At 32.7% G+C, this 128,573-nt stretch overlaps 6 protein-coding genes and 2 long non-coding RNA genes across 9 annotated transcripts; 3 read left to right on the top strand and 5 right to left on the bottom strand.

Annotated features, from left to right (window-relative positions):
* Window positions 1-13,618: 13,618 nt before the first annotated feature.
* Window positions 13,619-17,790, bottom strand: ras (Inosine-5'-monophosphate dehydrogenase ras). The gene is made up of 3 exons (XM_070648529.1): window positions 17,433-17,790; window positions 17,123-17,273; window positions 13,619-15,627 (listed from the first exon to the last, which is right to left on the bottom strand). The coding sequence occupies exons 1-3, from the start codon at window positions 17,528-17,530 to the stop codon at window positions 14,323-14,325; spliced, it is 1,554 nt and encodes a 517-aa protein (XP_070504630.1). The 5' UTR covers window positions 17,531-17,790; the 3' UTR covers window positions 13,619-14,322.
* A 21,821-nt stretch (window positions 17,791-39,611) lies between these two features.
* On the bottom strand, window positions 39,612-40,403 carry LOC139096813 (odorant receptor 4-like). Its single transcript, XM_070648568.1, has 4 exons — window positions 40,179-40,403; window positions 40,022-40,122; window positions 39,727-39,886; window positions 39,612-39,665 (listed from the first exon to the last, which is right to left on the bottom strand). The coding sequence occupies exons 1-4, from the start codon at window positions 40,401-40,403 to the stop codon at window positions 39,612-39,614; spliced, it is 540 nt and encodes a 179-aa protein (XP_070504669.1).
* A 1,526-nt stretch (window positions 40,404-41,929) lies between these two features.
* Window positions 41,930-43,931, bottom strand: LOC139096794 (uncharacterized). 2 transcript variants are annotated; one of them, XM_070648546.1, is made up of 3 exons: window positions 43,674-43,931; window positions 43,373-43,532; window positions 41,930-42,972 (listed from the first exon to the last, which is right to left on the bottom strand). In XM_070648546.1, exons 1-3 carry the CDS (start codon window positions 43,839-43,841, stop codon window positions 42,005-42,007), a joined length of 1,296 nt encoding a protein of 431 aa, XP_070504647.1. In that variant the 5' UTR covers window positions 43,842-43,931; the 3' UTR covers window positions 41,930-42,004. The 2 variants fall into 2 exon arrangements, with proteins under 2 accessions (XP_070504647.1, XP_070504648.1); XM_070648547.1 differs by having other exon boundaries at window positions 43,709-43,844.
* A 3,225-nt stretch (window positions 43,932-47,156) lies between these two features.
* LOC139096792 (probable cytochrome P450 9f2) lies at window positions 47,157-50,470 on the top strand. The gene is made up of 2 exons (XM_070648544.1): window positions 47,157-47,419; window positions 49,002-50,470. Exons 1-2 carry the CDS (start codon window positions 47,211-47,213, stop codon window positions 50,344-50,346), a joined length of 1,554 nt encoding a protein of 517 aa, XP_070504645.1. The 5' UTR covers window positions 47,157-47,210; the 3' UTR covers window positions 50,347-50,470.
* Window positions 50,471-66,959: 16,489 nt separating this feature from the next.
* LOC139096793 (toll-like receptor 3) lies at window positions 66,960-69,619 on the top strand. Its single transcript, XM_070648545.1, has 2 exons — window positions 66,960-67,033; window positions 67,955-69,619. Exons 1-2 carry the CDS (start codon window positions 67,014-67,016, stop codon window positions 69,480-69,482), a joined length of 1,548 nt encoding a protein of 515 aa, XP_070504646.1. The 5' UTR covers window positions 66,960-67,013; the 3' UTR covers window positions 69,483-69,619.
* A 4,968-nt stretch (window positions 69,620-74,587) lies between these two features.
* Window positions 74,588-77,386, bottom strand: LOC139096796 (uncharacterized). Its single transcript, XR_011545001.1, has 3 exons — window positions 77,105-77,386; window positions 74,997-75,100; window positions 74,588-74,939 (listed from the first exon to the last, which is right to left on the bottom strand). It is a non-coding gene; the product is annotated as an uncharacterized lncRNA (long non-coding RNA).
* Window positions 77,387-92,269: 14,883 nt separating this feature from the next.
* On the bottom strand, window positions 92,270-95,817 carry LOC139096802 (uncharacterized). Its single transcript, XR_011545002.1, has 4 exons — window positions 95,673-95,817; window positions 94,536-94,660; window positions 94,375-94,478; window positions 92,270-93,184 (listed from the first exon to the last, which is right to left on the bottom strand). It is a non-coding gene; the product is annotated as an uncharacterized lncRNA (long non-coding RNA).
* Window positions 95,818-120,624: 24,807 nt separating this feature from the next.
* LOC139096788 (phospholipase A2 inhibitor-like) lies at window positions 120,625-123,186 on the top strand. The gene is made up of 2 exons (XM_070648536.1): window positions 120,625-120,759; window positions 121,905-123,186. The coding sequence occupies exons 1-2, from the start codon at window positions 120,698-120,700 to the stop codon at window positions 123,118-123,120; spliced, it is 1,278 nt and encodes a 425-aa protein (XP_070504637.1). The 5' UTR covers window positions 120,625-120,697; the 3' UTR covers window positions 123,121-123,186.
* Window positions 123,187-128,573: the final 5,387 nt, after the last annotated feature.

The raw sequence follows: 128,573 nt of genomic DNA, 5'->3' as shown, positions 1-128,573 counted from the left end.
TTTCAATCCCGGGATCCCGGACGTTTTTCCGGTCCCGCAATCGCGGGATCCCGGGATTACAGGATTGAGAATTCATTTGATGTTGATTCAAAAACTTCAAGTTTAAAGTCTAAAATTTTGAAAAATTTAAGAACCACACGTTTGAAAGTCATGTCTAATAATATAATATAGTAATTTCATCCACAATTTTAGAAGTTGAAGTTGAACATGAGGCTTTACAGTATCAAATAACAAAAAATGATTGAAACTTTTTTTAAAAAATCATATTAAATTTTTAATATTTTTTCATCATCCAATTGAGATTTTCAAATCCCGTAATCCCGGGATTGAGATTTTGTCCCGGGATTGAAACCCCTATTCAAAATATTGAAAATCTTACTTTAATGATGAAAAACAATAATTTATAGGTGGTGAATATCGATATACGGCATATAGGTTACCACAGCTTCCTTTCTGTTCATTTTGTTCACATGATGGCTACTTTTACAAACAGTTGGCTTTAGAATCTGATTTTCCAGAAGATATTGATAATAATTGTCCTTTACAACCGGTAAGAATCTTAATACTGCATACAAGATGTGATTTAATAAGGTTTATTTCTTAGGGAAACTACACATTTTATGGAGTAATTCTCAATGCAGACAAAGTCCCAAGAGGAGTACTACAATCTGGTGACTATGCATACGAATGGAAGTTCTACAGAAACAATAAAGTACTTAGTCATTATAGATTGTATGCATTTGTCAACAATATCTAAGCTTTAGAATCTTGTAAAATTTTAGACGTCGCTCGAAGTCGACACGAAGTTTATGTTGAGTCATACAAAGTCCAAGTCGACTTCGAGCTCTGTTGTTAATTCGATTACCAAATTTAGTAAAATTTTATAGATATTGGTTATTCATGCTTTATATTTTTGCAAATATTTGAATTGAAGTAATAAAGAGAAACAAAATTGTCAGTTAACAGGATTATGGCAAATTCCATGGATCAATGTGCATTAGGTGTCTCTATTTGATCGATATAATGTCATTAGTTGTTTTAATCTCAATACTCAATCTTCAATGATAAAGAATTTAAAATGCATGCATCTGCATCATAATGTTAGTAACAAACAACTAATTAATATGAAGCAATGGAAGTGATTTAAATCCAATTAGCTTTATGACACTGTTTACGTTGAAATGACGAGAGAAAAATTTATAAATTTAAAAATTTTAAGTATAAATTACAATTACTAGTCAACTTTTAAGCTAACAGATTGATATTTAAACAAAATGCAAATTTTCTCCATTTTATTTTTTATTGTGCTTAATGGACGAAAATTATATGCTTTAGGAGTGAGTATATTCCTGAATAGACAAGCAGCATGCTCACAACATTGAGTATCAATCACAATACAATTTTTACTCCTTCTCGTAAATTTATTTTAGGATTTTGGGTTAGATAACTATTTTGAGTTAATTCTTGACAGAATTGAAGTTGTGAAAGAAACTCCTGGATTTAGCGAATGGCATTTGAAAGTTCGAAAAGTGAATAAGACTCGGTTAATTTTTGGTTACATAACACTTCACATTGATTTTGGAAACAATTTGATGGTCGAGTATACATGCTTAAAGAAGCAAGGTGAGGATATCACGAATAAATAGTAATTTTCAAAAGTTCAAATGTTGATTTTTAGGTGGTGAATATCGATACCTTCCATATTCAGTGCCAAAACAGCCATTTTGTGACTACACAAAATCAGATAAATTCTTTTATCAAGACATGGCTAAAAACTCTGATTTTCCAGATCAATCTGAAATTGAGTGCCCAACAGGCGAAAAAAAGGTTAATTGCAAATTGTGATGCCATATCTTAATTTTATCCTTTAACTCTCTTTTAGGGTAACTATTCAGTTAATGGTGTTGCTTTAAATCTCGGTAAGATGCCGAAAGTTGGTCTACATTCTGGGGAATATGCCGTTGAAAAAATATTTTATTTTAATGACGAAATTGTATCGCATTACAAAATATATTCGTATATCAACAGTATGTGATGACACAAAATGTTGGCATTTTGATAATATTAGAAATTGCCAAAATTTGTTGCTAGCTAAATTTTAATATAATCAATAAAGTTCAAATTTAAAGTAGAAATTTAATTTTTCAAAGAAATGTAAAAGGTTCAATTTAGGCGATCCTTGGTACTAATGGATGAAACTTAAAAATTCACTCACATTCACCTGTTTTTATCCGAATTTACGTACACATTCGAACAAGTTCCATTCCCTTTCCTAGGTACACGAATAAATTTGTAATATTCTCAAATTCCAAAAAAATTTAAGATTGATTCTCATTTGTTTGTTAACTAATAACTGATCACTGGTTCAATAATGCACTGAAGTCGCTCGTTAAAGTTGAATGATTAATTTCCAATACAAAGTTTCTAATTCTTGTACTGATTATAGATAAAACCAATTAAAAAGCTTCATGCGTTTAGCAAAATCATTGTACAGAAAAACGAATAAAAACTGTTGAAAATTTTTACCAGCTCTCAATTAGTTCTTATCCATTGTTTCAATTGGTAAAAGTACCAGCCAAGTTAATTATGAACAATTTTCTATTTATTTTGAATGTTCTTGCATTTGTAAATGCTTTTGAATTAGAGGTATTATTTTAAAAAATCTCAATATCTAAAGTTAAGAATCAAAATACTTAAATAGGAAGCAGTAGATGATGGAAAATACTTTGAGGTAATAATTGATCGCTTTGAAGTTTTATCGGAAGATACTTCAATTGTTGAAGCTCAACTAAAAGTTCGAAAAGTAAGCAAATCTCGAAAATTAGTTGGAAATATTATCATTCATGAAGCTTTTGGAAATAATGTTAGTATGGCTGCAAAAACACTGAAAAAACAAGGTATGTGGAGTCTATTACAGGAGCTGAAATGTCACCAACGGCACAAAAGAAGAAACTTCCCAATGGAACTTTGAAGGTCCATTAAACCTCTTTTATCAACATCAAGTGGAACCGGCTTCATGGCTCTTACATTTAGCCTTCTTCATTTGTGTCGCTCGGGTGTGAAACAATCGATTTCAAACTGTCAATTCAATTTAATTTTAGGTGGAGAGTATCGTTATATGCCATATTCGGTATCTCCATACCCTTTGTGTTCCAGTGCTCAAAACGATGTTTATTGCTATCCGCAACTTTCAAAAGATTCTGACTTTCCAGCAGATATAAGGACCAACTGTCCACTAATACCTGTAAATTTATTTAAAACTGCAAATTTGAAAACATTTTAAATTTGAATATTTTGCAGAAAAATTATACTGTTAACGGTATTGCTTGTGATATGAAAAACGTCCCAAGAGTAATGTCATCTGGAGATTATGGAGTTGAAGTTATGTATTATAAAGAAGGCAATATATTTGCAAGTTATCGCATCTATGGATCAGTTAATTATGTTTGACACGTTTCAACAAAAGTGTAATTCGTAGAATGTATTTAGAAATGTATTTAGTAATTAAAAATAAACTTCCCGAAATAAACTTCACCGAAATGCACAAAACAATTCGATAATTTGATTGATGTGATTATGACTTGATACCAAATTTAGTGCAAATCCGTCACCATGCAATCGCGTTGGCTTGATTTTTGATCGATTAACTGACTTGTGCCATTCGAGTCTAACAAGATCATGGATATATTCACAAAATGAGTCAAAGGACCCTCTTAATGTTTAGGGGCCGTTCACTTATTACGTTACGAAAAAAAAAATTAATTCCTAGACCCCCCTCCCCCCCTTGTTACAAAATGTCCATTCAAAAAAAATTTTTTTTTACTTAATCTGTTACGAAATCCTAGATCACCCCCACTCCTCCCCCATTTTTGCGTTACGTAAAATCCGAGTGAACCCTTGAAAATACTATAAAGCACGCTCATTTTAGATAATCATGCTGATTGTCTATTAGAGGTAAACTCAATTATTAATTATGATTTATTGATAATGATTAACACATGCTTGTTATGGCGCGAAATACGATTATCCTTCATCAAAACAGCAAAACAATAAAAAATAATAATGAATATCGTCAACAAAAAGCCATGCAGCTTGCATTTTTTTCTCAGTAGCTTACAATTAACATTTGGCATAACAATTGTTAAAAAGCAATGAAAATATCAAAAATTTGTTTCACAATCTTCATTTCTCTCCTAACTGATATGATAGTTTTTGAACTTACGGTACACAAATTAATTTTAATTTTTAAATTTTTCGTCAAATTGTCGTCCAATTTTATTTTGTCAGGCAAAAGCTGAGGATAAATATTTTGAATTTATTCTCGATCGCATGGAAATTGTAGAAGAAGATAAAAGCATATCGGAATTCCATTTAAAAGTTAGAAGAGTCAATAAACAACGACTGTTTTATGGAGATATGATTATTCGTCAAGGTATTGGAAATAATATTACTATGGAAGTCAAAAGCTTAAAGAAACAAGGTACGATGTTAAATTTCTTCAAATTATTAATTCTGATAAATTCTTTTAAAATTACAGGCGGTGAATATCGTTACATGCCGTACACAATTAAACCAACACCATTTTGTGAACTCTTGATACACGAAGAATATTGTTATCAGGATATTGCTGAAAACTCTGATTTCCCCTCAGACATAAAAAATAATTGCCCTCTTGTTCCTGTAAATTTTATCAATTTTATTTCAATGATTAAATTTTAGTATTTTATTTTAACTTTTAACAGGGAAATTATTCAGCCAATGGAGTTACTTGCAGTATGAAAAATTTGCCAAAATTACTCTCATCAGGTGATTATGCTATTGAAATCATTTACAGTGTACGTAGAAAGGTTTTTGCAATTTACAAAGTTTATGGATCGATAAATTTTGTTTAAATATCAAGTGCTGTAACAATTGAACATTCGTAAATTTGAGGCAAATAAGTCAAAAATGTGAAAAAAATCTTACAAAAATTAGAATTTTTTAATATTAAAAATTAGGTTAAAATGTTTCATTCAACTGACAATTCTCGAATAGCCCAAATTTATTAATCCATCCAAAATATGACACCTTACCAGTTCGACTTTGTCATGGAACCAGATTTAAACCGAATTAAATACAAAATGTTTTAAATTTGAAAGAATTTGACGATTAATAACTAATGTCAAATATTTTAGAACATCACCGATTTATTGCTAAAATGATTATACCTACACAAAATCCATTAATAAATATTGTCAAAAATATTTAAAAAATGTACATGCAATAAAATGTGAAAATTTTCACAGGTCAACCAAAAAATTATAGTTTTTCACCTGCAAAACTTTTTTGTTTATTGCAAAACATTGCGAAACAAAGAAGAAAGAAAACTCTAAGGAAGCATTTCCGTTTTCTTAACATGCATATGTATGTATGTTATGTCTAGCAAAAGGAATCATTCGTTAATGATGTCTGTGAATAATAAGTAACGGAAAATTGACGGAAACTAACCTGATTGGCACATATTTTGGCAATGTGGCGAAATATGCTTGAAATTAAGGTTCGTCGAAAATTGCAAGACTGCTGACAAGTAACGCAGGACTGTAGCCATGGACGAACTATAAGTTACAGCCCACATCTGAAGATTTACGCATCTTAAATACAAGAAATGCAGGCCTGCGGTTCTTGGCCGAACCCTTATTAAAATCAAGACTTCTACTTGATTCTGCAGATATACTGACACCTTTTAGCCATGGTGGCAACCTTTAAACATGTGCCAATCGGATAAACCTGTACGTCATTATTGAATAAATCCAAAAAGAGAAATGCTGAATAATAAATAAGAAAACTGCACGAACAGAATTGCAAAAGTTTTTGGTAATAAAATAACTTTAAATTATACAACAAAGTGCATCCAAAGTGGCATCTAAAAGTTGCTGAAGGTGAACGAAACTTTATCCTGGTTTCCTATTTTTTTTCGGGAGAGAAATGAAAAAAGTTGAAGTTACGAATGATGTTTACGTTCACAAAGGAAAGGCTTGAAATCTTTTTCATTTAATTTTTTCTGAAACTTACTGTATACTGTTTTAAAATTTATAGTTCCAAAAAACTTTTCATTTTAAAAGAATCCTTAAATTTATTGTTTGAGTCTACTCGATTTTTCTTTTACACGAATTCGCATTTGAGGATTCATTAAGAAATAATTCTTATTTGCTTCAGGAGTGAAGGATGGATTTTAGGTAAATATAAAGAAGAAACTTTATCTTATTAAAAAATTGGCAAGCATGAAATTGGAGGAACCTTAGTATTTTCTTAATGTTTTAGGGATGTAATTGGAAGAGGTGGACACTTGAATATTCTTGATTTATTGCAAGATGCGGAGGTTAGACGAAGTGGCCGAGCATTTGGTTTAATACTTCGGTATCAAATTATTGCAATACCCGGCCCGGCGATCATTGGTTCAAGAATCGGAAGGAGTTCTTTTTCGAATCAAATGTAGTGCAAATGCGGCTCACAACCATCCTTTAAAGGCTACAATCAGAAATATCATCAAAGAAGTGTTTCGGATCCCACTTTCAATTGTAGTTCTAGGTTTGAGTGAGAGATCTCATGAATTCTCACTACAGACAGCTCCTTGATGTAACCGAATCACGTAACGTATTCGATAGAGAAACGCTACGCTGCCATGCATACGGGAAGACGGGAAGTTGGACTGGTGACATCGTGACTATTGATTTTGATTCATTTTCATGGCAATTGATATCATTCGTCGATTCCTGGCACAGAACAACTTCGCGTCTTACTGTTAATATATGTTGCAACTTGATGGTGACCTAGCGAACACGTGTATGCTGTTTGGGCAATGCTTTTCCTAAGTAATTCCAAGTAATTTCTTCAAGTTTCCAATCCTTCAATATATGCATCATTTAAAGTCAAGAAATAAAACTTTCTCCACAAAAAACTTCTCTAAAATAATGAAAGGCACTTCTTCGAAAATGCAAAATTTAGTGCTTTTAAATTACAGAGCACAAACAAGAATGGAAAGACTTATGCAAACATTTATTATCCAACTTGCAACATTTTAAGTAGACCGCTTACATCTGTATAATATATGCTCGGTGTCTAGCTGTGAAAATCACCATAAATGTTCTGTAAATATACTTTATGTGGCTTTAATATGTTTATTGTACAAGTAGAAAACTTTATAAAATGTAGAAAATTTCCGACATAAAGAAGAGATTTTTATGAGTTTAATTACGATAAATATTTCTTTTTTGGTTCTTTTGTTTATGTTGTGTGTTTTTGTGTGTTAATATTAAAAAATTAAGAAGCAATTATGTAGGTATTTTGTTAACCAGCTTGTGGATTAATATAGAAAATTTATATCTTCAAATCTTATTTAAATAAAAAACAAATGATCTTTAACATAAACAAAACTCTTGAAAAGTTATGTGCCTATTGTCTTTTTTGGGAACGATTGGAATATACGTAACATTCAAAGTATTTTCCCTAAAATAGACCCCCTCCCTCTCCCACTGTACACGAATATCAGACAAAAAACGCAGGTCTGGTGTCGTGGACGAACTATAATGTACAGTCTAAAACTTCTGTCCTGAGCATCTAAAATGAAGTAAATGTAGAACTGTTATTCTTGATCGAATCCTACAAAATCAAGTCCTTTCCCTCTCTCTCATTCTGTCTTAGCGTTACGTAATTTACGAATGTTACCATACTGAAGTAGTTCATCATCCCAACATCATTCATAAACGCCCTTTGAGTAGCCCTCTACACTCTGTAATTTATACTGTAAGGTCCTTCAGTTTTAGATTTTTTGGAACACATAGCCCCGGGGCTAGGAGGCCCCCTAGCCATCAATGAGTGTACTCTCAAGAGTAGAGCAACCTAAGAACTACGCTCACGAGCATGCACACAATTCGCATATTTAAGGTGAATAAGCTCTCGAGAGCTTTTTTGTTTGCAAGAGAAATTTTCAAAAAAAGAGCAATTTTTATCCATATGTAGAATCAAAATCGCACGATAATACAACATTTTGCAAATATAAACTACCTCAATCCTATCTACAAAATCAGCATTGATTTTTTCATATATCTTTTTATATGATTTAACCAATAAAAATCATTTTCATTTGTTTATTATGAAAATAAAAGAAAAATTTCATATTCATAAAACAAAATCGTGCATAAATCGAGCAGGAACATGAGAAAATGGAAAAAAAATATATGTATATAAATTTCTCAATAATAATAAAAATATGAGCATATGAGAATCGACTAGAAGAATAATAAGTTGAAGAAAAATAATTTTTAAGAAAAAAATATTTACTTGCATATATAAGATACGTGACATTTGATATTCGTTTCGCAGACAATATTCTTTTTTGCTGTCTTCGTTTTCTTGCAATTGCATTTTTTTAGCGTAAAAAACAGAATAAAATCTAGCTTCAATTTTCAATAAAATAAAATATTTCCAGAATAGAAAAACATTTTTTGAATAAAAAATGCAAGTAATTGGAATTCTTGTGAGCATTTATGCTACGAAATTTTGCCTTTTTCTTCTTGTTTAGGAAAAAATAAAATTCACATTCTCAAATTTCTTTAAATAAAGTTAGAGCGTAAATACCTTAATATCGTTCTATTAACAAACTAAGCATTGTCACTCAAGAAAGACATCTCTTAGACATAAGGGAATGTTCGGAAATTACGTAACGCTTAAGTTAGAGGCGAGAAGGAGGTTTATTTTAATTCTGGTTCATGATGTTGTTCCTAAGCGTTGTGGTGGGAGGGAGATAGGTGGTAGCCTTTTCCAATTAGCCTTTCACTTATTCCGTGATACGAAAAAATCGACCCCCTCCCCCTTTCTCTTTCCTATCGTAACAAAATCTCTATAGTTTTATTGTTTATGGCATCACAAAATCTCAACCTTGCCCCCTCTTCCATCACAAGGGCCTAAATATATAACAAGGTGACTTATTATATATTAATAATATTATTCTATATTCATCCTTAGGAAAATTTAAGGTGCACAGGCTTCTTTGGGCGGGATATGTTGCAACTAGGCTTGTAGAAGCAAAAAAGCCCAAGAACTCATGATGAGAAGTTGTAAATAATGATGGCATTGCATTTTGTATTGGTAATTGACGGAATTCAGCGATAGAGCCAGCTTTAGGAGACGTCACGAATCGCAATTAATCTGTACGACCAGCAAAGTAAGCAAGTTAATGACTTTATTCCTAGAAATTGCTCCTAGTTGCCAAAACGCACAAATCAGACACAAATAGAGCCATCGAACTAAAATGTGACCTTTCTTTTACTACTAATAAATATTTCATATATTTTCACCCACCAAGCAACGCATGAATTACGTTCAAATCGAAATAAAATCAATAAAACTGAAATTCCTAAAGGTCATATGAAATTGATGATAATGTCCACTTACATGCTTCTCGTTCGTTTCTATAATCAACTTATTTTTCAATTCATTAACTTATTTATCAAATGAATACACATTACGTCCTACAAGTGTGTCTTATCAATACCATCACTGTTTGTTTGTCAGCTCGGTAAATAGAACATTCAATCAAACACTTCCTTGAACACGAAAATAATCCTCGCATATGTGTCATCTTGAGCTCTGTGTGTATATATAAAGAGGTTTATAGTGCCAATTGGAAGTCTTAGAGAAAATTATTTATCGGAAAAAAGCTTTTCCTTCTGAATTGTTCATCATTAAATTTGATCCTATTAAAAGTTAATCAACCGTTTTAGCTTTTGCTATTTTTTTACTCGACCTTGCTTACGGCTATTGAGGATAAATTTTCTTTCTCTTCTATTTTCATCACTAAACGAAAAGGAGGCAGGGTAGAAAGTTACAAACAAGATCTCTTTTTTTTTTGTTCCATCGTTTGACATCAACAAAGGTAGCGAAGAGAAGAAAAGACGTAAAAAAAAGTAGAAATTTTTCTCGTCAATTTCCTGTCGACTTTAATTGAGCGAAAGAAAAGAGAAAGAAAAGTTAAGACATCAAGAGTCAATTGATGGGTGGGAGGGGATTGGAATGGAATGAAAGAAACGAGAATAAATAGTAAAATTTTCCTTTTTATTAATTATCATTTTTTTCATCGCATCATTTAGCTTAAAGGCCTAATAATGATGTGGCTAATAAAACATCCCCAAAATTGTGTGTGTACACAATCAAAAAAAAAATGAATGAATGGAAAAATAATAAGGAGAAGAAAAATCAATCAGCAAATTACGCCTTCGACTTTCTCTTCTCTTTATTACATTTATTGCTGTCAGCCATCGTAATCATGAGACGTGATAAGGAGAGGAAAATTCTTTATATCCACTACAACTTCAAATGACCCCAATTTTTCATGTTAATGGTTGGCATGATGTTCTTGTTTTTTGATTTCCTAACGATTTATTCGACTTATTCCCTTGGTCACTGTTCGTGGCTCATCATCAACTTTGTTTTTCTTTTCGTTTTGATTGAAAATCATCATCTACGCATTTTGACAGTAAACGTGATATCATATTATGGATTTATTGTAAAATACGAAGAGATTGATGTAAATATTTACCGTTGGATTTTCGGTACCTTGTACCATAGTAATTTACTGTCAAATGTCAAGAGAATATTGCTAGGAATTTTTAAATACTGGTCATTCATATTATGTCATGTACAAAATTCTTCATAATTTCACATTCTTCAACCTTAATTATTTAGTGTTCATATTTAAATAAAATTTGGCAACAATAAGGCTCCGTGCAAACTAAATTTGGCAGCCATTAGGTTCGGTGGAAGAGACGTCTTCATTTCAAATTAGGAAATGGGACAGTCACACTTAAAGTAAGCATGAAACAGACATTGCGAGAAAGGCATTGTTTTGGAAAATAAAAGGTCATCATCATCATTATCAATCAAATGGATTATGTATCATAGCCAGCATTGCAGCCAAGAGGCCTATGAAAACTTTTGAAGGCCTGACTACTTCCAAAAATTCCAAGGATCTAAAAATTTCAAAAATTAATCACTCGAGCCCTGCGAATTCAAACTTTCGGTTTATGTCCCTGATCATAATAAACAGGAACTGAAATATTAGTTGTCAAATAACATTAACTCACAATAGACATGATGAATTTATTATTCAATAACGAATTGTTACCAATATTTTCCACAACCACAAAGGCCTTCAATGGTAAAGAATCAAAATGAAAAATTTCTCATGTTCCAAACAATTTCTTCTTTTCATCCTCATTGCATACTGTATATTGCTGAAAATTATTCCATAAAGCATATACAAAAGAGAACATATTTTTTTGATATGAGTCTTATAAAAAAAATTTGAGACTTGTCATAGATTATTTTGAATGATGTTACAATGGCAACAAAATTTGATTGAAGGGAAAGAATAAGCAGAAAGTAACATCACAATTATTGAAATGTTTGCTTTAAAAAAAATAGCAAAAAAGCGAAAAAATAACATGAAATTCGAAATATGATAATAACAGAAAAGAAGCAGAACGAGGAAAACAACAGTTGGCGGCAGAAATTATTCTATTTTTTCTTCTATATTTCTCAATAACATGCACATGTGCTTCATCATTACTTTATCGAATATTTTCCCTCGACTGACTTCTTTTTATTCTTGATATGCTGTTTTTTCTTCTTTTTGTATTAGAAATTTTTAAGCATTGTTATGCTCTTTTCTGATGTATCTGGCATCGAAATGTCAATGCAAATACTTTCTTATTGTTGGAATATGTTTGATGAACATTAAGGTGGAGGTATTGATATTTAAATATGTATCTTGAAGCTGTTTATTTTAAGAAATATTGTTACTGCTGCTGGAATATCACAAGTCCGTTAATTGATCCGAAATTCGGCACCAGACTGACTTAACTCTAACTTGTTTCTAGAATCGGTATGAATTCAGCACCATACCAAATTTATGCAATTTCACATCGAATATTACAATAAAATTACCCAAATTGATTGGAACAAGCTGGGGTGTCTCTGGCATGGTAACGAAATTAAATCGATTCCAAATCCAGCAACAAAATCGAGTTACGCCGGCCACTGGCCAAAGTTTTGATCGATTACCCGATTCGTACCATTACGTCTTACTTCCTTGGCTGGGGCTCACAAGAACTTGCCGCGCTTAGGTAATGTCTAAAGACAGATCTATTCTTCGAAACCTTCTGCCAGTTCAGAATATTAAGATCATTCGTGTTAGTAATTTCAAAGTCCTTACTAACTTACTCCGTTGGTCGTAGAGATTAATCGTGACCCATGACATCCCATAGAAGTCTCCTAACTCTATCACTGGCTTCCGTCTACCAATTACTCATACCAAATTTCACGCCATCTCTTTCAATAGCTTCTCTCCATGAGAACCAATGTCCTTGAATCGTTCAAAATTCACATGAAATTTGGAATCAATATGGAATTTGAAGTTCAAATTCCATTTAGCTTCCTTTGTCTGCACAATTTAATGTTTAACATGAAACATATTTTACAAATGAATTTGATATTTCGAAAAATATAAAATCCATTTGACTATTAAATTTTAACCAAAAAAAACACAAGAAGATTTATTAACAATGAGCACAAAGTTATCTCTTTTCACATTTTAGTGAAATAAATCCTTTGATGCGAAATTTTTTGCGTATTTTAATACACTATAAATAATAATACCTTTGAGTTAAAAAATGCTTTGTATAATTTTTGCAAAACTTTTGAAATATTTGGTTGAAAATTTATATTTTGTAAAAAAAATGTTTATGGCTGAACAAATTAAATTGAAATTTATTTTTTATAATTTCAAATGAATTTCTTTGCGGGAAATTCGGAAATTTTGTAATAATAAAAAAATTAGAACCCCTCCTCTCCAAAACGCTTTGTAAGAAAATCAGGTACCCTCAAGAAGACCCCCCCCCCCCCCTCCTCCTTTTGAATCGTCACATAATTTCCTGATAAAAATTTAAAGATAAGATCTAGAAAATGCATGAAATGTTTACAAAGATTACATCCATTATTTGATCAAATATGATTGATAAGAGCAATAAAATGAATATAATCACTACAAAAATTTATGACTAAAATTACATATTTATTAAACTAAAAACGACCTCATTATTTAGTCTATTTTGCTTTAATATTTGAAACTTGAATGTTTATGAGAATTTGACACTTGAAGCCAGTTGTAGGATTTATAAATAACAGTGCAATGTTTACATGAAATCATATCAAGTTCATTGAACTGGCAAAAATGTGACGAATGTTGTGCAGGACTAATTTAATCTTGTAGTGCTATCATGATGCTAATTTGATTTACGTATGATGAGTAATTAATAGAATTGACTAAAATAATTTCATGATGCTGATTGCGAGGGGGTTTTTTGGTTGACTGGATATAAATTGAGTGACCTTTATTCGAAGAAGGAGTTGAATTAGGTTAGCAACTCATATAAACTGCAGGCCTGCAGTATTGGAAGGACTATAAGGTACAGCCAAAAGCTGCAATTCAAAGCATCTAAAATGCAGGTTCGTGGTTCATGACCAAACCCTGGAAACCAACCCTAATGCTGTAAATTTAAATAAATTCAAATAATCCATCAAATTTCAGTTAAATTCTTTTCTTTATTCTCCAATTTTATTCAGTTGTTACATGCTCGTATTATCATCTTCTTCCTACTCATGTCATACATACAAGTAAATTTTAGTGGAAACATCAATTGTGTAAATATTTAATTAATAATTTTAAAGAACACAAACAAAATTGTTATCGAATTAGGTAATAGATAATTAATAATTATTATTTTATGAACTAAAGGGATGTATAAGGTTCACGTTTCATTCTTTTCGTTTATGTCAGTGGTGGACAAGCTTTTATTTTTCGCGGCACACTTCGGTGGTAAGCCTTGACCGAAACCACATATGGCATTCGGTTCATGGCATTTTTAAAAAAATTTGGCGGTACACTAGTGTGCCGCGGCACACAGCATGCCCACCACTGACTTATGATTTATAAAAAAATATGCACAATCTAATTGCGCAAATAGTTAAGTTCTTAATGTCACAGAAATGTTAAGGAAGTTATACCATTCTTTTGGAGTAGTGCCTAGTGATGGGTCGGGTTTCTACTAATTTTAAGCATCTACCATTTTAATATTAAATTAATTTTAAATTTGAAATAATTTTGGAATTTTTTTTCATTAAAAATTTAAATTTATCGACTGTTTTTTGGAACGAAAATAAAATTTCTTTCTCCTTTAATTCCACTTACTCAAATCGTCCCTTCAATTTACTTTCATTTGTTGATTGTTAGAAAAGACGTTTTTCATAAGAGAATAAACTATGGACATTGCCTTCTGCTTGTGCTGAATGTGTTCTCTTCATGAATCTCAATTCACCAGCATATGTCATTTCATTAAGATGTGCCAATGAACGTGCACCAATATCTTGGCAACTGTGTTGAATTCCGCATTCGAGATATGGCAAGAAACGAAGAACTGATCCTTTATCGACAATATTACCCGATACACCTTGGGCAACACGCAATTTGTCAATTTCAGTATGATAATAACGTGACATAGCAGCACCTTTTGCATCTTTACGTTCCATAGCTTCCAGACTTCCCATTCCACGATATTTCTTCAAACGAACTCCATCCGAGAAGAAATAATCACCTGGTGCTTCACTTGTACCAGCGAGTAATGATCCCATCATTACAGCAGATGCTCCAAGACTTAAAGCTTTCATGATATGTCCAATGTTTTGAATACCACCATCGGCAATAACTGGAATACCAAATTTACGTGCATATGATGATACTTGATATACAGCTGTAGCCTGTGGACAGCCACATGCCATTACTTCTTGTGTTATACAAATAGATCCACTTCCCATACCAACTCTTAAACCATCGCAGCCGGCATCAATAAGATTTTTAGCTTGAGCACGTGTAACAACATTTCCGGCAATAACTTGAAGTTCTGGATAAGTAGACTTGATGAAACGAATCATTTGCATCTGAAAGCTTGAATTTCCTTGAGATGAGTCAAGAACAACAACATCAACACCAGCTTCGACAAGAAGCTTCAATCTGATTTTATCATCATCTCGTGTACCGATTGCAGCACCAACAAGAAGCTGCTTGTTGCTATCTTTTGAAGCATTTGGATAAATTCTTGCTTTTTTCAAGTCAGTACGTGCAATGAGAGCAACAAGTTCTCCATTCTGATTAATTATCGGCAATTTTCCCTTCTTACTCTTCTCAAGTATTTCATTAGCTTGCTGTAATTTAATGCCTTTTTGTGCCGTTACCATATCTTCAACTTTTGTCATCACTTCTGCGAGTTTCAATGATACATCTTTTTCACGAAAATCTATGTCTCTTGAAGTGACAATACCGACAAGTTTTCCACCCAATTTACCATTTTCTGTAATTGGATAGCCTGTAAATCCATTTTTACGTTTTGCCTCGAGCACATCAGCAACAGTCGCATTGGGTGACATTACCATCGGATCTCTAATAAATCCATGTTTATACTTCTTAACTTTCAATACTTCATTCGCTTGATAATCTGGTGTACAATTATGATGAATTATGCCAATACCTCCACAAAGCTGTTTTTTTTTTGTTCGCATAGAAAGAAAGAGAAATAAAAATAAAAATAATGAGTTTATGTATATTCATGACATTACATGATTTTACAATGATGTAGGATGTACATTTTATGTTTTTTTCTTGTGAATTAAGGAGTTAAATTTTGAATTTTTGATCAATTTTTATATGGAGAATATTAAAGTGAGTATTTTGGGATCAAACAAGATTGTATCCTGAATTGGAAGGAACAGGAAGGTTTGTTAAAACCTGGGGCTGGAGGCCTAAACCTCTCCCAGATATCCTACCGTACCTTATCCAGGATTTCCTGTCAAACCCTACCCTATTCGAGATGTCCATGATTCCTATCCTAATCTACTCTACTCTATACGGAATACTCTATCATACCCAACCCAGGACATTCTACTCTACTCAAGATATCCTACCATAACCTGCCCAGGATATCCTACCATACCCTTAATGGGATATCTTACCATACCCAGGATATCATACCATATCGAGAATATCCTACCATACTTAGAATATTCTGCATTGCCCCACCAGGGAAAGATGCCGGCTCTAGAGAATGTTCAACATGGAAAAGTCGACTTGACTCGAATCAACCCACCTCAACTCAATACAATTCAAATTGTATTCGAGCTCATATTAAAGCTGCATTCTTTAAAGCAAACAAAATGTTCAAAACCTAGTAAAATACTTTAACGTACATCAATTTCAGTAAAAACAATCTAGGTAGACACCCTAGGCTTGATGAAAATTTATTTTCAGTAAAAGAAGCTTTAAAAATTTTCTCTGTGAACATTTTCACGTAAAAGTAAATTTGATAGAAATACAAAGAATTTCATGATGATAAAAAGTTCTAAAAATGGCTAGGTATTATATGAAAATTGTGATATCCGAGACTTTTATGAAAATATTCAAAAACTTGAGAAATTTTTGAAAAAAGTGAAAGATTTACGATGAGTATGTAGTTCATGGTTGTCAGTTATGACAGCATGCTAAGGAAATGTTTTTCTGTTTCCGACCTATTTACTAGTTATTTTTAACAGATTTTGAAAAGAAGAATTTGGATAGGTTTTACAAATAAATGTCTAAAGAAGAAACTTGATGCTTAAAAAAGCTAAAGTATAGGTCAGTACTGTACAAACTTTTTTGTGTCATGACACACTTTAGTGATAAGCCACGACCAAACACAAACACGATCAAATGCAGACACTAATGTGCCGCGGCACACAGTTTGAACAACACTGGTGTATGCAGTGTCATTTAACATCTATGTATAAATATCCCAAAGCGTGCTTACAATTCACATAACGTAAACATTTACCGGCAATAATACTCAACTCCAATTTCATTGCTATACACTTTTTAAATTAAAAATGAAACCTTATTCTGCTGCAGAAGCATTTAAATATTTTTATAAAAAATTATTGCATTTTTTTATATAAATATTCACATGAGAACTTCCATACGATAACAAAAAAATAAGATACTTACTGCCATAGAAATAGCCATATCAGATTCTGTAACCGTATCCATAGGTGATGATATAAGGGGTGCATTCAATGTCAAATTTCTGGTCAATGGTGATTTAAGATTAACATCATCAGCAGTAAAATCAATGAAACCAGGCAATAATAGGAAGTCACTGTGACAAATGAGGAAATAAATAAAAAAATAAAAATTAGAATTTTTTTTAAAACAACGTGATTATGATGAGACACACAAATAGTTGGCGATAATTAACACATGTTTTTCTTATTATTACAATTTATTTTAGAAACTGTAATTTTATTTAATTACTTACTTGTAAGTCAGTCCGTCACCTTTTTCGAATAATTCATCCAGCGATAAACCATCTTTTAAGTTTTCATCAGAAACACCATTCATTTTTAGGTCATTCATGTTCACGTCACTAGCAAGACTTCTTGTAATTTAATTAAGAAATATTTGTATAGAGACCGGAATTTGAAATTATTTTTTATAAAATTTTCCTCAGTAAATAATTTTATTTTTGTATATAATTCTTAATATTGATTGTTTCTTGTCTCCCGAGTATATTTCATAAATTTTTGACACTATTGCACTATAATTTTAACAGTTTTTTAATAAAATGTGGATCAAAAAGTAAGATTTAGCGTGTTATATACAACTTCTTATTTTTCAAGTTCTCATCACTCAGTTATGTCAACTTTATATAATACGCATGCTAGACGAATGAAAATAAACTATACAAAATTATGTGACGTCACTTGCTTATTATTATAACACTCTGTAACTTGGCAATGTTCGGAAATGTTTCAATATTTTGTGATGATTGATTAGAATTTTTATGAATTTATACTTGTTGCTTGTTGCTTTAATAATGTTGTGGCATCAATTTTTATGCTACAAATTTATAATTTAATTTATTACCTAAAAATAAAGTTTTTAAAAATTTATTTTCTCACAAAACATGATTAAAGTTTCCGAAGTCTGACACTTTGTTTTTGTGTACAGACGTGAAGTTGGCTGCAAATTTCTGCAGCGGGAACATTTGAAAATTTATTTTTTTTTTCCACATTCTAGCTTGTTCAAGTTTCCTAAATAAGAGAAAATCAACTGTTACTGTTATTTTCTGCATTAGGTGAATCTGAAAAATCTTATTTGATGAGTTTTTAGAATAGTAGCAATTCCGGTTAGACAAAAATAGAATGCAACAAGACATGAAGAAATCAGCAGAAGACAATATTTGCTTAATAAATTTAGATTTAAAATGAAATGAATAAGAACATTTTTCTCTTGAAAAATTGTTCATAAAACTTTGGATAACTTCTTATGAGGCAATTTTTAAAGCAATCTATAAAATCATAAAAGATTCACAAAACTATAACAAGCTGAAATGTTGAAAAAGTTAAATAACTTTTAATTAAAATGTGTTTGCACCACAAATGTTTTTTTGTTAATTACCGCATTTCAAAATTAGAGATAACTAACAAAGAGATGTTAAGGTATTTATTAAAAGATAAACTAATGAATTTTTCATGTAAAATTCGATTTTCACTAAATTTTTGACTCTTAGTTCATAATTGAACCACCATTTCCACTGCTTTCATTGACGACAAACTGGAAATATTTACATTTTACATATAAAATTTATGAAATAGGATCAACCATATTACTTGCTTACTAACTTACACACTTCGCTAGCTGTATAGATAAAGTGCGACCCATGGGCTCCCTTAGATAACTCCTGAGACCAGCTCTATCGCTGGCTACCGTTTGCCAATTTCCAATTCCAAGTGTGACACTATCTCTATCGACAGCTTCTTTCCCTGTGTTTTTTGGCCTACCGCGCGATCTTTAACCATCTAAAAAGTTGGATTTTAATACCTTTAACAATAGATCAGCCATATAAAGCATAACTTCCAAATCTAGGTTTCCAACAAATTAGGACTCTTGTTTAGATATTTTGTGGACGTAACCCGACGTGATAATTTCAGTTTCGCTTTGACAATATTCCAATCTTACGGCAATCTATCGTCCCTATTTCTCCAACCACATTTCTAATTCTTCGCTCTTTTCTTGATTCAACGCTGCCCAGAAGCCTAATCATGGCTTGATCTCGTAAATTAAGCAGTCGAAGAATATGATCTTCGAACTATTTGCTTAAATGCTCAACTAATATTTGTAGATGAGGTCACTTGAGTACGTTGTGTAATCATCGTTTCTAGGATTAGAATTTGTCCCTAAAAACATTGCCACTCTAACTTAGAAATGGCCTAATTTTTTTCAAAAATATTCCGTTATTTTGTGAAAACTAGATAGCCACCCTACTAATAACTCAATTAAACTTTTAGATATTTACTATATTTTTTATCATTAAATTAAGTACAACTTTTTCTCTCTTAATATCAGATACCATGCACAACATAAGCTTATTACATTAAAGTGCTATTTCCATTTTTTCCATTTTTCAACCTGTTTTCCAGCAAAGTTCACCTTCCACCCATAATGCTTATTGCAGAGCTTAATAAAAAAAAAAAGCTGATAAAAAGCAATGCACTTAGCTATTTGCTCTTAACACCCTCATGTATGATATAAATATTCATCAACATCCATGTTCTCTACTTATTCATGATATTTTAAAAAATTGCTGGATTTTTTTTTTCGTAACCCTAAAAAAAGCCACAATAAAGAGCAAAAATCCTTTTATTTAAAAAAAAAAGTCAGCATGAATATAAAAATTAGCAAGTAGGTAGCAAAAAAAAAGAGTAGACGCTGTAGGAGACTCAATAAAAAATTATGAAGCTTGAGTGCTTTAACGAGTAAAAAAAAAGAGTACCTTCCAAAAATATGCGAGGGAACATGACTCATTTTAATGTGTGAAAGAAGAAGTGAGGGAAACAAAATTGTTGTTGGATGGAAAATTATATTTTCCACACATAATTTTTAAAGGTGTTTATGTATATTATGAGAGGCAGAAACGGAAGAAGAACATGAACAGCAAACAATATATACAGGTATGGAAATTATGGGGGATTGTGTGATGTTATAAACTTCCATGGAAGTTTATGATAGGTTTTGCAGCACGAGTTTCAGAAGCTTTTAAGTTTTTAAATAAATTTTTAAGATGATCTTTTAAATTTTTGAGGAATTTGGTTGGGAATTGAAAAATAAAATAAGACTGAGCACTTGACCGGAAATCTAGGACGCGTGGCTGGATTTTCACCCATTTGAGATGAATGATTGGGTGAACATAGCCTGCCACCAACCCTCCTTCTCGTGATGATGGACCGTTAATAATTGAAGCCACATAGTGGGACGGAACAAACGGAACACTGGTTTTATAAGCTGCGTCGGGTTAGCAAACCGCCAGCCTTATTCTCAAAGCAAAGGTCTCAAAAGAAATCGTACCGTACTGGATTTAACAAGGAAGACTCATATTATTTAACTTAAAGTTCAGTTTCGTTCATACTTACTTCTTACTGCCTTGGCTGGGCGCACGTTGCCCATTGCCGCGTTTAAAGAATGTCTGTAGACAGCTCTATCTTTCGATAACTTCTGCCAATCAGGGATATTGAGAACTCTAGCGTCCTTATCAACACAACCAATCCAGGACATTCTTGGTCTTCCTCTTGATATTTCGTTCATTAGCTTAAGTTTTAAAGTTACGTAGGGTTAGTCAAAAATGTAGGTATGGTCACTTATAAGATACATTCAAAAACAGCCTCTCTGCTTTTCTACATAAAACCAAGGAAATGCAGGCCTGCAGTTCTTTGCCCGAACCCTATTAAAAAGTAATATTAAAAGCATTAAATTTTAAAAATTGTATACATTATTGCCTTATTATTCTACTACACGGTAGTACACATATTTACTATAAAACTCTGTAAATCAAATCAACAGTATGGTATTATATTTCTACCTATACTCAGGAGTAGCACTAGAAGTACCTTTTTTTAAAGAGTTTTCAACAACTTTTCAACAAAAATTTTTCTAAAAAAAATTAGAACGGATGAATAACAAAACCTTTATAAAGATCGGATGCAATCTCTTTTTTAATTCCGTAGTTATATAAATTTACCTCCTCATCAACTTGTTCTCGATTTTTCCATCTCTTCTGCCCTATTTGAATAATGAATGAATATACGATAATATCTTTTTGTGTTAGGTATGCTGAGATTTTTTTCTTACCTTTATTATCATTACTTTAATTAGGAAAGTGTAAATGGAATGAAAGGATTTATTGGAAATTGAGATGGGATTATCTTGATGATTTTTTAGGGTATTCAGAAAGCGAAGACGATTCGAGGAATCCATTAAGTAGCTTTTTAGAACTAATTTTGATGAATTCGGAGTGTAACAAGTTATTAGTAGCGAACAGTCAAAGAACATTCTAATGGATATACTGATAAAACTGAGCATGCTGAATTATATTGATTGAGGATACTTCAAAGTATGCTCATTGTCTGTTAGGGAGTTTTGCTCATGTACTATGGATTCGGGTTTGAATTTCAAATCTTTGTATCATATACAGGAAGAGTTGGAAAATAATTAATTAAATACAACATTCATGGATAATTCTTCTAATCCTTTTGTAACTATTAATAGTTATTAGCCAGCGTTTAGTTGGTTACAGATGTCCTGATTGAACTGTGAGAGTCGTAGCTACTCGGTGATTTAATGCTTTAGTTCTTCGGTTTCCTATTATTTCGAGACAGACCATGCCATCATGGATTCAAGAATCCGCATGAAATATTGTAGCTTGTCAATTTTCGAATCATATGTACTGAATTCATAGCTTTCCTGTACAGAATGCATAGTTCTACAAAATACAGACTGCATGATGTCATCAAAAGAGTTATTCCAATCCCAATATTAACTGTAAGTCTACTGAGTGGTCTGATGCTGTTTCAATCGTTAAGCCTTTATTAGCCACAAAACACCCTAACCCAGCTATGAAAATCAATGTATTGAATAGCCGAAGGTTTTTTTCTGATTGAACTAAAAATCTTTGAATTCTTGATTAGAGACAACGATTGAAAAAATATTCTAAAAAATCCTTAATGCTGAAAAATTTCGAATTTGATGCTTCAATACTTTTTGTTTATTTTCTTAGTTTATGAAATTTAAATTTATTTTTCATTTATTTAATCCTTTAATCAAGACACACAAACCAACAAAATGAATTGTTTCGAAAATATAGTTCTAAAACAACAATCCTGTTCATTATTAGCTTTATTGGTTGTTTTATGATGCAGTTTCTCTAATCTTTTAAGTCCTTCTTTACTAAATTTAGAGTACTTTTACACACACTTTTATTTAGGAGTTCAACTAACCTAAAAAAGCAAGAGAGTGAGGAAGAGAGAGATACAGTTGAATAAATAAGATTCATGTGAAACCTACATGCAAATATCGTGTACATTTGCAAACATAAAAGCATGTACATAAAACGGCACAAAATTTTCACAAAAGATGTTTCTTGTTTAGTTGTTAATTTCATGCTTCGTTTATATTTCGAAAAGAAGGAAAAAAGTTGCTTATGCTTACTGTATTTAGTTGATGCTACAAATGTTACTGGAATAATAATAAAAAAAGAAAGATTCTTTTACTTTTCGAGCTGTAAATTTTAAGCACATAGAGGAGGGAAAAATTTTCTCTCATTTTCATTCGAGTTCTGCCTGCTTTTGCTTGCCACGCTATTGCATAATGCCAAGGCAAAATTCAAACAACAAAGATTTACTTTCGTGAATGCAGATGAGCACTAATGAAGATGTTTTCTCTCGCTCACTCTTGCAATGTGTGAAACTTTTTCACTGTAAATGCAGCAATTTATTTTATCTGCCTTTTTTCTGCTTCCTCATCCATATTCTCTTTACTATGTATATATCTTGTTCTGTGTATATTTTATATTATTTTTTTTATCTGATGAAAAATTGTGAAAATTAGATGAATATCGTATATCTGACATGTATTTTTTAACAAATTGCTATAAAGATAGTCGTGAGTTAAAAGGATTCGAGGAGGAACTTTAATAGTTGATGATGGAGTAAATTTAAACGAAATTTAATGGAGAAACTAGGATATTTTTGGTATAAATCAGTTTAGACATTTCCTGAATAGCACAAGTCGACTGATCCAAAATTTGGATTAAGGAAGGCGTATCTCTGGCGTGGTGATGGATTTATATTGAATCTGGCACCGAGAGGCCTGGGAACGTTTTTTTATCGATTTACCTATTTAAGCTTTTTTGGAGGGTTTCAAGCAACTGAAAAGTGTACTTAATAGAGGTTTAGGTTTTAAGCCACACTTAACTTGTCATGATCTAGCTTTTTGAACAAACAATTAAGGGATTCGTAACTTATGATGAAACCTCTCCCAAAAGTCGGCACTTTGGCTGACTTTGAGAATTAAGACTTTAGAAGTCCTAAAGGATGACTTAAAAAAGAAATTGCTTTAAAAAGGTAAAATCGCCTTCTATAGAATGCGGACAGCAGTTGAGGCTTCTCCATATTGGATTCCTGACAACCTATTCTCTCTATCCCTTAGCGTAACAAGATCTAACCCCTCTTCCTTAACATAATTAACTAATAAGTGAACGACTCCTAAAATAAATGAACATTTGAATTAATTTGAGTTAAATTTGAGCTTTTGAATTTTCATTAATATTTCTAATGAACTTGATTTTAAATTAAGCTTAAAGCTTCTTAGTCAACCCTGCTTTCGTTCAAAATTCATTTAAATGATCTCAAAAACTCAAAATTTATCTTTTATCCTTGAAATTTTGAAACCATGTATCACAGGTATGAAATATAGCTTCCTATCAATCATACATGATGTTATGCTTACACCATTCATTTCTAAGCTTACACAATTACTTTACTTAATTAATGGTTCATTAGAGATTATGATTAATAAGCAAAACATGTCGTCAATGAGTCTATTTTTGCTGTTTAAAATTTTCAGTGAAGGCTGCTAATATCATTTGTGGGCTGATTGAATGGAGCTTTCATTTTAAAATGTATTAAGAATTTATTAAGCAACAGAATTGAATTTTCATTCATTTAAAATCAAATTTATTTCTCATAAAAATTCATAATTTAAATTCTCGTCAAAAATGTGCATTCTGTTGTTAACTGAAAAATCCTTGAATAATCTAACTTAATTCAACATCATATACAGTTAGTTCTTCCAAAGAACATGCTGCAAAAAAAAGAATCTTTCATCATAATGTACAGCCATAGATCAAAGGAAAATAAATTCTTTTCAGCCATCTTTTTCATATAATCACTAATGGTTGATAATCAAGAGAGGTAATAAGAAGAACTTTCTCATCTCATAATTCATTCATAAAAACAATGTAAATCATAAGTGATCCCTGAGATGAATTTTGTGGAGAATTTAGACTAAAATGCTTTTCGAGATATTTAGAAATCGTTTAATGCTTGGACCTCCCATTTAAAGGACTAAGGGCTACCCACAAACTTTTTGTACCCACATGTGTCACAATTTAAACTTTAAAAGCTCATGTACCATCAAATGGAAGCTCCTTAAATGTGGCGTCTTTACGGCTGCATTTGTGTAGCTCGGGAAACTTAAATCAATAATTATAAAGCCTTATTAACTTATTTCCTTAAAGTTCCACTCTTTATAAATGTCAAACCCCTAAAAATTGTCAACATCTACGGCTTATAAGCCCTAATTTTTCAACTTACCCCAAAAAACCAAACCAAACCACATAAAAAAGCTCACTTATTTCTTTTAAAAACCTGACAAATTTTACCACAAAAAAACGCTGCAAAAAAAATTCTTATAAAGCAGCACCAGTAAAAAGGGGACGCTCTTAACTTTCGCATATGTGTATTCTTTCGCATATCTCATATATACACATCATTAACATGAGAAAGAAATTATATGCCGAAATCCCATTTATTTAATGCTTTTTATGCCATATGTACAAAAAAGAAGAATGAATAATGATGTGCGATTATTTAAATAGCTTCATGGCACATGAAAGTTACTTTAGTCGTCGTATGTATATGGATATGAAATATAGATTGAGAAGATACTGTCAGAGTCTATATTTATGATAATTCTAATTATTTAGAATAAACTTTTTTTTGTCGAATATTGAAGTGGGAAAAGATGTGAGATGAAGTATAAAGGAAATGGAGAAATTATTCATCAATCAAGATGCGTGGAACAATTATTTCGTGAATTAATTATATGAAGTTTAGTTGTATTAAGGAATATTCGGAAATTACGTAACGGCATGAAAAGCTTCTTTTGACCCATCATCTTGAACCAAAATTTGTTCTCTGTAACCAACAGTTTAAAGCATCTTCTTAAGTCAATGAGTCAGCCAAGAAGAGCCAAAATGATGTTGTTCAAGTCACTGATTTAAATAATTGCACTTTATGGCTCGGCAACTTGAAAATCAACACAAGCTAATGAAGAAGCCCGTGGTGTCTTTCAACAACGTATACTGTGAATGATTTTAGGGTCTAAAAGTAAGGAGAAGTGTATCGATCACGACATATTGACGAATTATATCTCGGACATGTATGTAGACGCTCACAGGATGCCCCAATATGTTTATAGGGTATCAAAAGGGACCTTGTGGATGGTAAGATATCTTTAGGAAATTCATGGATAAATGTGTAGAAAAGAACAGTTGAGTCCTTGAAATTCTGAACTGGTAGGGATTCTCGAAGGATAGAGTCAACTTTAGATGTTTTCTACACGTGACAATAAGCCCACTTGCTCCCTTGTCTAGGAAATAAAATTGTAAATTCCAATCGCCCTTCTCACAAATTTTCGAAAGTTCCGGACGTTCCCTAACCACACCTATAGAAATATCAGCTTTATCACAAATAACCAACCTAAATCTTCGTCCAAATCAACAAAATAATCTCATTTCTTAAGGACATGAAATCCATTAGACATATATTTTCTTTACAAACTAACAAGTCAAACAATACACGAACATTTTTAATGTTGAAATGAAATTTGTGTTTACAACATAATCTACTTGTAAGACTTGTACATAATATTATTTTCCATCCCTTATCATGTTCATTCTATATCCTTCAAGTGTTCTTCTTCGATTATATCATCCTCACCTTCTTTTTTTTCGTGTGTTTGTCTAAGCTATAATGTGCCTTTTCACAATAAATTTACTCTTCTTATACCATCCATTCATCCTTCTTGTTATCATGAGATCAGAAGTCAATATGATATACAAAAACTTCTTTTTTCTGCCTTCATACTATTCAATATTTTACTGACTACACGTTTTTGTAACAAATCATGCAATTGTGTGTTGAAGTAAAAGAGGAGAAAGTTTCGAGAGGCAAGCTCAAAAACAGCACAGAAAAAAGGAACTCACGCAATCAAAAACAATCGTAAAAGAGTGCTTTGATATGTACATAAGTGAGTGAACAAGTAAGTGAGCCGATATTATCAACAATATAAACAATACATAATCAAACATTCCGTAAGCGGAAAAGGCGTAAAGTATGCTACTTAATAAACACATCGAGTGATGAAATAATTGATGATCTCAATATAACGAGATAAATCTCTATAATATATGTATGCTACACATACACCATGTCGACGACAATGACTGAGACGTTACATTCGCTATATTTTTTATTCCCCTTTTTTTTGCCTCCATCATCTAGAATATTAGGATGTACGGCTATGTTACTTACTGCATATTTTTGTAAGTGATAACTAGATACATTTAGACTTGTGGCTGCATTTTGACCGGAAGAACCAGAGTTTGTTAAAAACTGCAGGATTGAAGACAAAACTGCAGCCTTGAATTATCTTGCCTAAAACTTCAGGATCCAAAACACAGTCTTATGACCGAACCCTGAAGATTCCAAATTTCTAGACTTACTCATGAAATTCTCCTCAAGAACATTAATGAAATGATATTCAGGTTTAATACATACCCTTAACTTGGTGTCGTGTCTTAACAAAGAGGAATCTTGGACTTACTTACTCACTTCGATGACCGTAAAGATCAACTGTGATCCATTGCCTTCCTCAGATGTTAAAGCTGGTTCTGTCGCCGGCTTCCGCCTGCCAATTGCCAGTAGAATAGGAATCTAGAACATCAAGCCATATATAGGCGAATTTGCCAGTGCGAGAGTAAGGCCTCTGTGGCCGCCTGATTAGACGGCATACCGGATACCTAAATCAATATTTTATGAGTACGTGGGTTCGATTCTCACCAAAGATATCTGATCTCTTTAATATATCATACACATTGCTGTCGATATAACAAGAATAAGGCACAATATTCATAACATTACACTTAATAAGTACAACACAAACACTGAGATAAATGCTTTACAACCCCCCATCACCTAGACATCCTTACTTCTATTCCATATACTTTCTCCTACATTCATGGTGATGATGAGTTCTGAAGATAAATTTCCTCTCCCTTTTTTTCTGCTGTTCTCTTTCCTTTTATGTCTTAAAACTCTTCTTCTTCTACTTCTTCTTAAAGGTGAGGGGTAAAATCCCCGAAAAATATTATTCCCACAGCCCAGCGGGATAAAAACAAAACCGCAAATTTTTATATGTTCCCTGCGGGATAATATTCCACTTAGAAATGTACGTGGGATTTTTATCCTGCCGGGAAAATATTAATCCCACATATATTTTCAAGTGGGATTTTTATCTTCCAGGAAGATAATATTTCCACTTACATTTCCAAGTGGGAATATTATCCTCGTGGACCACGATTAAAATCCTGGTTTAACTTAAATCCGGGAATTAAAAGAGTCCTTGTGGATAAAAATTCCACTTGTATTTTCAAGTCCTCAAAGATCATGAAGATAAAAATTTCGCTTTTAAATGTTCGCTTATTTTAGCGAATATTGTAGTATTGTAGAAGGTTTAATTCCAGATTTAGTTCATGGAAGTGACTTGGACTCAACTGGATCTTGTGTTTATGGTCGAGGAAGAGACTAAGACTCTACGCGGAAGAATTATGTCAACAATACTATTTGATGGATAGGTAAGATAAGAAAGAAGTCAGAAAGGATTGAGGGGAACACTTGGCTGGAAAAGCGCAAGCTTCTGATCTGTGGTAATATTAGCGGCCACTGTAATACTATTAAAGAGCTTGGAGACATTCAGTAAAAAAACAGGCGCCAATAAAATCAAAAGAGGGAAAAGTCTTGTTCACTTTTGATGAGGAGACTGCTAGGTGGAGAGACCACTTTGAGGAAGGAACAAAGAGATGGAACAGTTGTTGAAACAATCGACAGTCCCCAAGCTTTTCCAATTAAGACGAAATCAGCAAGCATGAAAGAAATAGTTGAGGCAGTCAAGAAACTGACAGATTGCGATGCTATTCCTTCTGAAATCACTTAAAGTGAATGCAAATGCCAAAAGATGCTCAAGCCATTTTTGATTAGATTTGGTCCCTAGAGTAGTGCATAGAGGATTGGAAAGAGGGTATCGTAAAGCTTTCTAAGACATCCCTTACTTCTTTCTTATCTTACCTATTCCATATACTTTCTCCTACATTCATTTAGCGAAATTTTTATCTTCATGTGAGGATAAAAACCCCACTTGATGTGGAATTTTTATCCACAAGGACTCTTTTAATTCCCGTTTAAGTTAAACCAGGATTTTAATCGTGGTCCAAGGATAATATTCCCACTTGGAAATGTAAGTGGAAATATTATCTTCCTGGAAATTTCCTTAATATTTTCCCGGCTGTTCTCATTTCCTTATTATCCCGCAGACATTAAAATTTGCGGTTTTCGGGGTTTTTATCCCGCTGAGCTGTGGGAATAATAATTTTCGGGGATTTTACCCCTCACCCTTCTTAAAGGGTGGCTGGAACTCACACGAAAAATATTTTTCAATCTCTTTTTTTTTACTTGCCGTGAATATGAAAAAGACGGAAGTGAGTCAAGGAAGTTATCAAAGTGTGAAAATATGTAAAAGGATTCATCACCTTCATCATCATCATCGCTCTCTTGCTCATATGTGTATGCAAACATTGTTGCCTATAAAAGGAATCAAATGGAATGTCAGGAAGGGAATTCTCGCGCCTTTTTATTGTTATTTTCCGCTTTTTTGCACTTTATTCTTCTTGCTTTTTACTTTTTTCATATGAAAGGTTTGGCAATAATGCAAATAAAATATTTGCGATAAGATGGAAAATTATGCCTTTCCCTACACATTGCATAAATTTTCCATACAAAAGGTGTAGATTTGAAGGGGAATTCAGAACAAGTTTGCGATCTATGCGATATCATAGATGATATATTTGGATATGGTAATTTTATGTTTGTTTGAACATAATTTTGTGGAAATTTAACAAATTATTTTACATATGTTTTGATGTTGTGACAAAGATTGTGGAAAGGAAATGTGTGAATGTGCTTTTTGGGGAATGGAATTATGCAAAAGTTATGATTTGAGGAGAATTTTGCGATAAATTTGATTTTGGTCATTGCTGGTGTATTGATAACATCGTTTTAGTTAACCAAGAATCAAATGCCAATTAGATACTTATACAAGTATACAAAATCAAGTACCCGAATGTCAGAGAAAATGTCAATGCCCTGGTCAATTGACTGAGAAAGAGACACAAGTTTGCTTCACCGCCCTTGAATGGAATTCACAAGGGGAACGGACAATAAGGGCTCCAAAAGCTACTTGACGAAGAACAGTGATGAAGACAGGTCAGCTCAATGTGCTAACAGATAATTTGTACAAAGTAGGTATCCGAGCCAGTAACAGATTCAGATGGAAAGCATTTTGTTGAAACTTAAGTTCCACATAGAGGCATGATTACATTAAGTACCCGAATAGCACAAATCAGTTAATTGATCAAGAATCCGACCCCAAAAAGTCGTGGCATACCTTTAGGTATTCTTTATATCTATTCCCAATCAGTCTTAACTTTCATTTTTAAAACATTATTTTATCTTCCTTATTTACATAAATAATTTACAAAATAAGGAAGTAACTTTCCAAAAAAGTTTATTTTTTATTTAAAATCTAGGTATTTAAATATTATTACTAAGTTCCTGAAAATTTTCCTCCCTAGAAGGATTTATATTCCATCCAATTAACACAACATCAAGCGTGAATAATTGAAATGGTAAATTTTTTTATCTTATTTATCTACAACTTTATAAATCAGCATTCAAAATCTCATAAAATCATTACGAAAGCTTTAAAAAAGATTTTTATAATCTACACGACCGGATATACTTCACTTAGTATATCCAAGTAAAAAATATTGAGGATAAAAATAAGCAAATTATCGCAAAAATTATCCCATATGTTGCTTTTGCCATGCCTATATTAAAAATTCATTCATGCTTTGGAAATAAAATATATAATTCATAAAATATGCTCGCATGAACAATAGAAAAATTTTCTACTGAGACATTTTTGCTTCCTCCTTAGTAACTGTTTTTTGTCTTCTTGCCCGAGTGATGCAAATGAAGAAGGCTCCGCCTAAGCGTCCATAATTACTTATTGTCTTACAGATCAATTGTTGATCTATGGCCTCTCTCAGATGATACCCGAAACTGGCCCCGCCGCTGGCTTCCGCTTGCCAATTTCAAATACCAAATGAAATACCTAAGCGTCCATATGGCTGCCAAATTTAGGCGGCTTCCATTTGGTATTAGTAAACCCTAACAGGCAAAGAGACCGCTTTTAGATACAATTGTGGTGTTTCTGCACCATGAAACCATGCTCTTTGCCAGCTATTGAAAACAAGTTAAGCGGATCCTTTAAAGCTTCATGGAAGAGCCTTCTTCATTTGCGTTACTCGGGTTATGCGCATTAAGGATGGTTTGCGTTCCAAAGATCTGTTTGTAATAAATATTTAACACTTATTCCTCTCTACTTTTTTGTTTATCGACATTATTCATTCTCAACAACTCCTAACAAAACCTTTTTTTCTCTTTCGATGATGGAAGTTTTTTGCTACTTTAAAATGTTTTTCTTTCACTTTCTAAGCCCGATCAGCACAAGGTCTATGTGTCAACAAGGTGACGACCACATATTATTCAAGAGACAATGTTTATGACAGTTAAGATTGGGGCACAGGAACAAGGATTTTCCTTTTGGACGCCATATGGTAGCCACTTCACTACCATAAATAATCTGTACAGATCGGGTAAGATTGTTTTATAGAGAATTTATAGGAGAAATAATTGATTTGTTAGTCTAGTAAATTTTTGTGATGAATTGAAGATGTTAAGTTTCTAGAGACAGCCACAAAACCCTTTAAAAATTCAATTTTGTTGTAAAAACAATCGAAAACTCAAAACACGAGTGGTGCCTGCACGAGTGTAAAAAATAGCATACATCAAAAGCATACGATAATTTACATTTAAATAATGTGGAAATTGGATAAATATGCTACTTTCATATCATCTTGAATACCAATATTTAACATCATTTTTTTATATCGGATCCATATCGATATTCATACAAAAAAGGCAAAAAGGTCAACAGACCCTAATTTTTTTCTCAACCCTATCATCGTGTTGTTTGTGTTGTACTCCTACATATTTTTTTGATCGTTCCGTGAATTGGAATAAAAAAATGTTTTTGTAAAATGAATACATAGATTACCGATTTAGATTCTTTTTTCTCTTTTGGTAAGAATGTTTCCATACAAATGTGGGAAAACAACAAATTTGAATTATTATGAAAACTGTATCTTATGTACAATTTTTGGATGAATTGCATTGAAGGCTTGAACTTAAAAGAGACAAGTTTCTAATAGGAATAGTAAATTCTAACAAAACTGTAGAACTTAGACCTGACTATCGCGGGCAACATGAATGAAGAAGACTACGTTACAGAGCTTTCAAAGGATCAATTTGGCATGCCGACTTCCATTTGAATGGAGGTGTCATACTGAGGCAGCGTATGACATTTTTACAGAAGCCAGTATGTCACAATGAGGTAAACTATGAGACGGTTTTCATCTGGTGTTTATAAAAGAACCTTGAAGTAGCCTGGTTCCTGTAATAGTACTCTCCCAATCAACACATATTGAACCAAGTGGCAGTTTTCATCAAGTCACTGTCGCTTGGTTCTAAGTATACTACAGCCTTGTCGCCATGATTCCGATTGGGTCTTCATTTGAATCCTTCGGGCTATGTTTAAGGTTTCAAAATTACATTCCAATTGGCATTAAAATCAACTCACTTGAGATTAATAACATCCTTAAAATCCAAAGATGCACGAAATTCAATTTTAATTTTAATAAAATTTTAAAATTGGAATTCCTTCAATTGATTATTGGCAGTCGTTTGAATTTTATTGAGTAAAATTAATTTCTCAAACAAATTGAAAACGAAGATTTTTAGTATTTTAATTCCATAAAGTTTAATTGTGCTTACCAAACTTTTATTTGATGCAATTCAAATCTTGATTGGATCACGCAAAAAGGAAAACTTTGCTTTATTGTGCAATAAACGGTGCTTGACATTTTATTGTTGCTCTGATTTTTCATCATTTTTTTATGAGGTAAAGATTCGTGTTACCTGGAAGGTACATGGATTAGGAATGACCGATAATCCAGGTAATTTCAGGTCAGATTTGATCTCAAATCAGAGTTAAGGTGACGTGGAGTCGGATTGGTATTTTTAAGATTTGCAGTACTTCAAAATTATTATATCGTATAGAAAAACATTCCTCGAGTAGCACATCAATTGCGATCCAAGACCTTTCTTAGATGTTTCTTAAAGCTGATTCTACTGCTGTCTTCTTTCTCCCAATTACCAATACCAAATACATCGATAGTTAACTCACAAATTGCTTCTTAGATCCCAAATCTGCACCAGATCAGTCTGACTCTAGCAAGATGCCGAATTTAAGCCAAATCCGGTACCAAATCAGAGTCACGCCAGTTAAGTGTCGGAATTTTTATCAATTACCCGATTTGACCAACCACACATTAAATGTGACTTTTACCAATCAAACATACAGTTCTGTTTATTGCATTACACAAGAACTTACAGTATATCAGAATTCCATCATGAATATTGAATCCATCAATCTGTGTGGATATCCAAATGTGAAATAAGATGTTCATAAGAACAAATGTACAAAAATCCATTTTCATTTTCGACTTAAAGCATTAAAACTTACTATTGCCGTGTCTGTTGTGTGATAAAAAATCTGAATTTAAAATTCCTTTTTACATCATTTTTATGCTCATTTTGATTGATAAATTAGAAAGTAGCGTAACGCAATAAAGTCTTATTTTAGAAGTGAATTTATGGACATTAAACATTGAGAATTATGAAAAATTACTCAAGCTTAAAATAAGTCCGTTCCACACCGGATGCGGTGGACAAACAAATGTGTCGTAAACCTGAAAGATTTATAAGTAAAATAAATTAAATGTCATAAATTTTTAGTACCCAAAACTTCCGCATAATCCCCAATTTCAGAGATTTGTAATTTTTTTTACATTCACATCTTTTATGTGCAGAGGGGCACCTTGCTTTCCTCGTCTCACTTCCATATGATGTTTCTTAAGCCAATCGACTTTATGTTAAGGAAAATAAATAAACATTGACTTCCGCACAGAAGCACAAAATGAACATTTTTTATACTGTTAACATTCTTTTTCAGTACTGTTGCTAAGAGCAGGCACAGATTCTTTTTTTGTTTCCTTTTTTTTATTTTCTGTTACATAAAAAATTTCATCAGCATTTTAATACGAAATGAAGGTAATTTTCATGTCCTTCTTATTACGCTTTTTTCTTTCCTTTCCTTTCGCCTTGTCATATCATGTTGCATATTATCATGAGATTATCAAATGAAAAGGAAATTCCATCACGAATTATTTTTTTGTTCGCAATGATTTTGATACACACGTTGAAGTATCGCTTGCGATTCAATATCGATTGTATTGATAATTTTCAATTATGGTGATACACTTTTCATTAATTCGTAAAGGTTTGATGATGACAGAGTCCAAACTGTGCACATTGCATGGCCCAAAGTATATCAATATAATGTAATTACCAACAATTTGTGTGTCGCAAATCACAAAGAACGAGTTGACGTGGCTAGACAATCGAAAAAGCATCTAAATTCAACTGGACCATCTCTGGACCCTATCAGGCAATGAGCATGATTTTAATGAACAGAAATATCGCTAAAATACCTAAAAGCAGTCTTCTTACTCGTTAGGAGATAACTAAAATATTTTAAGACACTTTTCACTTTGGCTATGGTAACTATTTCACAGAACACCTGTAAAGGAAATATGCTCAAAATTATAGTGAATTGAAGCAAAAACCTCAAACTATTCCAAGAAAATAACTAAACCAGGAAAGCGCACAGCGTAGATGTGACCGAAAATCCGTCCCAAGACGACTTGACTCTGACTTGAACTCGGTTTTCATTGAATCCTTAGTAAGTTCTGCAGTCGACTCAAATTTGATATAAAGTCGAGTCGACTTGAGTTGACTTGACAATACAAAATCCGTGGCAACTTTGAACTCTGATCGAATCTGACCTTGGTCAAAGTCTTGTTAACCTAGAATCGTAAAGTTGATACGCAGAGCTCGAAGTCGACAAAAGTTTTATTTGGAAAAGTCTACTTAAGTCGACTCGATTCTTTATAAAATTCAAGTCTACTTCTAACTTTGGTTCTACAGCAAACCAGTGTATCGTGGCAGACATTTAAGACCACTTCTCATCAAAACTCTCCTGATATGCCTAATAACAATCTAGAAGTACAGAATTTTAACGTTTTTATAGTCGAACATCAATTTCTAGTTACTATACATATTTATTCAGCAGTTGAAAAATCAGAGAAGATTGGAGCAACAAAATAGTATTAAACACGCTCAAGAATTCTTCTGAAAAAATCAAGAAAAAAGCAGAATAGTCATTGTAAAAATGAAAAGAGAAAAAAAGGCGAAGGAAGGAAGGAAGGTAGGTTAATTTCACGACAAACATCCTCTTCACTTGATTTTTTTTTCTTCTTTATTCTCTCTTAAATATTCTTTACATTATGTTGCGTGAAAGCATGTGACAAGTAGCAGAGTGAGAAGAAAAAAAAAAGATGCCAAAGAATCTTCTCTAGCTGAGATTTGCATATTTTTACAGAAAAGAGGCTTTGGAATGTTAATGAAAGTGCTTTCATTTGGGATGATGGTGTAAGAATGTTTTGAAAAAAAAAGCAGATGATGATGTTTTTTCTTCCTTACAAAAGACTCAGCACAGAATAAAAAAAAAGAAATTCTCATAAAGATGCGATTTTTTTTTTCGTTTCAGTGCCATATTTATGCTCTCGTTATGTAATAATTCTAAAGAATATTCAGAATGAAAAGAAAAAAAGAACTTTTAAATAACTATAGAATGGCGGAAAGCTCTCTATGTGAAAAAGGCAGAGGTCGAAGCCGACTTTTTTGGCTTAAACCATATCTTGGGCGAGATGAAACCATTTTATCACCGTGTCAGCTATTATAATTGATCTATTCATGGAATACTACGATTCTCAGTCATTTTTGCTAAGCTCATAGGTCTAATAAGCCCTAAATTCAGCTTTAACTGATTGTTTAGCCAATTTTCAGCCGATCAGCTAAGAAATCGACTAAAGTGCAATTCCGAGCTTGTTAAACCTAAAAACCAGCTTCGACCTCTGGAAAAAGGTATATTCTCAAATATTATGTTACTGCTGAAAACCAGCCAAATTCCTCTCATTATGTATGTTACCTTTTCATTCAAATTAGAAGCTTTATGAATAGCTTAAAGTTAAATTTTTATTTGAAGCATTTTAAATGTAATGCAAATTTTAAGGGGATTTAAATTGAAGATTGTAGAGGTTGTTATGTGATTAAGTAGTTTTAAATGGAAATTTTCAGCCACAAGGACTTGTTTCTGTATTATACTTTTAAAATATAGTATGAAAGCCGAGCGATACTATACAGCGAGCCGCGTTTTGTTGTAAAAATGGATCAAAATCAGCTGTCACGGGACCTTGAGCCTCAAGATAATTTTTTTCGGGAGGTATGATTAAAAAATTAGAACTGAAAGTAAGAATGCAAATGTTAATGCTGAAGCTAACGATGGATTATTTAACGAGCTCCATAAGAACTTCCACTCAAACCTAGACCTGCAGCATATAGTGGAATTCGTGCAAGTGATTCGTATATATACTTCGTTGACCTTACAGATTTTTGTGATACAAGAACTCCAAAGGATGACTCTGGTATGCAGAGTTGATATAATGCCTTTGACTTTGAAAAGGGCAAATCTGGCAAAGACAAGGTTTTTCAAAAATAAGTTTTTTGCAGGCAGTTTGAAGGCAGTCGCCATTTTTTCAGAATCAATTCAGAATCTTCGCCATCTTAATGAAAATGCCTTTGTTAAAGGCAATCCATATCAATACTGACTGGATGCCAATTTGCGTTTTCAAATGTAATACTGTCTCGATCGAGTTGAGCTGGAATACATGTCCAGCACATCAAAAACACTTAACTCGTTTTACAATATAAATAGGTCTCCTTCCTCTTTCCTTCCTCCTTCATTCAAATTGTTCTGACCTGTTTTTCAACATGTTAAAAATAACATTTTTGAAAAAGCCCTAAAAATCGCTATCAATTAAAAATCAGCTGAAAAACTTTCAAATTTCATTAAATTACATCGTTTTTTTAATTTTTAATTACTATTGAATTTTTCATTTAAAACGTCAGGTTGACTAGCCATCAGTAATCTCTGTAGTAAATGGCTCTTTATAAGCAAACATCAACATCATTAAATGGAGGCGATGAAAGTGTCATAATTTAAAATCCATAACATCGCTACAAGCATTTCACAGACATGATAGAGAGTGAGAACTAAATTGATTGACTGACTTGACTTTACTGTTTCTGCTAATTAATGAAATTCGAATGTATTTGCGTAATCCATTAAATGAAAATTTGATGATGATAATTTCAACATTGCCTCCCGTTTTTATAATTACTGCCGATGTTCCTCGCTTGAGATGAAAATTTTCCATCATCGTCTAAGCTTTCGCTCATGAAAACAGAAGGGAAAGAACACAAAAAAAATTTTTTTTTTCATCTGTCACTTAATTAATGCTCATTCATTTCAGACATTTTTCAACAAACACATTTTCATTCTGAAAAAAACATTTTTCTGTCTCACTCGTTCGTTTACTTGTGCTATGTATATATAAAGGCTCGAAATGTGTCAGTTTTGTTGGAAGGTGATTTTTCAAAAATGACGGTAACATGTTGTGCAAATTACACTTTTAACTTTGCTTCTACTGATTTTTCAAATAGAATTTTTTTTTTTTGAGTTTAAAATTAAATTTGTAGATTTTTGGGAATATTGTTGATTTATAAAATTTTGTTTTATTTATAAGCTTGGATTTAGCATCAGTGGCCTAAATAGTAGAGCGTTGTTTTTGCGTACTGAAGGTTCGGGATTCCATCCCATATAATGTCTAATTTTCGGAGCTCTTTTTCTGTTTCAACTTTTTAATTATGAAGCTCAGCTCGTGTTTGGAGTTTTGAGGTCTTTGATACATAATGTGATTCCAGTGTGACCAAGCGCAAGGATATATAAGGATATATAAGAATATTCTAATATGTGGATGATTTTGATAGCAAAATCTTTCAACCACGAATTGTAATTGGGTAAATTGCAGGGTACATCAGGTACGTACATCAGGACGTACTCATGTCTTTGCATTGTTTAGAGCTTGCAAGTGGCTTAGAGCCCACAGTAATCAATAGATGTAAAGGTGGTGGTACTATAAATTATCAATCAGAGTTCCCTCCATCCAGTAAATCTGGTCCCATCAAAAATTATTTATATAAATCTAAATTCTCCTTTTATCTCCTTCTAAGTCAGCACTTAGTACCAAAAACTTTTTACTTTCTAATGTTTACTAGTGTTAACCATACCTTTAATCTAAATTTACATCTCATGAAAATTAAGAAAACATCTCTAAAATATCACGCTCTGTGTTGTTTTACCTCCGAAAAAACTTTTTCTTGTTCATCTTTGTCATTAAAAGCTTTATCCCGAAAATGTATAGATTCTATAAAATTTTATGTACATACACTTCATGTACACAAAGTTCTTTATCTCCTCCTTCTCGCTCTTCATCATGCCATTTACAGTTGACATGATTCGCAAAAATCTTCATACACTAGCTAACTTGTTGCTGCTTATGTAATTCAATCATTGATCCATCCAAGCACTTTTTCAATGTGCCATTTGCAAAAAAAAAATAAATAAATGCTAAGCAGAAAGGGAACGAAAGAGAAATGTGGAAAAAGAAAAATATGCTAAGAGAGTGAAAATGTGTACGGTAAAAAAAGGAGAAGCAGCATGGATGGTATGAGGAACGTTCACTTGTGTTTCGCGATTCTGTCAGAGTGACAAGTGACAGGCACAGCTTTTTCATCTCATGAATTTTGGATGAATTTTTAAAAAGTGCTTCGCGTGCTTCACCATTAAAACTTGTTATGATGTCATGCCTGAAAACTCAATTTAATGTTGAGGCCTATTCACTCGCTTGTTGTTACTTTCGCGACTACTGAGTCACTTCTGTTTTATGAAAAATTTTTTTGTTTGGTTCTACATACTTTCTCAATAATTTAATTTGGAAGCTAAAAATAGAGTTCTTTTTTTATCATTTAGATATGCATTTATTCATGTGGATACATTGAATGTTGATAAGTTTCTGGCAGTGCAATAACATGTGTGTCAATAAAGAACATTAACCATTTTTATTATTTGATAGTCGGGTGATTATTTAACTTGTATTTATTTTAATTCTATATGCATGCATGTTCACTCAACAGGAAATTCAGCTTGCGAATCTTTGCGTAAGATATATTATTTGCATCTAATGTAAACCAGGGACGGTTCGTAAATTTTTTTACGTTTAAAAAAGCTTTTTTGAACTCCTCTATCTTCAACATAACGTTATGTAACTGAATCTTGAATCGAAAAGTTACAAAATTATATAATACAATATTAAACTACAGTTTTATCCAAATTGTTGCAATTACTTTAAATTTTCAATTATAACATTCTTGGAAATTTGTTCAATTGATTTTTCATATATTATTTACATTAAGGATCACATAAAACATTTATATGTATATGCCAATAAATTCATTCATACAAAATTTATTAGGTTCTAAAAATATGATGAAAACCAGTTTAAAACCTCCATCAATGATGATGGGAAAATATTAATTTAACGGTTAGTCTGGTTTCTATTCAAGTTAGATCAATTTCCTACTGGACAAAACTCCGAAGACAGAACATTAGTCTGCCATTGACAAGTTACTACTGGGTTATAACGTATTTTTGTCCACTCATGATTTAAATTATGACAATTAGATTAGCATTTTTATGACACAACTCTAAATTAATTTTATTTTTAACAAAAATTTATGTAAAGTCCTGATTGATAATATCTTTGAAAGAAAACATTATTTATTTATCCATACATTCCTTGAAGGATTGAAAAATAAGAATATGATGTCGAAATGATCTAGACAAAATTTACAGCATGTAAACATTACATTCATTTTATAAAAACATGAGAAAATTACCCATTGAAATGTTTCAATTGACACATCAAAAAACTTAAATGCTGTAACAGTTTGAGGCTTTTGAGCTCTGACCATGATCAAAAGAATAAGCCGTTGAGTCTTTACACTGCTTTCATACCAATCTGTTTTATATGCTGATGTTGCAATCATCGTAGATGAGCTTTTTATATTAAAATAGATGAAAATGTTGAATGTGTTAATATATTTTAAATAAACTTAAAAGTATAAACCAGAACTCGAAGTCCACACGGGCTTAGTATGGATTAGTAAACTTCGAATTCTGGAATAAACTTACTCAATCAATTTCTGTGCAAAATAGCACTGAAAGAATGCTTGTAAGGGTAAAACGATAGGAAACATGAAATATTTTGCAATAAAGTATCCACTGATTCCAGTCTGAAATTAAACTATAATCCAGTCAATTGTATAAAAAAAATTTAATAACCACTTACCACTGCCAAAAAGCATGCTGTACAAAGAGATGAAATTGATCCGAAAGCATTAATCAGCAAAATTGGTGAGAAAATTTCCTCCAAAATTTCAGAAATTTCAATCAATTCCTGATGAATTTTGACAAGCTTTTTGAGCACTTTAACTTCTTCTTCTTCCTCATTTTCAAACCTAATCTTACTTATGGTTTTCCCAAGAATGTCTAGTTCCATAATTAAAAGTTGCATTGTACTTGCGTACAGCAAATCAGAACAAATTACAAAGCAGACGCCAAACAACGCAATCCAAAGTTCAAAAATGAAAATCAACTCATAAACAACTGGCTGCTGTTGGTCAAAGCCTAAGTTTAACGCAAAAATTACTTCCCATTCTATGTCAATTTCCTTATAAGCTGCATAAATTTGATGCATAATTGGCATCAAGCAAAATTGAGCAACAATCATTTGATATGCTACGTTAAATATAATATTCAACTTATTAAGCTTTGCTAAGTACTTGCTAGCATTAAATATTAGCTAGTCGACACTCGAATGTGGAAAGTGCTTTTCAAGCTTTTCAATAACTTTAGAAATATTAGCCTTGTTCTTGTAAAACACTACAAAGAGTTTGGTGAGTGCAAAAAAGACAATTCCTGAAATTAAGACATTCTCAATCACTCCATAAAGCTTGCCTTCTTGTGCTGATAATTTAATTGAAATAAATAGTAAGAACATTAAAACTATCTCAGCCAGGTGATGAATAAAGCCATGAAATTTTGCAAGCTTATTAACTGCAATTCGAGAATTATCTAAAAATGTGTAGCCCAAAAATCTTGACAATCTCTCGTAGACGAAAAAGTCGTGAAATAAAATATTACTCGTAGCTGGTTCCTTCTTTTGCACTTTTAAGTTTGAGTTTTTGACAAACTTTCGGAATTTTTGGATATAATTTTCCATTTTTCCTGATTTACTTCCTTTCAGTTTCAACTCTAGCACTGTAATAAAATTGAAGGTACTAGTAACCTAGTACTTTAAGTGTCATTTTGTACACATATTTTAATATTATAATAATGTTATGCAAATTTATTAATTTTTTATTAAAACCTCAGTAAAAATTTTATTGATTTTACATGCGAAGTATCCCGAATAGCATAAGTCGGTTAATCGATGCGAAATTCAGCATCAGACCGGCTTGACTCTGGCATGGTTTCGGATATATGTCGAATCTAATCGAATTTATGTCGAATGAAGGATAGAACTGTCTTCAGACATTCCCTATGCGTTGCAATGGGCCTCCGTGCGCCCCAGTCAAGGAAGTAAGAAGTAATTATATGTCGAATCTAAAATCAAGTAATATGATTCTTATGATGATGTATGATGATTCGGTTTGGCATGGTCCAGGATTCAAATCAAATCCGGTACTAAGTAAGAGTCACGCCGTTATGGGCCGGATTTTTGATCGATTTTGAGCACGTCTAAAAATATATGGAGCTAAGGAAAGTAAAAATGATGATTTGCAAAATTTCGAACAATAATTGACAATACTAAAATATTCAGATTGCATCAAGTCCAAGTCAAGCCTGAAAAACAGCACTTGCATGCAATTTTTGTACAAAATTTCTTGCATTTTTATTAATATATATTTAATACGAAATCGTCAAGTTCATAGGTGGCCGTTCACTTATTAAATAACTCAAAAATTGACCTTTTTATCTCCCACACCCTAAAATCTGTACGTAATAATAAGTGAACGACCTCATAAACCATTGACACAGTTTAAATTGCTCAATAATAAAATTCTAACTTTATTGTGTTAATATTAGTCAGCAGCACCTAAATCACATTCCAAATCAATCGAATGTCCTCTTTGAATTTCCTATTTCATCAGCAAATAAATACTCAATCAATCTTTCAGTAGTTTTGACCATTGTGTTACGGTAATAATCATCCGTGTCCATAAATTCAAAAATCAGTGGGTCACGATCTTTATGACATAACATCACATATTTCTCTTCGTCAGTTTTTAGTAAATTTGGAATATATTCCACAGGCAAATTTGCCATACTACAAAACATTGGTTGCATTAGCAATGGCATCAATTTGAATTTTTCGCAAGCATTCTCCAAATCATCTAGTGACATTAGACTCTCAATATTCAAATTGTGTTGCATTAATTCACATGACAATTGATCATAATAAAATTTTATGCATTCGTCAATACTTTCGGATGTTATTTCAATTGATGGAAGCATAATACAAATTATTACGTCTAGAGCAAGTGGATAGTAACGAGCTATTTGAAAGTCAATCAAAATACAATCCAATGGCATATTAAAGTCATTGTTATCAAAACGATACATTAAATTATTGCGCCATAAGTCACGATGACAAAGAACGGACGGTATTTTTGGCATGGGACTATCGAGAATCTCAAATATTTTCTTTGCTCTTATCATAAATTCCATTTGAATCGCATCCTCGAAACTCGATCCGATGCCATATTTTGTATAGTGAAGAGCGACAGTTTTTACCGCCCTCATACTGGTCATGCACCATGGATTATCATCGCTATATGATGTTTCAAATAACATATTCTTATACGCATCCCCAATTGACATTTCACCGTTCGGTCGTAATTCAAGACGCTCGTAAATAATACTTGATGCTTGAAATAATGCCAAAGTACGTAAAGCCATTTTAATATGATTGATGCTTGGATCAATGTGTCGTGGCAATGTTCGGTAATCGTTGAGCTCAAGGTTTTCAAATACCATTATGTCATCACGTGCTAGATAACAATGTGGACTCCATTTTTTGGCTGTAAGAAATAGATTTTATGCTATTGAACTTTTTTGTTTTTTGAGGTATTCTTGATTTGGGTTTGAAATATTTTTTTGGAGTAAGGGTTCCTGATGTTGAGTAGTCTCGGTCTCGAGAATTTGTCAAGGATTTGTCGAGACCGAGACTTCGGGAAACCTTACTTTAGAGGACCGGAACCGGATTCTTCGTCGTAAAAATGGATCAAAATCCTACGTCACGGTACCGTCAGGGCCACTCCTCATCTTCTAATTAACATGAAGATGCAGCGATACCCTAACGAACTCGACGTGCTGTTCAAGTTGGAATCTACTAATCTCTCGAAAACTTATCAAATTAATACAATTAATTACTCTTAAAAACAACAACAACCCCAACATAAAAGACACTTTTCCACTTACATGAATACTTCACAAGTTTCGGGATTATATGCTCGAAAATCATCACCTCCTTTTTAAAGATTCCCCATTGAGTGAGAATTCGACGTTTCTCTTCATTATTCGTTGGCAATGACTTAATGAAAAAGCTTGCTTCCATCAGCTCATTATTCAATCCATTTCCCTGAAGAAAATGAAACAATTTCAGCATCTCTTTCCATTTACATTTATATGCTCATATAAATAAATTCATGAACATTAATTTCAATCAAGTGGAAAGAGTATATACATATTTAAGATGAGAAGATTATTGTTTTATGCTTACACAATGATACTTGATGAGTAGAATGTAATATTCACCTAAGAAGCCAGAAAAGCCATCACCAAATTGCGATATGTGAAAGCTAACGATTTTCACATCATCATCACTTTTAGTCGAAGCCCTTACAATTTTCTCACACTCATCAAGTGAGATAATATCATGATAATTCATTACTTTTTTTGGTTTAATCAATTATGTAGGAAGATGATGACTTGCTTTAGTCTCCTCTCATTAAATATCTGTGAGAAACTAAATGAATATTAAGATTTCGAAGTGAGAACTTCTCAACGGAATCGTTCGGTTATTGCGTAACATGAAATATCGACTTTTTGAAACCGTTCTTCCATCCGACTGACAGAAGTTATTTAAAGACAGATCCAGCTTTTGACGAATTTTGCATACAGAAATGGACCCTCATGCGTCTTCTACAATGATGTAAGTAAGTAAGTCTCCCATCCGTAACCAAATCTCCAAGGAACAAGATCTCAACTATTCACCTTCAACCCCCCTTAATCACGTCACAAAATAAGTGAACGACCCCATGACTATTTTGATGAAAATTATGAAATGTAAATGAGAGAATTGAGTGAGACTTTATAGGTATCAGAAGTCAAATATTAGAGTTCTCTTTTGGAAACGGTCAGGGATGGAGTAATTGTAGAAAGATAAGAGTTGAATAATTTAAATAATTCATTTTATAAGTACTTATGCGGCACTGGTTCTTGATAACACTAATTTGTTTAAATATTTTGATAACATTGTCAAATGTGTAGGTATTTAAATATTTTTACTTTGTTTTTCAATTCATATTGGATTCTCATTCTAGTTGGTGTATTTTCAAGAAGTCTAAGCTAAATTGTGCTCACCACAGTTCGCTAAGAACCTATTAAAATTCTGATGAAACAGAGATCGAGGCCGTTGATTTATTAGAAGAAGTGGAACTTGCAATTCGAAGTGAATTCGAGTCGAGTATTTTAAATAATTTACTAGAGTCAGACACTTCAGTCAGACACAAAGTCTAGTACTGTACTTACTTTACTTATTGAATTTACATGGAATTATAGCAAGTTCTCTACTGTACTTTGAAGTGTCTTGGAAGTGTCTAACTCTCGATAATTTATTAATTTTGCTGAAATTTGCAAAATTTTGAATTTAATGATTTGAGGATACGTTTTATGCAGGACATAACAATTTTTAAGTCGAAATCATCCATTATACTGGTGTATTGAACTTTATCATATACGACAGTGTTGTCCAAAGTTTTGTGCCACGGCACAACTTAGTGTTAAGCAACGACCAAACCGTAAACGGAATGCACAAATAGCAGATAAATTCGGTTGAACTCAATAGTGCCGTAGCTCAAAATTTGGACCACACTGATGTACGATTACATTCGCATGAAAACACAAAACAATGCAAAGCAAAAGTGTCATTTTGAACATTCCAAAGACCGCACAATTCTTATTATTCATCCTCATAACGAGGGCATTAAAAAAGAAAAATAATTAAATTTAAAAATGAAATGAAATTAAGGCATCACTTAACACACAAAGCGTGACATGAAATGAATAAAGACATTTTTCACACTGCCCGCATAAAGTATGTACTGGATGGTGCAAAAGAAGAGAAAAAATATAAAATGAGAGCATTTATCGCAACAAAAAAATGGAAACTTCTTAATTAATTTAATTTAAATGCAAACTGCATTTTTTCGTCCTCTTCTTGATCCAGTCAGCCAGCATAAAATAAAGAAAGAAACTTTTTTTTTGGTATTCTGAGCACTTCGAAAAAGGAATTAATCCCCCCGTGTCGTAATTATCTACAGTTTTTTTTCTTCTTTCTTCTACCATTCCCTTGACGTCTGCAATGTACCGACTGATAAGTTGTTGGATTCATTTGCATTCCAAAATGTTCCATTTTAGTTTATTTTTTCAATTCTTCTTCTTCATTTATTCTTCCTTTACAATCGATGCGTTCTGAATATTCAAATTATTTGAAATCGAATGTTAAGTGAGACAGAGAAAAAATTTAAGGTAGGGGTAATTTTGCATCTACTCAAGAAACTAAATTTGATTTATTTTTTCATGGTATTCATTTGTTACTTCATTTCTTCTTGATTATATCAATTTCTCTAATATTTTAAGGTAATTGAGATAAAAAATAATATTATTTTACAGGCATGATTCAAATATTTGGGAATATAATTTGAGAATGTAAACATGAAAAAAATTTAGTTTTTAAATTTTCGAAATTTACAAATCAATTAAATGTAAATATTCTAAAGGCATTGAACTAGAAGACTGAAAAAAACTATCAAATTCATACAGTTATCCAGCATAGTATGGACCACAGTTGACAGAACCCCAACAGTAGTCCAAACTTTAAGGATTCTAGTGCAGGCACCTTTATGCACTTTAAGAGTCAGGGCTCTTTTAGAGTCACAGAATGAGAACTCTTAAAGTTCTGTCAACTCTAGTTCAATCCATAATAAATATGGTTTTTACTTCACAAAAGTCTTGTCCACTGCAGATGTAAAATAGTTTTATTCTAGAATACATAGGAAACATTCCCGAGCAACATACATAAAGAAGACTCTTATATGTGTCTAACATCTGGTGTTAATAAAAGAGCTATTGCAGAGCTTTTGCCGAGCTTTCAAAGCTCCATCACTAAACTTTTTTATGCTAGCGTCGCTTGAGTTTCCTATATGTAACTCCGGAATTAATCCCTCAATTCAATATAGTTTAATATTTGACTAATATGTTACATTGATGTATCAAAGAAAATGAATGTCTCGTCTCAAAAAAAGATTTATAAATAATCTCAATTGATGTAAACAAGCTAAATTAGTTTATAATTCATTAAAAGTACAAATATGAACACACAAATATTATAAAATTAAATTTGAGTATCAGATTTAGCTTTTAAACCCCATTGCAGCTTGTAAAACAAACCCCTCAAACTAGATATTTGAGACTTTTAATAAATCTAATAATTAACCCTCATTCGAATTAAATACTTTTGAGAGGTAGTTAAAGGAAATTTGAAAAAGTAGTACAAGCATTCTTATCAACTATTCAAATTTTCACCGAGAAACTTTTAAATTTTCAGAATATCATGTTCAAAAAATGTTCAACTTCCTTCATAATACTCAATCTACCTTACAATTCATCTCTCATCTACTTTCGGCTCTTCAAACATTCAGTAATAATTTTTAAATTAATTGACCTACCTTAACAGAAAAGAGATTTTATTACAGGGAGAAAAATTCATTAATTTTATATGTAGATAAACTTGTGTTTTATTGCTAGCATATAAATGGATATATAGATTAGAACAAGCAATTTTTATTCAATTCTATTGCTCCATACACAGCCACATGTAGAGTATAACAATAGTAAGTGAAAAAAATACATAGTAAATTTTTATTATCTAGTCAATACAACAATGAATGAATAAAAAATTCATATTTTTTCGATAGCGCACACTTCATGCACAGTTTAGTGTGCTGTAGATTATTAAAAAGTATAGTCGTGGAAAATGAGTTCGCTTGTTGTGTTTGCAATTTTTTGTACCGTTTTATTTATTATTCATCGAAAATTACGAGAAAAAGTTACGTTTTTTAAACGTCGGAAAATTATCTATGATGAACCTGCTGTAATTTTTGGAAATGTTGGGAATGTCTTTTTTGGGAGGTGTTCATATGTGGATATTCTTATTGATGCTTATAAGAGGCATGCGAATGATAGGTATGGAATTTCGAGTGGATAACTTGACATGATTTTCAGTTAATAATTAGATCTATGGTCGAATAATGGCATTATGATAGTTAATAACTAGGCTTTATGTTAAATTATCCGATCGTGAATGTCACAAAATACTTTTGAAAAGGTCATTTTTGTAAAATTCTGTAGACTAGCTTCAAATACCTATATTAAATTGTTATTGTAACTGTAACTTAAACATCGTAAATAAATGACTCAGGAATTTGAATGAACACTCTATTAAACATATGGACTAGTTGATACATTCGCATATTTCGGTATCGCTAATTAGTCATTGACATTTTAATTACAAAAGTCATTTTAAGTAATTAAACAGCCATTATGATTTTATACGCGTGTGTTATCATAAAAAATTTGTTGAATGTTTTTAATCAAACATGAGTGAAATTCAAAGGCAAACTTATAGAGTTTTCTTCTTATAAACACAAACGGTTTGCTTCACTAAAGTTAATTGTTCTTGATTTTTGGATTTTTTCTTAAATTTTGTATGAATGTTTCAAAAGTTTTGGGACTTTTCAAAGCTTAATTTTTGTATTGATGATGGAATTATAGTGATACTTGCAGTTAATTTAATGGATTTAGCTGAATATTTGATCAATCGATTCTCACCAAACCGGCGTGACTCTGACATGGTGTTGAATTTAAATCGAATCCGTCAACAAATCAGAGTTACGTCTCCGTGGATCAGTTGTTTCACTAAAGTGGATTATCCTCGATTTCGGATTATCCACTTCAGTTTTTTTGTAATATCTCCAACATTTTAAAAGTTTTCAAAGATATACTATGTGATACTTGTAGAGCCTCCTGTATTTTCGTAACCGGAATTTGGAGCTCTCAATTTTTGACAAATTTATCAATGATTCCGATAAATCTACTAGATTTGACTGAAAAATTGAATAATTAATAAATGTTAAGGATCAACGAAATTCAAAATATGTACGAATTGTCACGTGGGTCACATTTTTATAAACTTGAACTCTTAATTGAGATTTTCAAAAAACTGAAGTTCCAAATCGAGGATAATCCACTTTAGTGAAATAAAAATTTTTATTGATTGATCGAATTGATTTGTTCCACTCGGGCTAAGTAGTGTAAATTTAATTAGATAATACAAAATGAGAATAATTCACTTTAGTGAAACAGGCATCAAGCTTTTTAAACCTTTTGTTAAACAAGCCTTCGAATTGTTCAAATTTACTAATTTTTAATTGCGTCTTTAACGACTTTCACGTCAATAACACATTTCACTCCAGATATGTAGTACAGTTTGTGTCAATATTTTCATACATGATTTCACCTTATACAAATTTTGTACTTCCAATTTGAATAAAGAAACCTTGAAATAAACTAAAAATGCAAGGTTGTGACAATGCCTGTCAGTATCTTTTCCAAAGAAAGAAATTCCTAAAGCAAAACATGATAATTATCAAGATAATGTCAAAAGCTAATTTTAAACCTACACAAGCAAAATCATTGATCATGTGTACATTACATTAGACATCATAAAATTCACATCGTAATTTTTTATATCTTTTCTCTTTTCAAGAATCGTCGGCTTTTTCAACTTCAATAGACCTCAGTTAATTATTTGCGATACAAAAATAGTCCGAAAAATTTTATTCGAAAATCTTGACCACTTTGTCAATCACGTGGATCAATTTTCTGCTCAATCATTGGGATCACTCAATTATCATCAATGGAATGAAATAAAAAATTCTTTGGATGTCATTTTTGATGACATAGGCATGAAACAGATGTTTGAGTTAATGCTGAAATCAACAGATGAAATGATTGAATATTTGAATTATAAAGATGGAATTGATGAAGAATTTATCATCGACATCAAAGATCTGTCCAAAAAGTTTTGTGTCAATTCATTAGCATCATGTCTTGGTATCCATAAAGTTAACTGCTTTAGAAATAAAAATGATAAAATCTTCAAAATAGCAGAAAAAATCTCAAAGAATTTCGGATTTATTGGACATTTGAAATCTCTAATTTCAAGTGTCTTTCCAAACTTTTACAAAGCTATGAACATCCAACTTGTTGACAGTCAAACGAAAGAATTTTTCAATCAAGCTGTTATAGAAGAAATGAAAGTACGTCAAGTGAAAAAGTTTACTCGACCAGACATGATTCAATTACTTCTCGAAGCTAAGAACGGTCAATTGCATCATTATAGAATGGATGTGTCGTCAAGTGATGGAAAATATTCAAAAAGTAATGAAAATTTGAGAAAATTAAAGCAAATTACATGGCCAGATGAATATTACATTGCAATTGGATATTCACTTTTTAGTGAAGGTTATAGACTGTCAGTTAATGTCCTCCAGATGCTGTGCTATGAACTAGCTAAAAACTATGACATCCAAATGGAATTAATTGATGAAATTGATGAAATTAATGAAAAAGAAGGAATCACTTATGAAAATCTTAATAATATGAAATTGCTCAATATGATTTTAGACGAGACACTTCGTCTGTGGCCAACGGAAACTACACAAAATCAATTATGCACAAAAGACTATTCACTCACCACAGACGATGGATTTAGATTTGAGTTTCAAAAAGGCGATGAACTCATCATTCCAGCAATTGCAATTCATCGTGATGCGAAACATTATGATAATCCACTTACATTTGAACCTCATCGGTTTGATATGAAACAAATTGAGGAAGCGGAGTACTTACCATTCAATAACGGACCACGTTCATTCATTTTGCGGAATTTTGCAATGCAACTAGTCAAAATTTTCATCTATCAACTTCTCACTCACTTCACATTAGAAATGTGCCATAAAACACCATCAACGATTCAATTGAAGCAGTCATTTGAGTTTGATGTGCGAGAAAAAATTTATATGCGTCTCAAGTCACGAATTAGAAATTGAATTTCAATTGCAATTTGTGGTGAATACGTGAGTACAGATTCCTTATCATAAAAAAGATGTGTGATACAATAAAGATTGTAAGATGAACAGAAATTAAATAAATAAAGGTAGACATAAATACATATTTATTGACTTACACCAAATGGTGTATTTATTCACACATTAAACGTTTCGAAGAATCGTAAAGAAGAAATAAAGCGATCGTAAATTGAAAACGGTTAGTCATTTATGACAAATGTACGAATAATTTGTGATCACTGATGTAATAAATGTTCAATTTTAAACATAAAAGGGATTGAGAAGCGTTTGACGTGTTCCTCTTTGAAATCTAGCCATGTGTAAGGGAGTGTTGACTGGCTTTTTTGAATGTAAAGTGCTTTAGCGCAATGTTCACTATTTCTGAAAATACAGATAAACTGAAGTTTTTCAAATTTGATAGCATATAGCATCAGGGTCGCATTTTGGCTCCCAAAATCTATCTAAACCCCTTCTTTTCCTCCTTATTTTTGCAAAAACAAATCAGCCCTCTCCCTTTTGTTCCAAAAATGTGCAACACCCCTGAATAGGGTGCTTATAAAAAATATATATAATCAGATTTGGAATGAAAAAGTCCATGGTCGTCTTCAATTTCTACAAAATATAGGTTCCAAGAGGCAGTTCACTTATGACGTAATGCAAAAAATCAACCCCTCCCTCCACCTACTCCCATCCAATGCTCAACATTCAATCTTTAGCACAGTATCAACGGCCCAAGTCCTAAGAGCGTTACATATTAACCCTAACAAGCAAACAGACCGCTATTAGGAACCCTAGTGGTCTTTCTGAACCATGAAAGCATGCTCTTTGCCTGTTAGGGCACGTTAACGGTCCCCGAACCTGCTCTGGATTGAAATCTAGGACTTTTTGAGCATTGGACTCTTAGAACAACTACGCAACCCCATCGAATGCCATTCGTTGATATATTATCCAATTTTGAGATAAAATGCGTCATTTACCTTAACAAACTCCCACTTCTTACTCCTTCATCTCGCTATTGTCTGTTACATATTACTAGACAAATAAATGTGAATATGATGTGACGTTGTATAAAAAAATACAACAATACTCAATGTCTTCATTTTTCAATTTTCAAGAGTGAGTACCATGTTTTATGTTGTTCTACACTTATTATTCATACATCATGAATCACCGACTTCATGTTGTGCTGCTTTCCTTTCTTTACTTTTTTTCATCGAGCAATGATGACAACAAGGAAAAAAAAGGGAAAAGAATCATTCATTCATAATTTTTTTTTCTTCTATCAATTCGCACAATTGAGCTGCTCGTTCAACTTTATGAGTGAATGAATCAACAGAAAGAAAATTGTAAGGGTACGAAAAAGAAAAAAAAGCCTTTTTTTCTGTCGTTTCGCTCCACTGACTTATTATGATGTCATGTGGAAAAAGAAAAACTTTTTTTATATACATCTCCTTTCTTCTGCTTGTGCCTTTTGTAATTATGAAACGGTAACAACAATAAAAATGAAAATATTCACACCGTTCCATAAAAAGTCTCGCGGGTAGGCCAAGCTTCGCTTGGCAAAGGTTTGAGGAATCAGGCTCCAGCGGTTAGGCCAAGCTGCGCTTGCCAAATGTTTGAGGGATCAAGCTCCAGCGGGTAGGCCAAGCTTCGCTTGGCGAATGTTTGAGGGATCAAGCTCCAGCGGGTAGGCCAAGCTTCGCTTGGCAAATGTTTGAGGGATCAAGCTCCAGCGGGTAGGCCAAGCTTCGCTTGGCGAATGTTTGAGGGATCAAGCTCCAGCGGGTAGGCTTTCGCTTGGCGAATGTTTGAGGGATCAAGCTCCAGCGGGTAGGCTTTCGCTTGGCAAATGTTTGAGGGATCAAGCTCCAGCGGGTAGGTTGCTTCGCTTGGCGAATGTTTGAGGGATCAGGCTCCAGCGGGTAGGCCAAGCTTCGCTTGGCAAATGTTTGAGGGACCAAGCTCCAGCGGGTAGGCCAAGCTTCGCTTGGCAAATGTTTGAGGGATCAGGCTCCAGCGGGTAGGCCAAGCTTCGCTTGGCGAATGTTTGAGGGATCAAGCTCCAGCGGGTAGGCCAAGCTTCGCTTGGCGAATGTTTGAGGGATCAAGCTCCAGGGGTAGGCCAAGCTTCGCTTGGCAAATGTTTGAGGGATCAGGCTCCAGCAGGTAGGCCAAGCTTCGCTTGGCAAATGTTTGAGGGATCAGGCTCCAGCGGGTAGGCCAAGCTTCGCTTGGCAAATGTTTGAGGGATCAAGCTCCAGCGGGTAGGCCAAGCTTCGCTTGGCAAATGTTTGAGGGATCAAGCTCCAGCGGGTAGGCCAAGCTTCGCTTGGCAAATGTTTGAGGGATCAAGCTCCAGCGGGTAGGCAGCTTCGCTTGGCGAATGTTTGAGGGATCAAGCTCCAGCGGGTAGGCCAAGCTTCGCTTGGCAAATGTTTGAGGGATCAAGCTCCAGCGGGTAGGCCAAGCTTCGCTTGGCGAATGTTTGAGGGATCAAGCTCCAGCGGGTAGGCCAAGCTTCGCTTGGCAAAAGTTTGAGGGACCAAGCTCCAGCGGGTAGGCCAAGCTTCGCTTGGCAAATGTTTGAGGGATCAGGCTCCAGCGGGTAGGCCAAGCTTCGCTTGGCAAATGTTTGAGGGATCAAGCTCCAGCGGGTAGGCCAAGCTTCGCTTGGCGAATGTTTGAGGGATCAAGCTCCAGCGGGTAGGCCAAGCTTCGCTTGGCAAATGTTTGAGGGATCAGGCTCCAGCGGGTAGGCCACTTCGCTTGGCAAATGTTTGGGGGATCAAGCTCCAGCGGGTAGGCCAAGCTTCGCTTGGCAAATGTTTGAGGGATCAAGCTCCAGCTGGTAGGCCAAGCTTCGCTTGGCAAATGTTTGAGAGATCAAGCTCGAGCGGGTAGGCCAAGCTTCGCTTGGCAAATGTTTGAGGGATCAGACTTCAGCGGGTAGGCCAAGCTTCGCTTGGCAAATGTTTGAGGGATCAAGCTCCAGCGGGTAGGCTTTAAATATTTTTCGTAGTTTTTATACAATGTTCAAAGTTTCAAAAAATCATAGAAAACATTGATTTTGAAATTTTGTATGAAAACGAATGTTTTTTGCTTTTTTAGAAGCAACGGCTGTTCCTGCCATGCCCAAAATCTAATCAGCTCTTCTATAGAACAGCACGGATCGATTGCAAAAAACTAGAAGTCTCTACGGTGTCTCGTTATTGAGATTTCTTGCTGATTAACTTGTTTGCTTGTTTGTTTGCTTGTTTGTTTGCTTGTTTGTTTGCTTGCTTACAGAAAGCGAATTTTTCGATTTTCTCAGCAATGCCTCAACCAATTTCAATTCTGTTTTTTGATTATGATGTAGAATTCCTGGCAAAAAACTTTTGCAATAGAACATAACTTGTCATTATGCTTAGTTTTGTTGCAAAATCCAAAAAACTGATTTTCCAATCTGAACAAACTCAATACATTCACAAGTAAAAACGGTGTGAATATAATAATTTTAGTCTCACCTTTCCATAATTGTAAGGAGCAAGTGGTGTAAAATTCGTGTTTTTTTGGTTACTTGATCATGTCTTAAAATGAAGGAATTAGGTTAGTTCAGAGAAATGGAAGCTGGTAACAATAATTATTGATATATTTGGACAAATATGACTTATTTCCTGACTTATCCTATTTCCAATGTTTAGTGCCAATTTTTCTATTTTGAAATATTTTAAGGGCCGTTCACTTATGAAGTAACTGAAAAAATCAAAATTCCTATAAAGGCTTAATTAATAAGGGAATAAAGGAATAAATAAACGACCCCTTATCGATATCTACTTACAATTAACTTCCTAAACTGAGGTGCATGGAGAGAATCTCTAAAGCAGGTTCAATTCTTTGAGAACTTCTTCCAGTTCAGAATGTTAAGGACATTATTGATATCTACACTTTTCTAATTATTAATATCAAAATTGTCAGTAGACGCAAGTCTAGTATGAATAAAGAATGGAATTTTTAAGAATAATGAAAGTTCCACTAGGTCTCCTAACAAAATTGCCTGCCCATAGAAATTTATTGGTTTTCAAACTTAGTAGAGTTTTAGTCTAGTTTAGCTTCTTTCCCGAGTGGAGAAAAATGCTCTAAAACTAGTTATCAACTGGACGTTAACTTGCCATCAACTAGTTATACTGTATTTTTGTCCTCTTGGGTTTGATCCACGTATGTTACGAAGTACTCAAATATGCCATTCATTTGAGGGATTCTTAAAGTCCTTATTTGTGATTTTGTAGACGACCGCATGATCTGTACGGTCAGATAAGTGAGTAAGTAAGCTCTCAAGAGCATCCTCTTTGTCTGATATGGAATAATTGACGATAAATATAAATTATGACTTTTTATACAGCCATTCTTCTCATAATTTCGTCACTTCCCCTCTCCAATCCTTAATGCTGGACATCATTAATAAATGATTCCACACCCGTGCTTTTTCTACCTTATGACTTCATTTTAATCAACAAAATGGATTTCTCCATTCAGGACTTTTTTATTCTTTATTTTCCAACACTCTTATTTTATTCCACTTCTTCCATTCGTTATGAAAAATAATGTCTAAATAGGGACCTGAGATTTATGCACATTGTGTTTTATGAGAAAATAATAGACTGAACTTTTCCCTGAGTTTCATATTACGTATATAGTGGTAGAAGCTGCTGCTGCTACCGTTCCTGCTTTTTTTGTTTGTTATTTTTTTCTCCTCTCTTTTTCCTCATCTAAAACAAGAAAGAAAATCACTTGGAAATCCCACTACGTTGTTTCATTTTTTTGATAATCTTAACTATTAAAATATCTGGTTACGTTGAGGGAGAAATAGATATAATAGAGAGTGGAAAGAAGTTAAAGAACATGTTGGCATAATGAAAAATGCTCTGCAGTGTAATTTGTAACAAGAAACCGCATTGGAAGTTGAACTGAGAGTTCAGCAACGTACATATACATAAATACACAGACGTGGCTTGAGTGGAAAAAGAAACACAAGAAATTAATAATGATCCAGCTGTAAAAAAAATAAAGTTTCAAGAGCCATGAGAACTGTTGCAGTGCTTAAAAAATCTTAAAATCATGAATTTTTTCCTTTTTTCCAAGAATGAAAACTTTTTCAATTTTATGATGTGAAAATTTTTGGATTGGAAGTTGTGAAAAAAAAACTTTTTCATTAGTCGATTTTTTTTTGAAAGTTTTCCTTTCGTCAGTTCAATTTGTTTATGCATACAAAACCTGAATGCAAGAACTCAATTATTCAATAAAGTAACTTAAAAATTTTGTTTTTCTTGCGGTTTTTTTCTTCTCGTCTCGTCTTATTTATAGGAAAAATTTTAATAATAAATAGTTCAAGTGGCATTCAAGGGGATCGTTATGATTTTTAATTAACAACATGGGAGTTTCATCTTGAAAATGAGTGTCGATTAGTTTAACTATCGATGATGGAAAATGTAATTAATAGTTAGTGGGGATTTATCAGGAAGTAAAATACTCTAGAGTAATATATTACATTTAATTCTGCAATGAAATACATTAAAAATAAGCTTTCTTGTTGATTTGCTGGCTGTACTGATCAATTGTCATTCATGGCCTCCCTCAGATGGTGCCTAAAGCTGGATCTATGACTGGCTCCCGGCAGGAAATTTCCAAAACTAAATACAACACTGTCTCTATCAACATCCTCCTTCCATATGTCTTTGGTTGTTCCTTGTTCTTTTTCAACAAACTCAGATTTTAAGACTTAATTTAATAAAGCTTATGCAGGTCTTCTAAAAACATGTCCAGCCCTTCAAAGGTAGGGTTTCTGACAGCGGTTAACCGTTAACAGCATAACAGCGGTTTTTTACCTTAAAATGCGGTTAACGCAAAACAGCGGTTTTTGAAAATTAACCGCTGTTAACAGCATTTTTATCTGTAAAGGCTTTAAATAAGAAAAATTTTAACAAAAATTTTGAATTTTAATAAAAAAAATCTCTGCTTTTTTGTAAGCAAATGTGAAAATTTTAGGCGAAAATCCCTTTGAAAAACTTGAAAGATTTCGGGACATTTTTTTTTTTCAAAATCTCGCCATTGTCGTGGAGTTAAGGGCAATTTCCGTCTTGCTTGCTTTTAAAAAATCAGGAAAATTTCGGTCCAAATTGCTGCGAAGAGAGTGTTCTTAACTTTTGCACTTGTGCTTTCAGATATATCATCAAACGCCTTAATGTTTAGAAATTTTCAATAGAAAAAATAATTTTGGAGTTTAATCATTAAATGTTTTTCTTTTTTTGTTTTAATTTTGATTAATTTCTTTACTTTTGTAGGTTTAAGTAAACTACTTCAACCATAAGAGGCAAATAAAAAGAAAATATATCAATAAAAAGCTCAGTAACATAGTAAATTAGTGGTATTATTAAAAATTATTAATAACCGCTGTTAACCGCGTTAACAGTTGTTTTGAGTTTTTTCATAACAGCATAACAGCGGTTATGAAAAAACGCGGTTAATCAGAAACCCTATTCAAAGGCTGTTCACTCGGAATCGATTTATGATATCAGCTCCTAAAAAAGCTTGAACAAGGAAATTTTATCAAAACTTTTAAATAGTTTTAGTACTTTCATAATTTGCTAGAACCAGCAGTCTGCCCGAATTTCGGTCGAATTTTCCATACAAAATCTGGGTTCAATTCTTCAATCTCTGAACTTTACTTGTTCTGAATTTCTTTGAATTATAACAGTTAATTCCTCTGAAAAACTTGCTTGAAAATAACTTTATGCATTTTAATTTTTTAAATAGGATGGCCATTTGCTGCATTTTTATTGAGACGCTTTTGAAGTTTTCTCCTTAACTGCAGTGTTTTTGAAAGAACTTGTTCATGTTTTCTCATAACTTAAGTACTCAAAAACAATTAATTTTCAAACAAAAAGTTCAACGAGCTCATTTTGCACTTGCGACTTTTTAGGTTTAAAAATTTTTTCCTTTGAAGGTCCAGATTTCAACCTAGAATTCAATTGTTATGACTTCCCATAGATGTCGCCTAAAGCTGGCTCTATTACTGATTTCCAGAACCAATTCCTAATACCTTGTGCAACACTTTAAATAGTCCGACGCTCAAACAAGTCAAAAGAATGTAGAAATCTTGAGAAGACAAAAAATACAAGATGATGGCAAATTAATGTCCAGTTGATGACAAATTATAGCTTTTCTTTCCACTGTCCCGCGAATTTTCCGTGAAAATCATCTGGTCATCCTATTTATAAAGCATATTTATAACACACATGAATTCGTGGAATTTATTTAAACATTTTTCCATTAAAAAACTCATTAATAAAATAAAATAACTTTAAATGAAGAATCCACTCCAGAATTATATTTTTTTCGTAAAATATTTCAATAAATTATTAGGTACCCAATCCATCCATTCCACTCAAAAACCAATGCATGTTTAATAAAACTTTTTCATTATTTTTTATTTTTTTATTTTCCATTAAAAGCTCATAACCAATAGATATTTTTAAATTTATTTTTTCCATCCTCGTCTACAACCACAACACACTATTTTAAATTATTATTTTTGATCCGCAAAAAAGTTGGCACTCGTGATATAAAAGTTTTCTGTTCCAAAATTTGTTATTTTTCCGCGTATTGTTGCGGTGGTTTTGTTTTAATTTGATTAAGCAACAAAGTTTTGTTTGTTTGTGCTTTTTGTTCCGCATTGTTGGCAGCATGTTTATCTCAGACTTTTCATTTTCGATATTAAAACGCTGAAAAATTATTATTAACAAAAAATCTCTGCTCGTTGCTTTTTTCAATCCACAGTTTAATTCGATAATGTTCAATGAATTAAGCACGTTATAGTGCCGGAGATGTTCCATATCCTCAACCATCATTATGATATAAAATATCTTTCAATTTTCTTTCACATCCGTAGAAGGAAAAAATTGACGACATTGTTGATGACGATGGCAAAGGACTAGCACATACACAGCACAAAAATATGAAGGAGATGTTCGGAACTTAAGTGACGCCTACTGATGTTTGAAAAATTTTCAAAGACACGAATCGACTCCTGAATATACAAGAATCAAGCAGAAATTGGATACTGATGAAAATTCGGGAATTTTCAGGTATTACAAAGAAATTTCATCTAAAGGATCGTTTAAGGAACAAATTCAAATAGCAATTAAACTTATCGATTTCTCCAGCTTTTAACTACTTATTCAGCTATCGATGGCTTCTTGCCCGAGCTCTGAATAATTGTCGGATTCGGTTTAAATTTGACATCATATCGGACTCACGATGGACTAGTGTCATATATTGGATCGATTTATTTACCTAGTGTTATTCTGGATCCTTACTTACGTACACAAAGTACATTCAGAAATCACATACCACTTAGGGTGGAGTGGAGTTTTCAGTCTTGACTTACTTAAGTACTTCGTTGGCCGTACAAATCATCTGTGATCCATTGAAAGCTATTTTATGATTATATAATTTCCGGACATACCCATATCAATTGTGATCCCTGACCTTCCTCAGATGGCACTTGGAGCTGGCTCTTTTGATTGGTTACTTCTTTCAATTCCCAATTCAAGTGCGATGTTTCCATCGACGATTTTGTTCAATTGTCATAATTATGTACACGTTACGTAACATAGCAACAAACCCTATGAGATATAATGCAGACGTTGCAACAATAAGGGAATAAAAAAGATTGCAATTTCCTCAATGTATCATCATCTCATATTTCTACACTTTCATTTTTCTTTATGCTCCTTCCTGCTTGTTGAAATTCCATTTTCAACAGGAACAAAAAAATATTCTTTTTTGCTTTGCTTTTCTTGTACAATAAATAATAAATCCACTTATCAGCAAACTTAACTTTTTAAGAAAAAAAAAATAAGAATGAGAAAAATTGCTTTTGCAAGTTCAGTTCACATGGGATGAATATGGTTCGAAGAAAATATGAAAAAAATTCACTCTTATGTTAGATGGAAAAAGTTTTGGTAACATTAAATTAAATATTCAGTCACTCAAGTGATTTTACTTACAGAAAGTCAATTCTTACATGCTTTATAGAGTTGTGTGAATATTTTAAAAAAAGAATTTCTTAAGAAAATTATTGTGATAGAATTTATTTAAATTGTGACAAATTTTTGAAGTTTGCATAGTTTTAAAGCCAATGGCAATCAAAGCTTTAGGGTAAAACTTAAAATTATGAATAATTAAGTTTGAAGACTTCCACGCAAAAACTTGTCAGGGTTTCAGTCAGAAACATACATATTCTTTGAAACTGCATAAAGCACAATTTTTAAAACTTCAAAAACTGGGGTAGTTTGTGTATAATTGTTTTAAATTCAATGGTTTCCCAAGGTCCTGGTTTCGACGATTTTCCGAAACAGAGAACGGAACCGAAACCATAACTGAGGCGGAAACCAGCATCGGGACAAGGGCCAAAACCGGAGATTTAGACTACAATAGAGTTCTTCGAGGTATTGGTTTCGGCAAATCTCGAGACCGAGGCTTAGAAGCAGAGAATAAAATGAATGAAAAAATCTTTGATGAAAAAAATCATTTTTTTCATGATGAAAAAATCATTTATTTTTTTCATAAAACGTACATTATTACGTAGAATTTCATCACGTAAGCTTCATAATTACGTAAAATTTCATCACGCAGGGCAAAAAACATTGTTTATAATTTTTCTCAAAAGTTTTGTGTCAATCATGATGAAAATTTTGAATTTTTTTAGCTCAAATATTGAATTAAACTAGAGTATTTTGAAACTTTACATGTTATTTAACTATATTTAATATATTAGTGTAGTTTTCTAGTGTTTAAACTAGTTAGATTCGTGAAAATGAACTACGAAGTTTGGTATTTTTTTCATGGAGAAACAATAATAAATCCATTGAAAAAGTACACAAATATGAAGTTAAAAATGATAAATTTGAGTACTTTAAACACCAGAAAACTACACTAATTTATTAAATATAGTTAAATAACATGTAAAGTTTCAAAATACTCTAGTTTAATTCAATATTTGAGCTAAAAAAATTTCAAAATTTTCATCATGATTGACACAGAACTTTTGAGAAAAATTTTAAACAATGTTTTTTGCCCTGCGTGATGAAATTCTACGTAATTATGAAGCTTACGTGATTAAATTCTACGTAATAATGTACGTTTTATGAAAAAAATAAATGATTTTTTTCATCATGAAAAAAAATGATTTTTTTCATCAAAGATTTTTTCATTCATTTTAGTCTCTGCTTAGAAGTCTTCTTGGTCTGGCTATCAAGAACCCCTATCAAAACCTAGATTTTTGTGGATATTAGAATTAAGCATTGTGGTTCAAAAGAGTGGTCATCAACTCAAAATATTTGATTTTTTAGGAAAATATTCATAACTTTATTGAATTTTGGACTGTTAGTGAAAGCTGAACGGTCTAGGAGAACGACCATTTGCTTCAAATCAAAGGACGAACCCAATTATTTCGACAAAAAAATGTTTTTGTATTTTGCAGCGGAATATTACCACTTTAAGACCCTTTCAGCAATGAGAACTGTTCTCTATAAGAAACAGAAGGATTTACAGTTATAGTTGCAAACTCTTTAGTCAATCGGCACTATTCAATGCTTAGCAAATATGAAACAGAATCCTAATAATTCAAAAAACGTTTTAATAACTGTAACTGCTTCTAAATGCCTTCAACTCACTATAAAATATTAATGCTTAATTTTAGCTGAAAACCCGTCTTCGCCCTCTGCATCAAATGCTTGTCGCCCAAACATTAGCTAATAAGGTATCAAAAAAATGTAATATGCACATCACAAATAAATCTCAAGATATATCAAATCATAGCTCATAATAAAAATTCTATGCACATACCAAAAACTCTATAATATCTTCTCTTTTTCTATATCTTAATCACTCACATAAAAAATTCAATTATCCATTATCTCTCTAAGGATTTCATCAATTATTTTTCATATTCTTGTATATTTTTTTCTCTTCATAAATTTAATATTTCATTCATGTTCAAGCTCAGGAGGGGATTAAAAGGAAATGATTTTCTTCCTATTTTCTACGTATCAATTAACTTTATCTTATCTGTATAATGTTTCTAGATTGGATTCTACCCTAGAAAAATATCAATTCATTCGTCATTGAATTTTAATTAAATTATGCTGAAGTGAGTTCAATTAGAATCAATCAGTTCTGAAAAATGCTGATTCAATCACAAAAACCCCTAACAAAAATAAAATAGTTGTAAGACTTCAAAAACACAAAATGTCCTAGCTTTTATTCCATTTAATGCCAATTGCATAAGCAAACAAATTTTTCCTCAAAAACCGCAATTAAAAATTCCTTCATTCTGACAATGAAAGTCAGTTTCAATTCGTGCCATTTTCACTCTATAAAATTGAACAAAAGACTAGCCACAATTTTCGTCTGTTAAGGAAAAAATTATAAAGATTGAAAAAGACATGCGGTTATTTAAATTGAATTGCAGTATAGAAAAGAAAAGTTGGAGAATATGGTTTTTCAGTTGACTTCATAAAAGACTAGACTTGATGGCAATAAAAAGTTCAAAAAATTTTAATTTTTCCTTTTTTGTTGTTGTACGAGATGGAATTCATTTTATGACCACATTAAGATTGCATTGTTGTATTTTGAGTTTATCAAAAATAGAGAGAGGAAATGACTTCATTTAAAATTTTTTTTTTGCATGATGGTTTTAAGGCTTTGTGGAATTACATAGTTTGACTTGACGAAATTGAGTTGAGTAATTTCTATTGTTATTTTACTTTTCTGTAAAATTGGGAATTGCAGGGTATTATTTATTGGAAGTGTTGAGGAATTTTGTGACAGAAAGGCATTTTGGGGAGTTAGGGAAGCTATCGATCTAGCTTGTTGATGGATCAAATGTCACAAATGTTTTTCTTCAAGTGGTAATCATTGTTATCTTTGAAAATACCGCTGGGAATCGAGTCATTTCGGGATATGTACTCTAATGAATAGATGGGTGCCAGCACCACAAACAGAATCGGAATTGTGGGTTTGCAATATACAATCTCTGAAAGTAATTGTACAAAGAAGTCTACAAGAAGATAAACAGAACTGGATTAACAAAGTCGATCTATTGCAAACGACAAAGGACACAACAGCAAGTGTCAATGCGGGGCAGGTACATAAATTTAATTTATCTTTCTAGGATGGAGTCTACAAGGCCAAAGACGCCCTGAAGCACCAAAAGCAAAACTGTAGACATGTGCATCTTTAACGCAGGAACATCAAGTCTGCTTTTCTCCAAGAATCTCTCTTATATAGAATCGTAACTCTGATTGATTTGTTCTAATGCCTCCATTATATCCCATACTGATTGCAGTAAAGGTTTTTAAGGTATTTGCTCGAATTTACTTCAATTCAGACTTCCTTTAACATTTTAAAAAATACCAAAAATAACTAAACATAATCAAGAATTAATCTAATTGAAAATGAAAAATGATAAGCAAAATGAAAAGGATGAAAAATTTGTTTTCCGGTAAAAAAATTTCATTCCATTTCGTTTACAGTTTCCCACCTGTCCTGAGGGTTTTCTTCATTTTGATTTCAACAAATGTGAAAAATAGCAAAAGTGCAAAGCCTTATCGACAAAAAAAAAAAAGAAAAATTAATTCAATCTCCTTCACTTTATATCCATTTTTCATCTGTCCATGTGTATCCATCAAAAGGTTTTTTCCATTCACACAAGGAAGCAATTCCAGATTGAAAATTCTTAGCTTTTTTCTAAAGAAAGTACAGCAAAAAGCATTCAATCAAAATCTAAAGTAAATTGATTTCAAATAATGACTTATAGGTGGAATGATGGTTTAATGTGAAGCATGAAAAGAGAAAGAATATGTCAATTTCAACACTAGTGGCGTAAAAATAATCAAACAAGAATGCTTTTTGATCCCGAAAATAAATAAATTGTCTTTTTATTTCGAGCCCGAATAGCACAAAATAAGAAAACGTTAAGATCGTCAATGTCAATGTGGTCCAAACTGTATGATGCAGTACACTGGTGTATCGTACAACTAGGACTGAAACTTCAGGATTTTAGATGTGCAGAATTGCAGTTTTCGGTTCTACTTTATAGTTAGTCCAAGACGTTTTCGTGTTCTGTCTGCAAGCCTGCAGTTTTTAAACGAATCTACATATTATGAACTAACGCAGGGTGCTCTCGGAAGCTTAATAAGCATGTTCGCAAGCGGTAATCTTACCTTATTCTACTCGTCAAAGCAGATCATGTCAATCATCTGTTAACAACCTCGAATTCACCGTAATGATGCAGCATCGACCATAGACAGCATTATCTAAGTGGCTCGAAATCCCTCAAATCATCCTTGTTGTGGCAGCACTAGAATGAGAATTAAAATAATGCGTTAAAACCAGGCAGATTGTTGCCTAATTGAGATTCGTTACTCATTTTCACAAAGACTTCTTAAGGCTCCCATAAAATGTATTTTTTGTACAACTCGGGTATGTTCACTCAAGTGAACGAGAGAATTGCAAAAGGTGATGAAAAATCTCATTCAATGATAGCATTATGTGTGATACGAACGATAATAAATGATTCAATATAAGTTTTTTTTGCTGTTAGTGCTTTTTAAGCTGTAATGTATTGAGGAAGTAATACAAAAGCTGTAAAGAGAATTTGTGTCTTGAAAGGAGGTAAATTGTTTGAATTGTATTGTTGCAGGTAATGGGAATCGATATATTTTAGATTATCTTGCATCTTCTGTGGTACTTTTGTTGTTTAATTACAAGATTAAATATTTCTTGGAAGATTTTGTATCAAATAGAATTTTGATCTTGTTTACTGTATATTTTGCTATTTGTTGCATGTCTGTTGGTATTATTGGAACATTGGGAAGGATTTTCTGAGGAAAATGATTTTGTTTTGTTGGAATTAAAAAATTAATTAAAAATTTGAATTAAATAAAAATTTATTTCCCGATTCTGTAGGTTTCTAGCATCTATTACAGTGGTGAGTAACCTTTGTGCCGAGGCACAGAAGATTGAAGTCTAAAATTTTGGAAATGCCATAATATCTAGTCGAAGCTTACCACAAAAGTATATCATCAAAATAATAGACTGTCCAATACTAGAATGACCAGAGTATTTTCGCAAAATATCGGACACCATTGGAATAAATCGGGACAATTCTAAGTTTGGACGCGGACCTTCAAAAAGAATTGTCAACATTTATTCAAAAATCCTAGACTTGCATGGGGCCGTTCACTTATTATGTTACGCAAAAAAATGAATTTCAAGACCCCCCTCCTTCCTCGTTAAAAAATTTCCATGCAAAAAAAAAATTTGTTGTTTAGGCTGTTACAAAATCTTAGACCCCTAAAAAACGAACGTAATAAGTGAACGACCCCTATTAAGTTTTCGACTTTTAGAAAAATTGGAACATTTTGAGGCTTTGTCGTTAGATAGCAGCAAGGTAGAAAAGTACAGTAGCGTCCCGGCAAAAATACAGCAGATGGCCACCCTACTATTAATCTACTGTGAATCGTAGAGCGTTAATAAAGCGGTTGAAAAGGTCATTTCTGTATATTTCTTGTATTGTTGCTCTGCCTCCTACTCTACGACTGACCTATTGATTAAACAAACTACCTGACCAAATCACGACAATCCACAACCCCAAACATTCTTTTCATAATGATAAATAATATATTCGATCCTTAATCGATGGGTATTTCATCAAATTTATTACCATCTGTTCAAGTCATTCTCCAAGCGTGAGAATAAAACAGAAGAAGCCAAAAAAAAGTAATCATAAAATGAATAAATGTCGAGTAATCAGAAAATAATTGAGAAATAATCTCCTTAATTTATTTCCATTCGGCCCTAACTTTTGTTCTTCCACGAAAAAAAAAAGAGAAAGAATTATTGTCCATCGATTGTGTTCTGAATGAAAAAAGAGATGATAATAATGATTATCATTAAACTTTCGGCCTGAAAGCCAAAACGAATAACGATTACGATAACAGATTAATCATTTTTCTCTGCATTCCTTCCTGAATTTTATATATTTATTTATATTTAGCACAATAAGCTGAATTTTTTTTTGTCGACTTGATGGAAATAATAAATTATTAATGAAAATTATTTTACTGCACGTGGCATAACAAAAATGACGACTTTTTCACACAAACGTGGAAATAAAAAGTTTTAATGAGAAATTTTTATTTTATCTTTGCAGCAGAGATGTATTCTGGGAATAGAAAATTTTATTGATTTTTTGAGACAAAAGTTGGATGATTTAGAAAATTTTCAAGCAGAATAAAATATGCAATCAATGCTATAATTTCTTAGGAAATTGTGTTTGTAAACACATGATATGCCTCTCGTGGAAGATGATGCTTACTGTATTGGATTGCAATAACCTTGCTTATCAAGTGATTCCTTTCAAATCGTATTGTGAGAGATAATTGCATCTATTGACGACATACTGTTCGAAATGATTCACATTTTACAGTTTAATACGTACTGGTGTTTACGTAGAATCAAGCATATTAAACATAACTTTTTGCTGGCAAGGAAATTGTCAAGTCCAGTTGATGTCTAGTTCTGACGTATATTTGTTTATTTGGGAACTAACCAAAGAACTGCCACCTTTTGTGGGTGATCCATTCTGACAATATTTCAATCTTAAGACAATCTTGTAGCTCTTGTTCCTATTTCTCCCGCAAACTTCTTATTCCTTACCTGTTCCTTAATACAATGTTGCTTAGAGGTTTAATCGGCCTGATCTCGTAGATTAACTTGTCAAAGTATTTAAACTTCTGAAAAAAGGACACATTAGGATATGGTTGGATCCAAGAAACTACGACTTTCGGGTTACCATTCCAAATTTGAGTCAAGCATCTTGCCCATTCGACTAACAAGTCATTTAACTGCTCTCGAACTTTCTCTTAAAAACTCTTAGCTAAAAAGCATTCAAATATTTTTATACAAATTACTAAACATTTACACAAATCAACTAGAATGTTCGATACTCTATTTGAAAACAAAATTTGTTACTTAAAGGATTTAAACTTCATAATCCCAGTCTCATCATGACATCATCAATCGCGGAAGTTCATGGATTGTAAAAAAACTTTCAATGCAATCATGTCAAGGTTAATAAAAGCACCACCGCATATGTACGATGATAATTCCTCCTTGATTAATGTCTATAGTAAATATTTTCACTTGATAGTGAAACACTGATCTGAATTTTCTTCAATGACAGACTTATGTCTTTATCAAATTTGTCCTACTTTTTGCGGGAGATGAAAACAGTAAATTGATGATTGGAGGGATTTTTTTTATAAATTGAGTTGCAATTTATGAGAGAACTTTTGAATTGAATTGATTAGTGGATTGTGAAAGTTCGAACAGTAAGGATCAATAAGGAAAAATAAATGGAAATAACTATAGAAAGAAAATATAAACTGAACTAAAAGTGAATCAAAATATTGTTAAATGTGAAAAATTCTAAATAAAAGGAAATAAATAAGGACAAAACTATAAGTGAAATAAGTGAAAATTACATGCAGTGCAGATAATCAAAACTAGCATTATTGCAAAAAAAAATAGTAAAATAACAAAGAAAAATGAGGCAAATGAGAATTGTGTAAGTTTTTCAAATTAATTCTCAAGTTCAATCACCCCAAGAGACACAAACAAAAGAGGCTCGGTCATTGAGCTTTTTGGGCTCAGAAAGGCTCTTTTAATAACACCAAATGTAAGCATCTATGCTCTGTTTACTTCCTTGGGCACATTTGCCTTTCTTGGAAGATGATGCACAAGGGACAATGCTGAGTTCGTCGAAAACTGGACTATCTGTAGATGATTTCTGACAGTTTCTAATTTCCAGCACTTTTACATCATGTGGCTGCTAAATTTAGAATTATTTCCATTTGGTGTTGCTAAAAGTACTTTAATATAGCCCTAAAATATCCGCTAAAAAAATATTTGTGCCGCTTTGGGTGATTTAAGTCGAAAATTCATATATTTAATTCATTGTTGTCTGAACTTTTTTGTTATCCCACGACCGGTGGGGGTAGGACTTGATCAAAATTTCACACGGCATGGGGTTTATGGTATTTTCAAAGAAATCTGACAGCACACTAGTTTGCCGCGGCACTCAATTTAGACAAAACTGATTAAACTTTGTTAAGATTCATTGATTTACCATTCCATACTCTCCTTACTTAAATTACTCTCCGAATTTTATATGAACTCACCTTGTAAGATCACTTTTATACCCAGTTCCTGACATTCACTACAATACTCAAAAAGAAATCTATTTTGATTGACATGTAAAGCTTAATAAAATTGATCCAAATTTAGAAAGCATTAAATCCTAAAATTCTCACCTGACTTACAATTCTATAAAAACCTTTTAATATTTTTAAAATTCGTCCAACGTCTGCCATTAAGGCAGAGAAAATAAATTCATTCAGACATCTTCATGAAGAACATCCCCATTGTATACATGAATTTTTTTATCCAATTTACTTACCTTTCTTTACCTTTCATTTCTCATCAATAGGACTTTACATCTTCTTCTGCTATGGTCATCAATGAACCTTTATACACTAGCATATCCATCGCACAACTATGAAATTCTAAAAGCTGAATGCATCGAACGTACCCAAAGGGATTTCAATAACAATATTGGAAAGCGAAAGGAAACGAAAATTATAGTAAATGGAAAGCAATTGGGATATTATGGATTTGAAAATTCAGCAAATGCTGTAATTCTCTTGGATGTTTCAAATACAAACGTGCAACTACCAAAAATGAACATAAGCTTCACAAATTTAATAATGCTGCATGCATCATACAATGGATTAGAGAAAATTGATGACATAGGAAATGAGACTTTTCCATCTTTAAAATTTCTCAATTTATCTCACAATGCAATTTCAAATATAAAGTCACATTTATTTAACCATCTCAGCGAAATTGAAATTCTCGATTTGAGTCACAATTGCTTTGTTCATTTTAATTACGATCACGTGTTTTTAAAACATGAGAATTTAAAGAAAATTTATCTTCATGATAATTTATTGCACAAGATTCATGGAACGACTGGATTAAATAATCACTTGATGCACTTGGAATTAATGGATTTATCAAGAAATTACATTGAGGATTTTAATGATTTAAATATAGAAATTAAAGAATTAAAACTGACAAATAATTCACTCAAGTCCTTAAATATTCATCATGCGGACGAAATGAAATTATATGCTAGACATAATCAAATTACGTCATTTAGTACAAATGGAAATTTTAAATTTTTAGACTTGTCGCATAATGAATTTAAATATTTATCTCAAATTGAAGTCACTGATGCAAAAGTTCTGCAATTATCGTACAATCAGATTGAAGGACTTGCAATGACTGAATCTAGCGAATATACAGAAAGTTCTGATGATGTGACGTCGTATGAGGAAGATGATGATGGACAGAAGTCAGATGAGGTTGGAATAAATGTTGAAATCCTTGATTTATCATACAATAAGCTTGAAAATATCAATAGCCTTAAATTCTTCCAAAAAGCAATCAAAATAAATCTTGAATCTAATAATTTCAAAAACATAGAACTTGAGAATATCCGTAAAAAATTCCAAAGACTCACTTACATAAGCTTCATTAATAATCCATTGACATCAGTCGACTTGGATGAAATGAGATTCCATAATGATACACGATTCCTCAACATGCAAATAGATTTCATAGCAACTACAACATCACCGTCAAGTACTTTCCTGCCGCTGCTAATACCAACTACTCAGACACCTACAACAGAGTCACAATTAAATACTACACAGTCAACCACAACCACTTCCACAGCATGTTCAGAACATAATAACATAATTATGTTGAAAGGTGAAAATACAGTGACTGCAAATAAAATTGAGTGGCACAATCGACAGGAATATTGGATATGGATTTTTGGAATTTTCGTAATTGCTGGTTTTATTGTGTCAATAATTTATAACAAGCAACAAAACAAAACTCAAATGCGATACATGAACCGTGAATTTAATGAGGCTGAAAATTTTTTCTAGATTAATATTGCCTTACCAAATTATTTATTGCTTTTAAGGGAAAATTTATTAATGGTGATATTAATGTAACTTTTATTTTCTTTTTTTGTTCATTATTTTATAAAATAAATTTATTGAATTGTTCTTTTGAAATATTATTTGCTGTGGTTTTTGTTCCTCTTTTTCTTCATATTACTTTGTATTTTTTATTTTTATGGGAGATTTTGAGTCAATGTAGGAGCGATGGAATGATTTGATTGAGATGAGGGAGCGAAAAGGAAAGCCATAGAGAATTATTAGACTTACTTACTTCCTTAGCTAGGGCGCACGAGGGAACATAACCGCGCGTAGGGAATCTCTTAAGACATCTCTTTAATTCGGAACTTTCTGCCAGTTCGGGATATTAAGGACAAAGTCGGTAGTTGCTACTTTAAGAACTTTGGCATCACTTTACCATTTGTATGCATGATCTGCTCAGAATTATTATGCAATATAATATATTCAGTAGACTTAGAAAGGGGTCGTTCACTTAGTATGGATTATTTTGAAACACACTACGGGTAGGGAGATGATGGATGAGATTTCGTTGCCCTTCAAATAATGGACAATTATTTTTCTTTGAAATTTTGTTACGGAAAGTTAAGGAAGGGTCAAAAAGTAGTTTATTAAGTTACGTAATGAGTAACCAGCCCCAAAACTTACTTTCAAAAATTACGAAACTTCTCTTTTTAATATTAAGTAATTTCAGAATAAACACCAATTTGAAGTTGATTTTGGAAAAACACAAAAATGTGACAAAAAGGATTCAGGCACCTGTTAACCCAGTATAAAAAGGATTCAGGCACCTGTTAACTCAGTTATAGACATATTTTATTTTCGTGATCTTGTCGGTGAGATACGACCAAAATCCTGCACTGAATACAATTCATGTGTACCACGGCATACAGGTTGACCACCACTGCTTCAACTTTTTCTTACATCAGCCTACACGCCTGTTTTGTAATTAAAATACTCCACGGTACTTCAAAAAATGGAAAAATATTTCATAACACAGTTGAAAAATTACATGTGAATTGATGAAACAAATCTTTCATGTTCAAACAAGTAACATATATATTAGTCATTTTATGTTGCATAACTTTCAGGCGATTGAATTTCTTTTCATATCAGTAAATGTTATAGTTTTTGTTTTTTGGAAGTTCTGATTTTTTTAAAAAGAAAACCTTAGGAAATCCCCAAAATTATAATTCACTTTATTTTGCTAATTATTTGGGTTTACCCCCAAACCAACCTAAACTAGCATAAATAACATTAATAACATTAAGTAATATATTAGGCTAGTAAAAACATACTTATGAATCACAGGTCATATGTCAAGTATAACAAAAATGCTCTATATATATTTTGGACAATAGCAATTTCAATTCATTTTAAAATCAAACTACAAAACGGCAAGATGCTAAAAAGAATTGCAAATTGTGACGAAATTATAATTATCAGGAATAAGATTCAAAAAGTCTGTGATGACAGTGAATTTGAAGTGAGTAAAAATATTAAAAATTATGTTTAATTGTTTGATCACACGTGCTTCACACCTGAGTGCATAAAATTATGTTAGAGCTAGTCATTTACTTAAATTTAATCAGTTCTAACCTATTTTGTCTACTCGGAAAATTTACGGATTAATTAAATTATTAATTCCTCTATCTCCCTACAGGCACCTTTACCGGTCAACGAACCATTTTCTCTAGACTGGAGATCAAACTTCTTCGAATCACTAGGATTATTAACCAGTAAAAGAACACAAATTCGAAGCATTGAAGCAGCTTTCCGTAAAGGAAGTCAAGAATATGTGAACCAAATATTCCTTCAATGTCCAAATTTAGAAGAATTTATCTACAAAAATTATGACGAAATTGATAATTTTGATCAGGAATCAAATCTTCAGCTGCAGCATTTGAAATCTCTGAAAATTGAGACTAACTGTAGTGAATTTTTAAAAAGTGTTAAATGTGCAAAGAATTTGGAGAAGTTATCATGCGTTTTGAACACTTTTGAAGATGAAAAAGCTTTTATTAAGTTCATGATTCAGCAAAGGAAGTTGAAAGACTTAGAAGTTCACACCAGTGAATTTCAGTTTCCATCTCAGGACTTAAGTAATAAACTAAAATTTAAACTTAAATCACTATCAATTAACATCCAACACAGCAACCAACAAAATTTGGTAAAGTTCCTTCAATCTCAGGCAGGAAGTTTAAAAGAATTAAATATAAAATATCCAGATGAAAAAACTTTAGACACAAATGTTAAATTGTGTAAAAAGTTGAAAAAATTGATTTTATTTAATTGTCATTCTCAAGATTATAAGAATTTGTTTCCTGATTGGAAGCTTGAATCCTTGAAATATTTAAAAGATTTTACATTTTCGGGTTCCGATTCGTATTTATTTTACAACAAATTTCCAAATCTTAAAACACTCAAATGCAGAAATTTAAATAATTTAAGACATTTACAACTTCCGAAATTAAAAATATTGAAAATAAGATGCACAGATAAGAACGAGGTTGACATGTTCCTTCAAAATATTCCCAAAATTTCACAAAGTTTGAAAAACTTTAAAAATCTTCAAACTTTAGAGGTTAAACATTCTAAGATAGAATTAGGAAGCAAAAGGACGATTTGTAAAATTTTGTTCATTTTTCCATCAAAAACTATGAAAATATTTGATCAGGAACAAAGAAATATTCAAATGTTACGAACGACTTTTAATGATTGGATCATCCAATTTGGATGATATTTAATGACAGACTGATTATTTCTTGAAGAAAAAATTAGAGCTCAACCCAAAGCCGAAGTCCTGCAATTCCTGTATTAAGATGTGGATGGTTGGAGTTTTAATCTGAATCTTAAAGTTCGTCCATGACTGGTGGTCCGCAACTTTAAACGAACCATAGAAAAAACTGAATTTAGTAGGATTCGTTCAAGATGAATGAACTCTTAATTACAGCCCAAAACTGCATGCCTGTGCATCTAAAATGTAGGAAATGGAGTCCTGTAGTTCTTGGCTAAACCCAAGAATTTTGAACAATTTGAATATTACTTAAAATACTCAATTATATGCAACAAATACTTATAGTTCTGAGCTTGAATTTGACTTGGATTTTGTATAGAAAAGTCAACTCGATTCGAACTTTAATCAGAGTTGGCAGGAATCCTGGAGTCAGACTCAAGGAGTTCGAAATCTACTCGAATTTTATATGGAGTCGTGTCAACTTGAGTCAATTTTTCCATACAAAAATCCGAATTGACGTCGAACAATGAACTTAAAAATAAAATAATTATTTATGATTGTAACAATAAAAATTGGGACATAATAAAAAAACATTCCAAAGAATATTTAAAATAAGCAAAACAAAATTTTTCATATTACTCATCAAAAATCATTCAGCCTCGATTATTCTGGATAGTGCTCAAAAAAATAAGAACTACCTCAATAATATTATTATAAAAAAAATTATGTGTAAAAAAATTGAGGGCGATCAAGTTCATTATCACCAGTCATGCTATTTACGTTTACTTAATTTAAACAAAATTATTCCTTTTGGTTCCATCGTTGTTGCAAAGAATTATCAATGAAATGTCATCATATCAGCAAAACAGACACAGAATAGAAGCAGAAACAAAAAAGATCGTAAATGAAATTCATGAATGAATTTAAATACACAATCGAATATTGCTGATTCTTGTAGAAAAATGTGGAATGTTGTATAAAGTAAAAATAGTAACAAGTCGTCACTATTTTGCTATTTAGTTCCTCTTTTTGTGAAGTTTGTTGACATATAGAACGTGTTAGTAAACAAGAGCAAAAAAAAAGTCTCAAAATCTTGGTGATGTAATATGTTTATTTGATAATAATTATTAGGAGCAGAGGGTAATTGTGAATTTTCTGTTGTTTATTGTAGATTTGATTTCATTGTGATGATTTATGTCACGTACAATGAATTTGCATCATTCAAACAAAAGTAAATTAATGACAATTACGCATATCTCAAATAAATTATAGACAATTGATGTTGATGATCATAAAATGCTATTTTTAGTACCTAAAAATATTTCAATTGTTAGCTTATTAAAGAAACTTAACTCAATGGCATAAGCAAAATAGAGGATAATTGGAACACAATGGAAATTTGGATCTCAGCTGTAGAATCTTTTGCGTATGATTTTTATTTATTACTCGAAGTTCTGCAAAAACTTGCTCCCTGAACGTAACCGGAAATTATTTGAGATGTGGGGGAGGGGGTGCAAATTTCTCAATTTGCACTTAAGGCAGGCGGAAGTCGACGAAAAACCAGCTTTACGTGTTATCTTAGGGAGACCATGGATCACAGTTAATCTGCACCATCATCAAAGTAAATAATAAAGTACCCTGTGTGGCAGGGGACCCTTAATATACCAACACCTATCTTGCTAATACCCGAATAGCACAAGTCGATTAATCGATCCAAAATTCGGCATTAGACTAGAGTGACTCTGGTAAACTTTCAGATATAAACCGAATCTGGCAACAAATCAGAGTTACTCCGACGTGAAGCTAGATTTTTGATCGAATAACCGATTTTTCCTATTCGGGATATAGTATCGACTGGATACAAGAAGAAAATTAAAAGCACGAAATTAATATTTAGGCTCCTACCCCTCTTACCAGCATTTTTTCATCCAACTCTGGATTATCTTGTGTCTGTATATATTCAAATGGTAGAGACACCTGGTCTCTCACATGATAACAGGATGTTCTTATTGAAATTCTTTAAATCAATAAAATTTTCATACAAATTAGTTTATAGTCGTTCGGACACAACGAAATTAATAATGAAGATATGTTAGCCTTCACTTTTGTGTCTTGTATTATAAGAGACCACTTCGGAGAAGGAATGGGATCATAAAGCCGTTTTTTGCGTTAAGTGAATAGAAGCCTAAGAGTTACTAGACCTATGGGACCGTTCATTTATCGTGCTACAGAACAACGTACCTTTTTTCAAAAATTAGCAATAGAATTCTCGGAATCTACAGATTCAACATCTCTCTCCCCCAATCCCTGACCGTAATAAGTAAATTAATCACAATTATATTTAATTAAGTTAACATTTTATTGAAATCAACTGTAAGTATTTTAATCTTCAAATAAAAGTTGTTTAGAAAAACATATGTTTTATGTTCTATATCTAATAAGTCTCTAGACATCACGACTGAACTTTCATTCAAATCGCAATGGTTTTGTTTTAAAAAATTCTAATACTAATATTTGGTCTTAAAAATTCCATAAAATATATTTCTTAAGTAGAGCTTTGATTCGATGGTTTATCTGTTGAATTTGGTGGTGTAAGGTTTGGATCTTCCCGGCATCGATAGACCATTAGATCTAGCGATATATTTTCCTCATCATAAACGCAAGATTGTGTGGGCAAGCATGTACATCTGTGAATCAACAAAATTAAGTATGGGAGTTGTAAATAGTCTCAAAAGTCAACTTACTTATTATTTACTATTATCTGCTTTGTGTACCGTTTTCCCAGCGTGTCTGTTCCGTAATAAAGCCATTTGCATGATGTTCTACTACCGCATATCGGAATGTTTGACTGTAAATAGAATAAAACGTAGAAAAAAATTAGTAAACAAGACACTCCTCCAGAATATTAAGTCCTTGTGCCAAAATCAAAATATTATTCAAGTTTCTCAAATAAACTCTCAATTTTTATCGAATTCACAAGGAATATGTCCAAACATTAGAAAACCTTTTCTCGGTCACATATCCAACAAAAAAAAAACATATTCTGTCCTTTTCTAATTCACGAATTCAAGTCATACATGTTGGCGCCAATTTATAAAAATTCATCTCACTTTAAATCTACGACGCACATGTCTATAATTTTCCGGTTCATTAAATTCATCAATTCTGTTTTATGTTTTTATAGTTTTGGCACAATTTTTTTTGATTCGCCTTGACTGTTCCTACACTTATGTTCTGTTTATCAATGTCTATATATTTTGTTATTTCGGATGAGGGCATTGTACGAAAAATAAACACATCTTAAACTTTTTCAGATGGAACTGACATTTAGCAGACATTGTTGATTAGGTAAAAATTTGTTTTTTTTCTCGGACCTTAATCGGATGTGAGTTTATCAGTGATTCAAGTAGATCACTGCAAATCATTTTTCCCGCCATAAAAAAAATATAAAAATTTTATTCATAAAAATCACGTTTACTAATTTAGCAGGTTTCAGCCGGTTTAAAAGTTCAACGGAAGCAAATCGTTTAATAGCCTTCAAGGCCGTACAAAAAATTTGATTTGTTGGGAAATATTTGTAATAAATTGTCTCAGTCTTTATGAAAATTGACATGATGTGACTTGAAATTGAAATAGTAAGGAAGCAATTTGGTTGATCTTGGTGGGCATTTAAATGATAATTTTCTAATTTATTAGGAGAAAATTGATGAAATTCAAGGATAAATTGTCGAATTTTCAAAATCATCTGACTTTTTTGTAAGATTGTAAGTAGCTAATAATAGGTTGAAATAGCTTAAAAGTGAAATTTTCCTGCAATATAGAGGATCGTAGTCCCAACATCATTATCTTGGATACAAAGTTGACAGGATTTTGGGAGTTCGGACTTCAAAAATCCAACTTAACTCTCAAAAAAATTTCCAAAAAAGTCCCTAAACATTGGAGTTTAGCTATTCTGTCTCTGGATGCTTCGCAGTTTCTCCCAAGACAAGTAATTCATGAACACTTCCTTTAGTTCATTTCACAGCTCTTTTTTCAACCAAATCAATCATATTTTTAAGATTAATTAAGCCGAGCAACATAAATGAAGAAGGATCCGCCACGGAACCTAAAATACTCTACCAAACCACTTATATTAACACCAAATGCATGCTGCCTATTTTAAGCATCCACGTGTATGCTCATATGGATTTCGGCGAACTCTAAATGCGGCTCTCGTGAGCCTTCGCCAAGGAAGCAAGTAAGTAAGTATATGGATGCCAAATTTAACCTTTAATGTTCCTGATGACAAAGCCTTCTTCATTTGAGTCACTCGGGTAAACCACTTTCCCATTCTACTTTTTAATAAACTTAACTAATAGGCCCAATAAATAATCACAGCCAACATAAATATAGTCAACATATTTCATTGACATCTTCATTGACTATAAGATCAACAAAAATTGATTAATTGATTACAAGAGTAAATAGATTAACGAGCTATCATATTTTATACAATCAACGTGTTTCCTGTAATAGCCAAATATTTTTTAATTTTTTTTACGCTTCATCAAACTATAGGAAATGTAGTGACATGTGTTGCTGATTCGACGTAATGTTTTTTCATTGTTTTTTCAGTACAACTTTGAATTAAAATTGTTTGGAAAATTTTGACGTGAAATGTTTTCAAATTTCTAGTGATTTAATTAAGCTTGTCATGGAAAATTGACTTTTTAGGTCAAATTTAAGTTGATTTTCAACAAATTTTAGATAAATTTGCAAAAATTCTTAACAAAAAAGTCAAATTTTGTACAATTTTAATTCTAAATTTTCCTGAAATTCTCTAAATTCTAAAAAAAATTAAATAAATTCTTACTTTATTTTGTGGTTTTGTGAAAGCACACGGTAGTAAAATGCAAATCACTAAAACTATTCCCACCACAACTGTCTTTTTATGATCCATTCAATATAAGTGCGAACTATATTTTTTTTATATATATTCACAAATCAATCGTCCTGCCCTTTTGAAATAAATTAAATATTTTTTATTGCAATTCTTTTGATAAAGCGCAATAAGACTCTTTATTTTATTCAAATATATAAAAAAAATTGAAGAGCTATTGAGTAGCACTTGTTGATTTATTCACGTTTCAAACTGAAATGAATTTCGAGAAATATAAAACTGAAATTCCAATTCATCTCACTGTCTCAATATAATAAAAAAAAATTTAAATAATGAATGAATGAACGAAATAAATGAATGAAAATAAGTGAATGAATAATCAATTCTCTCTCAAAAAGATTTTGAAGTCACAATTCGATTGTACGTTGATTGTACGAAAATGACGATGAAGAAGTCAAAGTCATGTGAGCATCTCAAGTGCAGGCTAGAATGTTGAAAAATTAATTGATAAAAGTTGTGAATGAATTTTTTTTTTTTTGTTTTTTAAATTTTTAAAATAGAAAATGAGATTATTTGAAGTTAAGATTAAGGTTCGGCCACGAGTCGCAAGTCTGCACTTCCTGCATTTCAAATGCGCAAGACTGCAGTTTTCAGCTGTACCTTATGTTTTTTCAGTTTTAGTCTTTTTTCACTTTTTTTTTTTTTGACCTGTCCATAAGTCCTACATTGTAAACTTCATGTCATATTACTAATCATTTCTCATTCTTACATTTAATTTGAAACCGATTAGGTTAACATTGAGACATCTCATTTTTGTTCCGCTTTATTTCATTCAATTAATAAAGGGTTCATATTATTATAAAAGTTTTTCAAGATTTCAGGCCTGCATTTGCCAGCGAAAAAGAAGCAATTACGCAGTGGTTAGAGTGTCAGATAACCTACCAACACAGGTTTAATCCCAAGGAAAACCTAGTCAAATTAGAGTACTTTTTTGCTGTTTCTAATCACTTTCAATTTGTGTATTCGCCACTAACAAATTATGGCTGGGTACATTAAATTGATATTAATAAATTAGGTCTGCATTTTTAAAATAGACCCCTAGTTTTAAGGATAGATACTTTAAGGAATTATGGAAAAATCATGAAAAAATGTTAAAAATTAGTCCTTATCTATGTTAACTCCGACGCAGCATTGACAGGTTGTCTTTTGGTTTTCAGAAATGCTTCCAAACCTCTAATAAGATTTGAATCTTATTTAGAGTAGTACATACAAAATTCGAGTTGCTCTCGAGCTTTAACTTCTATAAACTGTCAGAGTGAATATTAACAATTCAAATTATCCCCACGGGCTGCTGTAATTAACACCTAATTCTAAAAAGTTACCTAGAAATTGGCAAACCACAATCATCACTTACGAAGAAATACCAAATTTTTCCTAAACCTGCATCTCATTATAATCCTTTTGTAAGTTCAACAAAACCAGTTAGTTTAATTAAATCAAACTTTATCATCATTAGTGCCTCATTCTTACTAATTAGAAATGTAACAAATCTATACATCATTACAGTCTATTACAAAATATAGTTGTATTTATTTAAAATTTTAATGATTACTGAGAAGTGCTCTCGCACTCTCAAAAGCTTCGGAATTTATATTTAAAGCTAATATTTTGACAGTATATAAATAACGAATTATCACAATGATTTGACTTTTATTGACGTCAATAAAGATTAAATGTTGCAATGAATTATCTGAAGTTTATTTTATATTTGTTTACTATATAAACGTGCAAAAAGTTGTATTAATGAAAGAATGAGATCAGTGAAAGAGGCACGACTAAAAAAAATAAAAAGCAACGAAAATGTTTTTCATGCCTGCTTGTTTACAACATTGCGTATGATTTTTTTTTTTTCTTCTAGAAACTTATCATGATGCACATATGTTTTAAATGCAAATGATGGTGTTGTTTTATGACTGACAACACGTGATTGTACGAAAATCTGGTAAACATCCTCTTTGTAGATTACGTAAATAAAGAGATAATTATATCAACACATTAATGGAGTCAATGAATCTAACATGAATTGTCAATAAGACATCTGCTGTCTAATCATGAATTTTGGTAGATTATTTTTTGAAATGTATTATTTTTTACAAAAATGTCTACTGTTCATAATTTGATTAACCTTTTAGTTTTCAGTTCCTATCCCGAGCGATACGAATTTAAATGGATGTCCTATGACAAGCACATGACCAGCTTCCATTTGGTGTTATTAAAAAGAGTCTTTTGTCGTTTGGGCTGGATATTCGTTGTTAGTCGAGTCTTTTTCAACTTATTTTGTTAAAGTTGATTTTGGATATGGTTAGTTGTAAGCCTTAACATCCCTAGCCTAATTGCAGGGTTGCTATCGTTAAGATAAGGGGTTTTAGATAGGCATTTTCTCTATATTTTGACCTCCTTATCGGGACACATAGTTTATTCGACAGCGGTTTATTTAGCAATATCAGGGGATACCACGAGAAGGTATGTATACTTGGCATTTAGTCAGCTTTGAAGCCAGACTTTGGCTTATCCAAAACTCCTCATTTACTTTTACAAAACTCGGGAATTAAAATAATAAAAGTCATGTTCTAAAACATTTTCATCACATTCCTCGAATTATAATTACATGACATCATCATACTCATCCCATCTGACAGTCGTGTTTTCGACAACTGAAATTTATGTTTTGATTTTTCCCATCAAAAAAATGATTCTTATTATTTTTTTCACATTTAATGTGTCGAAAAATTACCTAAGTCAAAACAATCGAACGTGATAACCCGGAGTGTCATACAAAATGTTTAATGTTGAGTACGTTTAATGTACTCATAAAAAATAAATAAAATATATGAATGAAATCATGAGTACTATAGCCTGATGGATAAGATGATATTCTCTTCAGTGTAGATCATTTCAAATTTATGTCCACATTGTTGTGGTTAAGTGTTTACATTGTAATTGTGTGATCTTCAAAATTATATGTTATCAGATGCAGCATTATTTACATTGCTGTTAATTACATTTGTCGACTAAATCACAACTAAATCATTAGAAGTAATACGAGACTTAGATTTTTTTGTAAATATTCACTATCATTTGATTTAGGCGTCAACCAATTGACATGGCAGATTACGCTAGATTTTTCGTACTTGTTCAGGTTTTATCAAGCATGTGATTAGTCATGCAGTAGTCATTCATTAATTGGTGATTTTTACAAGCGGATTTTTTTTAGTTTTGTCGGTTAACATAAATTCGTGTAGATTGATGATTCTGTTGACTGAGGTGCGAGCCGGAAAAATTGGTCTCGGGTTGCTCTCGGGCTCAAATCCTAACATCTTGGGAGACATCGCTATGCTTTGTAACAAAATCTTGAACAAAAACATGTATTCCTTATCGAAATTATGACCTCTCTCCCCAATAACCACCTAAGCATTTCGTATCTTCCGAACCGCAGTTTAATGATTTTTCGGAAGTTTCCACACTTCGGGTTCTGAATTGTATCAGTTTGATGTCGTGAAGACAATGTGAAAAGATGATGTTTGAACAAGTCAAGACATGATAGAACAAGTTATTTAAAATGTAGTGACAATGAGAATAATCACTAGAGGTTTAAATTAATTATGGAAAATTTTTTAATAAATCGGACATGGATGTACTGCTGAGTTTAAATTGAAACTGAATAATTGATTTAAAAATTTTTTGTGTTTTAAAAGTTCAAGAAACGTTTCCGAATAGCACAAAACAGTTAATCAATTAACATAAGACCCCCGGTCGATGTGATTCTGACTTGTTACCCGTACTGAACCAACTTGGTATAGGATTTTGCATTGATTACTATTCCTGGTTATCATTCGATTTAATATAAAATATAGATATTCTGGAGTTACTTAAAAGTTTTTAAAGGGAATTTTGCGACAAAAAAAACAGGTGGAAGTGAAAATTATACATAGATAGCATAGATGATCTGCATAGAAAACCAACTTGAATTTCTATCATATTCACATTAGAGTATTTGAGCATCATTTACATGCTCATTTCTTATCAACTGCATTTCAATGGAAAAAAAATCATTTTTTATATTTTTCCATTCAAAATCAACATAAGGCGTTCAAATACATATGAAATGCGTCACTGATTTCAATTGCGTTTTAATTATTATTTATGACCTTTCTGGGAAGACTTGAATTTTGAGAATCAAATATTTTTTATGATAATAATCATTTCAATTCTTTTATTATGTTTTGTTTTTGTTTGATTTTAAAAATTTTCCATCAAAAAAAAGGCTCGAAAATCACGTAGGAGTTAGGAGTGTAGGGAAGGGGTTGGCAATTTTGTTAAATATAGGTTCATAATCTCGTTACCTAACGTTATGGTGAGGGATGGAACTATCATTAGACTTGTTATTTCATAATGTTATTGAATTGCAATTAGTGTCGACTCTATTAAAGCAGAATAAACAACCAATGATGTAGTTAGTCAATAATAAACATCACCTTTGCTCTCTTTCATATATCTTCATGAATTTTCAATAAATTGAATTGATTGACTTCAAAAATTTAAAATTTCAATTAATTTTAATCAGGAGGCAAATATAAATCTACATAATTTGCATGAAAATTCCCTCAAATTTGTTTATCACGTAAAAAAGAATTGTAAAAGTGACAAATAATTCAAATGAATTTTCTTCGTCGCATACCGTTAACCTCAACATGTTACATGAGCGCAATTTATGCTCATAAATCTTTTTTTTTTCTTCTCTGCTTATTTATGCACAAAAAATATGCGAATCAATTTAACTTGTTTACAACTTGATAACATTCCATTCCAATTAAAATATCAATATGAAAAATACCACACAGAATGTTATTTGTCATGAGGCTTATTAAATCAATTCCAATCAAAACAAATGAAGCAATCGATAAGGAATTTCATCAGTGTTGTTTGTTGGATATTCGTCTAGGTGCTATTTGGGTCCAGATATTCATATTATCCCTAATAGTCAAAGAGCATACTCATCTAAATAAGCGAGTTTATGGGGATATTTAATCAATATAATTAAGCATGCTCAATTTTGCGGACATACTTATAAGTATGTCTTGAACTTTGTGGACGCCGACTAGTTAAGCTCCTATCAGGTGCCAAATAACTATGCTCAAGCGGCACAATGCGATGAATTGTTTTTGTTGTAAAAAGGGTCAAAATCAGTCGTTACGGTGCCGACAGTCTAGTCTCAATATGCCGTAGATATCTCAACGCTATAGTTATCCTCGATCAGCACGAAGTAGATCAGAATTTCACTAACACTTGCATTACAGCAAAAATCAAGTAGAAAGCTTGTATTTATTGAGATCTACAGCCTATCCAACAGACCCAGATCTCCGGTCCCTACAAAAGGACAAAAGCTCCCTTCAACATTGCGGTTTGAATTTGATACGGTGACTAGTGGTGCCTTAGCTTATACATTGTACTGCTCGAGACTAATTTATAATTTTACAATTGCACCTTTACGTCATTATAACCTGACTGACGTAAAATTTCTGAAAATATCAATGATCAAACTAGAGCCAGATGTCTAGTCTCACAACACTGAATTTCATATTAAGTTTTATGCAGATTTGGCAGGAAAAAAGCGAGAAACTTCTACGCCAAAATAATTTTTTGAAATAGAATCACATGAGAGACACTGTCGTAGTCATTTCGAATTTGATGAATGGACAATCATCATACGTATTAAATTTGTCATAACAGTCACATGAATGTCTTCAATGAGCGAAGGCAGGAATATATATAAAAAAAGGCAAAGGAAAAACTTTTTTTTTGGCACGAGTTTGTGAAAGATTTTGTCTAGCGAAAAATTGAATGTGTTGCCCAATTAACGACTTAATTTTTCACATTTTCTCTGAGACAATTTTTTTTAAATAGCATAGCGAGTAACAAAAAACTGCAAAAAACCTGAAAATTTCCTTCCTTAAAAAATGCTGAACGAGCTAGAATGACGGTAACCTTTAAAAATGTTTCAATACGAAACGAATGAGAAGGAAAAAAAGTTATTTGCGGATTTCACTTAAAGTATTGTACTATATTCTTCTCTATAAGTCTTGTTAGCGTCTGCCAAAATGTCTGGTTGTGACTTTCACAATCTCAATTCTATTATGTGCATGTGAAATTAGTAGTGAGCGTATCTACAGACAAAAAACGATAGATTAAATGAGGCTAGCAGGTGCAGAAAAAAAATAAAATTCTTTTTTTTCTGTTTCTTATTTGATTGCAAATTTTTTATATATTTTAAATTTTTTTTTTCCGTTTCTTCTTGTTGCTTTCTTACTTCTCTTCATTTGCTTATGATATTATTCGAGAAAAGAATCAGGATTGCACTCTTGCTGATGAAATTTTAAATTTTTGAAAAACCTTCTTTAACAGACAATGAGCGTACTCACCTGAATGACTAAATGAGCGTGCTCTTGAGTATACTCAATAAGATAGATCAATAGAATTTAGTAATGTCAACTAAAATACGCTAAATCAGAGTCAAAATCAGAAAAACTTTGCTCCGCGATACACCATTTGGTCATGATGCAATTTTAAGTACTTATGTCGCTGTTCTTATAGACAAATTACGATATATGGCCTCCCTAAGGTGTCGCCTGACAAGTTGTTAAATTTTCGATAGTAAATGCCATATTGTCTCTGTCATCGGCTTCTTTCCATGAGTTTTTGCAATTTTAAATATCTTAAAAAAAACACAAGCATAATTTTGAACTTATTTTACAAAATTTAATCATTGATAAGAGAAGTTTATGAACGTTCAGAAACTAAGTAACGTAAAACAGTTCTTTAGACCCCTACCTCCCCACCGCATTTTATGAACGATGTGAATCGACTGTGAAAATTTCTGTTCTATATATTCCCGGAAAGCGCATGGTGTAAAAATGACCGAAAAATTTAACCCAAAATTTATTTGAATCTAGCATGAGGCCTATTTCATAGAATCCTGCCTGAGGCGAAAGTCATGCTAAGTAACAGTTGGATTTTCAACCTTGTCCATGTGACCATGTGAATTCCAATATTCAAGATTATGGAAAATTTTCTAATGATGGGACTTTGCCCCTAAATTGAATGACATCATATGAATAGAACTGTTTCAAGTTTGAATTATAATTAGTAACAGATTAATTAAAGACACGTTATGACTCACTAGCAAGCGTTAAGCAAAACTTCTAAATAGTTTAGTGCTGTTGCATTGAACCCTTATAAATAATAATGATTGAATATTATTTCATCATGCAACTTTTATGTCATATATTATCCGTAAATTGTTCATTCAATACATTTTAATGTATTACTTTACAATAATTACTTTGCAGTAATTAAATTTTTCTAATAAGTTTGCATTCATACTAATTGGAATAATTTTAGCGTTTATAGTCATAATTAGAAGTTTTTGGAATTAATGTAAATTAAATACATGATTTAGATCATTAATGAAATGAGCTTTGTATCAATCAGCAGGGGTGTAGATAGGAGAGAGGAAGCTTAAGGGGGCTCGAGACTCCCTGAAAATGTTGATGCTGACATAAAATATTCCGTCAAAATCGTTTACTTTCGTACTTACTGTGATCATGATCCTATGTAGTCCTTAAGCTACAATGAAATGCTTTCTATCTGTCTATATTGCGGGATCGGTCAACTAGCTTGTGTAGATACTCTGTCCGTACGTTTTAATATAATGCTTACATGCTCCAGCCTTATGATCTGGGGGTACTGCAATTTGGTCGCACATTAAGCTGGCATTCTTTCATCACTGTTCAGCGTTATGTACCTTTTGGAGCTCTAGGATGATTTTTCAACGTTTCCGTCGCAACATTGACATTTTCAAATAAATTAATTTTTTAAAATTCTAAGAATTAAGATACAATTTGCATATAAATATCTAAAACAAATGAAAGGCTGAATATTTCAGAAGAAAGAGTTCCACCTCAGTCTCTTTGATAAATTTAATCCTGACTTCGCCACTGGCATCAATAAAATTTCAATTAAACAGTAGCAATCAGTTCCAAAAATAACACACAATTCTGTTTTTGGTGCATTTTTATGACATGCATGAATCAATTATAAATTTGACTACAAGTCCCATCCTTAAAAAACTTCAATTTGCAATGAATTCATCCATCCCCGCATTTACATGCTGCAATGATTTTACATCAGCTGATTCTGACATATCACACTATGGTAATTTTTTTGTGCAGCATAACCAATCTGCAACTAAGTATTTCTTATAACATGTAATTTTCATTGCTGTACGCTTGTTAGTGAATGCTAATTATAATACATGCATAACATAAAATCATGATTTCATTTCTTATTTTCCAAGAAGACAAAAAACTTATTTTTTATAAGAAAAAAAAAAATAATCTTAATTTATTTCTATGAGACACTTCTGTCAGCTATGTAGTAAATAGACATGCCATTGTGTCTGTAAATTTTATTTTGATGCGCAGTTTTGAATGTCAAAAAAGACAACATGTCTCATTCGGACTATATTGAATGATATAATATGTATTCGTTGGCTACAATTTGTTTTGACGAAAAAAATCAACCAAAAACCCAAACAAACGTAAAATTTTAATCCTCACATTTTCTCATATACATTAAATATACAGTAAAACTAGTGTATCGGGTAGAAACCCAATGCGGATATATTCACACCGTCCATAAAAAGTCTTGCGGGTAGGCCAAGCTTCGCTTGGCAAATGTTTGAGGATCAGGCTCCAGCGGGTAGGCCAAGCTTCGCTTGGCAAATGTTTGAGGAATCAGGCTCCAGCGGGTAGGCCAAGCTTCGCTTGGCAAATGTTTGAGGAATCAGGCTCCAGCGGGTAGGCCAAGCTTCGCTTGGCAAATGTTTGAGGAATCAGGCTCCAGCGGGTAGGCCAAGCTTCGCTTGGCAAATGTTTGAGGGATTAGGCTCCAGCGGGTAGGCCAAGCTTCGCTTGGCAAATGTTTGAGGAATCAAGCTCCGGCGGGTAGGCCAAGCTTCGCTTGGCAAATGTTTGAGGGATTAGGCTCCAGCGGGTAGGCCAAGCTTCGCTTGGCAAATGTTTGAGGAATCAAGCTCCAGCGGGTAGGCCAAGCTTCGCTTGGCAAATATTTGAGGAATCAAGCTCCAGCGGGTAGGCCAAGCTTCGCTTGGCAAATGTTTGAGGAATCAAGCTCCAGCGGGTAGGCCAAGCTTCGCTTGGCAAATGTTTGAGGGATTAGGCTCCAGCAGGTAGGCCAAGCTTCGCTTGGCAAATGTTTGAGGGATCAGGCTCCAGCGGGTAGGCCAAGCTTCGCTTGGCAAATGTTTGAGGGATCAGGCTCCAGCGGGTAGGCCAAGCTTCGCTTGGCAAATGTTTGAGGAATCAGGCTCCAGCGGGTAGGCCAAGCTTCGCTTGGCAAATGTTTGAGGAATCAGGCTCCAGCGGGTAGGCCAAGCTTCGCTTGGCAAATATTTGAGGAATCAAGCTCCAGCGGGTAAGCCAAGCTTCGCTTGGCAAATATTTGAGGAATCAAGCTCCAGCGGGTAGGCCAAGCTTCGCTTGGCAAATGTTTGAGGAATCAGGCTCCAGCGGGTAGGCCAAGCTTCGCTTGGCAAATGTTTGAGGAATCAGGCTTCAGCGGGTAGGCCAAGCTTCGCTTGGCAAATGTTTGAGGGATTAGGCTCCAGCGGGTAGGCCAAGCTTCGCTTGGCAAATGTTTGAGGAATCAAGCTCCAGCGGGTAGGCCAAGCTTCGCTTGGCAAATGTTTGAGGGATTAGGCTCCAGCGGGTAGGCCAAGCTTCGCTTGGCAAATGTTTGAGGGATTAGGCTCCAGCGGGTAGGCCAAGCTTCGCTTGGCAAATGTTTGAGGAATCAAGCTCCAGCGGGTAGGCCAAGCTTCGCTTGGCAAATGTTTGAGGGATCAGGCTCCAGCGGGTAAGCCAAGCTTCGCTTGGCAAATGTTTGAGGAATCAGTCTCCAGCGGGTAGGCCAAGCTTCGCTTGGCAAATGTTTGAGGAATCAAGCTCCAGCGGGTAGGCCAAGCTTCGCTTGGCAAATGTTTGAGGGATTAGGCTCCAGCGGGTAGGCCAAGCTTCGCTTGGCAAATGTTTGAGGAATCAAGCTCCAGCGGGTAGGCCAAGCTTCGCTTGGCAAATATTTGAGGAATCAAGCTCCAGCGGGTAGGCCAAGCTTCGCTTGGCAAATGTTTGAGGGATCAGGCTCCAGCGGGTAGGCCAAGCTTCGCTTGGCAAATGTTTGAGGGATTAAGCTCCAGCGAGCAGGCTTTAAATATTTTTCGTAATTTTCATACAATGTTCAAAGTTTCAAAAAAATCATAGAAAACATTGATTTTGAAATTTTGTATGAAAACGAAAGTTTTTTGCTTTTTTAAAAGCAACGGCTGTTCCTGGCATGCCCAAAAACTAATCAGCTCTTCTATAGAGTAATACGGATCGATTGCAAAAAACTAGGAGTCTCTACGATGTCTCGTTATTGAGATTTCTTGCTGATTAACTTGTTTGTTTGTTTGCTTGTTTGTTTGTTTGCTTGTTTGTTTGTTTGCTTGCTTACAGAAAGCGAATTTTTTGATTTTCTCAGCAATGCCTCAACCAATTTCAAATCTGTTTTTTGATTATGGTGAGGAATTCCAGGCACAAACTTTTTGCGATAGAACAAAACTTGCCATTGTGCTTAGTTTTGCTGAAAAATCCAAAAAACAGATTTTTCAATCTGAACAAATTCAATACATTCACACGTGAAAACGGTGTGAATATAAAAAATTTAAATATACTCACAAAATGATTCATGAACGATAGGAATTAATAGAGCGCGCGAAAAGTAAATTAACAATTTTCGCTTCTTTCTTGGCGACGATTCAAAATGATTTTTTTGCTATGGATGTTGGGAATATGTTGACAATTTTACTGTCGTAATCTACAAATATACCAGACTTGTGTTGTAGATGATCAGGTGTATCAAATCAGTTAATAAAATATATTTTTTCTTTTGATGGGTTTCACGCTTAATTTGTGTTTTTTATACATGCCGCATAGATTATGCGTAGACATCCTCAAAATTAGTAAGACTTTCATTAGTAGACTACCTACTTATGTGATAATTTTCTATAGAAATGACATCATTATTCAAGTGATTTATTTTGGGAAAATTTCTTGTTTGAAAATGACGAGAAGAACTAATTTTTTTCATCAGAAATCACAGTTTATGCTTCATGGTTCTTGAAAATTTCTTTGAAAAGCATCTAATTGAAGTCTTTCTCTAATTTATTGTCGGAATGGTTTGAATAACGGAAAGATGCTGTTGATTGAAACAATGTTGCATTTTATATTAGTAATTGGCAGAAGACATGCAACGATTAATAGTTTTAATTAATTTAATAATTAGAGAAGCCGAAGACTGACTACAAAGCTGACCAGATGTCAAGTGTAAACTTTCTCGTGGTATTCCCTGATGTCGCTAATTACAACACAGGCGACCGAGCTATGAGCCGGGATAAGTACATTAAAGACTAGAGCAAAAAGCCTATTCAAAACACCTTATCTGAATGGTGACAGCCTCACAATCAGGCTAGGGATGGTAACACTTACAACTAACCATTTCCTAAATATGCATGCACAAAGAAGGGAACTTAAGATAAACGGCCATCAATAAAACAGCTTCAGACGCCAACTTCGAGATGACATGGAAAAATGAAATAGTTGATGTGTACGTATTACCAAGTAAATACTTCTGATTTGAATCAAATTGAGTTTTTTGAACCTTATAATTGGGTTGTTTGGAATAATGCAAGTCAATTGATCGATCCAAAATTCCCAGACTGAGGTGATTATAGCATGGTAATTAAAATGAAACTGAATCCGGAACCAAGTTAGTATCACGCGAGTCTGGGGCTGAATTGAGTTTCATATTTGGATATTTTACTCGATGCAAATATTTGAATATTTCTTGAAAAATTCATAATCATCCCTAGCAGCCAAAGAGCTTGTTCTCATGAGTAGAGTAGACTGTGAGTACATTCGCCCGCATGCTCATTTAGTATAGTTAATTAAATTAGCACGTCAACTTACATCCTTAAGTAAGTAAGTAAAAAAGTAAGTAAGTAATACAATTAGCACTTGAGAGCATGCATATTGCCTATTGGAGCATCACTAATTTTATCCAAAAAGAACTGCGCCTTAGCTCCAAATAATCAATAAATTCATAACCAAAGAACTGCTGTTAAAACTCCAATAAACAATTAAGCTAATTAGTGAAAATACAGATCGCTAAAAAGTACTTCCTCTTCTTAAGTGGCAAATTAAGATTCTCTAAGAAAAAAATCATGTTTGAAAACATTCAATTATCACTATAGAAGCGCGAAAATATTTTTTTCATGAAATGTAGTAAACAAGTAAATATTTTATGGAACTGAATTTGAGTTTTTCATGTGAAATTTAAATTTTTAGGCTTAAAAATAATTTTTTCGAAGAATTTTGCTGAAAAAAATCACCAAAACCCTCCCATAAAATTAATTAAAAAATATTCTCTGGCAATTACCGCTTTAAAAAACTCGCTCATATTGAGTCACAAATGAATTTTTCTCTAGAAGGCCTTCACTCTACTCCCAATATATTATTTAACGTCAACAATTTTTTTTTTTTGAGAACGCAAATAGATTTTTTTTTCTCTCACTACGCCATGTGACTTTTTTTTAATATATTTTATGGGTTTTTTGCACTTCTCATCAATGCTTTTGCATAAAAATAAAATAAATCAAAAGTTCATCTGAAACTAGTGTATCGGGTAGAAACCCAATGCGGATATATTCACACCGTCCATAAAAAGTCTCGCGGGTAGGCCAAGCTTCGCTTGGCAAATGTTTGAGGGATCAGGCTCCAGCGGGTAGGCCAAGCTTCGCTTGGCAAATGTTTGAGGAATCAGGCTCCAGCGGGTAGGCCAAGCTTCGCTTGGCAAATGTTTGAGGAATCAGGCTCCAGCGGGTAGGCCAAGCTTCGCTTGGCAAATGTTTGAGGAATCAGGCTCCAGCGGGTAGGCCAAGCTTCGCTTGGCAAATGTTTGAGGATTCAGGCTCCAGCGGGTAGGCCAAGCTTCGCTTGGCAAATGTTTGAGGAATCAAGCTCCAGCGGGTAGGCCAAGCTTCGCTTGGCAAATGTTTGAGGGATTAGGCTCCAGTAGGTAGGCCAAGCTTCGCTTGGCAAATGTTTGAGGAATCAAGCTCCAGCGGGTAGGCCAAGCTTCGCTTGGCAAATATTTGAGGAATCAAGCTCCAGCGGGTAGGCCAAGCTTCGCTTGGCAAATGTTTGAGGAATCAAGCTCCAGCGGGTAGGCCAAGCTTCGCTTGGCAAATGTTTGAGGGATTAGGCTCCAGCGGGTAGGCCAAGCTTCGCTTGGCAAATGTTTGAGGGATCAGGCTCCAGCGGGTAGGCCAAGCTTCGCTTGGCAAATGTTTGAGGGATCAGGCTCCAGCAGGTAGGCCAAGCTTCGCTTGGCAAATGTTTGAGGAATCAGGCTCCAGCGGGTAGGCCAAGCTTCGCTTGGCAAATGTTTGAGGAATCAGGCTCCAGCGGGTAGGCCAAGCTTCGCTTGGCAAATATTTGAGGAATCAAGCTCCAGTGGGTAGGCCAAGCTTCGCTTGGCGAATATTTTTGAGGAATCAAACTCCAGCGGGTAGGCAAGCTTCGCTTGGCAAATGTTTGAGGAATCAGGCTCCAGCGGGTAGGCCAAGCTTCGCTTGGCAAATGTTTGAGGAATCAGGCTTCAGCGGGTAGGCCAAGCTTCGCTTGGCAAATGTTTGAGGGATCAGGCTCCAGCGGGTAGGCCAAGCTTCGCTTGGCAAATGTTTGAGGAATCAGGCTCCAGCGGGTGGGCCAAGCTTCGCTTGGCAAATGTTTGAGGGATTAGGCTCCAGCGGGTAGGCCAAGCTTCGCTTGGCAAATGTTTGAGGGATTAGGCTCCAGCGGGTAGGCCAAGCTTCGCTTGGCAAATGTTTGAGGAATCAAGCTCCAGCGGGTAGGCCAAGCTTCGCTTGGCAAATGTTTGAGGGATCAGGCTCCAGCGGGTAAGCCAAGCTTCGCTTGGCAAATGTTTGAGGAATCAGTCTCCAGCGGGTAGGCCAAGCTTCGCTTGGCAAATGTTTGAGGAATCAAGCTCCAGCGGGTAGGCCAAGCTTCGCTTGGCAAATGTTTGAGGGATTAGGCTCCAGCGGGTAGGCCAAGCTTCGCTTGGCAAATGTTTGAGGAATCAAGCTCCAGCGGGTAGGCCAAGCTTCGCTTGGCAAATATTTGAGGAATCAAGCTCCAGCGGGTAGGCCAAGCTTCGCTTGGCAAATGTTTGAGGGATCAGGCTCCAGCGGGTAGGCCAAGCTTCGCTTGGCAAATATGTGAGGGTTTAAGCTCCAGCGAGCAGGCTTTAAATATTTTTTGTAATTTTCATACAATGTTCAAAGTTTCAAAAAAATCATAGAAAACATTGATTTTGAAATTTTGTATGAAAACGAACATTTTTTGCTTTTTTAGAAGCAACGGCTGCTCCTGGCATCCCCAAAATCTAATCAGCTCTTCTATAGAGTAATACGGATCGATTGCAAAAAACTAGAAGTCTCTACGATGTCTCGTTATTGAGATTTCTTGCTGATTAACTTGTTTGTTTGTTTGTTTGCTTGTTTGTTTGTTTGTTTGTTTGTTTGTTTGCTTGCTTACAGAAAGCGAATTTTTTGATTTTCTCAGCAATGCCTCAACCAATTTCAAATCTGTTTTTTGATTATGGTGAGGAATTCCAGGCACAAACTTTTTGCGATAGAACAAAACTTGCCATTGTGCTTAGTTTTGCTGAAAAATCCAAAAAACAGATTTTTCAATCTGAACAAATTCAATACATTCACACGTGAAAACGGTGTGAATATAAAAAATTTGTTTGAAGCGCAATGCGCATTAGATTATGAATAATGTCAATGAATGATGTGCTTTGTCCTTATCAGTTAGACTATATAATAAGTGTGATTAATAAAAATCTTAAATTTATTGCTGGAAACGAATCATAAAATTTCGGGTAGGCTGAAAAAAAAGTTAAACTTTATTTCAGAATTGAAAATTCAATTTTTGCAAGAGCAAGGCCTGCATTTCCTACGGATTACATAAATGTTCAAATTTACAACTGTCGGTTGTTCAATATAGTTCGTCCGCAAAGCAGACGATGCACAAATGAATGAAATTCTGGACCCAGGTTGACTTGAAATTAGAGCAGTGTCGTCCAAACTTTTTTGCGCCATGGTACACCTCAGTGGTCTTGACCGAAACCTCAAACGACATGCAGTTCATGGCATTTTCAAAATGTTTGCAGCACTAAGTTTGAACAACACTGAACAAGACTGATATCGAATTTCTACGAATCTAACCAAAAACCAGAGTCAAACTGGTCTTAGGCCGGATTTTCAGACATTTTTGTGCCATGTGCCATTCATTTCATCTAAAGCTACTGATCTGCAATTCAGAACGAACCCTAAACGTTTCCATATGAAAATGCGTCATCACATCTCACCTCAAAGTCACTATATTCTCACTTCATTGTAATTTTTTTTTAATTGAATCTTTACAGTATATGCAGTAACTAAATTTATGAAGTTATGCATCACGGGAGATTAAATGAAATGTAAAATAATCTGATGGACATTTTTTAACTCTATCTGACTACACACGCGATTCTGAATTTTTATTGATGCTAATTTAATTGATATGCGAGTAATATTATTTTATTTTATATTTTTTTAAATATTTTGATACTCAGTCACAAATCCGCATGTAATCTACAATCATCAATACCAATATTTTTTGGGGAGGACTATTTGTATGCTTAATTATAACATGAGTTATTGAAGATTATTGAAAACAAAGACCTCGTAATTTGCATCGAAATACAATTGTAAATTGATTGTAATTTATATCAGTTTGAGAACATTTATGGGATTTTGGACATCGACAGCTGTAAATGAAAGCGAATGAGATAGGGATGAGAAATTGAAATAATTTATTGATTTTAATTGAGAAACTTTAACGATAATTATAACTTGACAACTTCCTAAAATTCAGCCTAAAGGGGTCATTCATACTTGACGTTCAGGGGCCGGTTTCTTAAACGTAACGGAGTAAAGAATGGTATGAAATCCCAGGTAGGGTAGTATATCTCGAGTAGGGTAGGATATCTCGACTATAATAGGACTTCCCGCGCAGGGTAGAATATCCCAAGTAGGGTACGATATCCTGGGTAGGTTAGGATATCCCGAGTAGGGTAGGGTAGGGTAGAATATCCCAGGTACAGTAGCATAAGATATCCCGTGTCGAATAGGATAGAATTTGATAAGGTAAGATATTCCGCATAAGGTAGAGTAGAATATCAAGGTTAGGAATGGATAGGATGTCCCAAAAAGGCTAGGTTAGGTTATCCCTAATAAAGTATGTTAGGATATCCCAGGTAGAGTAGAATTGTACATTTCGGATTGGCTAGGATAGCATATCCCGAGTATGATAGGAGGGTACTATAACCCATGTAAGGGAAAAATCCAACCCCATCATCTTGATTTGAAACTGTCACTTGAATCTTTCCAATAAATGACTTATTTCTTAGTCATTTATGAGTGACCTCCAATGACAAAATAATTTTAATAGGAAAGAGAAACAATGTATCTAAACTGATAGCAGACAGAGAGTCTATAATTTATCGGACAATTAAAACATTTACAGTGCTCAATAATTACTTGACTTTATGCATCTGTGTATTATTGCTCCACTGAACAGGCAATATTATTAAAGTCAATAATTATGAGTTGGTATTTTTGCTATTCAGTTCACATTCAGAAATGTTTTGTGTGCCTGTAGAAAGAATTTTTTATATTTTCTTGTAATTATTTTAAATGAGTCATGTAAGAATTTTTTTTTGCATGCTTTATGTCTTTTTACTTTGCGTATCATTAAAGAGTAAATTGTGTCAATCGGACCAACTTCACACATTTGATGCAACAAAGTATGTAAGTCAGATTATATCTCACATTGCATACAATTAAACAAAATTAATGTTTTTTGATTCCTACGCCTCTCAAATATGAAATTATTCCCTTAAGCTGAATAATGTTTCAGCTGTTGCCAAGACTCAAGATCACATTGTCTTCATCTTACCTAGACAGTTGATATCTAATTATTTGATTGACGTTTCCATCTTCGTTAAAGTACCCAAGAGCACAGACCTCATCACTCATACAATATTGCAAAGTAGAATTTCTCTGTTTTTAAATAAGAAAATTAGCGTAGAATGATCATTACGAAAATTTGGTTCTTACCTTAATTGAGACACACTCAATCTTGCGTGTATTCAATAAATTTAAGATTGTTATAAACAAAATGAAACATTTTAATATAATAGCTGCTTTCATTTGCTTTACTTTGTATGATAAGTGGAATTAAACTGAAATAAAACAGAACATTATCATTATGATGAAATAAATGTTTGGCAAGTAGAATGGTCTTCTGAGTATTTAGTGTCTGTGGAGAATAAGAGGAATGTTTTCTGGGTACACTTGGCACTCATTTGAGCATATCGCTTTAATTTGAGTTTTTCCATGCAATATCCATTGATTAACCAGAAATACAAATTTGAATGCTTTAATTTATAACCAATATTCACTTCATATACCTATTCGTAGTGTCCGAGCAGGATGAAATCTTGGTTATCAAGCCATATTTAAGCAAATCTACCTGGGCAAGAGTAAGGCCTCTGTGCCCGAGTTGTAAGACAACGGACCTAATTTCTGCATCACTCTTACTTGAGTCCGTGGGTTCGATTCCCACCAGAGAATGACCTCTGAATAATTATCCCCAACATCATATCGCGAAGTTGACTTTATGGCACCGTTACGGCTAAAACTGTGGTTCACCGCATTGTCCTGCTCGGTTACAGAGTTTTGTGGATATTGCAAGGATTCGCTCAATGTTCACGACATTATAGTATATTGAGATTTTGAGTCATAATTGCTGATATCCAGGGACCCAGAAGAGGATTATGCTTTTTAAAGATGCATAGTAGTTCTGGCCAAACTTTCCATATGTTCGATGTACTTTACGCCCTTTGCTTTTCTTAATTGATAAAGATTTTTACTTAAAAACTAATTGGGGGGTTAAGAAGTTTAATTAGTCACAATAAACATCGTGATGCAGACTTAATCCCTTATTATTACCAAAACAAAAGTTCATGTTTAATTGCCCCAACACTTATATTTTTAAGAATACACTCGAAAAATTGGCTCAAGAACTAAGAAAATGAGAGAAATTAAGAAATAAAATCTTCATTAAAATGATAATTGATTTCTGAAAAAATAATGTGCATTGCAGATCTCTAATAGACAGACAGCAAAGTTAATTCAAAGAGACATCATGGAGACAATAAGATAGTTTTCGAACGTCATGCAACAGTAAAATACCCCATCGATTTGAGTAATTAATTGAGACCAATTAAAAGATTCCACTGTGTCTGACTTGATACTGAAATAAAAAAAATGCGCCGTTTCTCAAAATGCTCATGTGAAGTAATTTAATTCTACATAGCAGCTACTCATGCATGATGATAAAATTGGGAGTTGGTCGAGCCCTTAACCTTTTTTGATTTAATGAAAAGCAATAAATTCATTTTTTTAAAAAAAAAAAAAAAACATTCTCGTGATATACACTTGACGTCATTGCGTATCAAATGGGGGCAAATAGAATTTACGCAGTAGAAAAAAAACTTTACAAAATTTCATTGAAATCACTGCTCTGTGTAAGAAGTCACACCCACCATATTATGAATATACTTAAATGGAAATAAAATTATCGCTCGCACGAGTTGAAGATCAGACGATTGTGATGCAATACCGGGAGAGGAAAAAAAAATATTTATTACAGAGAGGTCTTAAAAATTACTCTTTTTGAATACAAGTGGAGGGAAATTAATGCAAGTGGAAAATTTTCGTCAATCTAGAGATTTTGATTGGGAATTCATATGATTTACTTCGTAGAAAAATTGTCAAAATTTATACGCATGATAAAATTGAATTTTTAAATATTTTTTAAGTAGTAAATAATTTAAGTTTTGAAATTTAAAAATTTATGTTATAAAATTTAAAAATTTAGAATTTAAATCTAAAAATTAAAAAATCAAATTAAAAATTTAAACACAAAAAATTCTTAGAAACTCAAAATTCATTTTCAATTTAAGAAATTTAAAATTCAAAGTTCTAAAAAATTTAAAAATCTTAAAAATTTTGAATTTTAAAAATTTTAAAATTCAGAACTTTAAAAATCGTCTTAAATTCAAAATTTCGAAAATTTGAAACTTAAAATTTTATGAACTTTAAATTAAAAATTTTAAATTTTTAAAAATAAATAAAATATTTAATTGAAAAAACTTAAAATTCAAAATTTTAAAAAACTTAGAATTCAAAATTTTGAAAACTTAAAATTTAAAATTCTTGAAAACTTAAAATTCAAAATTTGAATTATTGTCTTAATTTGAAATTTTTTAAAACAAATTTTTTTTTAAAAATTTGCTTTAAGCATCAAAATTAAAAGTGCTCAAATAAACAACTTTTTAAAAAATGTCTATGAACCAAACTCAAAATCGACTCAGATGCTATCAGTAAAATTCAACTCAAGTCAACTCGACTCGATAAAAAATGCAAATCTAACTTTGAGCTCTGCGATAAAAAATCAATAAATTTGATGCAAATTAAAAAGTTTATCACTTTGTTGATTCTCAATATTGAATCTTCTAAGTCACACTTAAAATTTGCATCGAAAAAAAAAATCACATCCTATTAAATTAAATTATTCAAAATTTTAATATCAACCAGACAACCGGAACAAATATGCTAAAAATTTCTGAAAAGAAGAATTTGAATAAATTTACACAAATTTTTTATTTTGGTGTTACGCAAATTTCATCAAAAAAAAATGTCATGATCTCAAGGACTTTTTATTTTCCACATTTTTCAATTTTTATCATCTTTTTTTTCATATAATTTTTCAATTCTAGTACACAATGCCTTAAATAATGCAAAAAAAAAAATATTTTTAAAGCTTTATTTCCATTGCTCCAACAAATCACGAGAGCGACTTCATTTTTTCATCAATTTAAAAGTCATACAGTCAAGTGACTCTGTACATTGAGTTAATAATATTGTAACTGACAATACATTGGGACATCTCTATGATTTTAAAATACTCCAAAGACTGACTGACTGTAGATGTAAGTTAAAATATTATTATGTCAATATGGTAATTTGTTTTATTTGAGAAAATTGATGCAACTAAATTTTTATTTCCTACTCAAAAATGATTTTTTTGAGATTTTTTTTTGTGTCTCGAGGAATTTCTCTTTATCTTTTAGACGTAGATTTTTTTTGTTGAGTCTAACCTTTGGACCTCTAGAATACGAAATATGGAAGTGAGAATTTGTCTATTAAAATAAATTTTGAGATGGATTTCGCATCCGGTTTTGGGGAAAAACTGCGTTGTAGATTTTAAAATCAAGGTTGGACATTTTCTTTGAGTTTTTTGGTATCTTGACCAATTTTCTATAGTATTTGTTGGAATTGAATTCCAATATTGGCCTTTTAATGGTTAATCATTGGGTATGCAGTAGTAAGAGGCAGAACTCGAAGTCTACTCGACTCAAATAGACTTTTCAATACAAAATTTGAGTAGACTTCAAGCTCTGATACGAGGGATACCAAAAATATATGATTTAAATAAAGGACTTTGATATATAGTCGGATAACTCCCAATAGTTCAGTGCTAAGGAAATTCGACTATAAATCGTACGTGAGTTCCACTGGGATTCGTCTAATATTTCTGTCAGATTAACAATATTGAAGTCTTCGGTAGTGCTGATTGTAATCTGAATACAGATCAATTAGAAAAATTTGTTGAGCAAATTACAGTATAAAGCTTTTCATATTCTATCCAAAAATAAGGCAATTTAAAATTTAGAGGATGCATATAAATCCTCAATAATTCGTAGATCCATTTTCAAAAATCATAATTATTTAAAAATGGAACCAATAAACCCCCAAAAAAAATCTTCAATAATTCTTATCAGTAAATAAGGGAATTCCTCAAGTCCACAATCATCAATAAATCCAAAAAAATCACATGAATTTGAAATGAAAAATTGGCTTGCATCAACGACCCCAAAATCATTAAATATTCTGTTATAATATTTAAAAAAAAAACTTTCAATCATTATTTAAATTTTCATCAAAAAAATTTTCATCCATCCTTAATTTAAAATGAGAAAAATTTCCCGTCCTGATTGAGTTGCACACTAAAGTCTAATAAGAGTAAACTAATAGAAATTAAAAATTGTACACACTAGTGTTCCTAATATTTATCATCAACTAAAAAAAAAAGGATTGGTTCCTTTTTTATGCCTTTTCATTATCTTCTTCACAAAATAAATTAAAAATTAAGTCTTAAGGTTCAATTTCCACACACAGATGTCAAAAGAAAACAAATACTAAATTCTAAAAGGTTGACTTAAACACTATTTTTTGATAATCGAAAACTATTGTGGAGTGTCAAGCAGTTGCTGTCCGCTCTTTACACCTATACACATATGCTCCAAGACTTAGGTCCTCACCGTCAAGCAGACATTTTTGTGATGATGCGCATTTGCATGTATTTTTAATGAAATAATCAATCTTTTTTCGATTTTTCGAAAAGACACCCCATCCACATGGCTGAGAATTAACTATGCATTTTGGTGCAACTGTTGTGCTTGCAAGTTTATCAATTATCGATGCTGTCGTTGTTTCTGTTGTCACTTCTGATGATTGCATCTATTTTATGATGAGAAAATATTTTTTTTTTGTTTAATTTCATAATTTTATGCAATTATTATTTTTTTTATTCACTCACATTCACTGGATTTGCTACAACTTGTGACATCAGTAATGACACAGCTATCGTCACAAATAATATTTCAAGGTATGATCGCCACATTATGTCTGTTTTATATTTTTTATTTTATGATTTAATTTATTTTTAATATTTTTTAAGCTTTATTTCCTGTGTCTATTTTTAATATATATTTTTTTCTTTATTTTTTTTTTTTTTTTTTTTTATTTTTTTCTTAATAGAAAAAAAAATCCCTGATATGAAATTTCGGTTATCACTTTACACGTTGAATTTTCTATAAGAACTGCGTACGCTTCGTCACTTCTCACTCACTTTATACACGCACTTCTTTTCATTTCTTTTAAAACATACAAGTCAGTATAAAAAAGAGTCAAACACACTACATGTATATACGAAACGATATGTATGAAAACCGTATATATGCGACAAACAAGAAAGGAGAAGAAAGAATATATTGTGTGTGATGTTTATGAATGAATTGAAAAAATTGAGCATCAAAGTAGAAATGCTCATTCAATTTATAGACGATCGAAGCAAAGGAAAAAAAAAATAGTAAAAAAAAAATATCATGCTTTAACGTACTTATGGGATATCTCTCTCGTACTCAATTTTTTTTTTGTTTAAGAGTAGAGTACCTTACATGTGTATGAAATAAATACAACAAAGATTCCCACAATGACAAAATAAAACATCAACACACCGGGCGTAAAGTAAGTAAAATAGATGAAGTATGTGGAAGTGAAATGGAGAATAAAGACGAGAAGATTTACGAATCGTATAAGAGAAGATCAAAGATAGATAATAAATGTAAATCTTCAAAAAACACGTGTGTCACATTCTTTCCATTCTAGACACTAACAATGCAATACCATATACATACATACATGTGAAATCATACATACATATATTGTGAGTCATCATTATGCAATATGTGGTCTCATACTTCTTCCGCTGTTACATTCAATGCTAATGCTACTTCTACTCGCTGTTATCAGTCTACAATGTAAATGCAGAACGTGTTGCATCGCGTGTAATGCCTTGTCTTCTCTTCAGCATTTTTCATAAAAGCGCGACATGACTTTAAGCATGTATTCATCATTTGTTAAGCACATTGCATCAATTTATATAGAATACACGTTACATCCCTCACGTTTTACTTTCTTTTTTTTATCTTCTATTTTTCTGCTTCTGAATTTTTATTTTTTACTTCTTGTACTTCTTCTTCCAAGTTTTTTTTTTTTTGATTCTGGGATGTTCTAGCTTACTCAATTCACATAAGCTTTGATTCATTTTTTTATCATTTTTTCCGCTTCCAATTTCTTTTTTGTGATAAAAACGATTTTCCTGGCGCTTATTTAGTCTAATCTATTGTAGTTTAATCTAGACATCGACTTATCGTGAGCTTTAACGATCACGGTCAACAAACGCAATCAGAAGGATTTTTTGTATTTTTCCGGGCGACAACAGACTTGATATGGCTGTCATTTGAGTAGTTGTAGGAATTTGTACTCGAGTGGAGTTTAGTCTAGTTAATAACTAGGCCTACGGTTGACTAATGACATTTTGTCTGGTACATTCCATTAAATATGTCATTTGTCGACCATATTTAGGTCAAGGTGTTAATTAGACATTATGTCAAGTTGTCCATTCGAGGCATTGTTGGATTCTGAAATAATCTAAGCCAGTAGTGGATCCTTTATATTTCGCGGAACACCTTGATGATTAGTATCGACCGGAACAGCATATTGGCATATCATGGCATTTCCAATCATATTTGGTCACTTATGTCACGACATATTGGTTTCCCAAAACTGATTAAAGCTAATTCAGTAAAATTGCTTCGATTCACATAAAGGAAAACTTAACTTCCTTCATAAAAATTTGCAGCCAATAATTCCCGACTCCTCAATTACATGCGTAATTAAATTATAAACGTGCACTCACCAACATCGCACTTTCAACCTTAAATCAGCTCTTGAAATACGAAACCTTGCGATAAAAAAACTTCAACTTTTTCTACTTACAAACTTCGTCTGACTTACAATGAATGTGATAGTTTATTTAAACTTGCACGTGCTACGGAATTTCCTACTCTAAAGTAAAGTGTATTAAATCATTTTGTAACAATCATGTCGGTGAGCTTTGCTTATCATCATTTTATTGCTGAAATATTTTATACTTTTCTAGGAAAAGAGAATAAGTGTGGTATCAAAGGGGATTTTTTTCCGGCTCATTGTTAAGTATTGGTGACCAAATTATTATGTTTATCAAAAATATCAAAAAGGCTGATTTTTTAATTAAATCATTTGTATTGATTTATTGATTTGAAGTGCCAAATTCAGTCATTGATTTTTTCAAATAAAATAAATAGGTCAGTTCAGTTAATTAAGTGTGTTGTAATGATGTGCTTACTGTAAATATTCATAGTCATAATTAAATGTCAAAGAATACCCTGTCTGTAATCATGCTCCTATGTGTAAAACAAAGTGCATTCCATCTGACTCTGCTGCTTGCTCTGTCACCTATTTCGGACAAGTTCTCTGTCGACATGTTAAGCTGACATCAAGCTGACATTCTTTCATCACTTTTTCGAACCAAGTAGCTTTTGGAGTTTCTGGTCATTATTTCGCTTCCGGATTGTAATCAAGGGTAGTGAGCAATTGTATACATCAGCAGTGACATTTTCTTTGGTAGCAAAGAAAATCTTGGAATGTTCCTTTTTTTTAAAAAAGTTTTTAGGGGCCATTTGATCGCTATTCTAAGTATTTTTCAATGCTTCTTCTCAATGTCTAGTGGAAAATACCTTAAAACTAGCCAATGGCAAGTTAATGTTCAGCTGATTTTTATGTTGGTCTAACGTATTTTTGTCCACTTAAGGACGATGGATTTAAAATTGAGAGATCAGTCACTAGCCTAAAAAATAGATATTTCTATTCTACTTCTGATCAATCGTTTAGTTCGGTGGTGGTCAATATGTGTGGCACAGCACATTAATCTACCTCCAAAAAATATTTAAAATGCCATGAATCGCATGTCATGTGGGGTGTAGGTCGAGGTTTACCACCAATGTGTGCCGTGAAAAATAAAAGGTTGTCCACCATTAAGTCTTAGTCTCTGGTCACAGTCATTTTAGTTAATTAGTGAATTTAAAAACTTTAAAATACAGTCAGAATACAGAATTTCCGAACACAAAAGTAGCCTGCTCATGAGAATCCTCACAAAAATGAGTATCCTCAATTAAATTGATTGATTATGCTTACATATTCATTTAGGTGAAAATGCTCATCATCAGTAAGGAAGTAACAAAAGAAAAGTCTGGAAAAATCTATGAAAATCGAAAAATTTCCACACATTATTTTCATCACACAACATCAAACTCAATTCATTTCAAAATTGCAATTTTTTTCTATCAATACGATGTAAAACTTTCCCAACAATTTCTCATGTGAGAGAGTCACACGATGCCGCACCATTATTTTAACGATACCAATCGTATCATTTAAGAACATCGTACGATTTTATTTTTTTTCAAAAAAAAATCGAGCATAATATCATTATGGGATTTTTATTTTGTATAAGTACGTTGTAATGCATTAATGTAACGTTTTCGGGCTGATTGCATGTGTTTGTGTCGAGCGGAGAAAAAAAAACTAGATAAATTTGTACATGTATATACATTAATGCCATCGTACATTACATCGTCTGATGTAACTTGCTGTATGATTGCACCAGTAGAAAAGCACGTGCAATGTCTATGAATTGCCGAAAAGTTCGTTGGAATTTTTATTATATTTTCTAGTTCAACGGAAATTAAGTTCCAGTGCAATGAGTCATTAAAATCATGAAATCCTGACATAATATTGCAAAAACTATAATTATAATAATTTAAGTCGCATTTATTAGTGTCTGAAGCTGTAATTAATGACTTATAAAGCGATACAATTTTGCCAATATAAAAAAATTTTTTTTACTCGACTCAGCAATGACTGAGGAATTAAATTAATCAACACCGAAGAAGATGAATGAAACGAAAAAAAAAAAATCTCGTCAAAACTGGAACATGAAATTGCGACTATAAAAAAATTACTTTTTATGACTCTTTTAAGAAGAAAATCAATAGCTTCAGTTAATTAAAAATGTCGTTCATGTTGATGGGAAATGAACGAAGCTAAAATTTATTGACTACTATATGCTTTCATATTGTCAATCATTAATCTTTGCTGGCGGGCACATTCACATAGAGGAAAATAATTAAAATAATTATGTTTATTTACGGGATTATTTATTACTTGTGTGAGTGATTCTTGATAGGAAGCTGTTGATAGAGACATTGTAGCACTTGGTATTGACAGTTGGCAAAGGGTAGCCAGTGATATATTCCATAGATCACAATTGATCTGTTCGACCAGCGAAGAAAATAAGAAAGTAAATGGTGCAAACGAGCATGCGGTTGGTGAGAATTGGGAGGAAGATTCTAGGAACCATATTTGGGGACAAGAAGGAAGGGGGCCTTAACAAATGAATGAGCAATGCAGACATCTATCATCTATACAGAGGGGCTGATATCAACTAAATTGAACATATTTCGATGAGCTGATGCTGAAAGAAAGCCTGTCGAAGCTCCTTTAATTAAGGTTTCCAAGTCTGACCTTTTAGATAGCAAAAGATCACAAGGAAGACTAAAGACTTCATGGAAAGTTAGCTGTTTCATGGAAGAACGGTAGCCAGCAATAGAGCGAGCTTCATGCGGAATCTGAGGAAGACCATGGATCAAAATTGATATGTACGACCAGCAAAGAAAGTAACTAAATGTAAATCATAACAAATTTTACGTCTGTGAAAGCAGTCATTGTAAAAAGAACTCGTCATTATAGTATTTATAGATGACCATGTGACATTTTTGGCGGTCGAATTTTTTTAAGTCTCGACGTGCATGAAAACCACGTGGGCTAAATTTCTATAGAAATGACTTTTTCACTCTCACACTTACCACGTGTATGTGCACATACGAACGTATTCCATCCATCCCCTCAATTTATCATTTCTTTTCTACCTGACAATCCGATATTTTCTCTCATTTTTATTTTACTTTATTTCATTATATTAAAAGCATTTTGCCGGTAAAATTCAACAGAAAAAAATATCATCAAAACTGACACACCCCCAGAGAAGAAGCCGAAATAAAAGAGAGAAAAAAAAAGAAAAGTAACTGTAAAGAAATCTCAAATACATCTAAAGAAATTCCATTCAACAACCATCATCATCTTAATCATGCTTTCTTAATGAAGCAATAATACAACCAGCAGAGGCAACACACAACTGAAAGAGAAAAAAATAAATAAAAATTGAGAGGGAAAATAAGAGTTAAATAGAAGTAAGATTGATGAAATTGCAAGTAGGACGATATGTTGTTCTGGTTATTGTTGCTGGATGCGCTTCTTTAGAAGTTACTTGATTATTAAATTTAAGGGTTGGAACAAGAACTGCAGGTCTGCAATTTTTGCATTTTACATGCACAAATCTGCATTTTTCGACTGTACATCATAGTTTGTCCAAGGCTGCAGGTCTGTACTTTTTGACAAACCCTATTAAATAAAGCCCAACTCTGGACATTCCTCTTTCTTCCCTAAGAAGTTCAAATTTTAATAAAAATCTAATAATTGTTTAATCACTAAAGGTGCGTGTCAGACCTCTGCACTCAGTAAGCCTACAGTTTAAAGTAGGGATCAGAACCACTCATTTGATGACATTTTGGCTTGTAGCCTTCAAATGAAGGCTGTGAACCACGAATCCATTTTAAATGATTCGAAAAAGGACAAATGAATGATCGCAGGATCAATATTGCAGTAATTAGGTACCGACGTACTAAGCCATTCCTACATCGAGCCGCTTCAAATCATCAACATACTCAACATACTTAACATACTCTCAGATAAAAATAAAGCAAATAAAATTCCTTACAAGAAATAAAAAAAACTTTTTAAAAACACGCTTTTAAAAAGACTAAAAAAATGTCCTAAAAAGTAGTAAATAAAAAAAAACGTTAAAAAAACTTTTTAAAAAACACGCTTTTAAAAAGACTAAAAAATGTCCTAAAAAGTAGTAAATAAAAAAAAACGTTAAAAAAACTTTTTAAAAAACACGCTTTTAACAAAGACTAAAAAATGTTCTAAAAAGTAGTAAATAAAAAAAACGTTAAAAAAACTTTAAAAAACACGCTTTTAACAAAGACTAAAAAAATGTTCTAAAAAGTAGTAAATAAAAAAAAATCACGCTTCTTAAATAAAACATAAAAAATATTGAAAAAAAATTGAAATTAAGAAAAGTAGCTAAAATATTTTTCCAAAATATCCTGTGTAGTACAAGAACACTATGACTTAAAAGCGTGGGGCGTTCGAGAGAAGAAGTTAGTTTTAAATGCATAGTAATTTCGCCCCACGCATTTAAGTCATAGTGTTCTTGTACTACACAGGATATTTTGGAAAAATATTTTAGCTACTTTTCTTAATTTCAATTTTTTTCAATATTTTTTATGTTTTATTTAAGAAGCGTGATTTTTTTTTATTTACTACTTTTTAGAACATTTTTTTAGTCTTTGTTAAAAGCGTGTTTTTTAAAAAGTTTTTTTAACGTTTTTTTATTTACTACTTTTTAGAACATTTTTTAGTCTTTGTTAAAAGCGTGTTTTTTAAAAAGTTTTTTTAACGTTTTTTTTTATTTACTACTTTTTAGGACATTTTTTAGTCTTTTTTAAAAGCGTGTTTTTTAAAAGTTTTTTTAATTTTTTTTTATTTACTACTTTTTAGAACATTTTTTTAGTCTTTGTTAAAAGCGTGTTTTTTAAAAAGTTTTTTTAACGTTTTTTTTTATTAACTACTTTTTAGTCTTGTTAATCCAAGGAAAATTTTTATTAAACTATTTTTCTGCAATCAACAGAAATGTTCAGTTTTCGAGCGTGTTGGAAAATTTTCACGCCTTCACTCGCTTCGCTCCGTTCAGGTCGCAAAAATTTGTGAGCTTCGCTCAACCAAGTCCGAACTTCGTTCGAACTACTTATGTTCGAGCTTCGCTCGAACTATTTTTTTACTAACGATGATGCATAGAGTTTTCTTACGTGTTGGAAAATTTTCACGCCTTCACTCGCTTCGCTCCGTTCAGGTCGCAAAAATTTGTGAGCTTCGCTCAACCAAGTCCGAACTGCGTTCGAACTACTTAAGTTCGAGCTTCGCTCGAACTATTTTTTTACTAACGATGATGCATAGAGTTTTCATACGTGTTGGAAAATTTTCACGCCTTCACTCGCTTCGCTCCGTTCAGGTCGCAAAAATTTGTGAGCTTCGCTCAACCAAGTCCGAACTTCGTTCGAACTACTTATGTTCGAGCTTCGCTCGAACTATTTTTTTACTAACGATGATGCATAGAGTTTTCTTACGTGTTGGAAAATTTTCACGCCTTCACTCGCTTCGCTCCGTTCAGGTCGCAAAAATTTGTGAGCTTCGCTCAACCAAGTCCGAACTTCGTTCGAACTACTTATGTTCGAGCTTCGCTCGAACTATTTTTTTACTAACGATGATGCATAGAGTTTTCATACGTGTTGGAAAATTTTCACGCCTTCACTCGCTTCGCTCCGTTCAGGTCGCAAAAATTGTGAGCTTCGCTCAACCAAGTCCGAACTTCGTTCGAACTACTTATGTTCGAGCTTCGCTCGAACTATTTTACTAACGATGATGCATAGAGTTTTCTTACGTGTTGGAAAATTTTCACGCCTTCACTCGCTTCGCTCCGTTCAGGTCGCAAAAATTTGTGAGCTTCGCTCAACCAAGTCCGAACTTCGTTCGAACTACTTATGTTCGAGCTTCGCTCGAACTATTTTTTTACTAACGATGATGCATAGAGTTTTCATACGTGTTGGAAAATTTTCACGCCTTCACTCGCTTCGCTTCGTTCGCCCGACAGTTATTAGGTCACAGTAGTGTCGGACTCCACTTCGCTTCGCTTCGTTCGCCCGACTGTTATTAGGTCACAGTAGTGTCGGACTTCACTTCGCTTCGCTTCGTTCGCCCGACTGTTATTAGGTCACAGTAGTGTCGGACTCCACTTCGCTTCGCTTCGTTCGCCCGACTGTTATTAGGTCACAGTAGTGTCGGACTCCACTTCGCTTCGCTTCGTTCGCCCGACTGTTATTAGGTCACAGTAGTGTCGGACTCCACTTCGCTTCGCTTCGTTCGTCCGACTGTTATTAGAACACAGTAGTATATTTTTACACTAAAGACTACATATGTGCTCGGTTTACTCGTGATTTTCGTATATTTATGTATATAATGTTTGGATCGGATTGGAATTTCGCTCGAAAGCAATATATAAAACTCCAAATCGTACTGTTTTGTCTTGTGAAGTATAATCAAATTTGTATTAAAACCGTACAACAGTATTATACTTATTTCCATACTTTCTTAAATTTCCTTCAAATTGCTAGTTTTCCCATTGAGAAGTCAAAAATATTGATATTTATACAGTATAACAAGATCCAGTAACATTCAGGACCATATTTATACAGTATATCAAGATCCAGTAACATCCAGGACCATATTTACATAGTATGTCAAGATCCAGTAACATCCAGTTCCATATTTATACAGTATATTAAGATCCAGTAACATCCAGGACCATATTTACATAGTATGTCAAGATCCAGTAACATCCAGTTCCATATTTATACAGTATATTAAGATCCAGTAACATCCAGGACCATATTTACATAGTATGTCAAGATCCAGTAACATCCAGTTCCATATTTATACAGTATATTAAGATTCAGTAACATCCAGGACCATATTTATACAGTAAATTAAGATCCAGTAACATCCAGGACCATATTTATATATTTTAAGAAGATCCGGTAACATCCAGAACCATATTTATACAGTTTATCAAGATCCAGTAACATCCAGGACCATATTTATACAGTATATCAAGATCCAGTAACATCCAGAACCATATTTATCCAGTTTATCAAGATCCAGTAACATCCAGAACCATATTTATACAGTTTATCAAGATCCAGTAACATCCAGGACCATATTTATACAGTATATCAAGATCCAGTAACATCCAGGACCATATTTATACAGTATATCAAGATCCAGTAACATCCAGGACCATATTTATACAATTAATAAAGATCCAGTAACATCCAGGACCATATTTATTAAATATATTAAGATCCGGTAACATCCAGGACCATATTTATACAGTATATTAAGATCCAGTAACATCAAGGACCATATTTATATAGTTTAAGAAGATCCAGTAACATCCAGGACCATATTTATATAGTTCAGTAACATCCAGGACCATATTTATATAGTTTAAGAAGATCCGGTAACATCCAGAACCATATTTATCCAGTTTATCAAGATCCAGTAACATCCAGAACCATATTTATCCAGTTTATCAAGATCCAGTAACATCCAGAACCATATTTACTCAGGATATCAAGATCCAGTAACATCCAGAACCATATTTACTCAGGATATCAAGATCCAGTAACATCCAGAACCATATTTATACATAATGAAATTCAATCAATATTAACGGATTTTGAAGATTTGAATATAACGGTTTTCTTAGAATTCAAATTTTTGCTAAGAATATCCGCGAGAAAATCACTTGTTATATTTTTTGTCTTACTTAAATATCCTGAACAGATTGATATTATAATATAGTTAACAATTTATATTATTAATCGATGTTTAGTTAATCATATGAATTAATTTCCGGTTCGATATACAGTCTGGTTAATGAAAATTAAAAATACACATAATTGACAATGGATTTTTTTCCATATAAAAATTTAAATTAATTAATTAAAATATAAGGAAGCGAGTTAGCGATTTATTGATGACAAAATATCAAATTGCCCTCCGGAACACACACGTATAAAAAAAATCAGCTTGATCGGACCAGTAGAAGTGGTCGAAAAAAGGGTCACAAATTTTGAACGTGACAGACAGAAGGACAGACAGAAAGGCAGACAGAGGAAGTCAAATAAAAGCGTGTAAAAAATGTGAATGAATAATTTGCAATCTTACATAATTGAGTTAATAAGAACATCAAGTGACTTCTACTTAACATTCTTTTACTCTACAAATAAAGCCATAAAAACACCAACAAGAAGAATAAGACCAACATGAATTGTAACTTGATTTATAATGTTTTCTAGCTATTGATCTTAAATATGTAGCAACAAACAGAAAATGAAGACAGAAAGAATGAAAAAAAAGAAAGAAATTAATGTGAGACAAAGACACTTCTAAGAAGATAAATTTTCTGTTCTATAGACCATTACATTCAATTCATTCATGGTCTTCTATCAATTCACAAGAAATCTCTTTGATGAGATAAGATTCATTTGACTTTTTTTTTCTCCTTCTTCTCTCCACGCAGTGACAATAAATTGAAATGATAAATTGAATTTTATGTACGACTGACTTTTTTTTCTACTCGACTAGTTTGATTTTATAGAAATTTGTATCCATCATTATAGACGGCGATGTGTGATTCTGTAAAAAAATGGAATGCTGATCCTTTGGCTTCAATTCTCTTATGGAAGTCTATTGAAATAGCGTCCTAGGACTAAACTTTAATCTAATATATTCCAAACTTAGTTCCCTTTAAATCGTGACGCACTTGGCTATCAATGTATTTCTTAAAGTATTGACTTTTGTTCTTATCTTAGTCATGCACTTCTCTAACAGGCAAAGAGACCGATTTTAGGTACTGTTGTGGCATTTTTAAGCCATAAAAGAATTTTCATGGCAACATTAGGGTTTGCATGAATTTAAAATGATTTTTAATAGAATTTGTGAGGAAAAAAGGCCAGAAGTTTTCCTTAAATACACGTCAATGGCGTGATTTTGAAGAATTCCCTGCAATTTTTGGTCACAAGTTGCTAATTTACGAACATTTACTAGTATTTCCAATTATCAAATATAAAACAAGCATTTACATTTGAATTCTCAACTCTTGAATTCTCTAAAGGGGCGTTCATGTCCCAAAAGCCTCCCTGGCTACGCCCCTGACCGTTGGTCATCCTTTACTAACTTAATGTCAGCTTACTTTAAAACAAGAGTCATATTTCTAGTAAGTAACACGTGGTTTTATTCCAATAAGATTCTAACAACTCCATAATCCTGAAAAGGATGCGACATCCAATAAGACAAATTATCCTATTCAAAGGAGAGATCAATACTCTATTTTTCTCTGAAACTTGAAATTTTCAGGCACCTTCACAATAAAAAAATATTGGAAACTTTCAAAAAAAAAGTTTTTTTTTAAACAAACATTGTTTTGGTCAACATTGTAGTTAAAGGTGGTCATTGTAGTTAAAGGTAGTCATGAATATAGCTAGGTCAGTTTTTGAAAAACGTGAGGTTTCCCCGATTCCATCCCTGGAAGGTCTAGGTAAGAACAACTGAACTATTTTAAAAGATTTTCATTTATTTACTTGACATTAAATGATGCCCAATTACTGGACATTTCATTATGTTTTATTATGTCCAAAAGTGAAAGGCATTTTTTGTATGCAGGCATGCAGCTTAGGATGAACTATAATCCTAACAGGCAAAGAGACCGCTTTTAGGTACCGTAGTGATACTTATGTACCATGAAAGCATACTTTTTGCCTGTTATCTTAAGCTGCAGATCTGCACATATAAAATACAGGAAATGCAAGTCTACGACTCATGGCCAAACCCTATGCTATTTCTAGTTTCTATAGATCAATATTGATTGAATGATCATACTCAATGTCTGTTCTGAAAACCTTAAACACGAAAGAATTTCAATAAGCATTTGTGATTCCAAGCCTGCACATCTAATTGCATTAACATGAGTTCCACTTAAACAATGTCACGTACGCTCAAGTGATGAAAGACATTCTCATTTACGACCAAATATTTACAATCTGTCTGCTTATTGTATATTGTTAAATATTTAATAGTTCAATTTTAAAAAGAAAGAGACTTAAAGTCATTCAAGTAAACCTCAAAAACGTATAAACTTTTCCATAGAGTGATAAGAATGAAAACGTAAAGTGATTGCATTTATGCGCTCACATGAATAGACAGTGAAAAAAAAATTATTAGTTCAATTTGACATGCTTTAAAATCGTGAGACAGCACGTGCATGCATTATGAAGTGACTTCCGATAAGCTTCTTATCAGAATTGGAAACAAGAATGTAAGTTCAGACGCAATTATGTAAAACTAGTTATGAAGTTAGTGAGCATGTGACTCAAAAACGCATTTTACTGTAATAGACAGTAAGCAGACTCATCTAAATGAGCCTGCACATGACTATACTTACTAACTTAGTTCCTTGGCTGGGACGCACGAGGGCACTTGGCCTTCTGCATACATGACCACCCCATCTCAAGCAATTAGCATGTATCAATATATTTCAGCATGCTCAATTTTGTCGGCATACTCATGAATATGCTCATTGTCTGTTCGGGCAACTTGCTTAGAAGAAGACAAATCGTGTCTAACAAAATAAATGAAAAATGATTTTATTAACAGTCAATAAACATTGATTGGCATACAGACAGGTCAAGAGACAGACGATCAGCATACACTGGTGGAAATTGAAATACGACACCCCTATATTTTTTAGAAATAAGCTATTAAATGAAGTTAAGTTCCTACATGATATACATCAATAGAAAGGTCTTAAAAAACTAGATAGGGTCTAGCAACAACATTTTGACTAAAACTGCAGCAGTTCCAAGTTATTTCCAAAAATGTGTTTTTGAGGTGGAAATTGAAATACGACAGGTTTTGGAAAATTGTAAAAATTTAATTCATCTTGACATTCTTTGCATATATCTTGTTCTTGAAACAAAAATTTTTGTTTTCTGAGCAGTTCTCAAGCAACTGGAAAGTTATTAAAGCATTCTATCATTAGTTATGTCCAAAAGAAAACAGCAAAGACGAAAAAAAATATTTTCAATTTTTTTTTAAATAAATGTTTTTAAATACCTTTTACAGCATAGACTTATAGATTTTTGGATCCTCTTTCAGGTTTTCTACATGTTTTTAACTAAAAACTAATAGAAATGTTAAAATTTTGTTGAAAATGTGTAACAAGAATTGTTATGAAAATGAAAATTATTAATTTCACTAATTTCCGCTAATCATAAGGATCTGAAATTTACAGGACATATTCTTTACTGTTTACTATAGATGTTTTCATATAAATATATTTTTTATCTCTATTGGTAATCGCTGGGATTATCATTTTATTAATGTTGAAAACGAAAATTTTGAAATTTAAATTTTTGCATCAAAAGATGCGAAAAAATCTAAGGGAGAAAATTTTTCGTTTTCAGCAACAATAAAATGATAATCCCAGCGATTACCAATAGAGATAAAAAATATATTTATATGAAAACATCTATAGTAAACAGTAAAGAATATGTCCTGTAAATTTCAGATCCTTATGATTAGCGGAAATTAGTAAAATTAATAATTTTCATTTTCATAACAATTCTTGTTACACATTTTCAACAAAATTTTAACTTTTCCATTAGTTTTTAATTAAAAACATGTAGAAAACCTGAAAGAGTATCCAAAAATCTATAAATCTATGTTTTAAAAGGTATTTAAAATCATATATTTTAAAAATATTTGAAAAAATATTTTTTTTCGTCTTTGCTGTTTTCTTTTGGACATAATTAATGGTAGAATGCTTTAATAACTGTCCAGTTGCTTGAGAACTACTTTAAAAACAAAAATCTATGTTTTAACAACAAGATATGTGCAAATAATATCAAGACTGATTACATTTTTACAATTTTCCAAAACCTGTCGTAATTCAATTTCCACCTCAAAAACACATTTTTGGAAATAACTTGGAACTGCTGCAGTTTTAGTCAAAATGTTGTTCCTAGACCCTATCTAGTTTTTCAAGACCTTTCTATTGGTGTATATCATGTAGGAACTTAACTTCATTTAATAGCTTATTTCTAAAAAATATAGGGGTGTCGTATTTCAATTTCCACCAGTGTAGTCGTTTCACAATAAATAATACCCAAACAAGTGTCAAATGTAAATGAAACTTCTCCTGTGTCATACCCGAATAGCACAAGTCAGTTAATAAATCTGAAATTGGGCAGCAGACCAGTGTGCTCTCCAATTGCTGAGCTTTGCCGGCCGGAATCGATTATTCGATTTGTGTTATTCGGAAAATTGTCATAGTAGTCTGGGTTAAAAATAAAATTTATAATGAAAATGTCAAGTGAATGAAAAATTAAAGAAATGCCTTCCGAAATACCTTCAAAATTGTCCAATAAATTGACGTTTTCAGATGCAAATGCCATAGCTTATTTAGAAACGAGACCGGTGACTTTTTATGATCTAGTATGTGAAGTAGATCATACGGAATTTATGGAATTTTTGACCGCAACCGATTGCCCAAGTCCGATGCGTAAAAGATTCATGAAGCAGTTGGAAGATGTATCGGTCAATCCGAATCCGAATGAAAAGACATTTAAACAGGAATTTGAGGAATTAAAAAAAGCAGGGGAAGAAAAGAAGAATTTGAAGAAAAATGAGCAAATGCTCTTGATGGACACAAAAAGAATTTCTCATGCCAGCGAAGGTAACGAGCATTCTCAAGAGGAATTGGAATGTGAAAGAGCCGACAAGGCACAGTTCGTACAAAGTTTAATGCTCTCAACAGTGCAGGATGAAAATTTTCAACTTTAATTCGTGTTTTATTCTTTTTTTTCATCTGTTACAACCTTTCCCTCATTTTATATCCTTCCTACATACTATTTTGACATTAAAAAAAAGTTTTTCAATAAAATTGTTATTTTGGAAAAACCAAAAAGTTTTCTTCTATTTCTGTAGATTTTTTTAATTCTCTTGATATCCTTAAATGCCCCCCTACGGATAAAAATTCCTTACTTTTATGACATTTCAGCATTTATTTCCTTCGGATTGCTATGTTCCTTCTGCATTCATTTCTAAAACAAAAGAATAGGAATGGATGAAAACTGTAAATCGGACTTGTTAAAAAATTACAATTGATGTTGATTAGAAAATGAATAAATGAAGATGGTCAGGAAAAAGCCATAACTATGCACTTTTTAAATGACATGAAATTTCTGAGGTTTGGTCATGGAAATATAAATTCATTTGAATGATGAAATGAATTACTAGCTTTCATAAAGCATAGGCACAAATATGGAAAATTAAATAACTGGTAAAAAATGTCCATGGAGATGTGGGACAGAAGCTTTTTTCGTTGATGACATCGAAATTCATGCTTAGCAAAAAATGTTTATAGACTTCTGTTCAATGTACCAGTCATAAGTTTGATACATTTGCATACCAAATTTCAGTTCATTTTGTCAGCGAAATGATAGCTAATTTAAATAAGATTTAGTTACATGCCCCTCATAGAATAAAATGGCGCCATGGACAGCCAAAGCATTACATATTAAGTTGAGGCATGCAAAACTTATAACGTAAAATGTAAAAAAATTCGAAAAATGTAGGAAATTTTTGCTTATCGATCACTTCCTACAGCTCAGACAGGAATTGACCAACTAAAAAATACTTCCTTCAGCCTGGTCCTTGATAAATAAACTATCAGTAAGGTTTTCAATCCCGGGATCCCAGTATTCGGGTCGATTTTCCAATGCCGAAATCCCGGGATTGAAATTTTGGGCCGGTATTGAAATCCCTAACTACCAGTATGCTAAATTTCAAGTCTTTTGGACCTTCTCTTTAAAAAAAGATCCACTATCTATGGATGGTTCGATTATCTAGACCAGTGTTATCTGGCAGTAGTGTACCGCAGCACAAAGTTTAAACAATATTGATCCAGATGGTATTAAGGACAAAGTGAGGACAATAAGCCATTTCAAATGGAAGTTTGGAGAATGTGCTAAAAAGCATTTATTAATCTCTACTCTCAATAGAATCAAACTTAAAATTCAAGGAAAATCATTGACTCATAGTAAAAACTTCTTAAAATTCCCACCGTAAAGTTTCGTACGTAAAATCGTAAATCAAATTGTATGATCCGTAACAAAGTTGAACCTCCCACTCCCTTTCATCCCTAAGCGTAACATAATTTCCGAACATTCCCTCATAAACATATTCCAAAACACATCCATAAAAACCAAAAGAATCAATGCCAAAAAAATCCAAATCTTCCAGCAGACATATGTGGATAAGTATAAAGCAAAAAGAAAAAAAGAAGTAGCCTCAAGAAGCTCAGTTGTCGGGTCAGAATGTGAGGAGATTTAATGATGTAACGAGAAGGGAGGAATTTTTTTTAGTCGCACAAAATTCTTTATTCCATATCCAAAAACCATTCAAATTATGCAGAACAGCTAAGGCAGGCACAAAAGAAGAAGAGGATAGGAAAATTCCTTTCCTAATTTAAATTTTATTAATGGAAGGGAAAGAAAAGAAGGCAAAAAAAATATTCAAATAAATTCTCTAAGTAAGTCACACGGTAGGAACAATTTTTAAGTGCAATTTTTTTACTTCTTTTTCTTCCTTTTCATTCAGTGTGCTTTATTAAATTCATTTGCAGAGGCGATGAAAATTGCCTAGAGGGGTGAATGGAAAAAAAACTTTTCTTTTTCTGTGTGTTTTCTGCGGAAATAACATTATAATTTGTCGTCATTCTTATTTTCTTTTCTATATTTTACTTAATTTATTTCCAGGTGACTTTTAATAAATTTTTCCTTCACTTCTTCCTTGTCTTTAACTCATTTTTGAAGGAATAGCGCTTAATTAATACACTTTGTTAGACTGGCAGGTTAGCTGGTTGGCTGGTTGGCTGGTTGGCTGGTTGACAGGATTGACAGGATTGACAGGATTGACAGGATTGAGAGGATTGAGAGGATTGAGAGGATTGACAGGATTGACAGTCTAGTTGGTGTGACTTGAATTCTACTGGATATTGGTTTATAGTCGATAAAAATGACCTGGTAGCTATTTAGCAATCAATTACTGATCGCAAGACAAAAATGCGCTTAAGTCACTCAATAAGTTCAAGTACTTTTGTAATTCCATTTTTTGTTTCAATGGAGAAAAATTGCCAATGGAAGGAAGGGAAAACATATGTCACCGTCCGCTTTACCTCAAGAAAACAAAGTTTTTTTTCTTATTTCTTTTAAATTGTTCTTGAAATTATGTCGGTTGAGTTGCAAAGCTGACACAAACAACCAAATGAAGTCACAAATTGGTGTTCTTAAATCCCAGCTAGAAAAATGTGATTTTATGACAAGCAGATGGTGATCTTTTGGTTCTTAATTGTGGGGATTAGAGGTTAAATTTGCATCTGCTTTGGAAATTTATGGCTGTTTTTAAAAAATTAGTGTGAGAAGAAACTCGAAAAGAGGATTCGAACCCTCGTGTATTTTACAGTCTTTTGAGTCATAAAATTGTTTTAAAATAATAAATCTCGGGTTCGAAACCCAAACAAATTTACAGCTGCCAACTAAATTTTTTGGGTATCGAACCCATGGCTTACAAAAGAATTCTGGATTCTGTTCCCTTTTTATAAAAAATTTGAATTTATCTGCATAAAAATTCTGAGAAGGGATGTTTTTGGACAACAACTTAGGTAGAAATAAGAGTTTCGAACTAAGACCCTTGTAAAGTTTTATTGTTCTAAACTTATTCTATCCTTGAAATTTTTAAACATTTTAGGGACCGTTCACATTTTTACATTAAGGAATAACGAACTTTTTTCAAAAATGAACAATGGAATTGCCGGAATTCCTATTGTTCATGTCATGTTTGATAAGGTGTTATTCTAGCATCCAGAGTTGTCACCTATCAATTTGCTATAAAAGGCAAAAATCTATCACAGGTGTTGCCTATTGAAAGGCAAATAAATTTGCCTACTTGTAGCTGCCAAAAGGCAAAATCTAGACGAACCCATGCCTAGCCAAAGGCAATAGTTTTTGCCTTTGCCTAGGCACTGCCTATAATAGGCATGTCTATGCCTAGGCAAACCTAGCATAGATTTTAGTAGGTGCGTGATTTTTTCACATTTTTACAAAAAACACTAGGCACCTACCTAAATCTACGCTAGGTTTGCCTAGGCATAGACATGCCTATTATAGGCAGTGCCTAGGCAAAGGCAAAAACTATTGCCTTTGGCTAGGCAGTGTCTTTGTCTAGATTTTGCCTTTGGATAGGTAAGCCTACATTAGGCAAATTTGTTTGCCTTTGCATAAATGCCTAGACAAAGTCAAAAGCCCATGATATAGCTAGGCACCTATCCACAGGCACCTATCTGACAACTCTGCTAGCATCATAAACATTGATCAGCATGATGCGACAAATCTCATTTATTTAACCTTAATATAAATTTTGAACTTCCATTAAAGCAATATTAAATCCCGAAAATCATAAGTCAGTAAATTGATCCAAAATCCGACACCCAGCCAATTACCCAGTTACGCTAACTCCGACTTATTCCCAGATTCAATTCAAATCCAACATACCAGATGTCACGCCAATTGCGTATTGAATTATGATTCGATTAACCGTTATATTTAAGTAATGCAATATTATCATTTGAAATCCTATAAATATTATCTGAATACAGAAAACAGCAGTCACGTTACCTTCCAGGTATTCCATCGTCTTTTTAATTTTTTGTCGTCAAAGTTACAATACCTTAGGTACTGTCTGTATTGTTCCATTAGATTAAAATTTCATCTATAAATACATTCCCGAGTGACACAAATGAAGAAGGCTCCGCTTCGGGACTCTAAAGGCTTCTCTGAACCTTTTTTTTATACAACAAAATAGAAGCCACCTTCTGGCACCCTCCGTTTGATGTCTACATGACTGCAAAAAATAGGCGACTTTCATGAGGAATTGAGGATTAGCCATTTTTTTATCAGCCATGTGGATGCCAAACGGAGGCAGTTTTCATTTTGTGCTAAGAAAAGAAGTTTGGCGAAGCCTTAAAAACATCGTGACGGAGCCATTTTCACATCTGTCGCTCGGGATTGGGTGCAGTCTCATGACACGTGTAACGTTTAACTTTCAGCAGACCCAAATTAACAAAGGAATCATTTACAAGACTTCCTAGAATATTTATAAGTTCGGTCCAAATTGCCAAACCAAACATCCTGTCTCAAAAGCAATAAATGAAGTCCTTCTAAAGAATTAATAAAAAAAATGCCCGGAAAAGAATAAAGCACCTTCCAAGAACTTATTATTAAGAACCTTACACAAATTAATTTTGCTAATATGCAGGCACATTTCAAAAGCAATTTCCTTTGACAATTTCCTCTAATTAACTAATTAAACAATTAATTAATCTTTTTTAGGGAATTTGAAATTAAAATTAGGCCGATTATAATGAAGATGACGATGAGGAACAAATATTCAAATTTTCGTACCTTTCTCGCTTCTTCCATTCTATCCTCAAACAATAAATTATTCTGTCGCAACATCATCATTGTCATCATTTTAGTCATCGTCGTCCCACTGTCCCTTTTTATTTTTCATGGTAAGTGTGGAAAGGAGGAAGGAAGGAACAAAAAAAATCATTTTAAATTTATTCAAATAGAAAAATGAGATGCAAACAAAGCAATAATCCAAATGACAAACAATTAAACTTTTTTTATGACTTTTGATAATAATTAGCATCTTCTTTTCTTGATAGCGGAAAAAGGGAAAAAAACGGAAAAAAGATTTTCTTTTATTGTTTTTCATGTCAATTCAATTTTCAATTGTTGTTTTTCTTCGGTGTCCCCGTCATCATTGTCGCTTCTGTTTCTGTCTTTTTCCACTCGGAAAATGAGAATTGTAGTAGAATAGCAAGTAGGGAATTAAATTGTCGAGGTTTTATTTTACTTTCTTTTCTATTTTAACTTTTTATTAGCCTAGTTTGAAAATTTATTTGTTGAAAAATTAAAGTTTTATTCATTTTGTCATTATTTTGTTAGGAAGAATTGGAATTGGGTCAGAAATTGAGGATGTTTTTTTACAAAACATACTTATATCCACTTATATCAAATCCTAAACATACGACATAATCCACTGAAGTCGATTATCAAGGGGTTTTGGATTAGCGACTATTCAATTACTACGTAAAATTCTTAGCAAAAAAATGGTGGGGTGGTTGAAAATTTGACACACGTAAAGATTTTGCTTCAGAAATACACAAAAATTTAATTTTCTGCATTACATAATATGTGAATAACTCCAAAACTAAAATTGAGGACAATCCACTTTAGTGAAATAAGTTCATAATCACCAAAGAACTCCTAGAATCACCATAGAGACAGTATTGCATTTGATATCTGGGTGATATATGTGTGAGGCCATGAATCACAGTTGATCTGTAAGGCCATCGGAGTAAAGTAAGTAAGGATCATTATCGATAAGGATATTCAATCAAAAGAACACATTACTTTTTAAAAGAAGCTCAATCAAAGCTGCTTAACTCAACCCTTAAACTAATTTTAAGATGCTTTCGAAATTCTTATGATCTTCGATTCATGGTCGAACCCTAATTTTTAGCAAAAAAATGTACAAATCCACGTGATAATTAAATAATATCAATCTAGAGTTGGTATGAAAGGAGATATAATCGGTGAAAGTCTGCCGAATCGTGACTTCCACAGTTGGGTTCTTTCGCACAGGTCAATTTTTTACTTACATTATACAAAAATCTCGGTTTTTCTCATAAAAAATTTCGATAACCTATCTAGAAAAGGATGCAGAAGCTAAAAACCTACGGATAACATCATCAGCGGAAAGTAACAACCTGTGAAAAAATCCATCGGGTTAAGTCTACAACTTGCGGAAAGGACCACCGTAGGTAGGTGTCAACCTGCTGAAGATGCACTAATATGCGGCATAACCTGTATTATGTCAACTCTGCATAAAACTGCGCTTCCATTTCCCCTATTCATCACATCCATTTTTCCACTAATTAAGTCTTCTATTCCAGTCTCAAAATCGAGACATGAATGAAGAAAAAAATATTTTTTTAGCTGATTTGTATGCATGAAACATCCAAATTGTTTGTAAACACGCTTGAAAGAAAATGAATAATTGGTTAATTAATTTTTCAGCTTAAAAGCAAGCAAATTCAACAAAATTCAAATAAGCGAAAAATGAGAAAATTTGATTAGAAAAAAGCCAAGAATGACGACGATGACGAGAATTGAAAAAGTTTTTAGAGTGAAAAAGATGGAAGATGAGCACAAAAAAGAAGAGAATTTCCTTCCCCTAAAAGTTAGGCAAACCACAATTGTCGATCATTCTATGATGATATAACATCGAAATGTATATACATATAAATCATATAACGAACTTATAATTGCTTTATCATTCAAAATGTTATCTTATCGTTTCTATGATAACAAAAAAAACGGTATCAGCTATGAATGAACGAGAAATTGCACAAAAATTCTCACTCGATAGTATTTATTCTACCATTCAGAAATAAAGTTGAGGTTTAAAAAGTTTTTTTCTTTTTTTTTGGCTTCACATTGTCAATGAAAATGGCAAAAGTTGAAATTTTTATCAAAGTTTTCTCACTAATAACTGTACTGCATTGGTGAGTTGCTTGCTTTTCGTATGGATGAGTTTTAATAGTGATTTTATGCTACTTTTAGAAAATGTTTAAATTTTTTTTTGTTGTGAGTTGAAAATGAGTTATAAAGTAGCTAGTTCTTATAGGAGTGAATAAAGCGCATATAATGTAGGACATTGGCAATCGTGTGCCCAAAATGACAGTCATAATTACAATAATTTTAAACCTTTCATGACATAATTAAATTTCAAAATAAAAACATTGTTTTCATTCGAACAAAAGATAAGAATACATTCAAAGCTACATATAGCATTCTACACAAAAAAAATTGCAATCAGGGGGAAAATGACTAAGCCCAAGTGACACAAAGAAGAAGGTTCCGTCTATATTAATACCACGCGAAGCTGGTTTCCAAAAAGCACTTAGTGTTCGCTAGCCTACCGCTGCGTCGTCGTACAAACAGTAAAATGCGAAGCTCTATTATGAAGCATCGTGTCGATGGACTTCGAACCATTTCCATAGTGTAATATGAGATTCGTTGTATTCTGCTGATCGGGGCTTCCATTTGGTGATTAAATAAGTTTTTGGAGTCCTTAAAAGATTTGTGGTAGAGGCTTCTTCATTTGTGTCACTCAAGGAATTAAATTTTAACAAATTCTTCAAGAATTCAGCTTGCACAACAAAAAAGTAGACTTGCAGATTTTTTAATAAAAATTAACCAGAGTATTAAGTGTTAATTATTGGTTATTTTGGATCTCTTCTTAGTTTCTGTAATAAAATCTTGAAAGATCTGTGCAAAAATTCCTAAAATCCAGCTCCATGCTGACATAACTTTGGTATTAGGAGCATTTCATCAAATCTGGTTGAAGTCCCAGAGCCACCCTGGCCTGATGTCGTATTTTCGATCATTTCTTCAGCTTATGCTTCCCGAAGTAACCAGTACTCACATTTTGAAATTATCCCGAAATAGATAATCTCGTATAACTAGTTAATGTCAATTGATGACTGTTTGTAATATATTTTGATCAACTCATATATGAACAAACTTATCACAATTCCTTACCCTTGCTTCCCTTTAACAATATCTACCCCCCAACTATATGAATGATTCTCTATCTCACTATCCATTGTTCTCATACATTCATTTTTATCACTATTATTTCAAACAGTGGCAACAACATTTGTAGTGTATCATCAGAAGAGTCAGGGCAAGTAGCAGTAGTCGAACAACAACAACAGCAGCAACAACAACGTATGTTGAATAAAAGTTCTAGTAATTTAAGCAGTATGAAACTCAAAGAATTGGAAACATTGAACAATTGGCAAATAATTGATTTGAGCCACAATTCAATTGAATTCATTGACTCACCGGAACTGCTGGAAAAGCAAAATGAATTAGATTTTCTTCAAATTGATTTCAATGCAAAATTCAAACCGAAAGAAAATCGAGCAATTTTTACAAACAAAAATCTGAAGCGGATGTCATGTAAGGGTTGTGGTTTTACTGAAATTCAGAGTCAACATTTCACCGGATTTGACATTCTCGCTGAGCTCGATTTGAGTGCAAATAAAATCAACAAAATTGCTGCTGACGCATTCAAGAGAAATGGTTACTTGAGACGATTGGATATAAGCGAAAATCAAATCATCTCATTGCTACCGGCGACATTTTCACCATTTAGAAAATTTGAGGAATTGATAATATCATCAAATCCCATTCAGCTGCCGCTCAACAAACCCTTCATCAAATCCGAATCATTGAAGCGTTTAATCATGACCAACTGTAATATTGCTGATATTTATAAGGAAACATTCAACGAACTCAAAAGTATTGAGGCGATTAATTTAAATGACAATAGAATTGAGAAGATTGCTGTTACAACATTTGCGCTCAATCCGAAATTGAAGAGTTTATTTATTGAAAATAATCATCTTAAATTCTTCCCCGCAAGTATATTAGATTCATCTAAGGAATTGGATGAATTGTGTGCAGACAACAACACTTATAGTGATACACAAGAGTTTAAAGAATTTATTAAAAGATATGAGACGAGACGATTGAGGACATCAAATTGCAGTCAAGATGTTGAAAATTTTATTGAAAGCCTCTTCAAATCAAATGATGAGATTATTATTAATCCTGACAATTCGACCGATGAAAAGTCATCAAAGTTTATAAAGTTTAATGAAGGAATATCACAATTTTTTATCGGTAGCTATTTGACAATCATTCTCATCATGCAAGCGGCTGCTGCTGTCCTACTCACACTATATCTCATAAAAATCACAAAATATGAGAAACTTGGAACTGGAACTGATGTCAATTATGCAAATACAATTTTGAATGATAATGATATTTATAAAGTTTACAAATTGAATGAATAGAAAAAAAAACTTGAGACGGAGACTAGATTGGAAGTGGAAATACAGAGAGTACTTTTTCCTCTTTAACTTTTTCTTTTATTTTTGAATTGAAAACTGATAGAAAATTTTTGTTTAGAATTCTTCAAGGTGATGGAACTGTTTGGATGAATGTATCGGTGTAGGATGAAGATTATGCTTCCATGACATCTTCTAGTTGTTTATTTATTCCGTCATAAGTCAGTCTTGGCGCTTGACAAGGTGTTGACAGTGTACGTTTAGATAAGCTGGTAATCAGAATAGGTATGGGCCAATATTCCTCAAAGGCGTATTCAAGAAGAGACTTCGGGGTCAAACCTACCCCTCTGCATGTTCTGCTAGGGTCTTTCATGTAAAAATCTCAAAAACTTCTCTAAATTTCTACGATTCACACAGAAAATTTTCAAAATCCTTCTCTACGCCCTTGATTAACCTAATCCAGTGGTTGACAACGTTTGTGTTGTGACACACGAGGGTGCCGCTTATAACTTTAGGAAATGCCATGAACCATATACCGTACGTGGTTTCATGGCATACAACCAAAGTGAACTGGGGAAAATAAAAGATTGTAATAAGGACACATGCGAAAATTTTAACTTACCCGAGCATCACAATGTGATAAACTTAATTTTTTCCATAAAATGACTCGAAATCAGCAGTCATGGTGTCGTCAGGATTCCTATTCGGGTCATATTGTTAAAAGCACGACGTTAGATTGCTCTAGCGAATACGACACTCTCGCGAACAGCACATCATTCTCTTAGAACACAGTGAATTTGCTAGGGCACCGGTAAATCACATCATCGTTATACTTGAAGTTGCCTTGATGACAACTGATCCGATTTTACGGCAACATGACGGCTGATCCAATTTTACGACTAAAAATACGACTTCCTTCATCATGCTCCTCGAGATTTTATTTATGAATTTCAACCAAGCAGTTCCATCACCTTGTATTGTTTTCACTTTTTTTACAATTCCTTTGTGCATTTAAGGAAAAGAAGAAAAATAAAACAATCAACGAATGTATTTCTTTAACTTGTTAAATTACATTTTTATTGTTTCTCTTGTTTACTGTCTGTGCATGCTACATGAAATGAGGATGAGAACCTTTTCCATGGAAGTGAAAAACAACTTTTCTATGAACACACTTGTGAATACTTAACAAGGATTATGGAAATTTATTGATGGAAAATATACAGAAAAGCTTGTATAATACATATGAAGAAGTTTATAAATACATGGAAATATTTCAATAATAATATGACGTAAATATAGGCAATATAGGATAATGTCGCATGAACCAAATAATCTTTACAGGCAATCTGGGATTAAGTGCTAAAGTGTTGCCAGTTTTTCATGATGAAATGTGTGGTATTAGAAATGAAATATTTGTCAAAACAAATTGTGAATGTGTGCTTAACGGCAAATTGTGAACGGTATTTGTTAGAAATTAATTATAGTGCGGCATTTATTAAATTTAAGATTTAGTGCTTTAGTTCATTCGTTTTCACTTGATCTAGATCTTTTCATAATTAATTGTTCTTTTCTAGTTACTCAAATAGCATAAGCTTAAAAGGTTCAAAATCTGGCACCAGATTAGCGTGGCTGTGACTTGATGTCGGATCCGATTTAAATCTGATACCATGCCAGAGTCACGCTAGTCTGGAGCTGGATTTTAGTCATTCAATCGACTTGTGATATTCGTGTAAGTTCCTTGAAATACAATTTAAATTTGAGATTTTAACATACTAATTAGTTCAATTTGGACAAATTATGTCCTTAGCAGATCAATTTGAAACAGATTTGGGAGAACTTTGAAAATCCGGGCCCCAAAATCCAAAAAGAATCCTCCATTAGATTCAGATTATTCCTAGAAATCCACTTTTCACGATGACTAGTACTTACTTACTTACTTACTGGAACCATGCTACGACTTGTAGTCTGGGTTGCTACATAACGCTTTCCATCTGACAATGACTAGTATCCCATGAGATATACTTTTCATGATTAAGTCGAGTCCTGACAACTCTTATTTGAAATAATCTTGTCTTTAATAGTCGAGCTGCTTCTATTTGTTGTTAGCAGAAGGGTTTTAATCAATTTGAAATTGAATGAAAATCAACCAAAATAAGTTCAGTTTATAAATTATAATATATGACATAGAATATGATGTCATGGTACAGTAACACCAACATGGTATGTATCTAAAAGCGTTCTCTTTGTCCGTTAGGAATATCTACAATAAACTCGAACCGATAAGGACCATTCTCATGAGTATGCTCACAAAATTGAGCATGCTCACTTATATTGATTGAGTATACTCATGAGGATGCTCATTTAAGTGAGTATGCTCATTGTCTGTTAGGAAAATGCTCTACAATCAGGAAAAATTAACAAAAATTAATCTTGTCACTAAAATAATCGAATCTAACGTGCTACGAATCCCTAAAAACAACCACAATTCTCATTAAATGTTCTTTTTAAATCATTACAGATAAATTTCATTTTCACAATCTCAAATTTCCTTTCTTTTTAGCTGAACTACCATTTTTATTCTTTCTCAATTAATGAAATCGATTCAATTTCATCTTCCTTTTTCTTTTCTTCAACTCATTTATTTCATTTCCAATTCCTCTCTCTCATGGGTAAAATCAATTATTTAATTGTGATTCTGCAATTTTAAACACATTATTGAGCATACCATTGCACATACACATGCTATGTTGCAAGTGAAAATTTTCAACTAGCGCCTCAATTAAATTAATTTATTGTGCTTTGAACTTAAAGGAACAGTGAGGGGAGAAGAAGTTTGTAAGAAAGAAGGAAGGAAGAATTGGAAGCAGAAAAGTTTTTTCTTTTCATTCTTTATTTATATGCATTTTAATGGATTCGAAAGTCATCTGTTATTTTTTTTCTGGCAAATGGAAAAATATTTTTACAGCTTCTCGGTACAATCCATAAGCCTCTCTCACTCTACATTATCTAAAACCGAACATTTCTTTCTCCCATTCCATATTTTTCATAATATTAAATGAAAATAAAAAGAAAATATAAATATGTTGAAAGTCACCGTGTTATTGAGGGACTTGAGCGCATTTTTGTCCAGCGATTAGTACCTGATTAATAAATGCTTATGTTTATATTTAGGATTTAGGTCATCTTTCCAGAATTTTAAATTATAGATTTATCATTTAACGGTTTTTTGAATTTTAAATCTCCTAACGGCTTTTTAAAATTCAAACATTTCCTTATCAACGTTTTGCTTTTCCCAACTCTGTACGCTACTTGACCCAGGGTATGCCAATGTAACGCACCTAGCCAGAATTTGTGTGTCGCAAATCTCAAAAACCAACTAGGACAGCAAAAAAGGACCTTAATGCAACTAGACCTCTCCTGGGATCGAATCTGGGACTTTTGAGAATACTGCCCGATTCTCTAACCAACTAGATCATTGCCACTTTGTCACTGCTTGAAAAATGGTCATTGTTCTGTAGGAAAACCGAACGATAAGCCAGTAGCTCAATAGTACTCAGCTGATGATTAAAACCGAAGCTCACAATAATATCTAGTCGTTCAGGTCTCAAACCTCCCTCAGTCAGTCAATCTTACTCAAGCCAGCCATCCATACTTAAGTCAGCCAACCAGTCAGTCTGTCATCCAGAGTCAGTCAGTCATACAGTCAGTCAGTCACCGAGTCAGTCGCAGTCGATCAAAGTTAAATTATAAGCGTCACTTGTTCCAAAAATACGCTATAAATATCCGTATGCTCAAAAAAGGAGGAGGAAAAGTGATCATAAAAAGTCGGCAATATCCATCATAAAAATGATGAATATTAAACGCAAATTTCCATCAAAAAGAGAAAGCGAAAAATGAATATGTAAAGTAAGTGGCTGCTGCTGTTGTTGTTGAAGAAAATAAATCAGTCAAAATACACGCAATATCATGCATTTAAGGGACACATTCGTACGCAGCAAAAATATATTTTTGATGTTATTATTGTTATTATTATGATTATTATTTTATGGATATGCATATTTTTATGAAAATAAATTTCATTCCAATTATGCTTCATCATTGCCTGTTTTAGAGCATATGGTGAAGGACATAATGGAAAGTCATGAGACTTTTTAGAGATTCTAATGGATTGGAAAGAAAGGTTTAGAGGAAAGCTCCGGATAAGCGGCTACAGTTGACAAATATTCATCATACGAATTCTTACTAAAAAGAGTTGGTCAGGAAGACATTTCTTCATGTTGTATAGGTTAGGTCATCGTTTTTAGTCCAGTCATGTCTGTATTCTGTTACTATTTTTGTTCATGTGGGGGACGGAGATAATGAGATGGTAGATTAGAAGTCTTTTCATTCCTATCCTGATTATGGAGCTGCCATCTTTAAAACAGGGTTTGGTCCGGTCGTCCATTTAGTGGTAACAGGGAAAACCACTAGATGGTATGCACTTAGTCAGTTTCGGAATCAGACTTCAGCATCTTCAAGCTCTTGGAAATTTAGCTTTCAATACCCTCCTGGAAGAAATTAACCGGAAAGTACTCAAGCTAATGTATGACTGGATAGATTACACAATTTGGATATGAAAAGAGTTGTGCTTTTTGTCTGTTCAGGTATGGATACAAGTAAAGATTCAATTGTCTACACTAACTAAAACCACAACCAACTAGAACTAAATGTTATGTCCATCCGGATGTCAATCTTCATTCACCTATTTGCCAAAAAAATTCAGATCCCCTATTTGTACGCTTTTAGTAACAGCAACAAAAAAATGAGGAAGGAAAAAAAGAAAACGAAGTGAATGAAAATAATTTTGACATCAGCATCATATTTTTTTACGGATATGACTTACATTTCCTTAGCGCATTTTTCATATAACACATCTACATAAAATAAAGTAAGTACATACATTCACATATCACAGTTGAAAACCATAAAAAATGAAAATATTTATATTAGGTTTTCATTCTTTTTGTGTCGTATTAAATTTATGCATAATATTGTCACTGCCTTTACAGTCTTCTTCTTTTCTTTACTTTATTTTTATAAATGGCACCTTTTTGGGAGATGGAAAGAAAAAGAAGAAAACTTTTCATTCAGACGCTATTCCATGTCAAAAAGGAAAGAATGATATTAAAGGAAAGAATAAGATTGAAATTTTCTTTTCAAAGAAAAACTTAAAAGATTTTCTTCGTGAATTATTGAAAAAAATGTCTGGATGTCAATCTCAAGTGTGGGAGAATTTTTTCTGATTTAAAGAAATGCTTTTGATGCCAATTTAAGGTAAAAGTTTATGGTTTAAAGCTAGTTTTGAAAGCAAAAAAAAACTTAATAATTTACTTCAAGTCAAAATTCATTTACCTGACTGGCTAATGTAGCTTTTGGCTCATTGCGTCATTTATGAACTTCTCTCCTGAACAGACATGGAA

The sequence above is a fragment of the Chironomus tepperi genome, unplaced genomic scaffold (genome assembly GCF_022539635.2).
Source record: "Chironomus tepperi strain 1889 unplaced genomic scaffold, CSIRO-AGI_Ctep_v1 contig_406, whole genome shotgun sequence".
Classification (NCBI taxonomy): domain Eukaryota; kingdom Metazoa; phylum Arthropoda; class Insecta; order Diptera; family Chironomidae; genus Chironomus; species Chironomus tepperi.
This window is presented reverse-complemented; position numbering and strand designations above follow the sequence as displayed.

Excerpts from the sequence above, each read along its gene's own strand:
- LOC139096813 (XM_070648568.1), bottom strand. The coding sequence starts at position 40,403 with ATGCAACTTTTAATTATGGAACTAGACATTCTTGGGAAAACCATAAGT. Across the intron at positions 39,887-40,021 it reads TTTGCACAGAAATTGATTGA|CTCATCTACGATGATTGCAA; the intron begins GTAAGTTTATTC and ends TAATATAAAAAG. Across the intron at positions 39,666-39,726 it reads CAATTGAAACATTTCAATGG|ATCATTTCGACATCATATTC; the intron begins GTAATTTTCTCA and ends AATTTTGTCTAG.
- LOC139096792 (XM_070648544.1), top strand. The coding sequence starts at position 47,211 with ATGAGTTCGCTTGTTGTGTTTGCAATTTTTTGTACCGTTTTATTTATT. Across the intron at positions 47,420-49,001 it reads AAGAGGCATGCGAATGATAG|AATCGTCGGCTTTTTCAACT; the intron begins GTATGGAATTTC and ends TCTCTTTTCAAG.
- LOC139096788 (XM_070648536.1), top strand. The coding sequence starts at position 120,698 with ATGAAAATGGCAAAAGTTGAAATTTTTATCAAAGTTTTCTCACTAATA. Across the intron at positions 120,760-121,904 it reads CTAATAACTGTACTGCATTG|TGGCAACAACATTTGTAGTG; the intron begins GTGAGTTGCTTG and ends TATTTCAAACAG.
- ras (XM_070648529.1), bottom strand. The coding sequence starts at position 17,530 with ATGAATGACCTAAAAATGAATGGTGTTTCTGATGAAAACTTAAAAGAT. Across the intron at positions 17,274-17,432 it reads GGTGACGGACTGACTTACAA|TGACTTCCTATTATTGCCTG; the intron begins GTAAGTAATTAA and ends CATTTGTCACAG. Across the intron at positions 15,628-17,122 it reads ATATGGCTATTTCTATGGCA|CTTTGTGGAGGTATTGGCAT; the intron begins GTAAGTATCTTA and ends AAAAAAAAACAG.
- LOC139096794 (XM_070648546.1), bottom strand. The coding sequence starts at position 43,841 with ATGAATTATCATGATATTATCTCACTTGATGAGTGTGAGAAAATTGTA. Across the intron at positions 43,533-43,673 it reads TACTCATCAAGTATCATTGT|GGAAATGGATTGAATAATGA; the intron begins GTAAGCATAAAA and ends CATTTTCTTCAG. Across the intron at positions 42,973-43,372 it reads GAAACTTGTGAAGTATTCAT|CCAAAAAATGGAGTCCACAT; the intron begins GTAAGTGGAAAA and ends TATTTCTTACAG.
- LOC139096793 (XM_070648545.1), top strand. The coding sequence starts at position 67,014 with ATGAGGCAAATGAGAATTGT. Across the intron at positions 67,034-67,954 it reads ATGAGGCAAATGAGAATTGT|GACTTTACATCTTCTTCTGC; the intron begins GTAAGTTTTTCA and ends TCTCATCAATAG.